This window comes from Notolepis coatsorum (assembly GCF_963971535.1).
Source record: "Notolepis coatsorum genome assembly, chromosome: 7".
NCBI lineage: Eukaryota > Metazoa > Chordata > Actinopteri > Aulopiformes > Paralepididae > Notolepis > Notolepis coatsorum.
The window spans coordinates 26972240-27094135 of record NC_140171.1 but is presented as its reverse complement, the minus strand read 5'-3'; the positions used below and the strand labels follow the sequence as shown (position 1 = coordinate 27094135).

General features: G+C 42.6%; 5 protein-coding genes across 7 annotated transcripts in view; 2 read left to right on the top strand and 3 right to left on the bottom strand.

Annotated features, from left to right (window-relative positions):
* Positions 1-2388: 2388 nt before the first annotated feature.
* Positions 2389-15334, top strand: LOC311231593 (uncharacterized protein; the record flags this gene model as incomplete). Its single annotated transcript, XM_084318221.1, has 15 exons — positions 2389-2501; positions 3744-3905; positions 4080-4118; positions 5147-5254; positions 5773-5889; positions 8358-8530; positions 10367-10439; positions 12231-12315; positions 12566-12713; positions 13237-13313; positions 13451-13486; positions 13651-13719; positions 13811-13892; positions 13975-14755; positions 15260-15334. Exons 1-15 carry the CDS (start codon positions 2448-2450, stop codon positions 15332-15334), a joined length of 2079 nt encoding a protein of 692 aa, XP_084174347.1. The 5' UTR covers positions 2389-2447.
* Positions 15335-18964: 3630 nt separating this feature from the next.
* On the bottom strand, positions 18965-20662 carry LOC311231963 (extracellular superoxide dismutase [Cu-Zn]-like). Of its 2 annotated transcripts, XM_084318606.1 has the most exons (3): positions 20541-20608; positions 20381-20459; positions 18965-19689 (listed from the first exon to the last, which is right to left on the bottom strand). In XM_084318606.1, exons 2-3 carry the CDS (start codon positions 20398-20400, stop codon positions 19047-19049), a joined length of 663 nt encoding a protein of 220 aa, XP_084174732.1. In that variant the 5' UTR covers positions 20401-20459; positions 20541-20608; the 3' UTR covers positions 18965-19046. The 2 variants fall into 2 exon arrangements, with proteins under 2 accessions (XP_084174732.1, XP_084174733.1); XM_084318607.1 differs by lacking the exon at positions 20381-20459 and having other exon boundaries at positions 20525-20662.
* An 8354-nt stretch (positions 20663-29016) lies between these two features.
* On the top strand, positions 29017-55603 carry LOC311232433 (ATP-dependent RNA helicase DHX15-like). 2 transcript variants are annotated; one of them, XM_084319230.1, is made up of 14 exons: positions 29017-29197; positions 30567-30906; positions 31070-31263; positions 31388-31547; positions 35086-35304; positions 42128-42190; positions 45171-45257; positions 45987-46136; positions 48006-48114; positions 48243-48434; positions 51199-51321; positions 52406-52596; positions 54340-54509; positions 55090-55603. In XM_084319230.1, the coding sequence occupies exons 1-14, from the start codon at positions 29133-29135 to the stop codon at positions 55205-55207; spliced, it is 2181 nt and encodes a 726-aa protein (XP_084175356.1). In that variant the 5' UTR covers positions 29017-29132; the 3' UTR covers positions 55208-55603. The 2 variants fall into 2 exon arrangements, with proteins under 2 accessions (XP_084175356.1, XP_084175355.1); XM_084319229.1 differs by having other exon boundaries at positions 42023-42190.
* Positions 55604-62994: 7391 nt separating this feature from the next.
* LOC311231592 (solute carrier family 22 member 6-like) lies at positions 62995-98291 on the bottom strand (the record flags this gene model as incomplete). The annotated part of the gene is made up of 18 exons (XM_084318220.1): positions 62995-63202; positions 64488-64596; positions 65171-65385; positions 65599-65708; positions 65815-65938; positions 66104-66275; positions 66624-66778; positions 66979-67082; positions 67312-67698; positions 86901-87066; positions 88202-88310; positions 89028-89242; positions 89453-89556; positions 89643-89766; positions 89926-90094; positions 90427-90581; positions 97696-97799; positions 97899-98291. The coding sequence occupies 18 exons, from the start codon at positions 98289-98291 to the stop codon at positions 62995-62997; spliced, it is 3123 nt and encodes a 1040-aa protein (XP_084174346.1).
* Positions 98292-110306: 12015 nt separating this feature from the next.
* The window catches only part of LOC311231522 (solute carrier family 22 member 7-like), a gene marked incomplete at its 5' end in the record, with an annotated part of 14016 nt that continues 2426 nt past the window's right edge, over positions 110307-121896 (bottom strand). The window contains 8 exons of the mRNA XM_084318135.1: positions 110307-110445; positions 111409-111615; positions 111723-111831; positions 112097-112311; positions 114686-114795; positions 114889-115012; positions 115730-115898; positions 116269-116423. Of these exons, the coding sequence (XP_084174261.1) occupies positions 110412-110445; positions 111409-111615; positions 111723-111831; positions 112097-112311; positions 114686-114795; positions 114889-115012; positions 115730-115898; positions 116269-116423 (1123 nt within the window). The 3' untranslated portion in view covers positions 110307-110411. The remainder of the gene's footprint in view (positions 110446-111408; positions 111616-111722; positions 111832-112096; positions 112312-114685; positions 114796-114888; positions 115013-115729; positions 115899-116268; positions 116424-121896) is intronic.

Genomic DNA, 121896 nt, shown 5'->3' with positions numbered 1-121896 from the left:
CCTACATCCTGAACGATAGATAATTGATGTTGAATGGGCCATAGTAATGTCAATTTAGCAATACAATTTAAAAAGTTATAGCCGTGCAAAGAAGGTGAACATCTCCATAGACAAATAGCGCTGGCAGAGGATGGTTTAGGATGGTCAAAGTGGTGGCAGAGAATGGGTTAACATGGGGATACGTGGCTGTGTTTGCAGGCCTAAAGCTATATTATATATTATAGCTATGGATATAATAATATAGTCGATTGTCATTGAGTTTCTTCCGGTCAAGATGCAAAAAACTGATAATTTTTCCATCCATACATTTTTGTTTTATACCGTTGTGAATATGAGTGTAGTTTCAGGGCGGTCTGGTGTAATTTCCAAAATGCTTCGTAATGGCCGGCAACGTGTATTCTAGTAAAAATGTTATAATTTCTTCCCTGGACTAGCTACTGTTCTCAAATCAAATTTAGATTATCGGTATTATGTTTCATCATGGATGCATGAAAGGGGGGGTGCCCCTCCGTGTTTTGATCGCTACCAACGGAACACGCCACACACACACACACGCTCCCGATTGCATGAAGGAATTTTTGGATCAACGCAATATTGATACCATTTAGCCCTTACCTTGACCAGGATCTGTCCCGAAAAGAATATTCCAATTATCTGATCGCCATTCCAAGTATACTGATCGCGATCGTGTTTCCAACGTAATCCAGCAATGAACATGAACCGCGACTGCTTCATTCTCGTCGATGCATGTGTGTTGGCCCAGACACCAAGCCACATCGTTTCAAATGGAGTGCAATAGAGGCCGCAAGGCGGCAGGTGGCGGTATTGGACTTTTGCGATCTCAGACCCATCCCCAGTGATAACACACAGCAGCCTGCATGTTTATTAATGGAAATATCGAATAAAAGAAATAACGATCATAATAACGAGTATACTCGTTGTTGGCGTCCAACGATTGGCGGGCTATAACGAGTATACTCGTCATTGGCAATTAAAGAGTTAAGACATGCAGGCCAGTGGTACATACTCCTGACATAGTCCTTAAGACATGCAGGCTGGTACATACTGTTGACATAGTCCTTAAGACATGCAGGCTGGTACATACTGTTGACATAGTCCTTAAGACATGCAGGTTGGTACATACTGTTGACATAGTCCTTAAGACATGCAGGCTGGTACATACTGTTGACATAGTCCTTAAGACATGCAGGCTGGTACATACTCCTGACATAGTCCTTAAGACATGCAGGTTGGTACATACTGTTGATCCTTAAGACATGCAGGCTAAATAGTCTAAATAGGCTAAATAGTTAAGATGGGTTAAATACACAGGAAAAATGTCAGGTATATGTAAAAATGTACTTGACAATAGAGATATTCTCTTCTATTCTATTCTCTGCTGTTCTTTACAGAACCATTGATTAACTTTTGGCAGAAGAGTAAATGCCAGGAGGCAACTTGATAAAGTTAACAAAAATTCTAAAATATTTACAAAAATTATTTGAAAAGATGTTACAAGAAGTATTTATAATTAACACATATTGGGCCTATACTGTACATACTGTTAAGAAATGTGTGAGTGTCTCGTATGCAGGGGGTCTGGCATTTTATTCATGGCAAGGACTAGGACCACCAAATGATTTGATACGATTGTGTCCCAGATATTGAATGATTGTGAAATGAAATAATTCTTTATTTGGCTGAGGACCCCCTGGAACCTCAAGGTCCACGCCAAGAGGCCTTGCATGGAATACATGTAGTTGTCTTTCTTCCAACATGGCTGCCTGTAACCATAGGTAACCACTTTAATAAGAGTATGAAAACCCTGGAAAAGCATGATATTACTGTTCCACTGTGACCTGACCTGTTTATAAGTTCCAGTAATAAGCCACACAATTATATATTTTTTGTTGATAATTACATTTGGCCTCTATTACATAATAATCACTCCAAATTGCATGTCTGGAGTTTATTTGATTTTAAATCTTGTTTCCCAGGCTTAGTTCTCCCAGGATTTGATAACACCCCTATGTGGGTCATGTGACGTGACGGTGACGCCCTTGAACAGTGAATGGTGTGTAGTGTAGGACTAGGGCCAGTCCCAGACTATCATCTACTTTAATGTCAACCCTCCTGCACTAGGCGCAGCTGAGGACCTAATGTGTGCGACTTTAAATAGAACCTCCTTGTTTTTGTAACAGCGTGCTCTGCAGATAATTTAATTTAGAATCTAGCGTCACTCGAATGCGGCGTGACGTCACGTCTCGCTTACACCGGACCGACGGAAGTGACGTAGACTATAGCGTTCTAATTCTAAGGACAGAGGCCACCGCTCATCTTCATCATCATGCTTTCTCTGACAGCGACGTTTGATACATCATCAATACGGCGTGATGGCGCCGTGAAACTCGCCTTCTGTTGTTGACAACAGCGTCGGGATAACGAAGATGATGAATACTTCTAGAAGAAGCGAGAACGACTGGCAGGGGCTGGTTAATGAGGTGATATAATAATAGGACGCAGTTACAGACGAGACACACCACCAGTGCGCATGATGCCATTTACTAATGTGCAGCATCCTTCTCCATTCAGCCTGAGAACGTACTGCACTCTACTGTTGCGTTTTCCCCTTTCGATTACTAAATTCACATTCAGCATAATGTAAATGGTATCGTAATTCCACATGCTTTGGAATCGTGCCTGTCGTTTATTTACTGCAGTCACTCATCATCACCGGCACCGTGGATTGTCAAGTTAATGCGCTTATAGCGGCATTTTGGATAGAGAGAGACAGGGTTAAATGTAGCCTATACTTTCAAAATAGCTTATTGCTTACACTAGAAAGTCAATATTACCAAAGCCTGCAGAGCAGTACAGGGAAGTGACGTTTTTATTTATTTATTTTGTATCATTATTCTTACAGAGCACGCAACAACGATGATCTGACAGTCCTAAGATTAAACGGTTAACATTTCATTCCCCAACTAACAGTATGACACTTGTAGGTGTTTACATATTTTTATTTTTTATTTCTCTAATAGGCTAATACATCATTATTATGTTTGAAATGTCAGTTTATTTAGACTGCTTGTTAAACTAACTTACTGTGTAATTTTACACACAACAGTCAACCTTGATATATCTGTTAGAGAGGGGAACTATACGCCCAATTTAATAATTCACACGTATTATTCCTCTGGTCTAAGACGGTCCATAAATATTAGTGAACATGATCAACTATCTCCCAAATCCATAAACTAGAGTGCTGAAACGTGTCATCAGGTATACAGTCTGAAGCTTCTGCAGCTAGTCAATGAATTGGGAAATATGGTAACGATGGCACAGACAGCACCTCTATAGAATAAAGATAATTTGGGCATAAAGGGGGAAAAAAACATTATGTACATCCATAAAGTCAGTCTCTCATTCACTGTCAATGGAGCAGCTCCAGACTTTATACCTGATGACATCACAAGTTTGAGTCTTACTTATCTGGTTTCTGGCGTTGGGAGAGAGTACCTCATGTCCACAAATATTGAATGCAATCTCGTTGGCCATGGAAATACCATACTAGAATTATTAATTTGGCTGGCGTTCCTCAATTTGAGAACAATTGTAATTTGAGAACAATTGTAAGTAACATTATCTTAAACAGTTTAACACTTAAGTCATAATACAATTAATGTGCTTAGAAAATAATCTCTGCTTTCTGGTAAAAAACATCCACGCTTGCATCTCCACAGTTCCTGGTGTGTAAACGCAAGTTGGAGAGCAAGAAGGAGGCTCTTCTCATTCTTTCCAAAGAACTGGACACTTGTCAGCAGGAGAGAGACCAGTACAAGCTGATGGCCAACCAGCTCCGCGAGCGGCACCAAGGACTCAAGAAGAAGTACAGAGAACTCATTGTAAGACAGCACTGTATTCCTTCTCCTAAAAAAACACAAAAAATATTTTGTTTTTTTTATCATTTAAGAATCTGATGGGAGAACACATTCCCCGCCTCTCTTTGCCGCTGTATACCGCGCTGACTCTTTGTGAATCCTCTCTGTTGTTATTGTTGTCTTTTTCTTGACTTCTAGGATGGAGATCCCACTTTGCCTCCTGAGAAACGGAATCAAGTATGTGAGTTTGAATTAGATTAGATTAGATTAGATACAAGTACAGTACAACGAAAAGAAGTTTGGCATCCAACCAGGCAGAGTGTAAATGTAACAGTAAAGTGCAATAGTAATATACAATGTACAGGTGATTAAACTGGGTATAAAATATATAAATTAGTACTACTGAGTAGGCCTATAGTGCTAATCAAATGTATGTACAGAGTTGTAATATAATATGTACAGTCAGGGGTGTAGCTCCAGATTCTGGGCCCCATGAAAGAATGTATTTGTAGGCCCCCTGTGAATGCGAGCGCGAGCGGATTTTTTTTGGCCATTTTTTTATTGATGAAAACGCATAATATGGTTTTTACCTATACATTCGGATCAGCAGTTCAGCCTAGTAAAGGATGTCGCATTGCGTTCATCTTCAATGAATGGACCAATGCAATAGTTTACCAAAGCCCCCCCTCTCTCTCTATATATCTCACACACACACACACACACACACACACACACACACACACACGCACACACACACACACACACTTCAGAAACAAACATAGTATCAATGAGAGCATCAATAATACACCTGAGTGATGTCTAGTTAAAAAAAAAAAAAAAAAAAAATGTGGGCCCCCCCTCAGTGCTGGGCCCTTGGAATCATCCTAAGCTACCCCCCCCCCCCCCCCAGCTACGCCCCTGTGTACAGTGATACAGGTATAAAGACACTATGGTAGTAGTTATACTGGTCAGCAGTGTAACTAGTAAGAGTAGGTAAGGGATATGTACAGATGTACATATAGTATCTACAGATATGTAAAAAGGATTACATGCAGGTATGTACACTACAGACAGATGTGGGTAGATATATATACTGTAAGAATAAATATATTTATTTATGGCTGCCAGAGATGCTTTGTCAGTCAAAGCACTGTGTCATTTGATATACCAATTGAACAAAATAAATGTTGCTTAATGTAGCTCCTATACCAGCAGAGTTGGTGTTTGAGGGTGACAATGTCTGGCCGTGCGTTTCTCTTATTCAGGTAAATTTAGCCCAGCTATTGACTGATGCCAGAGAAAAAAGTAAGCAGCTCTCTGAGGAGGTGAAGGAACTGAACCAACGACTGGCAGAAGCCCAGGGCGACAACAAGGTACTGTGTCGACACTGTGCACTGGATTCAAAGCTGCAGCTCGATCAATATGGTTATGTGCCAGTATGTCTGGTTCTGTTTGTCTTCACTATATACATTTACATTCACATTGTCATTTAGCTGACGCTTTTATACAAAGCGACTTACACGTTCTGTACGACAAGTCAGCAGGAAGGGTACAACTCTTTCAGCTGAGTAACAATGTGCATCAAACAGTGCTGAAACTTGGGTGCTGCAGTGTTGAGCGCATAGACACAAGACATATTAGTATGGTAGGAGGAGTGCATGGTAGTATAGGATGTTTTTTCTTCTTCAGATATTGATATTAATATTGATTGATACATACCTGTACCATATCCACAAGCAAGACTAATAATACATATATTTTATTCAAGCGAATGTCATTGAAAGGAAACTGACCTCAAAGAATAAACGAATAATAATTAAATAGGATGACTGTTGTGCAGACAATGATGGGAAATCAAATTGACTACAAATGCTGTACCCCTGCTCCACAGCTGCTCCGCATGACCATCACTAGACAGAGGCTGGGGGACGAGGAGGTCGGCGCTCGCCACTTCCCGGCCCACGAGCGAGAGGACCTGGTCAGGCAGCTGGAGAGAGCAAGAGAGCAGGTGAGAGGTGGGACTGTCTGGAAGTCAGTCATATTTTATACATGTATATACATATTTTATGATACCATTAAGGATGGTAAGTGTTTTCGACATGGTTCTATGTCGTTCTTGCCTTGTTGGAGTCAATACCTCTGACTGTTGTTTACTTTCTTTTCATATTTAATAGCTATAGAATAGAATAGAACGGAACTGTGTGGTCTTACTAAGTCTAAAAAGCTTGGCATGTTTTTAAAACATAATAACAACACAAAGACGCACACAGTTCATCTAGCCTTCTTGAGGACGCTGATTGCTTTAGGATCAAACAAGAGGTTTTTCTTAGTCATTTTAGGTGCGGCCACGTTCGGGATTCCCCTAAAAGAGGGACCCATGGCCCTAAACAGGCACTGTAGGCTGCATTAAGAGCTGTATGGCTATCGACACCTCTTTGGCGAGGTCAAAGGGGCAACCAAAAAGACCCTCAATCCATCTTCATCAATGACAGCTTCAGTGAACCTCCTTCCTCCTCTTCAGACAGTAGAGGATTGGGCTACCCCCCCCCCCCCCCCCAACACCTCTTCTTTAGGGAGTGAAAAGGTCAGGAGTCCGGTTTCCTCTGGACACTGGTGTGAATCGACAGCAGACTCTGAGATAGTGTGCATGAGTAAAGAAGCCACACCCTCCAAAATATCTGTTCTCTGAGGCCGTCACCTCTTCTCCCTCTAGCCAGAGAGTTGGCCAAGACTCAGCTCTAGACACCCTATGGTCATATACCGTCATAAGACTAACGGCTCTAGACACCCTATGGTCATATACCGTCATAAGACTAACGGCTCTAGACACCCTATGGTCATATACTGTCATAAGACTAACGGCTCTAGACACCCTATGGTCATATACTGTCATAAGACTAACGGCTCTAGACACCCTATGGTCATATACTGTCATAAGACTAACGGCTCTAGACACCCTATGGTCATATACCGTCATAAGACTAACGGCTCTAGACACACTATGGTCATATACCGTCATAATACTAACGGCTCTAGACACACTATGGTCATATTCATATACCATCTGTAGAGACTATCCTGATGTCCTGGTAGACGCTTGGCTGGGTGCGGGAAATCCTCGTCTTTGACGCGCAATTAAAGATAAAAGTAATGTCCAGTCGGTGTCCCTTGCCGTTGGGTGAGGTTCCCATTTAATTCAAGCATTTAACGTAATACATAATACATGGTTGCTGAGCCAAACAATGGTTTATAGAAAATTATATTAATAATAGTGAAAACGAGCGAGGGTGCATGCGGTAAAAACCGTGAGACCTCTCCGTCACCCATACCTTGATTGCGCAATAGCCTACACCTGTGCCTAATGATATCCAAAACCCATGCGCTCCGCGCCGCCACCCAGTGATGAACTTAACAAACTACAGACATAACACAAAAACAATCAATTAGCTCCTACACCATCACAAGACTAACGGCTTTAGACACCCTATGATCATATACCATCGTAAGACTAATGACTCTAGACACCCTATGGTCATATACTATCATTATGTTGTGCTGGTTCCTCACTCCCTTTGGCCTCCAGTGTCTCAGAAAGAAATTACCTTAATTATCTCAAAAACTCCCAAAAGAAAGAAAAATGCCATAAATACTGAGGTGTTAATAATTTTCTCTGAGATAATCCCTTGTGCTTTTATACAGCATCTAAAGAGAAGGAGGCGGAGCCTCTCACAGCCTGTAAAGTAGTACGATAGAGCTAATGGAGCTAATAGAGTGGTACGATAGAGCCAATAGAGCTCAAGGCAAGAATGACGCAGGACACATGCTGTTGTCAAAACCATGTCCTTTAACAAATTACAAGAAATACACACATTTAGGGGCGGCTGGGTAGCGCAGCGGACTAAGCGCTCGCCTATCACCGCAGAGACTCTAGGATCGAATCCAGCTGTCAGTGGTACCTCTGGCTTGGTCGGTCGTCCCTACTAACACAATTGGCAGTGTTAGCGGGTGGGAAGCCGGTGGGGTATGTGTCCTGGGCGTTGTAAAACAGCGGCTCCTACTGTTCAGCACGGAAGGGATCTGGGGGAGATAGTATGATCCTCCCACGCGTTACACTCCCCCGGTGAGAGTCCTCGCTGTCAGGTGAAAAGAAGCGGCTGGCTGACTCCACATGTATCGGAGGAAGGCATGTGGTAGTCTTCACCCTCCCCAGGCCGACAGTAGGGGGAAAAAGCGCGCAACGACCAGGAAGGGAATTGGGATGGGGGAAAAAATATGGAAAAAAAGGGGAAGAAAAAAAGTAGATAAAAAGAAATACACACATTTGCAAAGGAAATATTGTACACCTGGTACAGTACATCAATGACAAGAGAAACATTCTGAACGAGTTTGGTGGAATCAGGTGAGATACTGTAAATTCAGGGAATTAACTTACAAACTTACACAAGGCATGAGTTTGTGTGTTCTCTGCTGCCATAGAGCGAGGTTCTGGAAAACTGTGTGAAGTCGCTAACAGACGAGCTGCAGGATGTGAGGGCAGAGCGTAATGTGTTTCAAGAGAGGGCACATCGTCTCAACCTGGAAATGAACCACATTCTGGGGAACGACGAGATCCGGATTTTAGACGTAGACGCACTCTGCATGGAGAACAGGTTTGTCCCTCTGTTTCTTTCTAGATTAGTGCAGAGACAGACACAAGCTAGCTTCTCTGTAATGAGCCGCCTGTGTGACACAACTAATCCTGCAAACCTGTCATGTTCGCTAACTCGCTATTGCCCAGCTGGCCACACTGTCATCCATCTGACAGTCATCTGATGTAACCCTGATGATGAAGGCATGTTGCCAAAACACATTGATTTTAATTATATTAATAAAGTACATTATTTTTTAGAACACTTCGGCCTCTATCTAAGAGTTGTTGAATTTCTCTCCTTTTTATATATTTTTTCCCAGTTCACGCACCTTGGTTGAAGGACGAAGTTGCTGTCATCTAGGCGGGTCAACTGGTCTAGCCTCAGGACCCACATTTTTTAACCACTTTGATTTATTTCACAAATTCTTTTTGCAGTGTAATACACAATCCTTCATGCATTGTTAAAAACGTGAACAAAAAAAAAGTGCAACAAAAGTGCAACTAGGGCTAAAAACACAATGAAATAAAAAAAAAATATATATATATGCTTCTTAGCAGACACTTTTATCCATAGCAACGTACAGTACATGAGTGCATAGATTTTCAGTATATGTGGTCCCCCATGGGATCGAACCCACAACCTCAGCATTGTTAATGCCATGCTTTACCAAGTGAGCTACAGAGAACTATATAGAAGGCAGATGTATCTTGAATTACAGGCATATATGCTTTTTAAACAAGTTTAAACTGGTGATGCTCATCATGATTCAAGAATCTAAATAGAACTGTATGAAATATGAAATAAAAAGGCAGACTTTTATTGTATTAAATAAATAGGCAGACTTATCCTGAATTACAGGCATATGCATTTTAAACGAGTTTAAACTGGTGATGCTCATCAAGTTTCAAGAATCTAAATTGAACTGTAGCAGAGATGACCCTATCAGGGGATACTGAACAGCATTGTATTATGAAGAATATTCATTTTTGATGGCTTCATGCTTTCATGTGCTAGCACTTCACTGCACACAACACACTGAGGATTTGGTCCCTCTCTTTTGTCCTCAATGTAAGAAAACCCATATTTAATGTAGTCTGTGTCGTATTTGCATTTCGCCATGTTTACAAATGCTTGAATCAATGAGCGCTAACTGATGTGACGACGTTACTGTCATGACAACACTGGCAGCAAACAGCTACTGCACACGCTGCGTCATGGGAAACGTATGGCCTTCAAAATAAAAGTGCAGCATGAGATTTTTTTTCCCCCCTCTCACACACACATCCGCGACCCACTCAAAATGGCCCTGCGACCCACTTTTGGGTCGCGACCCACTAGTTGAGAACCACTGATCTAGGGAATGATAACATGAAATGCTAACGTGCATTTTTTTAAATAATTTGATACAACTAGTGATTTATGTACAAAGACTTGAGGGGGGAAGGGGAAGGGGCATTCATAGATCCTTGCATTCTCTAAGAGGGCAAAGGTGTATGGATGCTGATAAGCCATTGCTTATAGTTTATTGAAGATTTATGGTGGAAAAACCATACCAAACTAATTGTTATAAAATATACAATATCTTTTAACTGTTAAAAACACACATGGAGGGGATCTTTAAAGACATTTATAAATCTGCCCAATTTTTCTTTTAACTTTTTATATTAATTCTATGATTCAATTCAGTGATTCAGTGGGGTGAAACATTTGTATTGAACCATAACATTATAGGGATAAATGGGCCTAACAGCAATTGACAGAGCTGGATCAAGGCCGAAAATAAGATGTCCTGCTGATATTGGAATATACTGTACTTCCTTAGACCGATGAGTAAAGCGATATATTTCCTTTCAGATATTTACATGACCGCTTTAATCAACTTCAGGAGGAGGTGACCATACTCAAAACAAATCTCATCAAGTACAAGGTGATATAGACTATACAGCACATTTATTTTTATGGTTTGATTATCATTATTAATAATAATAATACTAATGAATTATTGTTGTCATAGTTGTTGTTGTCATCATTATTATAATAAAAAAAAAATTATTATTATCATAGCTCCTCCCAGCAGCATGTCAAAGTGACTTAACCCCTAGATGCTATTTTTATTTTAATTTTTTTATCCTCTTTTTCTCCGCCTGATTTTCTATGCTTTTCTCCCCATCTAAATTTTTTGTCGTTATGCCAATTCCCCCCCTCCCTTACCTGGTTGTTGTGCGCATGTTCCTATACTGGTCGGTACGCGTCAACACTTCAGGCAACCAACTTGCGTTCAGCGTTTCTCTGATTGGCCACGACGCCCATGTGACCGCGGCAGAGCGAGAGAGCGGCAGAGCGGAAATAGGCTGCATTCTATTGCCATGCTCTGCGACAAACTCTAACCTTAACCAACTCCGAAAGAATGCCTAAACTTAACCCTAACCTTAACCAACTCCGAAAGAATGCCTAAACTTAACCGGCGAAAGAAATATTGCCATGCTCTAAGACAAACTCTAACCTTAACCAACTCCGAAAGAATGCCTAAACTTAACCGGCGAAAGAAATATTGCCATGCTCTAAGACAAACTCTAACCTTAACCAACTCCGAAAGAATGCCTAAACTTAACCCTAACCAACTCCGAAAGAATGCCTAAACTTAACCGGCGAAAGAAAGACGTTTATATAGAGAGGCGATAAATTATTTAAACGTAAAAAAAAAAAAAAAAAAATTGAAGTGATTCGAACTTGTCACCAACTGGACCGCAGGCTCCACAGCAAGCTGGCGAACGAGTTGAGCTAACCGTCGATGTTAAAACAGGGGGGATTGCGTATGCATAATGCCGCGGCAAACTGCGCGCCTCTGCCGCCTGCTGCTGCGCTCTGCCGCTCCGCTCTGCCGCTCCGCTCTGGCGCTGCCGCGTCGCCGCGCAAGATGGTTGCCTTAAGTAATGAAGCAGTCGGTACAAGGGAACCCTGAAGTCTACCACATGCTTCCTCCGACACTTGCGGAGACAGCCAGCGGCTCTCTTTTCACCTGGCAGCGAGGACTCTCATTGGTGAAGTGTAACGCGTGGGAGGTCACGCTGCCTTCACCACTTCCTGCCTTTCGCTGAGCAGGCGCCCAGACCTGACCTGTCCACAACGGCAAACGAGTTAGTATGACGATCGGCCCAAGCCGCAGGCAATGCTGACTCCGGGAGTCGAGACCGCAGCCTCTTGCATTGGTGACGAGCGCAATCTCCGCTACGCCACCCGACCACCCACCCACCCTAGCTGCTCTTGATGAGCTTAGCACGTTGCATGGTTGCGTCTGCCGTTGGAATGTGTGAGTGAATGTGTGAATGTGAGGCATAAGTTGTAAATAGTGTCAGTAAAATGGACTGTATTTATATAACAGCTTTTATCCAAAGCGCTTTACAACTTATGGCTCACATTCACCCATTCACACACCGAGTGGAGGCTACCATGCAAGGTGCCGACCTGCTCATCAGGAGCAGTTAGGGGTTAAGTGTCTTGCTCAAGGACACTTCGACACGCTGCCGGGTGGAGCTGGAATCAAACTGGGAACCTTCTGATTACCAGACGACCACTCTACCTCCTAAGCCACTGTCGCTCCTGTGTGTATCAGTGCATCTCTATTATTCAAATTTCAAAAACAAAGTTAAGAAATGTGTATCTAAAAGATTCAATTCCTTTTTTTGCCTCAGATTAATGGTATTTTGATTTATTACAGACTGCCCTGGAGAGCAGAAAGAACTCCAAAACATCTGGGAAACCCAATAGTAGTGCACTCACTGGGGTACTGTCTGCCAAACAAGGTCAGAATGATTAGGATTAAAAAAAAAACATCTACTGTGTATATATAAAGTAGGCCTACTACAAAATTGTGTCTAAAGTCTCATGGTAATTGACAAACACATAAATGTAATTCACTCCTTAGTCCTTCCCTTAGATGTAGTTTACTTAAGATGATTATTAATAATAATTAGCAATGAATTATAATGATCTCAGACATTCCAGCATGTATATGACTTCTGTATACATTTTGTCTTGTGTTGTGTGATGCAGTGCAAGAATTGCTGCTCTCTGAAGAGAACGGCTGCAGTTTACCGGTCACCCCTCAGTCCATCTCAGACCTCAAGTCCCTGGCCACAGCCCTGCTGGAAACTATTCACGAGAAGAATATGGTCATTCAACACCAACGGCATACCAACAAGTATGGCCGTATCTGTACTTTGATAGAAACAGGTCACTGACCAGATGTAACAAGTAAACTTCAGAGTGAATAGAATAGAATAGAATAGAATCGTGATTGAATTAAAACATTGAACATTGAATTCCAATTTACAAAAGAGAACAGAATTATAAACATATGACTCAAACAAACAGCATAAGACACGGTACAACTGAGTCTCAGTTAAATTAAACACAACAGACTTTCCTAAAGGAAATAATGCAAAAGTAGGGGTTGGTGGACAAAGGGTTCATCAAGGAAACAGCATGTGGGATAAAATACTTGGGTTTCCTATAGCGCCTCCCAGAGGGCAGCTCATCAAATTCATTAAAAAGGAGATGTGAGGAATCATCTGAGGCTTTTGCCTCGAATGTGTGAACTGTGCCAAGTGAGGTCTGACTGGTCTGGAAGTACATTCCGTTATTTATATATATATATTTATATGCATTTCAATGTATTCCGTTATTGTGTATTTCAATGCAAAAGCTCTTTCTTTTGTCAATAGGATTCTGGGAAATCGAGTGGCAGAGCTGGAGAAGAAACTGAAGTCACTCGAGGCATCTGGAATATGGAGAATGCCTGGTATATCATACCTCATTTTTTTTATACGTAATCCAAAATTCAAGTTTGATCTTGTTCAACATTCAATACTTTGTATTTTGCCATTTCACCAAAGGCTTTCAACCCAATTTCCTTTATTTTTTTCTTGCTTTCTGGAGGCCTGACTTACAATGTGTCCCTGGGAATACACGGAAGTAAGTCTCTCTGTTATAAACTACTATTACCTGCTTTTATTAACTTCTTATTTGTGTTGTCTCATATCTGTTGGAAGTGTTGTGCATATTGTTGTGTACCTTGCAGCAGTTTAACTGCATGCATGACAAAACAAGATAATACTGATAAGATAATTCTCTGAAAGGAGGAAGAGATCCCCTCATCCTGAATGATGATCGGCATGCTGTGGTACCAGGTCCTCGAGGCCAGAGAGGTGAATAAGTCATTCAACCATCTTGTTTTTGGCCACATATTAATCGGTACCTGCCAGCGAGCATACATTAAAGTCTTATATTGTCACACAGGGGGTGATGGATCGGAAAGTGTATCAACCAATCAGCAGGACTCTCCTGAAATGCCAAACCAGGAGGAGGAATCTGCAGTTGTGTCTGGCGATTCAGATGAATGTAAAAAAGAACCGCCCTCAACGTTCTCTGTGGAAACATCTCAGCAAAATACCTCCGTCCAGTCGTCTGAGGAAGTGTCTGTCAGTCCTCAAGCTGAATCCAGGGGTGATGGACCAGAAAGTATATCAACCAACCAGCAAGACTCTCCTGAAATACCAAACCAGGTGGAGGGAATTACAGCTGTGTCAGGTGATGCAGAAGAATCTAATAGAGAACCATCTTCAACAATCTGTGTGGAAACATCTCAGTCGTCTGAAGCAGCAACCAGGAGTAATGGACCAGAAAGTATATCAACCAACCAGCAAGACTCTCCTGAAATGCCAGAGCAGGCAGAGGAATCGAAAGCTGTGTCAGAGGATTCCGAAGAATTTAATAGAGAACCATCTTCAACAATCTGTGTGGAAACATCTCAGTCGTCTGAAGACGTGTCGGTCACCCCTCAAGCAGCAACCAGGAGTAATGGACCAGAAAGTATATCAACCAACCGGCAAGACTCTCCTGAAATGCCAGAGCAGGCAGAGGAATCGAAAGCTGTGTCCGACGATTCAGAAGAATTTAATAGAGAACCATCTTCAACAATCTGTGTGGAAACATCTCAGTCGTCTGAAGATGTGTCGGTCACCCCTCAAGCAGCAACCAGGAGTAATGGACCAGAAAGTATATCAACCAACCGGCAAGACGCTCTTGAAATGCCAGAGCAGGCAGAGGAATCGAAAGCTGTGTCAGACGATTCAGAAGAATTTAATAGAGAACCATCTTCAACAATCTGTGTGGAAATATCTCAGTCGTCTGAAGACGTGTCGGTCACCCCTCAAGCAGCAACCAGGAGTAATGGACCAGAAAGTATATCAATCAACCGGCAAGACTCTCCTGAAATGCCAGAACAGACAGAGGAATCGAAGGCTGTGTCAGACGATTCCGAAGAATTTAACCGAGAACCGTCCTCAAGGTTCTGTGTGGAAACATATCAGCAAAATACCTCAGGTCATTTGATTGATGAGGTGTCTGCCAGTCGTCAAGTAGAAGCCAGGGGTGATGTAGCAGAAGGTATATCAATCACTCAGCAGGACTCTCTTGGAATGCCAAGCTTGTTGGAAGAATCAACAGCTGTTTCTGAGGATTCTGAAGACCTTGATAGAGAACCGTCCTCAAGGTTCTGTGGGGAAACATCTCAGCAGAATACCTCCAGCCTGTCAGCTGAGGAAGCGTCAGTCAGTCTTCAAGGAGAAACGACAATGAGTGATGATGAGTGTCCAAGCAATAACCAGTCACAGACCACAACATTAACAGCTTTTACAAACCACCAGTTGGAAGACAGTGGATGTTTAAGGTCTTCTTCTACCACAGAGACGGATGGGGAAGAACCCCGCGCCTCAAACTCCCATCGTCTACATGGAACATCGGAGGACTCCCAACGCTTAACGGAAGAGGATCAGTCAGATAAATGCGCTCAGGATGTGGAGACTATCGAACCTCTTAGTAACTCCATGGTGGGAAATGTTGATATTCCATCATCCACCTGCAGCTCTACTACTAACGACGAGGAGGAACTCTCACACCTTCAGACAAGATGTGACAGTCGCAGGTCTTAGGGAAGTCTGAAGTCCTCTCACTGCCTGCTGCCGACACAATGCAGAACATTGGGAGAGAGGCAGAGCATAAAATAATGACCTATAATGGTGATGATGATGAATATTACGTTACCTTATACTGCTTCCTCTAACAAGTTCTTCATTTCCATTTTCTTGTGGATAACGAAAAACCAAGCGTAACCGAGGAGCTGTGTGTTATTGTGGACTACTCTGCCACAGCAACAATATTGCACAATAAGCCACAGCCTGAAGTCGTTATCGCTTTGATGTAACAGTTACTGACAACTGTCACTTTCATTTGAAAATATGACCTAAACACAGTCTTTGCATAGCAAAAAAAAAAAAAACACTAAGGATGTGGAGGTTGTTTTTCTTCACTGCTACGTTGCTGTGAAATTGGTTATAATTAGGGATGTCCGATATTATCGGCCGATATTGGCATTAAACTGTATCGGAAATTATCGGTTTTCAAATTATTATTATTATTTTTTACATTTATTTAAACGTTAGTTACCCAGGCAAGCAAGTAAGAACAATTCTGATTTTATTTATTGTCAAAAGTATGCATAATGTTGTGTTAATTCCACGACAAGAGATATGTAATGTTAATTACCTGAAATTATTCCGTTTTTTGGGGGGGGAAACCCTGCATATATCGGTATCGGTCGATATCGGTATCGGAAATTAAGAGTTGGACAATATCGGTATATCGGTATCTGTAAAAAAGCCAATATCGAACATCCCTAGTTATAATGACACATTCTTACGGCAGCTAAAATACACAACTGCCAGTACAAACCATCTATTACCCTAGTGATCCACTACATGCATTCATTTGGTCTATTTTGGGAGCTCACCGGCTTGATTCCCTGTGAAATACCCTCTGTTAGCCTGATGAGGTACCCCACATCGTAAACCGAAGGTGAAATAATGAAATATGCAGAAAGAAAGCCTCCAGCTTTCCGATAATAAAATCCAGCGGGGACACAATTCACCTCTCCATTTGGTCTGTTGGTCATCTAGGAATCTTTCGCTGTGTTCGAGTCTTGGCACTGTGGGCACTGGACAGTGAATAATATGAGCACACCAGTGTCATGTTGTTTCTTGGGATCCCCATTAGCTCATGTTGTAGCTTTCGTGCCGTGGCTACTCTTCCTGGGGTCCACAAAACATCAGCACATCTTCTGCAACATATGTAGTGTTTGTCAAAAGCAGAGAATCCTGCGTCACACATCTACAAAACCTTTTTTTTGTAGGGAAAATGAGGGGACAAAGTGTCTTGAGAGCATTGGCTGTGCTGCATATTTCACCAACTCCTCACAGGAAATGATTTATTCTGAAAAGTGCTGTAAACTGTTATACTGTAGGTTATTATAACAAGACAAGTCTTTGTCCTCTCTCTCCTCCCATGTGTTTTTTTACGAGCCTAACAGTACATTTCGCAGAGTAAATTTTACTCAAACCGAGTCCAAGTGAGTACATTTTTACTCCGTTTGAGTAAAATTTACTCAGCGAAATTTACTGTGTAGGAGGCTCGAACAGCCTGCCATCAATTACTTAAAATCTTTTTTGGGCATCTGTGTAGTGATCAACAAGAAAAGCCATGTTTAAATCCCAAACCCGCCGTTTGAACCAAGCTATAAAAATCTGCATGACAATTATACTGTACATAGAACATGTGGGAATACTTTTTAGAATTAAATTCATGTACAAAGATATAGTTGTATTTATTTTCCAATGTGTATAGTCTACTTTTGTCTAACCCGCTGTGAAATGCATCTGACACAGCAAGCGTATTTTGTGTTTTAAAAAGGGCTCAGCAATGACATTGGGTTGTCACTCCATCTGATGTTAAGAATGTATATACTAAATGTCTGTATGATGTCTCACTGTCTATATTACAAGCACATACTGTAATATGTTGATATTGTGATCAAACATAACTCACTAAACAGCAGTTATATCAACCAACCGTCTATGTTTATCTGTTGAATGTGCACAAAATGTATTTTCTCGCAGAATAAATACTTTTCAGGGACTGGAGTGGTGGTGGTAAATCAACTTTACTTTAACTGAAAAGTGTACAGCAGTATTCAGATAATGTAGCATTATAATGCGTCATGCGTGCAGCAGTATGTGTGGTAATGTAGCATTATAATGCATGCAGCAGTATTTGTGGAAATAGAATTATAATGCATGCAGCAGTATTTGTGGAAATGTAGCATTATAATGCATGTATTCAGGTAATGTATAGCATTATAATGCATGCAGCAGTATTCAGGTAATGTATAGCATTATAATGCATGCAGCAGTATTTGTGGAAATAGCATTATAGTGCATGCAGCAGTATTCAGGTAATGTATGCATTATAATACATGCAGCAGTATTTGTGGAAATGTAGCATTATAGTGCATGCAGCAGTATTCAGGTAATGTATAGCATTATAATGCATGCAGCAGTATTTGTGGAAATGTAGCATTATAGTGCATGCAGCAGTATTCAGGTAATGTATAGCATTATAATGCATGCAGCAGTATTCAGGTAATGTATGCATTATAATGCATGCAGCAGTATTTGTGGAAATGTAGCATTATAGTGCATGCAGCAGTATTCAGGTAATGTATGCATTATAATGCATGCAGCAGTATTTGTGGAAATGTAGCATTATAGTGCATGCAGCAGTATTCAGGTAATGTATGCATTATAATGCATGCAGCAGTATTTGTGGAAATAGCATTATAGTGCATGCAGCAGTATTCAGGTAATGTATGCATTATAATGCATGCAGCAGTATGGTAAGTGGACATACTGATATACCGTGCAGCGGACATTGCGCTCGTCACTAACTCAAGAGACACCGGGTTCGACTCCGGCTGTCGGCGTTGCCTCCGGCTTGGGCTGGCCCCCATACTAACTCAATTGGCAGAGTTAGCGGGTAGAAGTCGATGGGTGGTAATCTGGACGTTGTGGACAGCGACTCCTGCAGGTCGGTTGGGGACGCCTGCACAGCAGAGACAGGAAATGGGGGTAGTGTGAGCCTCCCACACGTTACACCTTGCCAATGAGAGTCCGCGCTGGCAGGTGAAAAGATGCGACAGGCTGCCTCCACATGTATCGGAGGGGACACGTGATGCAAGGCTTCTATCCTCCCTACAACCGGCCAGTGGGGGGCATATGCGAGCAACGTTCAAGACAGGGGAGGGAAGAATTGGCACAGTGGAATTGGGATGGGAGAAAAATAGAAAGAGGAGAAAAGGTGGATACAAAAAATGTATGTATTATTTAAATAGCAATGCAAAAGTACTATATTGGCATTACAAATAACTATAATAGACCCCCGTTGATCTATTCTACTGTATACCCCCATTGACTATACTAAGCTGTGCTTCTTTAGGCTTGTTACATTTCACTTTTTAATTCGTATAGTGGATGAGTCATTGCATTAGAAATGGACAGTGAAAACAATGGAGCAATGTTTTATTTGTCTGAAAGGACAATGACTAAAGACTTCATCAAAACTCGTCTTAAAGCAATACATAATGTCAGCCTCTCCTCTGCTGCCTGTCATTGTACATATTCCAGAGCTTGGGGGAAGAGATCCCAATAGCACAACAGCCAAGTCTCCGGCCAGCATTCCCATGGAGAAGGCTCCCAGCGTCACCGCCACGGCCCAAGTCGTCAAACCGTTCGTGGATAACCACCGCTCTCCCCGTGACGGACAGTCCCCCAAACAGAGTTGCCTCAGAATCAATCAGTTCATGGATTCTTCCTTGAAGGGCCACAAAGTTACCGAAGTCTCCCGGGTGGTTCGGGTGAGGGGCCGCGTGAGGATTGTAGTGGGCCCCAGTCGACTCGCATCCCTGGCTAAAGTCTCCGTACTGGTGGATATGTACAGCTCTGGGCTCTGAGCTCCCGCTCGGGAAGCCGTTGAGACGGAGAAGGACTTTCAGGGTCCCGTGGGGGTATTCCTGCTTGAATAGCACATGCCCGTAGACCTTAGGGAGCCCATCAGCTAGTGTCGTGCTGGGTTTCATTTTGCATGCTGCGTATAGAGTACCATTGTGTTCCCTGACCTCTGGTGGAGCAACTGTGTCACTGTGAGTTGAGATGCATTCTTGAAAGCCGACCAGGAGGACCAATAGTGTCGGGTAAAAGAAGAAAATGGTGCAGAATATGTTCATTGACCTGAAAGGAATGAACATAATCAGGACATTAAAAACCCATTACTGTTGTGATTGAGGGACAGGTGTTTCAGGTACAGGTTTCATACGTTATAACTGCACTGAAAGAGCATAGTAAGATCAAGATCCATTATTTTAAGCCACAACAATGTAAGAGCCCTTAAGTAGTGGTTTTGGTTTACAGTAGGCTACTCTAACATGATAATAGCACATTAGCAATTGGTGGTGACATGACAAAGGCACTCCAAAGATTTATTCAGAGGTGCATCAATGGTTCTAATCGTTCCTTGCAAACAGCCATTTGTCATTTGTTCTATAAACAAAGTGGTAGATTGTTCCTTGTGTTCATAATTGATTTTTAATATTAATTTAAATTGCGCTCCTTTGAATTGTGCATCAATAGGCTACCTGCGTAATAAAAAATACATTTGCATACAACGTTTAATTCTGTATGCATAACCCAATTCTGACATGCAAACGTGAGCCAATTAATTGAATATTTAATTTGAAATGGGTTTCAAATTATGTTGATGGCTATTTCATGTAGGCTAATTCGAGCTATTTAATTTACGATGCAGGTACGCATATTATAGATATCAAGATATGTTTATGAACTTTACATTTACATTTCTTGTTTTTAAGTCAATCTTGGAATTTGGAACGACAACATTTAGGCTACCAACAAACCCACGTACGCGAATAGGCTTTCCCTCATTCCGTCTGTTCATCTTGTGTGGCGACCCTCTTCCTCTCAGCTACAGCGTCCCTCGGGGCCTAAACAAAGTTGTTGAGTAATAATAACGCATATGTCTACTGCTGCAATAACTCGGCATGCTCACCTGTATGACGACATACCACTTCAGAAAGACCAGCCACAACACCGTGATGATTTGTAACTGTAAACTGGAATAAAAGCTAACGTAATGTAGTAATGGCCTGGATAGCATAAAGATTTTTTTTCATGTAAACGACGGGGCAGTATGCGTAGGCTAACCTGGGGAGGAGCTGAAAGAAAGAGCCGAAATCCGACACCACTGAGGGAAATTCAAATTGGCTTCTTTACTTAGGCTGCATTGATTGATTGATTGAAAACTTTATTAACAGATTGCAGAAAGGGGTACAGTACAGCTCAATACACACAATTGTTAAGGGGGGATGCAGACCAGAGAAAGACTTTCGTCTTGTTTACATCAGGGTCCCCCATTTTCAATTCATCTTAACATAATTACATACACGACATACAGATAGACAGTACTGTGCTACATCTATACATTTATGACATACCAGATTTGCAAATACAGTACTGTTTGTGATACAAAAAGTGCAGGCTACGTCTTGTTTGATTAAGTACCGGTACATTCTGTTTTTGTAATTGTGTGTAGGCTAAAAGCCAGGAGATATGACAGGAGCTAAAGAAAACCCTTACATTTGTCTCACAATAAACAAAGCGGCTAGGTATAATAACACGACCAGGCAAGTCACCAAATAACACAATAATAAACTAGATGTATTATTTTATTTGCCATAAATTATTAAAATTAGGCTTTTGTGTGTAGAGTAAAGTGACAGGGGTAGCCAGGTGTATCAATAGTATTGCACAAATGGAATAGGATATATTCAAGATTCAGTATTATTTATTGTCATGTGCAGTTAATGTTTGCGTACAATGACAATGTAGCTATATAGTTTGCTAGTACGCCCTACACAAAATCACACAATACTAAAAAACAAAAAATGAACTAAAGGAATTAGGAACAAAAAAATTTACGAAATTAAATATGAGATATGAGAGAATGGAATGAGATATACAACTTTACATTTACATGTCTTGTTTTTAAGTCAGTCTTGGAACAATCAAATGCAATTAACTTCTCTAAGGCTAGAGTTTTTTCTAGCAAAGAAAAAAAGTAGGATCACAAAATTCTCTCACGCGCGCGCGCACACACACACACACACGGACCTTCCTACAGGCGATATAGGCGGTCGCCTAGAGCGCCACCCAGAGGGGGGCGCCAAAAAAAATTAAAATAATAAAAAAAAAAATATATATTTTTTTTATTTTTTTTATTATTTTTTTCTGTGCAGTTTTGGCGCCCCCCTATATATCTGCAACCATTATTTTTACATTAAAAAAATTCTAACATAAGGGAAAATGAGCCAAAAATCTAAAACGGTCGGTCGGTCTGAGCCTCAGCTTTAGGTGTTCACAGTCAGAACATGCTAGAGCGCTGTGCATTGATGGGTATCGGTCAAGTGTTTATAGAATTGAACGTTGAGGAAAGAAAGACTAACGTTAGAGAACTATGAAGAAAAAAGCCATAAAAAAAAAAAGAAGAAAAAAACATTTGGGGGGGGGGGGGGGGGGGGGCGCAGTGGTGAATCTCGCCTAGGGCGCCAAATGGGCTAGGTCCGCCCCTGGGTGCACATGTGCGGTGGTTTGTCCACCAAAAAAGCGCCAAAAGATAGAAAAGAAACTAGCAGAGCCAGAACTGTTCAACTCCCCTGGTGCCACAGCCAGCAGAGAAGCCTGTTTACTTTATAGCTTTCAAACCAGCTGCAGCCTGAGAACTGGAGTGTGAGGGGCTGTAACACTAAAGATGGCGGCAACGACAAAGAATTACTGCAAAATAAACATACATCTGTTGTTTAAAAAAAAAAAAGATATATATATATATTTTTTTTTTTTTTTTTTAAACAACAGATGTATGTTTATTTTGCAGTAATTCTTTGTCGTTGCCGCCATCTTTAGTGTTACAAGTTATAAGTGTTATTTATATATATATATATATATATATATACTTATAATAATATCGATAATTATGGATATTGCGTGATATGATATTGTTATCGATATCGTTATCGCAATATAATTTTTGGCCATATGGCCCACGCCCAGCCCTACAAGTGGTTATAGTGTAACAGAGTATTTTCTGTTTCCCAAATAATAGATTATTATCAAACTGGTGAACCATACACGCCTGTAGCCCCTAAAGCTGCTAAAATACACATTTTGTTCACTGTTTTGGTTCTAGAAGTAGGGCAGGTTGGAAACCCTATTACTCTCCCCAAAACCAAGACTTCTCCCCAAGCAGAAACAATTTATGAGTAACGCATACCTACTCCCATTATGGGCGGTAAGTGTGTACACAAAGATATACACATTCTCTCCTCAAGTAGATACTGTTTTTTTTGGGTTATCAATGAATAATTTTTTTTACATGTATTAACTCAAGAAGTGCCAACTACATATTATTATAATAATTCATCCAGTTTTCTTTTAAGTGTTTTGGTTAATCAGGGTGTTTATCAATCGTATATTATCGTTGTTTTGTGTTATTTTTTATTACATCACTAACAAAATAATAAAAGAAAAAAAGACTAATTTAATCAGATTAATCACTTTCTTCAAATTGAGGATTTAGTTTGAGGATATAAAAAAATAAAAATAAAGAATTTATAAAAAGAAATGAGAATTTTTTTATTTATTTAAATGTTTTAATTAAAACGAAGGAACGTCCGTTCAAAAAACCCTGACGAAGTTTGAATAACTTTATTCAAATTGAGGATTTAGTTAAAAAAAATATATATATATAGGCCTATATATATAATTTTTTATTTTACTTTTTTAATTAAAAACGAAGGTTCGAACGTCTGTTCGAAGAACCCTGACAAAGATTGAATCCCAAAAACAGGCCTCGGGGACAGCCTTACCAAACATTTATATTATTCAAATGTCTCTCAAACTTGTTCCGTTGTGATGTTACAGTATGATGTCATAAACAAACATTCTAGAACATTTGTGATGTCACAGTATGATGTCATAATAGAACATTCTAGAACATTTGTGATGTCACAGTATGATGTCATAATCAAACATTCTAGAACATTTGTGATGTCACAGCATGATGTCATAAGCAAACATTCTAGAACATTTGTGTATATATATTCAACAATTCTCTCATGCGGCTACACTGCCGGAAATTCTAAAGAAGAAGAAGAAGAAGAAGATCTCATTGTGCATCTTGAAACAGTACTGAATAGACTAAATAACATGGATTGAAGCCTGCATTTCTCAACCAAGGTGCCTTGCCTACCGTTTTGCTGTGCAAAGGTGAGTGTCCACAACGGCTAGCTAGCTGTTCTACTTGAATACTGAATGTTAATATTGAATCAGACAATATTGAATACTGAATGCTAATTCAGGTTGACAGTTGACATCATTTGACAGTTGACAGGGGGCTGGAAAGTTGATTTAATACAAGAAAAAATAGTAATTTAATCAGATTAATCACTTTATTCAAATTGAGGATTTCGTTTGAGGATATAAAAGATTAAAAATTAAAAAGAATTTATTTAAAAAAAATTATAATAATTTTTTTAATTTAACTTTTTTAATTAAAAACGAAGGTTTGAACGTCTGTTCGAAGAACCCTGACGAAGTTTGAATCCCAAAAACAGGCTTCGGAGACAGCCTTACCAAACATTATTTATATTATTCAAATGTCTCTCAAACATGTTCCGTTGTGATGTCACAGTATGATGTCATAAACAAACATCCTAGAACATTTGTGATGTCACAGTATGATGTCATAATAGGACATTCTATAGCGGTCAGGTGGCTTAGCGGAGAGGCTTATAGATTGAAGCCTGCATTTTTCAACCAAGGTGCCGTGCCTACCGTTTTGCTGTGGAAAGGTGAGTGTCCACAACGGCTAGCTAGCTGTTCTACTTGAATACTGAATGTTAATATTGAATCAGACAATATTGAATACTGAATGTTAATATCAGACCATATTGAATACTGAATGTTAATTCAGGTTGACAGTTGACAGGGGGCTGGAAAGTTGATCTAAAGGGGACATGCATTATAAATGCCTTTTTTCTGTGTTTTACAAATTCAGCCTGAGACGTTCAGAGTCACTCCGGCCCGCGCGCACACACACTATTGTCACCTGTGTGTCGTTGCGCTCTGGGTAGTGGATCTGTAGTAGAGCGCTGTGTAGGCTACATCATCTGGATGGACTGTTTCTGTGCGAGCAAGCATGCATACTATGGAATTTAATCCTGCCGGCACCACTGCCGGCCCACACACCGGCCCACATGGGCCACATACCGGCCCACATTAGTGGCCCACACACCGACTCACACACTGGCCCACACACCGGCCCACATTAGTGGCCCACACACGGACTCACACACTGGCCCACACACCGGCCCACATTAGTGGCCCACACACCGACTCACACACTGGCCCACACACCGACCCACATTAGTGGCCCACACACCGACTCGCACACTGGCCCACACCGACTCACACACCAGCCCACATTAGTGGCCCACACACCGGCCCACATTAGTGGCCCACACACCGACTCACACACTGGCCCACACACCGGCCCACATTAGTGGCCCACACACGGACTCACACTGGCCCACACTGGCCCGCCGTACAGACCATGTAGCCTGGGAGATGACTGAAATCACTGCAAGAGCTAGTAGGCTATTTTTAAGCATCTTTCTGTGTCAATTTTCATTTTTACATCTAACTTTTTCAGCCCTACCCTACCAAAGTGGGCCGATCGAAGTGGACTAAATGGGCCAGTCGAACCCCCCCATCAAAAAAAATTCTTAACCCAAACGGTTCATGCGTTTTGCTAATCTGATTGGCCACTGACGTTTCTGGTCATGTGACATGTGTGCCCAATCGCGTGACTTTCGAGGCGGAAATGCCTATTTCCGCCTCGACCAGCATGCAAACCCTAACCCTAACCGTTCTATCGCCATTCTCTAAGACAAACTCTAACCTTAACCAACTTCGAAAGAGTGCCTAAGCTTAACCGGGGAAAGAACTTGCCGTCACACGATTGGTGCGACCAGAAACATCAGTGGCCAATCAGAGCGCAAAACGGGAACGCGGAAGCATGCACCGTTTGGGTTAAGAATACAGGCGTCCGGGCCTGCTTCAAAGATTAGGACTGGTTTCCCTCTGTATTCCAGCATTCCCCTCCTCTTCCGTGCCTCCCGGATAATCCTCTCTTTTATTCGATAATGATGTGTAGGCGAGCAATAACCGCTCTAGGCCTGGAGCCGGGTGCTGGTTTGGCAGTAAGGGCCCTGTGACACCGGTCCAGTTCGGGTGGCGTAGAGAGGACCTCCTTCCCCAGAATTTCAACCAGTACCTCCGCAAAAAAGTCGCTGGGCCGGTCGCTATGAACGGACTCATCCAGTCTTAATATGCGAATATTAGACCGGCGGCTGCGGGACTCGACGTTGGTTAGCTTAGCCTTTAGCTTATCATTGCTCTCTTTTAGCGCCGTACACCTAGCCTCTAGCCAGCGTGTCCACCCTGCCAATCCAAGTATTCAAGCCATCTTCCACAGAGGTCAGACGCTCGGCATGGTCATTAACCAACGTCCAGAGGCTGTCGAGTTTGGTTTCGAGCGAGGCAGCGGACGCTCTGATTTCGTTGGTTAAGGATTGCCTGAGCTCTTCAATTAGCCCAGCAATGGCGGTTATATCAGCGGGAGCGTCGTCCTTCTTGGATTCATTTCTCAGTTGTCTCGTCGCCATTATGGTTCTTGCAGCCAAAATAAATAGGTACTAGAAACATAAAGGGGGTATATACAAAAAAGGTTTAACTGAGTTGAAAATATAAAAAGAGGCTTTTAGGACTAAATATAAAAATACAGGAGTCACATCGTGGCAATGAGCGACTACTCCATCCTCGACCTGGAACCGGAACCCCTAGCTTGTATATTTAGAATTTTAAAATAAGCTTAGAACTGGCATCATCTTTTTGTATCACAAACAGTACTGTATTTGCAAATCTGGTATGTCATAAATGTATAGATGCAGCAGTACTGTCTATCTGTATGTCGTGTATGTTATGTTATGATAAATTGAAAATGGGGGACGTACTTACAATGTACAGTTTCTGACAGCTGGGCTCGCGAAATAACGTTATGGCGTTATTTATGAGTGAGCGAGTGAGTGGCAAAAAAGAAAATGCGCTCCATCTCGAAAGTCATGGAGAAAATAGTCTACGAACAGGTCGAAAAGTACCTGGCGGAAAAAAATCTAATCTACGAATTCCAATCTGGCTTCAGAACGTCCCACTCCACTGACACATGCCTCCTCTATTTGAACGACCACATCAAACAAGAGGTGGACGCGGGCAAATACTGCGGCATGGTCATGCTGGACCTACAAAAGGCCTTCGACACTGTCAATCACTCCATTCTAATGGACAAGCTAAAAGCAATTGGTTTTGATAGCTTATCAGTGAGCTGGATGCAATCCTGGAGGGGAGAGAACAGATGGTATGAGGTAAACGGTACTCTATCCCCCCCCCCTCACAGTGAGCTGTGGTGTTCCACAAGGAAGCATACTAGGACCGCTACTCTTCCTAATTTATGCAAATGACATGTCGTCAGCCTGTGACTGCAACTTGTTCCTGTTTGCGGACGACTCAGCCCTGCTGGTCTCTGACAAGAACAAGTTGCAGGTTGAAAAAACCCTCAGCTCGGAACTAGGCAAAATCTGCATATGGCTCGCTGATAACAAACTATCATTACACATGGGCAAAACAGAGTCCATTCTCTTCGGTTCAAATAACAAACTCAGCAAGACCGACGGCTTCTCAGTTACAGTGGGTGACAATATTGTCACAAGGAAAGACGAAATTACCTACCTGGGTTCCATCCTAGAGGCAAATCTTTCCTGTGACAAAATGGCATCCAATGTAATAAAAAAAGTCAACCAACGAACTAGATTCTTGTACCGGATCTCCTCTCTGGTAAACAAGAATACCCTGAAGACTCTGGCAGGAGCACTCATTCAAGGGTACTATGACTATGCATGCACCTCATGGTACCAAAGCACCTCAAAGGCTCTTAAAACAAAATTACAAACATCACAAAACAAACTGGTCAGACTACTACTTGACCTGAACCCCAGAACCCACCTCACCCCTGCCCACTTTGACAACCTAGGATGGCTTAGAGTAGACGACAGAGTACAGCAACTTGCAATGGGCCTGGTCTACAAGATACACTATACGACCGGGGTGCCCATGTACATGTCAAAATACTTCCCAAAGGTCAGTGAATACCACAACCACTACACCAGAGGAAGCTCAACAAATCATGTTAAACCCAGATTCGGCTCAAACAAGGGACTACACGTTTCGCAATTATTTCGCAACACGTTTCGCAATTATGCCACAACAATGTGGAACGCCCTACCCAAAGCTGTAAAGGAATGTGAATCCCTGCCCACATTCAAAACCGCTTTTAAAGAGCACCTACGGGAGGCTGCAATTCGAAACTGGCCACCGTAAATGCCCAAAACCCCCACCACCTCCTAATAGACAGTCTCCTCCCCACCGCATGTATATATTCCCTCCCCGCCGTATGTATATTTCTCTCCCACCCACCCACCCCCTCCTAATGTACAGTCCCCTCCCCATCATATGTATATACTCTGTCAGGATCTAGGGGTAACAGTACTGTATATTTGAATACCGTTTATGTCACAAATGTATCAGTACTAAATACCTATATGTCCCTATGCCATAAATGTCATGTATGTTGTGTATGTCATAAATGTCTATATGAATTGAAAATGGGGGACCCTGATGGAAACAAGACAAACGTCTTTCTCAGGTCTGCATCCCCTTAACAATTGTATGTATTGAGCCGTACTGTATTGTACCCATTCTGCAATCTATTAAATAAAGTTTTCATTCATTCATTGCGTCACCGGGGCCAATCAGGCGAATGCGGAAGCACTCTTGGGCTGGCTTTAATATAGACGCGTCGCCGCTGGCGTTATTTTTAAACCTAGCCGCATTTTGCGGAGACGCTCTCTGATTGGCCGACGCCGGTTTCTACACTGGTTAAGCTTAGGCACTTTTTCGAAGTTGGTTAAGGTTAGAGTTTGTCTTAGAGCAGGGCGATAGAACACCAGCCCTGATTCCAAACTCTAACCTTAACCAACTTCGAAAGAGTCTCCTAAGCTTAACCAGTGATAAAATCAATAGGGTCCAGCTGCAGACTCGGAGCCTCGAGGTCCAGATTGGTACTTCCGACCGCCACAGGACTTCCGAGCTCGACCCTACTCGATAAAATAGGCGTTAGGTAGTTTGCTGCTGTTAGACCCGGAAATGGGCAAAGATACAGCTCGTCACGCGATTGGGCAAACATGTCAGTGGCCAATCAGAGAGCTTCTCCGCAAAATGCGGCTAGGTTTAAAAATAACGCGTCGCGCTGCTGTTCCGTCCGTCCAATGGCCTGTCGGCTGCAGTCTGCCTGGCAGCCATTTCTTTGCAGGAAATCATCACCAATCTCGCGTTGCTATGATTCATCCTTTCTTCCCCTTTCACAAAGCTAACGTTAGCTAACCGGCTATATATAATAAAAAACATAATAATATATTATTTCCCCAGACATGTCAAAAAGACATCGTCTAGATTTGGGTGACGACTATTCCTCTAACAAAAAGAGGTCCGAGGGGTAAGTTATGCGCGCCGATAGTTGACGCTAACGTTGACTGGCTATTGCTAGTATTAGCTAGCTAACATGAACTATCAAGCCAACAACACCACTCTGTCTCAGTAACGTCAGCAGCTATAATATGAATAACTAGCTAACTCAAGCTACCATTGTACGCTATAGCTCTGTACGTTAACATGGCTTCCGCCTTTAATCGAACCCCAGGCACGGTAACGTTCCATTGAAGGCCACCCTGGTTAATGATAATACCCCGCGCTAGTGCAGCTAGCTGACAGGCTAGTTAGCAGCACGAAGCATCGGCGTCTCGACTCGCGATCACACGGCTGTGGGGCACGTGTGTTGCTAACGTTAGCTATAGCGACACACATCTCAGTGAGGGGGGCGATTGAACCATAGTTCGCATTTTCTATCCGAAACGCTGGTTTGATTGATTGATTGAAAATTGTATTAACAGATTGCAGAATGGGTACAATACAGTACAGCTCATACGTATGTATATTTCTCTCCCACCCACCCCCTCCTAATGTACAGTCCCCTCCCATCATATGTATATACTCTCTGTCAGGATCTATGACTATGGGTAACAGTACTGTATATTTGCATATCGTATATGTCACAAATGTAACAGTACTATATACCTGTATGTCATGTATGTCCCTATGCCATAAATGTCATGTATGTAGTGTATGTCATAAATGTCACTATGAATTGAAAATGGGGGACCCTGATGTAAACAAGACAAACGTCTTTCTCTGGTCTGCATTGTGTGTATTGAGCCGTACTGTATTGTACCCATTCTGCAATCTGTTAAATAATGTTTTCATTCATTCATTTCATTCATTCATTCATATTGTACCCATTCTGCAATCTGTTAAATAAAGTTTTCATTCATTCATTCACTCAATACACACAATTGTTATGGGGATGCAGACCAGAGAGACTTTCGTCTTGTTTACATCGGGGTCCCCCGTTTTCAATTAATCAAAATCTGGTGACAGATTCCGGTGTCGCTTGAGGCTAACGAGGATATTGAGATTACCAATATAACATTAGTGTGCTGGCTAACATCATAACGGTTGTTAAAGTCATGTATACAACGGGACGTACTATCTAGCTAATGCCAACAATGTTAGTGTCTCAGAATCAAATGTTGCTTGACCCATTTAGACTCTGTCCTATCAATGTTATCAGACGTTAAGTTAATGTGTCCCCCCCCCCCCCCCCCCCCCCCCCCCCGTTAATAGCATCATAGAGAATCAACTGTTAAATGTTGGATATCTATACTTAATCTGTGTTTCCTCATAATATATCCAGCCATTGTAGACCACCACAGCAACGACATTACTAACGTTACTTCTCTCATTGACAGGAGAGACAGGGACCGTGACAGAGACCGGGGGGAGGATCGCTCCAGGGACCGAGATCGAGACAGGGACCGCGATCGAGACCGGGACAGGGATATCAAGCCCACCAGTCTCCCACCCAACAGCACGCCTCTAGGGTCAACTATGCCAGCCCTCAAGCAGATGGCCACGAACCAGCAGATCAACCCATTCACTAACTTGCCACACACACCACGCTACTATGAGATCCTTAAGAAGCGGTTAGCGCTGCCGGTGTGGGAGTACAAGGAAAGCTTCAATGACATCATCACCCGTCAACAGAGCTTTGTGCTTGTAGGAGAGACGGGCTCTGGAAAAACAACTCAGGTTTGTTGTACAATGTACTCTCATTGTCTTGTCATTGGCATGTTTGCACAACAAAAGAGCATGTAAAGTAACAACCATTGTCCTCCTGGCCCATACCGTCCTCTTCCTGAATAGATTTGATTCTATCGGAATTCACAATAACCGTCGGCTCTTCCCCCTGCAGATCCCACAGTGGTGTGTGGACCTGTTGAAAGGCGTGCCTGGTCCCAAGCGGGTTGTGGCCTGTACTCAGCCCAGGAGAGTGGCAGCCATGAGCGTGGCTCAAAGGGTGGCAGATGAGATGGACGTCATGCTTGGGCAGGAAGTAGGCTACTCCATCCGATTTGAAGATTGCAGCTCCGCCAAGACTATCTTGAAGTAAGCGCCGGTGCATGTCATTGAAGCCTCGCTAGTCTTGTGCCTAATTATACGGCAGTCTGTCTTCCAGTTGTTTTCAAACCATCACACACTCGATCTTAACAATGGTTATGTCTTTGTGCAGATACATGACAGACGGTATGCTGCTCAGAGAAGCCATGAATGACCCGTTGCTGGAGCGATATGGTGTCATAATCCTGGACGAGGCTCACGAGCGAACTCTGGCCACAGACATCCTCATGGGCGTCCTCAAGGAGGTCGTCCGGCAGAGATCAGATCTGAAGGTATTTGTCAAACTACGGCTGACCCTCTGTTGGTTGAGCAATGGGTTGTTTGATCTTTACGCTCGACTGACTGAGATTACTTTTGGTCAATTGCTAGGAAAAACAACTGTAGTGCACCATAAAAACGGTAACTAGGGGTGGAACGGTTCACAAAAATCCACAGTTCGGTTCGTATCACGGTTTTGTGGTCACGGTTTTCGGTTTGGTTCGATATACGTTATTTTTTTATTAAAAAAAAAAAAAAAAAAAAAAATGTAAACATGCTTCTCATTTATTTAAAGGGGCTATGCACTGCTATTCCTAGCACTATTTGGGCAACTTTACACAATTCCTGTTAGTCTATTGAAGACATTTGTAATATTTTTTTCCAAAAAATTCATTGTTTTATATTTCTAATCAAGTACTCGAAACCATCATTTTTCAGCCTCGAGAAATCAGGCTGTTATGGCCTGGCTCCGCCCATAAGCACTTTGAGTGACAGTCAGACCACAGTCTGCACTGGTAGAGGGAGGGAGGGAGGGGGGGGAAGAGAGAGAGAGTTCAGTTCAGTTCAGAGTTTTTATTTGCCACATGGAATAATACAATCATAGTTTCTTCATTAAAAAATCATAAATAGTCATTCCATGGACAAAAGGAGCAGGAAGAAGAATAAATCTTATAGTTATATAGTTACCTGCCCCTTATTCCTAAACTAACATGTATTTTCTTAATGGTCGGCGTATAACCTTATTTACACAAATAATCCACTCGCTGTCTAGTCTAGGTAGAATGGGGGCGGGCATTAGCTCCAACCACAGAGCCAATCGCATCACTGTGTCTATCCACAGCGCCCAGTGACGTGCTCAGGGACTTCAAATCAAAATGACCCGATTTACTAGAGGCACAGAGGGGTTGGGCTGAAACGGAGCAATTCGCCAATATGGTATTTAGACCCTAAAACACATTGATATGAACTCCTATTACTATAATACAATGCTAGAGACTGAAAAATGACATTTATAATGCATGGGACATTTAAAAAAAAAAAAAAAAAAAAAAAAAAAAGTTTACAGCGGTTTGCCTTAAATCATGATTGGCACACAAAGACCGAACTGACTGAAAAATATAGGCTATATTTGTCAAAGTATTAACTTAGTACAAACAAACAATAATTAAACCTTTCTATTTTTGTGGCCACATTATAGACAAAGCCTCAACATAAAGTATGCATATGCTCAACCAGCACTAGACTTTCCTTTCTTTAAAATAAACACACAAAAACAATGTCAACAATGTTTAAATTCCCTGATTGTCAGTTCTTAATGGAAAGATTTGTTTTCCGCTTGAAATTAAAGTGCAGTATTTGAAATGAAAGGAATATGGCTGGATTTCTTATCAAACGGAAAAGTGTCACTGTTATTTAAAATAAATAAATAAACAAACAAATTAGAAGGCCATCAATATAAAATGCAGCATAAATCAAACTAACACACTGTACTGTTACAAAACAACACTGCTCTGTTCATTCTATTTTTAAAACACGTGCATTGTCTGTCTACATTTATTTAGACTAACATTATTTAAATATTGAGTGCAACACAGTAATTATTGTGAAACTGGTGGATTAACGTAATTCGGTGAGTTGGAACTGTCTATGGGTTGGGGGGTCCGCACGGACAATTTAGCGTGTGGTACCTTCGGACCTTCTCGACTATAACGTTACCGGAGTTGAATCGAGTTGATAACATGCAGTGGAAAATAGAATAGAATAGAATGATCTTTATTGTCATTGTTACAATGTTACAACGAAATTTAAAATGCAGCCCTAGGTGCTAGCCGTCACACAGTCCTAGATCATAAAAACACAGTCCTAAACACAGTATTAAATATAAAAACAAGAGTAAGGCATAATAGACATAACATAAACATAAACATAAACAGGGGGGGTATAAAAGATAATTGCACTATCCCTTAGTGTTGTGTGTGTGTGTGTGTTTCAAGCGGCTTAAAATGATTTTCCACTTCCTTCCATCGATCCTCCTTCGAGGCTGCTGTGTCCATAATGAAAATGTGTGAATCTCAACCGTTGGTCAACTAGACTGTCTAAAAGTCTAGTTGATTTATAATTTTTTACGCATTGTATCCCACATATATCTCCCTGCCTTTTTTTAAATGTTCATCATTCTCATAATGATTTTAGAGCGAAAGAGACAAGTGAAAGCTGTTATGGATGTCTTGCTGTATAGAAAATGCCCCCACTGACACGGATTGCAAATGTTCTCTGCTTGTTGAGACATAAACCACAGAAACTCCACTTTGTGTGAATACATAGTTTGCTTTAAAGCCAGATTTCCATTTTAACATCCAGAGTTGATGTAGATTCATAGAGAAACTGAATCACTCTCCCGTAAGCAGATGTCTTATAGTTTCTCTTGCTGTTTGATCTTTCTAATGGTACGCGTGCTGTTGAATGTTGCATTTTGTTATTGATGCCTTTTTTGTACCGACAAATTTGGCTACAGTTTTCCCCCTGATTTGAAATCTTGAGGAATCAAGAGTTGATATGTGACTCAATAGTGAAGGTATAATGAATACACTGAAGTAGGGCTGGGCGATATGGAAAAAAATCATATCGCGATAACGATATGATAATTTTATTTTATTTCTCGATATCGATAATCATCGAATTGTTATAAGTATAAAAAAAATTAAAAAAAAAAAAAAGAAAAAAAAAAATTATTTTTTAACAACAGATGTATGTTTATTTTGCAGCAATTCTTTGTCATTGCCCCATCTTTAGTGTTACATCCCCTCACACTCCAGTTCTCAGGCTGCAGCTGGTTTAAAAGCTAAAGTAAACCGGCTTCTCTGCTGGCTGTGGCTCCAGAGGAGTTGAACAGTTCTGGCTCTGCTAGTTTATTTTCGATCTTTTGGCGCTTTTTTGGTGGACAAACCACCGCACATGTGCACCGTGACTCGTGACTGGAGACTAGCTCTGCTAGCACACATAGCAGAGCTAGTGTACATACAGACGGTTTCAAACTGTATTTTAAATTAGAAAGCAAACAAAATAAATGGACAAGAGAAAAATAAATCTGAATTTGGTCAGTATTGTCATTTGGACAAGCAAAGCCATTACTTTAAGTTGCAGGCAAGAAAGACAAGTCTGTCCACTGTCTCTGGTTTTAAAACTGCCCTGTTGCAGGTAAAAAAAAAAAAAAAATACGATTTTTCGATTTTTTTTTAATTTCGATATTCGATATCGATTATTAAAATATATCGCGATATTTATCGTTATCGTTATATCGCCCAGCCCTACACTGAAGTGTTTCATGAAATGATGATTTAATCAAATTGACTAGTAGGATTTTTAGGTGCGAAGCAGCATCTCTATGACCAGCGAAGTCACTGACTCACTCAAACAGTAACTCACTCACTCCCCCTCAGTTTGCCGCTCTGCCCCTCGTGGTAGGCTCACAGGAAATGTGCTTTGCATCTATGACACTGTGTGTCCTTGTTCGGAACACAAGTAAACAACCAGTTTTCCCTCCATATACAGGTAATCGTCATGAGTGCCACGCTAGACGCAGGAAAGTTCCAGATTTACTTTGACAACTGCCCCCTGCTGACTATCCCTGGGAGGACGCACCCGGTGGAGATCTTCTACACCCCCGAGCCAGAGCGCGACTACCTGGAAGCCGCCATCCGCACCGTCATCCAGATCCACATGTGTGAGGAGGAGGAGGGGGACTGCCTTCTCTTTCTCACCGGGCAGGAGGTAAGACCTGGAAACCCCCCGGTGTGGGATTACCCAACCATTCTCCCCCTATGGACACAAGTGGACATGGAAAAAAGACTACGGTAGTAGAAATATCATACAAATTTAAGTGATGTACTTGGAGGAAAATAGATTTAGATATAAGGGATATCGACGCCAAGTATATTAACATATTAACACATTGTGCACCAAAAACGACTATACTCGTTATTGCCCGCCATGCGTTGTGCGCCAGAAACTAGTTTGGGATCAATATTTAATTTTTTCGCCATGGCATTCATAATTCATCCAGCCTCCCTCCGCTACTGCAGCTGGACCCTGTTCTGATATTGCAACGCCTCAATACCGCCGCCTGGTGGATGTCGGGCGAGTTACACTCCAAGCCAAACCGGAAGTGGCGCTCGGTGCATCTGGGAGAATCCTCCGGCAGTAATATCTTGTAGCGTGGATCTAGATACACACTTGAGTGCATTGGGATCGCTTTCGAAACGCAATAATCAATATGATTTCGGTGTTTATTGCGTCATACAAACGGGAAATGGATCTAGCAGATCGACGTCAAATAATTTGAATATTTTTCCTCCAGTCTCATCGGCGAACGGTAAGAGGAATCTAACGTTATTTTCAGCCCGATTGTTTATTCATTTCACGGCAATCCATCTGATCAACGTATCAACCCATAGTAAAAAAAGACGCTACTGACGATCAAGGAATTATAAATGACCCCCCCCCCCCTTTCCTTCACGCATGATGAAGCATAATGTATACCGATCATATACATTTACATTTTTTAATATAGCGTGTATAGGAAAGAAACTGCAATCGATAATCTATCATATGCGTCAGGGCCTATAACTCGCGTTTTAGGAATTACTGCAGAAAACCTTAAAAACATACTTATATTCACGACGGTATTAACACGACAATGTATGAATGAAAAAATATAACGTTCCCACATCCGGAACGATAGATACCCGATGTTGAATGGGCCATAGTAATGTCGATATAGCTATAATATTTCAAAAGTTATAGCCCTGCAAAGAAGGTAAACATCTCCATAGGGTTACAGCACTGGCAAGACTGGGCCCAAGGATGGGTACAATGCATGGCGGACAATGCATTGTGTCATTTAGAGGCCATATCGCCCAGCCCTACTATAATGGTAAAATAGTTATTTAAAAATTTGCCCCTAAAAAATATTCTTTGCCCCTAAATTTCTCATTTAGGGGCAAGTGTGCCCCTAGTGAAAAAGCTTAGCGTACAGCCCTGAGGGGTCCTAAAACCGAGCCCTGGGGGACACCCGTCCGCAGGGGGCGGGTGGCCGACAGGGTCCCTCTCCATGACACTTGGTAGGAGCGGTCATTGAGGTATGATGACAACCATGTCAGCGCAGAGCCAGCCACTCCCATTACTGCGAGGGCCGCGAGGAGGATCTGGTGGTTGACTGTGTCGAAGGCTGCAGATAGATCTAGGAGAATCAGGACAGAGGAGAGGCCTTTCGCTTTTGCTAAGTGAAGTGCCTCTGTGACCGCAATGAGGGCTGTCTCTGTGGAGTGACCAGTTCTGAAGCCTGACTGATTAGGGTCTAGGAGGTCATTCTGTAAGAGATAAGCAGTAAGTTGGTTGGATACAGCACGTTCAAGTGTTTTAGAAAGGAAGGAGAGAAGAGAGACAGGACGGTAGTTGCCTATGACGGTAGGGTTCAGGGATTTCATCCCTGATAAAAGCTGATGTACTGTAATATTCTAGAACGTTGTCATTTTTCGCCATATTTATGAATCGTTTTCAAATAAACGCTAGATTATCGATAGTATATGTGTACGTATGCACGCTGGTGCCGCAAGCTGTAAATCGATTCTCTTATTTCCTGATCATTCGCACAGTCAAAACAGCCATATCACATATAGGGGGAAAGCTTATATCTCCGTGAAAAAAGGTCTGATTATCCTAAGACTGGTAAAATAGATTCCTTACCTGAGATCAGATGGTATCCAAATGGATTATTCCAATTCCTGATCGCCATTCCAAAAATCGATCCTTTTATTGATCCCACGCGTGTATACTCTAAAACACATATTACACGCTGTGCTGAGGGTCCAGGATGGGTCTGATCGGCTCCGGTTGCATGCGTGAGAGGTAAAATGTGAATTCCGGATTTATTTTTCTCCATTTTCATTGAGTCCAATCCAAAAGGGTGCGTTGCCATCTGGGAGACGATAGGGGGCGCTTTTTTCACATCTGAGCGCCTGGTGGGGCAGCGTGTAGCTTAATGACAAGCAAGCAGTGCAAAAATGCGGAAGCATTCGTCACCGCACGCCACTACGGTAAAGCGCCTTTCTTTTCAGGCCCGCTTTGGGAGCTGTCGCGCGGAAATAGGCTGTCTATTGCCATTCTCTTTGACAAACTCTAACCTTAACCAGCTCCTTAACAGCGCCTAAACTTAACCGTTCTAACCTTAACCAACTCCGAAACAATGCCTAACCTTAACCTTAACCATAACCATGCCTAACCTTAACCATAGAAAGAATATTGCCATTCTCTTTGACAAACTCTAACCTTAACCAGCTCCTTAACAGCGCCTAAACTTAACCGTTCTAACCTTAACCAACTCCGAAACAATGCCTAACCTTAACCGTAACCTTAACCATGCCTAACCTTAACAGGCGAAAGAATACACGTTAAAAAAAAAATATTTGATGGGATTCGAACTCGCCAGCAAACGAGCCGTAGGATCCACAGCCATGCAGTCTTGCCAATTGAGCTATTTCTGGATACTGAATAAGGGGCGGTGACTTATATATATTGAGCTCCGCTCGTGTCGAACCAAGGCGGGATCTCATGCGCATGCGCGGGCACCTCGCGCGAGCACGCCGGCGCACGCACGCACCTGAGCGAGCACGCCGCCGCCGGTGCACGCACCTGGGCGCTGGGCGAAGGAAAATGAAAGGCGCATTACCGCACGCCACTACGGTAGAATGCTTCCGCATTCTTGCACTGCTTGCTTGTCATTAAGGAACAGGCGGTGGGGCAGGCTTACCAACGGTAGACTCGGTTGATGAAATATGAATTCAGATCGCTAATAAAAACGAATATTCTCGTGATGGGCATTCAACCCGGGCGCTGATAACCCGATAAATCTCGTTATGGGCAATCAAATAGTTAAGGATGGCAACCAAAAAGGCTCTATATAATAATAATAATAATAATAATAAATTGGATTTGAAGAGAGAAGTGCCTTTCTCAGACTCAAGGACACTGTACAAGGAGATAGAAGCTATATAAAAGAGAGGGTAAATTTTTTTTTGGAAAAAATTATTAATATATGTGTATAGTAACTGTTGTGAAGGATCAGATTAAACCGAATATATATATTTATTTATGGATATATATTTAATAGTATTTGTATATCGTTTGATATCCCTTGTATATTCCTTGTACATATACACTGAATATCCCTTTAGTCTACTAACAGCCCATAATAGTTTCATTCTCTCATTGGACAAGAACTTGGCGCCAGCAGCCAAGCCCCTTGGTTCAAGTTCAATCGTGCCGACGAACATGTCGTTACTAGCCCGGTTCCGCGTAGGAATACGTCTGGCGAAATACGAATGGTACTATTTGTTCACAGCGCATATATATATGGCGCAAGTAAAGTAGAACTTTCTTTTAGTCCTTTAGCCCTTAGTTCTTTACCCTCCAACCTAGTGGCAAGACGTTAAGCCTCACCCACGATACACGTGTGGTGCAGTATGGTCAACTTGGCCTCAGAATGGCATTGAGACATCGTGTGGATTAATAGTTGAATTGTCATAGTTTGGCACTATACCATCGAGTGGGACGTATTTCTATTAAGTTAATAATAGTCTATTATGTATGGTGCATCGTTCGGTTAGAGTTATAAAGTGAGCAGTACCCCCATCGTTCCTCGCGTTATCTAGAGTCTTAACCAGGCTGGGCAGACCACGTGTGGTGCTTTCATCCGAGGAGTTCTGGGCCAGGACGAGTGGACCTGCACATTGGATTACCTTACCCGGACGACGGCGAGCCCTACACGGCTTGGATTATCTACTTGCTTTGGGTGCTTTGATTTATGCCATGGATAACAGCCAACACTGGTAAGTGTTGGAACTACCCCCCGAGAGGAGTCCAGGTGAGACGGCGCTCTACCCCGAGTGAGGTCGCCTCACGTCTCTTCGTTGTGGACCGGCAGCTACCGTCTACAAGAGGGCCCAGCTGTATTCATCTGTGGACCAAGGTTCTGTGGGCACCGTGTTCAGCACTCTGAATTCTCCCAAGAAATCGTTGGCCAGATGGGATATCGCCAGCGGCTCTCCTAACCCCCCCCCCCCTACTGACTTACAACCAGCGGGACCCCCTTTTTAGTATATCCAGCTATAATCATTTAAGTACCATCGCTATAGTTCCCTAAAGAACCAGGTTGTATACTTGCTTCCTGCGTAACCAGAGATTGGACATTCAATGTTGATTTGCCTACGAATACTAATTTGCCTTACAAGTGCATTCAAATCATAAATGTCATTAAGTGAACGTTGTATATACCCTTTGCTATATAAAATATTCGATTTATACATTTGTGTGGACTTGGTTTCATGGTGGGAAAGTGTTCATCATATCTATATCATGTACTGTGTGGCCAGTAGTTAAAGTACATAATCGGTAGTGGTTTAATGATACCATACTTATCAATACAGTCAGGGAATTGTACCCCTCAGTTACAGTAACAACAGGAAAAAACAAATAAGATAAAAAAAAAGTCCAATTGGATGAAGTGGTAACAAGAAAATTAACAAAAACGGAAAACAAAAACAAACACTCTCACTAGGAAGTGGATGAGTCAGGTGGTGCCGATGGAGGGAGAATAGATGGAAGTCATCCATGAGATCTATGTGATGGAAAGGTTGACGTACTGAGACAACAGAAGGAAAGGTGGAGGAGATGGTGGGAATTTGTGTTTTTTTGTTTTGTGTTATTTTCATTCGAATTTGTGTTTTTCATTTATTTAGTTTGTTATTTTTTCTTTTTGCCTCTTTTCTTTTCTTTATATATTCAGCGAATATATAAGGCCGGAAATGGTGAATGCAGCGTTACGCTTCACCAATGAGCGTCCTCGCTGCCAGGTGAAAATAGAGCCACTGGCTGTCTCCACATGTGTCGGAGGAAGCATGTGGTGGACTTCAGGGTTCCCTTGTACCGACCAGTAGGAGGAACAGGTAGGGGAGGGGGGAATTGGCTAAATGACTAAATTGGGATGGGGAGAAAAATAGAAAATCAGGCGGAGAAAAAGAGGATTAAAAAAAAATTTGTGTTGTTTCTGTTTGTCCTTTTTCGTTTTGGAAAAATAAAATGACAACTGGAACTGATTGAGCCCAAGTTAACTCCATTTGTAGTTCTAAACTCGTCTAAACTCGTCTAAACACTGGAGCCCTTGTCAGGGACTTGACATGTTGAATTGGTTGAAGGACCCGCTATCCTTTCTTTAGAGAAACATGTTCAAGGGGAGCAGTTCTAGCCTGATGGCTCCATGTAAATTATCCTATATCAGACAAATCCAATGTACCGTATTTTTCGCACTATAAGCCGCACCTGAATATAAGCCGCAGCAGCTAAATTGAATGATGTGTACATATATAAGCCGCACTGGACTATAAGCCGCATGTGTTTTAATGTTTAATTACCATATGTAAGGAGTGGAGCCTGCGACTTAATTTGACTCAACACGGGAAACCTCACCCGGCCCGGACACGGAAAGGATTGACAGATTGATTGCTCTTTCTAGATTCTGTGGGTGGTGGTGCATGGCCGTTCTTATATTGAGCTTTAAGTTCCCACCTCTACAGAGAATAACTCCCACCTCTACAGAGAATGACTCCCATTGGGACACAATACTGTCGGACAAATAACAAGAATTAACTAATTTACAAGTTGTATTAAGTAAATAAGGGAACAGATAAATAACATTTCAATGCAGTAAAAAAAGCAATATTTTGATTTTCGGGTTTTGTCCACATATAAGCCGCACCGTTATATAAGCTGCAGGGTCGAAAAATGGGGGAAAAAGCCGCGGCTTATATTCCGAAAAGTACGGTAAGCATTTCCTAACTCATCCGATGGCAATGTGCCGATTTTCATTGGTAAAAGAATGGAAAATGGTGCATTTATATAGCAGCTTTTATCCAAAGCGCTTTACAATCTGTTCCTCACATTTTACCCATTCACTCACACATTTACACACCGACAGCAGAGGCAACCATGCAAGATGCCAACCTGCTCATCGGGAGCAGTTCGGGTCAAGTGTCTTGCTCAAGGACACTTTGACACGCTGCCCGGGAGAAGCGGGAATCGAACCGGGAACCTCCGGATTACCAGATGACTGCTCTACCTCCTGAGCCACTGTCTCATTGCCGACAATTAATTTATACTCTCTTCAGACCACCAATTTTCCATAAAAGAAGAGGGAGACCTAACTGCGGCTGACAAAAAGCAGGTTATAGCCCACTTAGATGATAACAAGCACATACCCATGTGATCTCTGCATGTAAACAGCTGACCCGATCCATTTCAACCCATAACCAGATTTGCGGCCTGCATGTAACCACGGTTCCTGTTGTCACCGGTACGATCGGTCCGGTCTCAAAAGTTTCACAATAAATCATTTTATTTCTTCAAAACCGCTGAACTGAATCCCAATCTCTTTCAGGAAATCGATGAGGCCTGTAAACGGATCAAGCGCGAGGTGGATGATCTCGGACCCGATGTGGGAGATATTAAAATCATCCCACTGTACTCCACGCTTCCCCCACAGCAGCAGCAGAGGATCTTTGAACCCCCCCCTCCAAGGAAGCCCAGCGGTGCCATAGGAAGAAAGGTACGTCTTCAACACGCATGCCTCATAGCAGCATGGGGGAGGGGAGGTACGGGTATGGACATGGTAATAGTAGAAATACATATAGGCAATACAATTATAGTAAAGATAAAAAATAAACCGTGTAATAGTAGAAAGACATAAATCTAGGCAATTACATTTGAGGAAAGATTACAAAAAAATAAACCGTATAAACTATCATTAACTCTGAATATGAGAAAAGGAACCAGTGTAATCAAAGGTGGGATCAGTTATCGGTTACATCAGTTACAATAAATATAGGCAATAAAGAATTGGAATCTGAATGTGATGAGCAAAAGTAAACGGTATACACAAGGTACCCTAACGGGCATGATATACATCACGCGTTGTAGTCCGTGCAGGTTTGGTGGTAAGAGTCGGACACACTTAGTGGTCAGACATGAGCATCAAACTAGAACACTGCTGAATAGAATCCCCACATCATGGTAAAGCTCCAACGTTCCCGTCTCAAACTCTGGAGGAAAGCAACAGATCAAGTTTCAAGTTTCTTTAATAGTTGTCATAGTAAAATACAGAATATTTTTCCATGAAATGCTTTTTTCTGTATGAGCTCCTGAGAGTGTGCTAGATAAAAAGTATAAAATAGACAAAGCCAAGAGTACGTACTGTACAAAAAGTGTTTGGTCAATCAATATACATAATATATACAATACAAAGTTAAAAAAAAAAAAAGTAACAGTGAGGTACAATGCAGCAATGGGATCAGGTACAACTTGGGGTAAGGTGCAATGAGGTATGAGTTGTAGTGCAAATCTCTTTGTTAATAAATATAAAGTGAGTAGAATGGGTGTTACGTGAGTGTTTATTTAAAGTGAGTGTGTGCGTGTGGATGTGTGTGCTGTGAGTGTAGATGATGGGTTAAATAGTGTCATTGTCATTGAGCATCGTGATGGCCTGGGGATAGAAGCTCCTTCTGAGTCTCTCTGTAGTGTACTGGCCATGAGACCCCGGTATCGCATGCCTGACCACAGCAGTTCAAAAGAGGCAGTTGTTTGGGTGACTAGAGTCTTTGATGCGTTTGAGATTGAGATGGGTCCATTCTCCTAGATTTAGTTTCTCAAATTGGCAGCTTGTGACTAGGGCTCAGCCCAAACGTTTGAATGTTCGGACCTTCGTTCGTTACGTTTGCATTCAAATATTAATGAATGGGTTCGAACCTCCGCTTTAAACATTTTTATTTTTCAATTATTATTATTTTTAGTATTTATTTTACCCAAAAAATATATATCAGAATGTGATATATCAGAATATCACAGTACTATGTTGTGTTTACAATAATTCACGCGCGAACACAGACTCAACAACACAGTCTAGTCGGGATTAGGAGGGGTCACCGTCATACATTATCAGGAAATGAATCAAATCAATCATGCAAAAAAGAGAGTTGAGAGACTCACACTCACCCGTCTTATTTCATAATACAACGTTTCCGAATGGACGTTGGGATTAAACCAAGTGTATGCAGTTCCAAGCGGGACACAAGTTACTTACAATAACAGGTATGTTATGCACGTTAATTAAGCTATGCACATTTAGCTGGCTAACGTTATGATAGCAGGAGCCGTCGGCCAACAAAGATGTTGTTTCATCAAAATGGATTATCATCCAAAAGTTATTAAAGCCTCCCGTGACCAGTAAGTAGGTACTACTATATGCGCATATGCGCTACATTATATGCTTAAATGTGTGCACTATGTGCCTAAAGTCAAGACTCGACGGTATTGAACCAGAACAATTATTTAGGAGCACATTTTGCATGATTAAAAACGATGGTTTGAATGTCCGTTCGAAAAACTCTGGCGAAGTTCGAATCCCAAAAACAGGCTTTTGGGACAGCCCTAATTGTGACCATGCTGGGGAGATGCATTAATGAGGACAATAGCCATTCCCAAACTTAATAGATAGCCCACCTATGAACACATAGGTGAATTTGCCGGTGCAGTTACAAACTTCAATTTAGTAACTTCAAATTGAGTGCAGCGTTTTGAAAGAAATTAGCTTTTGGTAGACATGAAACAAAATTGTGCTTATTTTATACCCTCTTGTATGCGAGAATTGCGAGTAAACTGTGTTGATATGCAAAACTATTTTATATACTAGTCAACTATGTTCAAATCAAATCAAAATCAAATTTATTTATAGGGCCCGACAACACACGTTAATGTCCCCATGGGCCGTACAGGTCTTCTTTAAACAAGTCAAGAAGACAACATAACAATAAGTCAAGAACAGAACAAGAACACCATAGGGTCCAAACATTTTTTAGAATGCAAATAAATGAAAGAATGCAAGCACTCCCAGACATACCCCACGCGAAGGTAAGGAAAAACTCACTAAAACCTAACAATAGGGAAAAAAGCTCCACAGGCAATGTGGAGGAGAGAAACCTTAGAAGGGCCGTTCAAGGGGGGATCTCCCTTCTTAGATGTCGGTGATAGTAGTGTTGCAGACGGACAGTTGGTAAGCATGCACTCATGTGTGTAGTGAAACACAGATGAGTGCATGCAATAGCAACTGTACATTTTGAAAAATTAAAGATAGAGTTGATAGCGGATCTATTTGAAGCACAGGGGCGGCGCAAGAGGGTCACGTCCTCCCCGTCTTAGTCACGGGACATTCAGCACTCCGGTCGTTGCTCAGGGACAGCCGGAGACAGGGGGAAGGGGGGGTGGCACAGAGAGGGTCGCGAACTCCCCGACATCATCGCGGGACATCCGGCACTCCGGTCACCACTACGAAACCTCCGAAGACAGGGGGGCACGCAGAGGGGGTCGCAATCTCCCGGCCTTCGTCACGGGACGTCCAACACTCCGGTCAACACTCCAGGACAGCAAGTCATAGGAAGACAGGGAGACGGGACAAAACAGTTACACCACAATTCTACTGATCGCTCCAGGTGTATTTTTCACACTGTTGATTATTACAACCGCTTTTTCACTAGGTTGTGGTGTCGACAAACATCGCTGAGACATCGCTGACAATTGATGGTGTGGTGTTTGTCATTGATCCTGGATTTGCCAAACAAAAGGTAAGAGGCTAAATCTTTTTATTGCATATATTAACCAACTTGCAACTGTGTGGGTCTTATATTTCACGACAGTTTGCAATGTCTAGAATCTGTATTTAGCTGTAAGGTTCTGTAAAACACATAAGCAATGCTTTTAACACTTCCTTTTGTAAATTCTCCTTCCAATTTGCTGCTCCCAGCAGTTGGAATTGATCACCCTCACTACTTTTAAGCACTCTATTGAGTTGTTTACACATGCACACCTGTAACTGTTTAGTTTAGGAATAGTGGGCAGGTAACTAAGAATTCTTCTTCTTCCTTCTCCTTTTGCCCATGGTAGAACATTATTTATGATTTTGTATGAAAACTGTATGATTGAATTGCTTCCATGTGGCAAATAAAACTCTGAATCTGAAATCTGAATCTGATTTACACAACTTTCAGCCAGCCTTTTAACTGTAATTTGTCTGTTCTGCTTCATGTATTACATATCTTGTAATTTGGTTAGTTTGATGTGTTTTATTTATTTCCCATACCTCTGATGTATGTATCGTCTGTCACTTTTCTAGTTTCTATAATACAAAAAAAAGAGGCCCCTTTTGTCCTCTCGCCAGGCCGTCATTGTAAATAAGAAATTTTTCTTAATTGATCTGCCTGGTTAAATAAAGGTTAGATAAAAATTTAAAAAATAAATATGGAAATTTCACGTCACCACTTGTACTTTTAAAATCCTTTCCAACATGCTTCCAGGTGTACAATCCTCGTATCAGAGTGGAGTCTTTGCTGGTCACAGCTATCAGTAAAGCCTCTGCCCAGCAGAGGGCAGGCCGAGCTGGCAGAACACGACCGGGGAAGACTTTCCGCCTCTATACAGAGAAGGCTTACAAAACAGAGATGCAGGTAAGCCGTCACAGTTGGAAACACCCTGACCACTCCCTGTACGCTATGCAGATGTATTAAGTTTAAAGGTAGATGAAAAGTTAAAAGGAGCTAAGTTTGTGGAAATTAATATTACTCTGGTTAGCTAACCCTGTGGTTATATATGGTATTGTTTTTTGTTTCCACAAACGTGTCATAGTGAGGGATACATTTAAAGGTGCTGTAAGTGGTATTTATTTGTTAAAATAAGTGGTCTACACGTTCAAATAATAGCTCTGTGTTTGGTCAGTAACATGGGTCTCCCAGTCCCTCCACTATGCAGTAAACGGAAAATAAATGTTCTGGTATCCCGTTCCCACTTTATCCAATCAGGAGAGAGAACTCCACACTGCAAAAATGGTCTGACAAAAATAAGAAATAAAAGCAAATATGTGCTTGAAACAAGTAAAATAATCTGCCAGTGCAATAAGCAAATGTGGCTTGGCAAGACTTCTTCAATGTATTTTCTGTTTACTGCGGAGTGGAGGGACTGGGAGACCCATGTTACTGACCACACACTCTTATCAGTGACCGCTGTCAGAATGTAATTTAACACACATTGTAGAGGAGCCAAAGCACTCATGAGTTATACCTTATTTCTATTGGCTTAGTTGGCTACACTGTTTAGGTCTACATTTCAGAATACAATGGGACGTAGCTGTATATTTAGGTTATTGTATTATATGAATGTTTATATGTTTATTTTTATAACCTTACATTGAAACGGCATTAGGAATATTGATTGGATTTAGATAGTCATTGAACCGTCTTATTTGTCATAATAGAACATTCTAGAACATTTGTGATGTCATAATCAAACATTCTAGAACATTTGTGATGTCACAGTATGCATAATCAAACATTCTAGAACATTTGTGTATCTATATATATTCAACAATTCTATTTATTAGTATTGGACAGGCAAGAGGAGCAGAGAAGAAGGAGAGTGTGTTTTGAAGATGAGAAGAAGAAGAGGGTAAACAATCAAAAGTTGGTTTACCAGAGGCCTAACTATGGCACACCACTAGCGTAGTATAAGAACTGAGGAGGGCAGTAATACGCCTGCGGGAAATTCAAAAGAAGAAAGAAGAAGAAGAAGAAGAAGAAGAAGAAGAAGAAGAGCTCATCAAAAGAATTGCGGAGGGCAGTAATACGCCACGATGCGTCTACACTGCCGGAAATTCTAAAGAAGAAGAAGAGCTCATTGTGCATCTTGAAACAGTGCTGAGCAGTACTGAACAGATAGACTAAACAACATAGATTGAAGCCTGCATTTCTAGACCAGGGTGCCTTGCCTACCGATTGGCTGTGGAAATAGCCTGCCGGCAAGTTGAGTTTTACGGCATTCAGGTAGAATAGAATAGAAATACTTTTATTATCCTGTGGGAAATTTGACACTGCAAATCGCTCAACATTTAAACATTTAGACGGAACAGGTCACGAATTAGAATAATAAAACAAATAAAATCAAGTTGCCTAGGTGTGGAGGAATTTTGTCATGTGTCGAGTCGGCTGTGATTTTGGAGACTGGGAAAATACAGTTTTCTTACCTTGTAGTAGTGACGTGAATATTTCGTGGCAGTAAACGGCCAAACAAGTTTTAGTTTAGGAAAATAGCTTTAGGATCACTTCTGTAAAGAAAGACTTCGCTGTGGAAGAGAAATAAACAATTTGGATATCTTTGTTTTACACCGGAGCGGCTGTGGACATTATTTTTCTTTATCAATGAACTTACTACTCACGAGTAAGCAACTTTAACCAGTAGAGTGAACCGTCGGCCCTCATACACATTGTAACCAAAAGATACCACTTTACAGCACCTTTAACACATTGTAAACTCTCACTCTCCAGGATAACACGTATCCTGAGATTCTAAGGTCCAACCTGGGCTCCGTGGTGCTGCAGCTGAAGAAGCTTGGCATCGATGACCTGGTGCACTTTGACTTCATGGACCCACCAGGTGAGGGATACCTTTCCAACGGACTCATCTCAATTGATTGATCCTCCAACCACAACCACTGCCTCCCTTGGGTGGCTTACTTCGCCATATTCTGATCTTTTCACCTTTCTCCCTCTTCGTCACGCCAGCCCCCGAGACGCTGATGCGGGCCCTAGAGCTGCTGAATTATCTGGCGGCCCTCAATGACGACGGCGACCTGACGGAGCTGGGCTCCATGATGGCCGAGTTCCCCCTGGACCCCCAGCTGGCCAAGATGGTCATTGCCAGCTGCGAGTTTAACTGCTCTAACGAGATTCTTTCCATCACTGCCATGCTGTCAGGTAATGCCCAGGATTGGGCTGATATCCACCCGGCCTACTGTAGGCCAGCACCATCAGAAAACCAGGGCAACCCTGCCGTTTAACCACAGAGAAATCCTAAATGTTTGGGCTGTGATCCGTTCTTGTACATTGTGGTTCTACGCTTGTATCGCATTGGATGTCAAGTCATGCCATAATGATAATACAGCCCGAACATGTAGAAATGCCTTGGTAATTTGCTATACAATTACCTTTTGGAGCTGACCATAGCCATACCGCTTGATATCTGCCTGGAACAAAAATAAATCTACTGTAGCAAGTAAGGCTGTCCCCGAAGCCTGTTTTTGGGATTCGAACTTCGTCAGGCTTTTTCGAACGGACGTTCGAACCTTTGTTTTTAATCGAATAAAATAAAACAAATGAAATTTTTTTTGAATAAAGTGATTAATCTGATTAAATTAGTCTTTTCTTTATTAAATCAACTTTCCAGACCCAGCCCAGGGAGAAGCCCCAGCCCAACTAAATCAACTTTCTTTAATTAATATAACTCATCAGTTTCTTTTAATACTATAATATTTCTGTAGCCTAATCTTTATCTGCAACTGTGAAGAAAAACCCCATGGTTTAAACAGAAAAAAAATATTGAATGTTGATTTAGAATTCGAATGCCAACGTAACGAACAAAGGTTTGAATGTTCGAACGTTTGGACTCAGCCCTAGTAGCAAGGTACCACAGGGCTTTATAGTGCAAATGTTTCACTCACATTTGTGACTAAAAATAGACGCTACGAGCACAGTGTGCTAGTAAAGATTACATCCTGCGGTTTATATAGGTCAGTGGCTGCATTGAGCAAAAAATCAACTCTACTGCCAGGACCTGTTGCTCGGAACGTCATTTCACTGGTTACATGGTTGCATCAGCAAAGCATGTGAGAAGAGACTCCAGTTTACTTTAGCTGGACCATGGTTAACAGCGGTCAGTGGTAACAGCAGCTGAGCTTCACAAAACAGATGGAATACAGCGAAATGCAGTACCTGCAGCAAGAGTATCTTGTGCAAGCGAGGAAGCACCTCCGATATGATGAAGCATTTGCTTCAAGTTTCAACCCTCCGTGCATTGTATGTTGCGGTAGCAACGCTGACGCTTGCACTCGGGTTATCTCCTCCTGTGATGGCACAGTCGAGCCGTCATGTCATGGTTCACAATTTACTGACTATAACCTAAATCTGCCAAGAATGAAAGGTACAATAGTTTTGGTTCTTGATATTTAATTTTCTCCCCTACCAAAAATATTAGAAACCGAACTAAGATTCGATAAGAACCGGTTTTAATAAGCAGAACGGGAATTGATCAATTGATAAAACCCAAACGATACCCAACCACACTGAGGGGGGGGGGGGAATAAGCATCAAGCCCTGTGCCAGAAGTCTTGGTTGAGCGATACAAAAATCCAGAGGGCACTGATTTACCTTTTGGTAATCCAGAAAAATACTTGGAACCTACTTCTTCTGAACCTCGGACAACGAACCGGTTTATCTTAACAGGCAAACGAATATTATAAATAATATTCCATTAAATGTGCGCTATTTTGGGAATATTCTTGTGGACACATGTTAGTGAAGCCATTCCAGCTGCGTCTTGGAACGTGTGTGTAAATGTGTATCATGAGTTGGAAAAGTTGAGCACCGGTGTTTCTGTTATTTGGACATTTCACCGGCTGTCCATTCCCTTGAGTCTTTGGTAGACATGGTGCTAATATGTAAGCATGGATATTGACAATAACAATGTAACAAGTTGAAGGTTTTCTACATTTTAGATTTAAAACGTAAAGAGTTTCTAGGCCACTATCTGGCCCAAGTGTTTTCATTTGCCAGTAAATCCGTTTTGTGTTAAGCCTTTATTCACCAAAGCAAATGGGTAGGGCAGGAACCACTTTCATTTCCTGTCATTGTTCAGCTGAATATGCTTTTCATTGAATCTTTTGTACTGATGATGAATGCCTTGGGCTAAATATACAGTATGTGCTTTGAATTATAGATAGTATTCTGTCCGTGGTCTGTGATTATGGCTATAATTAGGTTCTGTTGTAAGCAGAGGTGGAAAGGACACTGCAATATATTCCTCAATTCGAAATACCGTTTTATCCAATTTCCAATTGTATCTTAAGTCTGAGTGAGGGAACTTGTCTGGAAGATACCGGTAATTCAAGTAAACGTAGCTCAATAAAATACAGAAGTAATTATTAATATGTTTTATGCATGACATGTTGAAATAAATTGACCCCTTCAGTCAAAATCTAACCAATAACTACATTTGATGTGCTCCTTAGAATATAATGTGACCGGTCATTATGAGCACACAGGGTTAATGCATATACACACCATCATCAACACAACTGGATCAGTTACTAGTTGTAAGATACTTTCCACCTCTGGTTGTCCTTGTATATGGCTTCATGTTGTCTTGTAGGCCTGGTATTTACTTCTGCATCTTGGGTTTGTTCGACATTGCATCTGTCCCTAACACTTTATAGTTGTGTGAAAACTCTTTTGTTTTGCAGATGTGGTTAATTGACCCCCTCTACAAGCTAATAGCCAAATACTGCGCAGTTGGGAATGACCCTGAGAAAGACTGCAGATTCCCCTTTGATACACCTTGTGGTCCTGCCCTGTCCCGACGCTCTGTGTCGAGAACCCTAGCATCATAGGCTTTGCTCCACTGTTTATGAATGCTTGACTCATCCCTATGGGCGGCTTTGTTGGGGCCCATACCAACCTTGTTTAGTCCCACAGTGCTTTGTCCGCCCCACGGAGGCTAAGAAGGCAGCAGACGAGTCCAAGATGAGGTTTGCTCACATCGACGGGGATCACTTGACTCTGCTCAACGTCTACCATGCCTTCAAGCAAAGTGAGCCTACTTTACATCCACAGTCGAACGCGGCGGTATCTCCATGTATTCACATGGGTTATTCCTGTGCCATGGGATAGTTTGGTCGATATTTGTGCACATGCGTCACTCTCTCCTAAAGCTGGAGATCGGAGAGAACCCTCTGACCTACCACACTACTGCGACAATACGTAAGGGATAATGTATAGCTACGAGGTCATTGTCGCAAAATAATTGACCGACACGTAGTTTAAAATACCGAGCCGCCTCTGCGAGGTGTTTTAAACGTCAGTGAAGGTCAATTATTTTGCGATGATGACCGAGTAAAGCTATACATTATCCCGCTTATTACATGGCTAACTTACTAACAATATACCTAATTCATTTGACAAATCGCAGTTCTGTGGCTCTGTCAGCCCAAATAAAGTGATTATTATTATCGCGGGCAGCCCGGCAGGTGTGTGTGATTGCACTGAAACAGTGTTTGTCAGTGGGCTTGATTGCGAACAGCTGCGCACAGCGGTCATTATTGTCCCACAGCGGTCATTATTGTCTGATAACTGACCTCTGATGCGCGCTATTGACCAATCACAAGCAAGCAGTTCGGTGAACGTGAAAACGCCATGTAATAAAGGAGGTTAACCCTTTCGCGGCCACACGACAAATGGTTAACCCTTTCACAACCGCACTACAGGAGGTTAACCCTTTCACGGCCACACTACAGAGGGTTAACGAGGGTTTAAGGAGAAGCTCCAGATTGTACATGCAGGTGACATCACACATTCGAGGATGTTCTCAGATTTCTAGCTTTAGGTGCAGATTTACAAATATTGACTGAACTGTAATCGGGAACAGGAATAACATGAATCCTTAAAATGGATGGAATTTACTTTTTACATCTGGTAGCAAGTTTAGAATATAATTTTAGAATTTAATAAAAATTGTGTAAAATGATTTATCTGGTATAGAACAGTTTGCGCTTATGTATAATGTAGAATCTGACATAAAAGCTAGGCTGGTATTGAATTGATTAGGGCTTATTTGACTAATCCCGAAAATGAAGACTCGTGATGACTTAGAATCTTTTACCCTTTTTCTCTCCCAGACCACGAGTCTAACCAGTGGTGCTATGACAACTTTGTCAACTACCGTTCGCTGATGTCAGCTGACAATGTGCGCCAGCAGCTGTCCAGGATCATGGACCGTTTTAACCTGCCCCGCCGGAGCACAGAGTTCACCAGCAGAGACTACTACATCAACATCCGACGAGCACTCTGCACCGGCTTCTTCATGCAGGTCAGCCAACACATAGATTCAAGAGGTTTATTCATCACATACATACACGAGACGTATAGTGAAATGAAGGTGGCCATGCCTGCTTTTGATTGTGCATAAAAATACAAATAATAGAATAGAAATAAAATAGACATGATAAAAGTACTAAGATACAATACAATGCTAAGCTTACGAATGAAAAGGTAATGAGTATGTACACTACTATACTATATAGTTTCAAGTTTCAAGTTTCAAGTTTCTTTAATAGTTGTCATACAGAAGTACAGAATACTTTTGTACAAAATGCTTCTTACTGTTGCGCTCCAGAGACTGTGCATGACAAGATAAGTATGAAATAAAAACATAGTAAAAATTAGAAGAAAAAAAAGAGGTCACAGTGTTCAGTTTAGACATATGTACAATGTTCGTAGACGTAGTTACCATACAATATACAATACTGTGCAGTGTACTAATATACAATACTATATAGTGCAAGGCATAAATGGACAAGGTGCAGTTTAGGTACAATTCACAGTAGGTGTACGAGTTGTAGTGCAAATCCTTTATCAATAAATATAAAGTGTAAGTGTGTTTGTGTGATCTAAAGTGTGGAGAGTGGGTGCTGCAGTGTGTTGTTTGTTTGAGTGAGTGTGTGTGTGCGTGTGGGTGTGTGTGCTGTGTGCATTTGATGGTTGTTGCATAGTGATTATTGTTCGTTTAGCGATTATTGTTCGTTTAGCAGCCTGATGGCCTGGGGATAGAAGCTCCTTCTGAGTCTTTCTGTGCTCGCCATAAGACTCCGGTATCGCTTGCCTGACGGCAGCAGTTCAAAGAGGCAGTTGTTCGGGTGGCTCGAGTCCTTAATAATTCTCTTAGCCTTCCCCTTGCACCGCTTGTTGTAAATGTTCTGGAGGGTGGGAAGCCCCCCTCTAATTGTGCGTTCGGCTGAACGTGTCACTCTTTGTAGTCTGCTATAGATTAGGTGTTTTAAGTCTTACAGTCGGAGAGAGGAGTTCACACAATGCCCTGCTCTTCCTTCCTTTGCTCACCTGGAAGGAAAGATAACATAATCTTTTAATTTGTATTTTGCGACGCCTCTGCTCATTGGCCACAGTTGCCATTAATTGATAATCACCTGCTAGTCGATTACATTCAGCTGTTAATTGCCGACCAAGATGTCTGCGATGGAATACTATGTACTGTTTGATGTTCAGCTACTGTTATGTGTTCTAAGAGCATGTCCACAGCAACTGCAATAGAATGGGTGGTCTGAACGATTAACCAAATAGTCTGTGGAAAAGAAAGGCCTCTGATACTGCCAGCCTCTTTATGTGTTGGATTATCAGTAATCACGGCCTTCACAGCTCGCATACAGGAGTATTGACATGGCTTTTCTTCATCCATGTTACACATGTCTTGGACCAACTTCCAAAACTCTCCATCACATCCTTTCCTCTTCAGCAAAACAAGCATGATGAGATCTTCCTCTCTATCCGAAATCATTCTTTGGTTTATGGTTTATTTTGATGAGCTTTTTGTAGTTATGGAAAGAGTAGGGCTGGGTTCAAAGAATGATCCCAGAGCAATTATGAGTTTGACTCCTTGTTATAGTACCACCATATACCACCATATATACCAATATGATATATTGGTGCATCCCTACCAAAAATCTTTACTGACACTAGAATACCCATAATCTTTTAGGAAAATCAGTGGCAGATATTTGTAAATCTTCTTTTTAATTTTTTTTAAATTAATTTGCAGGTGGCTCATTTGGAGCGGACAGGTCATTACCTCACAGTCAAAGATAACCAGGTGGTCCAACTGCACCCGTCTACAGTCCTGGACCATAAGCCTGAGTGGGTTCTCTACAACGAGTTTGTCCTCACCACCAAGAACTACATCCGCACCTGCACAGACATCAAACCAGAATGGTATGTATACATTTTGTATATATATTTTTTTATAAGTCATATTATACAGTTAATTTTGACAACAGTTTAATCAAAGTGCTGGATTCAGAGTTTAGATAAGCTTGCGCAATAAGCACTTAACTCATTCAGCGCCAGCGTGTATCCCCATCCCTGTGGTCAATGGGCCACGCTTTAAAAGAGGCATTTTCACGATGCGTCACAATGTTTGCAGAGCTATATCTATATTCTATATTATAGCATTTTTTCATGTATACGTTTGTGTGTTATCCCGTGGTGAATATTGTATAGTTAATGAGACATTTACATTTAACACCACATAGACAATCATGAGAGTAAAACTACAACAAAAGAAGCCCATTATCTGCAAGTGCACAGAACACTCCCTCTGGTTTAATTGTACACGTACATAATAGTAATGGCAACATGCATTCCTGATTCAAATACCGGTACATAGGTTGTGTTCAAAGCTTAAAATGATTCAATACTGCGTATACCTCTCAGTGTAATTGGGAGTGGGCAAAACTGTCAGTGTAGTAAAGGTAGTCTATCTGAATTACACCTTCTTCCCCTTCTCTTACAGGCTGGTGAAGATTGCTCCACAATACTATGAAATGGGTAACTTCCCACAATGTGAAGCTAAACGACAGTTGGAGCGAATTGTTGCCAAACTAGAGACCAAGGAATATTCCCAATACTGAATGACGCCAGAGAGGAAACTGTACTGGAAAATAATTGCATATTAGTTTTAGATCTTTCAGTCTGTATCATCGTACCTAAATGTTTCAGATTTCATGGTTTGAATTTTATATTAATATTTTGTTTGCTGTTTTTTTTTCTGTCATTGTTCATTCTCTAGCTAAGTGTGCTGTCAGATTAAATATCAGCATCAAATATTAAAACTTCTCCGATAAAGATTTTCAAAAGGAACATCATTTCACTTGGCTGCGGTCGACTTTCCTCTAGGAAATTACAGAAATCTTAAAGGCTGCGTACTTGCCTTGTTTCTTTAATAAAGGAGCTTTGACTTAATATTTCTGTACAATATCGATCAGCAAATGGTGAAGCCTATCATCATTAAACTTGATATATGTTCAGTCTCATGGATTTTATTCTGTTTTTAGTTTTGCTTTCTATGTCATCTTTGGATACTGTACTGTGTTATATAGTGGCATTAGGATTAGAGAATCTAGTTCAAAATGCAAGAACTTTGTAATAATAAAAAAAAAAAAAAAGATAATACAAATGGTGTACTGAGAAAATAATGAAATAACAGTGAAGCGCTGCATTTCTCCTGTGGTTGGTTTATTTACTGTATGTCAATAAGTTGACCGATCTGAAGTCATAGGGGTCACCATGGACTTCCACGGTTAGCACTGATGCATAGGGCTATGATTCAGTTATCAAATGATTCTTGATGCATCACAATTTTGTATTCGATCCCATTCAGTGCATTGTGTTTTGAGTTATTTTGACACCAGCTCTGTGTAATACTTGGAAGTATTGTTACACTTAATTTTTAGAAAGTGAGTCAATTGAATTTACCTTAGTTATTAGCAGTTTAATTGGTACATACTATACCAGGAAAATTGTCCCATTCAAAGTCCAGAAAACTGCACTAATAAAATGTGTTATTAAATATCATCTTGCACATTGATATACAATCACAAAAGTTAAAATATTGCATGAATCAGTTATGTTGAGGTAGTTGGAGATCTGCTTTAAAAGTTACTAATGAATTTCCATCAGACCTAAGTATTTCTGACCAATGTCCTTTCAGATGGAGGTTGATGGTCTAAATCAGATTTTTCTTTTTATAAAATTACAATATTGGCCCAATGTTTAACACACATATGCATACATACACACATTAAAGGGGAACTACGCCCAATTTAAGAATTAATACATATTCCTATGGTCTAAGACGGTCCAAAAATATTTGTGAGAGCAAACCATTCCCTAATCCAAAAACTAGAGTGCTAAAACCTGCGATGTCATCAAGTATAAAGTCTGGAGCTGCTCTATAGATAATGATGAAGACTTTATTTCAGACTCGAGGTCCAAATACATATACAAAATAACAAAAGAAACTAGGCCAATAATCGACACATGAATTTAAACATCAAGTTCCTCAGCAGAGCATGGAAGGTGGGGACATTTGTAGTCACAAACAAATGGCTTGCACTAGTCTGTCTTGGGAGCTTAAGGGGGATCCTAAATGCATCATTATATGCTACCTGCAGTTGTTTTCATTTTTGCTGTGCTATAATTACACCAGAGGTATGCAGTATAAAATGGATAGGACAATAGGCGGTTAGGTGGCCGAGCGGAGATTGCGTTCGTCACCAACCCCGGAGCTGTGAGCTGGATTCGAACAGGCGAATCCAGCTCACAGCTCCGGGGTTGTCACCAGCTTGGCTGGCCGTCTGCACTAATACAATTGGCTGTATTAGAGGGTGGGAGAAGCTGGCGGGGTGGGTCCGGGTCGTTGTAAACAGCGACTCCTACAGTTCGGTCGGGGCGCCTGCTAAGCGCGGATAGGACCTGAGGGGGATAGTGTGATCCTCCCACACGCTACGCCCTCTCGATAAGAATCCGCGCTGCCAGGTGAAAAGAAGCGGTGATTGGCTGGACGTGTGTCGGAGGAAGCACGTGGTAGCCTCCACTCTCCCAGATGATCTGACTGGGGGGTAAGTGCGCAGCGACCAGGAAGGGACTGGGAATTGGCATACGACTAACATTGGGATGGGAGAAAACCGGAGGAAAATGGAGGGGGAAAAAGACCAATAAAAAAAAAAAATTGATAGGACAATAGGCTCTGAACAGGCTTATTTTCACATTGTCTGTACACATACGATTTTCGTGCCACCATATTGGCCTGTGCATACAGTTTGCAGCACTGGCGCTGCACATCAACATCATCACACATGTCATCAGTGATATTGTGACCCAAATATTGCACACACTTCACCACATCTAGAGCGCAGTCAGACAGCAAGAATGAGGGAAACTTTTGCTTCTGGTCCTCCTTAGTTTTCACTATCATAACATAATGAATAATAATAATGAATTGGGGAAAAGATGTTTTAGGTGATTCTGAGATCACCTGCAGGGAATGTTCTGTGTATACAGAACAGAAAACTACCATAGAATAAAGCTAATTTGGTTGTCAAAATTCAAACAAACACTGTGGGTCCACAAAATATGTCTCTTAATTTATAGTCTATGGCGAGGCTCCAGACTTTGCCTGATAATAATAAATATATACATCGCAAATTTGAGTCTTCTCTTTTGTTTATGGCTTTATGAAAGAGCAGCTCATCATAAATATTGATTGCACTTTCCTGAGCCATGGATATAAAGTATTTGCATTCTTAACTTGGCTGATGTTCCCCTATAAGCAGCAGTAAATGAACAATCAGAACTACATGTTCTTCAGCTCAGATGGCGTGGAGAGGATGTCGAGCATTCAGAGGACGAGTGGATGCTCCAATGTTCCCTCCACATGGCTATGGGCAAAATACTGTTATTCTAATTGTTTACTATTAGAGGGGGGGGGCAATCAATTTAGCCTACAGTAGATCCAGCCCCCGGGATCGTTGTCAGGCATGCTCATTTCTGCCAGGCTACATTCAGGTTGACCTGACTCATATTAATTATGATATACATTTGAAAATAAAGAGGCAGAGGTAAGCACGCCTGCCTGACAGCGATTTATCGGGCTGCATTCAGCCTACAGTCCGTTGTGTTCAAAAGATGTCTGGCAACGGCATGTTCATTTGAATTGTACAGGTTAGCATGTTTAGGTGTACATTCTTGTCATAGAGGTGTACATTCTCAAGAAGACACACTTAAGAAAATAGCCATGATAGTCACTGCACCTTTCCTATAGCCTCTATCTGAAGTGTTGTCTCAGAATGATGTAGGATACAGTCCTGCATGTGGTCTACAGGATATGCAGACAGAATATTGAAGTAAAACATGTTTTAGGCTAATAATGATCTTCGATACAAAATGTGTATGTGTCAAGATACTGAATTCAAAAGTAAAAACAAATGGCAATGAAGAGATAAATCTGGATTTTGGCATAAACATCAACAGTAGACCTGCTGACTGACACGGGCTGAAATATCCAAACTGCTGGAACTTTTTTGTATTTGTTAGGATTATTCTTGTTTTTCTCCCGCTAGAAGTGTCTGACGCTCCGAAACCACGTGTCAAACTCATGTCCTGATCTAGAGTCCTAGTAGACCAAACAAATTCAATAGGTGGAACTTCCTATGGCCCCCACTAATCAGGTAACACTAATAACCCATGTCGGCCAGATGGTGGCACTATAATTGCTCTATCTCCCACACCATAATTCAGATCAACATGCAATTTCATAGACTTATGCAGCTGAATGCTATACAACTTTGCCTCTGGGGCCAGCTATGTCCACCGTGTTGACCTTTTAAAAAAAACTTCTTTTAGATAAGCTTTTTCAATTTTGGCACAAACTTGATACAGAGCCTCAGGGAAACAAGACACATAAACGGTCCATACATGGTCCCAATTGGATAAATGCCTGCTATATCAACCAACAAACTTAACAAAAAAAAATACATATACATTGTTTTGCTTTTCAGAAAAACTTATTTGTATTGTTCAAAGGTCAAGCAATAGACACACATTGGAAAATCAGACAGATATTTAGAGACATTTTCATTACACATGCACTCAATTTACATTCAACATAATTAAGCAGATAGCACAATAATATAGATGCTTCAAGAATGTGATGTTTGTCAATTTAAAAGTGTGATTGTAAGCTAGCTAACGTTACCTTATAGCATCAAAAGCTATTGATAGCTAACGCTAATTAACTTGCGAGTCGATCAACTTTCTTGACTTGCAAATTATCTTTTAAATTTACAAACATGTGTAATTCATGACACAACTCAAAATAGTGTCCTTTGGTGGTTAGCAAAAGGGGAGAGATGTAGCTTCTCTATAGCTGCCTCACATAACCAAAGCAGTGCCAATGGGGGTGAACATTTAACTGTAAATGTAAGTTGTCTCCTAAGTGGACCTTTACACTAGTGCTATATCTGTAACACAGGTTGCTGAACAAGCTTGTTTTTCTCTTGATCTACAAGTCAGAAAAACTTGTTCAGAACACATTCAACTTATAAAGGGAGGTCCTGGTCCGTTATTTACCTCAATTTCAATGGTAAAGAAAATAATGGCCATATCTGACCAAACATATGTGTCCACTCCATGCTTTAGTGCTTAATGCCTGAATGCATAATGTCTAATGTCATAATGCCCAATCCCATAATACTGAATGCCATAATGCTTAATACCATAATGTCCAATGCCAAAACACAATAATGCCATGATTAATGCCTTAATGTCGTAATTTGTAATGCCATAATGCTTGATGCCATAATTCTTAATGCCAAAATGCTTAATGCCAAATTGCCAAAAGGATTAATGCCATTATGCTTAATGTAAAAACGTCATTATGCTAAATGCCAAGCGAAATAATGCTAAATGTCATTTTTAACGCCATAATTCTTCATTCCAAAATGCCATAATGCTTAATGACAACACCATACTGTGTAATGCCAAAAACACCATAATGCTTAACACATTGAGTGCCAGCGACGACATATCTAGTTTTATCAGCCCCCCCGGTGAGTGCCGACGACGATAAATGTCATTTTAGTTTTTTTATTAGCGATCTGAATTCATATTTCATCAACCGAGTCTCCCGTTGGTACAGCAGCCCCTCCAGGAGCTCAGATGGGAAAAAAGCGCCCCCTATCGTCTATCCCTGTGTAACTGCAGGTCAGTCGATTAGACTGACCTGGGATCTGTAGAGGTGGAGCCAACTGGCTCCATTGTGCTGGCGAGCCGTCTGATCAAGAGGGATCTGATCGCAAGCTCTGATCAAGAGGGATCTGATCGCAAGATGGAAAACAACCTGGAATATATATTTACAGCAGCCAATAATCAATAAGCGTGATCAATATTTGGAATGGCGATCAGGAATTGGAATAATCTTTTTGGAGAACATCTGATCTAAGGTAAGGAGTCTATGTTACCAGTCTTGGGGTAATCAGAGCTGTATTCACTGAGATAAACAGCGTGTCCGTATGTGTGTGTGTGGCTGTGTGATCTTGAGGAAACGAGAGAATAGATTTTTCAGCTCGCGTCTATAGCACACATATACTATCGATAATCTAGCGTTTATTTGAAAACGATTCATAAATAGGCCGACAAATGACAACGTGTCTAGTGTATTCGAGAATATTCCAATAAATGCAGTTTATGAGGGAATCTTTCAATTTTCCGAAAATTTTCGAGAGAACGATAGCTTTTCGAAATGCTATAAAAAGGATATGAACCGATTAAAAAAACAATCCGTTTCGACAATGTTGGCTGCAAACAAGTCATTGATAAGCGACGGGCAGATTAGACACATAGCCATAATTTAAAACGTAGATTAGGCGTTTTTAACGCTAACATTGAAGTGGATGATGGCACTCAAACAGGGTTTTCAATGTTAACTGGCCGGCACTGAAACGTACGCCATACTGCGTAATGCCAAAAACACCATAATGCTTAATGACACAACGCCATACTGCGTAATGCCAAAAACACCATATTTTCTTATGACACAATGCCATATACTGCGTAATGCCAAAAACACCATAATGCTTAACTTAATGACACAACGCCATACTGCGTAATCCAAAAACACCATAATGCTTAATGCCAAAATGAGAATGTTGCTGACTGTCACTTCAAATATGAATTGACATGTCGGTGAAAACATTTCAGCATCCATCTCCTGTGTCTTCATCAGGCGTGGATCTCCTTGAAACTCCTTTCCTCCAGCATATATCCAGACCCTCGTGTCCTTGAAGGAAACATGAAAATGGTCCCAACATCTTTTAACAGCTATAATACACATTGATTCTTATGGATGATTCATTGTGAGTCTATGGTACTGTACATAGCAGACTATATACAGAACATACAGTTTACCTCTGCTAAGGAGGTTGTGTTTTCGTATGTGAACAAGATATCCTGAAAAGTAATAGTCCGATTGCCATGAAATTAGCTGTGATCATTCAAGACCCATACCGGAAGACACCCATTGATTTTGGTGACCTTATGATCTTTCCTTTAGTCACTATAGAGAAAAGGTCAGGGGCTCACTAAAATCTATAGGATTTCTCTCAGCTTTTCTCACAAAACTAAAAACACGAACTCAACAGCTTGTCTGATTATGACATTTGAAATGTGTTGTACTTTTGTGATATCTAACTGATGGTGGAACTCAATGTGGATTATTTAGATAGTTGATAAGCCAAACTGCGTGACCCCCAGATCCAATCAAATTACAGAAAAATGCATGGAAAACAGGAAGCTACGTGTTACTTGTGAATGCTTTGCCCAAACATGACAAATATGTTCGACATAGACAGTGTGAGGTAGTATCCCCATTGTTGATACATAAAATATGGATTTACAAATAAATAATACATTACAAGTACAAATATATTAATTTATTGCTTACATTTGCTGTCAACACTGCTGTCAAAACTACCTGTAGGACTGCTGTCAAAACTACCTGTAGGACTGCTGTCAAAACTACCTGTAGCACTGCCGTCAAAACTACCTGTAGGACTGCTGTCAAAACTACCTGTAGGACTGCTGTCAAAACTACCTGTAGGACTGCCGTCAAAAACGACCTGTACTGTAGGACTGCCGTCAAAACTACCTGTAGGACTGCCGTCAAAAACTACCTGTAGGGCTGCTGTCAAAACTACCTGTAAGACTGCCCTGTCTTAGTTTGGACCCACGGAAGTATAAATAATCATATTTTGAAAGCATGCACCAAAAGAGAGAAAGAAAAAAGGCTATATATATGTATATATATGTAACGGTTGTGACAACGTCACCTAAAACTTCGATGCCACCAGTGGGAGTCGAACCCCGGTCTCCCACACCGCAGGCAGCAACACAGACCACTATACCAAGAGGTGAATTCACTTCCAAGTGCTGGGTCTATGCGTCTTTTGAGGATGTGAGAGTGAGTTTAACCCATAGCACCGCTACTCACCCCAGCCCTTCTTGACTGCGCTTCACGATACCATCCGTTACACTCACCCTCTCAAGCTCACTCCACTCCACCCAAGGCATCCGGGTCAATCGGCACCATTGTAACGGTTGTGACAACGTCACCTAAAACTTCAATGCCCCGAATGGGAGTCGAACCCCGGTCTCCCACGTCACAGGCAACAACACAGACCGCTATACCAAGAGGTGAATTCACTTCTAAGTGCTGGGTCTATGCATCTTTTGAGGATGTGAGAGTGAGTTTAACCCATAGCACCGCTACTCACCCCAGCCCTTCTTGACTGCGCTTCACGATACCATCCGTTACATATATACAATTTTTTAAGCACTAAGTACTAGAAACAACTATAGTAGGTTACCCTCGTTCGATGTCTTCTATGGTTTCTGGGAGACATCTGTTGCGTGTCTCTGGTAGTGTCCGTGCCACTATTCCCCCCACTATGGCCGCAGAGCAGAGGACGACCTGGGGTAGGTCCCGCCAGACCTCATCCAAGAGTAGTATCAGAGGAGCCACTGCCACGCCAATCCGAGCAATGGACGAGTTGTAGCCCATAGCATTCTGCCTAATGAATGCATATATGTTGTTAATTATATCCCCTGGTAATAGCCATTAGGCTGACCTCAACTAGAAATAAATTCCTAGTCGAATGATGGTTGTAGAGTTTTGTCGACTGATCAATTTGTTGATTTAATCGACAAATCGATTAAGATTGTGTTTCCCACATGCAATCATGCATATTAATTACCTCTTTAAATCGAGTGCTTATCAGAGATGTTGCCGTCATTATTCATAAAATAACTCATTCAGCATGGAAAAAAAACATACAAATCGACTAAAAAGGTCTCGGTCGTCTAACACCAAAACAACCGATTCATCAACTAAGGGGGCAGCCCTAATAGCCTTCATCATATCAACTTTAGGATTTTACTGTTATGGTTAGCTCAGGGTTCAACGTCATAACGTCGCCAGAGATCTCGGCGCAGAGGCAGCAGAGGCTGCCAGTGAAGCTAACATGAATTTAACTTCAGGCGATGCAGACATTGATTGGTCCACTTGCCAGAACGTTTTTTTTTATCCACTTTTTTATCCTCTTTTTCTATTTTTTCTCCCGTGCCAATTCTTCCCTCCCCTGTCTTGAACGTTGCTCGCATATGCCCCCCACTGGCAGGTTGTAGGGAGGATCGAAGCCTTGCATCACGTGTCCCCTCCGGTACACGAGGAGGCAGCCTGTCACATCTTTTCACCTGCCAGCGCGGACTCTCATTGGCGAGGTGTAACGTGTAGGAGGCTCACACTACCCCCGCCATTTCCTGTCTCTGCTGTGCAGGCATCCCCAACCGACCTGTAGGAGTCGCTGTCCACAACATCCAGATTACCACCCATCGACTTCCACCCGCTGACTCTGCCAATTGAGCCAGTATGACGGCCGGCCCAAGCCGGAGGCAGCGCCGACAGCCGGAGTCGAACCCGGTGTCTCTTGCGTTGGTGACGAGCGCAATGTCCGCTGCGCCACCCAGCCGCCCTTGCCAGAACGTTGTTGAACCAGGAATGCTCTCACCCCTGCAGACACAAATGTCCTCAAGACTAAATGTAAGGACATTTGGTTGCAGGGCCATGTTGTGGCCCTCGGGGCTACTATGATTTATGTGCATTTCTTATAGATAGGAAGCTCTAGCTTGCTATGTTTCTAGGTTCTAAATCGAAAATGTGTAGGAAGGTCATCTCAATTTGAAAGAATCTGAATAATTCTTAATCTGAAGCCATATAATTGTTGAGGGTGAATTTACAGATCATGAAAAAAATTCCCAAAAAATTAGAAGCATGCATAGGTAGTCAGGCATCATTACCTTATTACAGTAGGGTATAGCTCGGCGCTATACAACACAATAGTTCCGAAGGACGCTGCAGAGAATGCTTTTCCAATAACCGCTACCACTGTTCTCATAGCAGACATATCTGGGAGCAGGAGAGAAGCTTTCTTAGCACAGATTGTCATGAACAAACAGTGGCCATAGCCTTCAACGTCCTCCTTTTCATTCTTTAGGAGACGTTTTAACACTACACCAGGGGTCAGCAACCTTTTTGATACAAAGTGCCATTTTTAAATGTTCTTTAACCAGTGTGCCATATCAACATTAAGGATAACGTTAAGTTTAATTATGACACCCCATCAAAACAGATCTGTAATTGTATTCCGTATACTGTAGGCAATGTGCATAGAAATAGCAATGGCTGTAAAAGAGGTAACTTGCATGGGGATGAGACGACACTTCAACATTTCCAAAAAGGTTCCTCTCTTACACACTTGCTAGTGTGCCATTGGTTAAGATACAGCGTGCCAAGGGTCGCACTCGTGCCTAAGGTTGCTAACCCCTGCACCACACGTTACTGCCGTCGCAGCATCCCCGTCCGTAATTTTATCCCATCTAGCCAAGACTCTGTATTTTCTGAAACAATCAAAATGGCTTTTTGATAAAGTAGTCAAATCGGAGTCTTTGGAGATTAGGAGCCGTAGGATAGGAGTTCACACCTTTTGGTACAAGGATGTTGACTGCAAGACAGAGTCCCACCAGCAGCAGGGATCCCACTTCGGTGTGTCGCCTCCCGATCTTATCCAGTAAGTAGTAAACAGCTACTTTGGATGGTAGCTCAATAAAGGCGTACGTAAACTGAGTGAGATAGATACTGAGCCCAAAGCCTGTGATGTTGAAGCTTATACCGTAGAATGCAACTGCGACACAGAACCTACAGGGAAAGGAGAACAGGTTGACTCAGAACGCTTGTGATCGCAGTAGCCTACTGATGAAGTTCAAACACTGAGGTTAATGTTCAAGGAAAGTTGTTAGTCATAAGCACATAATGTTCTTGTATTATTTATGCCATAGTATATAAGTTCCTAACTTTGTAGATCTTTTCTAACTCAGAAACAGGCCGCATCATGATATTGGGAATACAAACCACACTATGCCAGTACGTAGGGCCATATTCCTCATCTTGGGTGTGCGGACCAGGTCAAGGTAGGTGTAGACTTTGCCCTTTTTCTCAGTCTGAATAATACGGGCCAGCATCTGGAGAAGAGCACAAACTGCATGATTAAAAAAATCTAAGTCAGAACAAAGTTTCTGTGTTGACTTCCTTTTCTATTTCTATGATCCTGAGCTGGAATTTGCTGACCTCTGGTCTTATTTTGTCCGCAAAGATCTCTGTGCGGTTCATGCTGGCACATTCTCGCAAATAAATCTGAGCTTGCTCCAGCTTGCCATTAGTAATGAGCCACCTGGCAGACTCGGGCATCCACCTAACGTTGGAAGTAAAAACGTTACAATAATTAACCAAGAAAGCCAGTCTCACTGTAGTGTACACACTCGAGATGTTCAACCATCTCAAAGTCAGCCAACTTGGGCTTTACAGTGTCTCGAGGCCGCTCGATTTAATGTAATCAGACTGAGCTATTGAGTCATACTTCCAGATGAAGATGGCGAGGAGGAGAGGAGGCCCAGTGACACAAACGGTCAGCAGCCGCCATTCGGTCACAAAGTATGCGATAGCAGCCAATCCTATACTCCCAAAAGACCAGGACAAGCTGTCAATCACTCCCACCAGCTTCCTGTGCTCAATGTCCACCCACTCTACATCTGCAAAGAACAAATATATCATTACTTTGATATGAAGACCCACAGAGTACATGTTTAGTTATAGTTAGTCTGTCCATTTCATTTGATATATAACAAAGACGTACATATACAAATGCATCCAACAGCAATCAAGCCAAATCTTTAGCCAAATTCAATTAATAATTGAATCGAAGAGTTATACCCATGGGCGAGGTACACCTTATCTAAAGTAAAGAGGACACGATACTATGCATAACCGACTTTTCAGTTTGTCATATAATGTGGCTTATAGGTTTGGCGTGTGAGGTTGATAAATGTGTCCCATTATGATTGATGGGAACGATAGGAAGCAAAGAGTATTATATTTACTGAGGACTGAGGACACTATGACGATGCCAGTGATGCCAAACCCGGTGAAGAACCGCAGCACTGCGTACGCAATGTAGGATGTGGAGAAAGCGCTGGCGACACCAAACGCCAGCCCGGATACATACGACACCAGCAGCATGATCCTTCGACCAAACCTGTTGGATGATGACAGGAAGTTCACATTCTGTCCTTACAGCAATTAGACCTACACTTTTTCAGAACATTTAGCTTTTCTCTCAACACAATCGCTCAAACACACACTCATATCGATAGCTCAAAAGTACTCTCGATAGAGTAAGAAAGTGAAGTGTGCTGTATGAAAACGAAGCTGGTCGATCCAGCCAAACTGCAGTACCTGTCGCTAAGACTTCCAAAGGAAATGGCTCCGAACATAACTCCCAGGAAGAAGATGGTGGCAGTTGTTTTGTCTTTCCCTCTATTATCACACACTAGATCCCACTTAAGAAAGAGGTAAAAAAAAGAATAAAAGAGGATATGTTCACAGAGGCTGATAGATGCTGTTAGGAGTGCTTTACCACATCAACCAAGACAACACCACAGTTTATGGTGTTTAGCTCTTTAGATTATGTCACATTTATCTGAAAATAAAGCGCATTCAACCATTGGACTGCACACACGTTTTCTCCAATAGCTGTTCCTCTTTAAGATGGGTTAAAGAGAATTTTACCTGTGTGGCCAGAGTAGACTTGAAAGCACTTTTGTCAAACACCCATCCATTAGGACACTGCATAACAGGCAGACCAGTGCTGTTGGTGGAGTTGAACAGCAGGTGATACTGGGGCTCTGTGAACATCTGACAGGAGCTCAGAGTCCCATCCTCCTGCACTGGAATGCTGACAGCGAGTTTCTGTTCCTGGGTAAGATTCCCAAAAGTCCCTCCATCCTCCAGAGAGCTGAAGTTGCAGTGGTGAGAGGGCACGGCCGCGATGAAGTTGTTGAGCATGAAGTGACACGGCAGCGTGAATCGGCTGATAAAACTGATGGCAATTACCATCTTCTGGAATCGTCCAAACCCATTAATATCCGAAAGGACATCTTCGAACTTCATTGTTGTCTCCCGTTTCGCTCATATACTTATCCCTTGAAATGGCAAATCACACTGTGAAACTCTGATACTAACACAAGGCAAGATAATCATTCATGGTACCGACTCCATCCAAAGGTTCCGGTTTCCTGTTGCAACGGGTCAATCTTTGACTACTACTGTACTTAACCATGTGAATGTTTGTCTGTGGAAAAGGAATACTTCCATTCGTTCCAATTAGTGATGCATTGACTCAACGGTCAGTCATCACTTCAGTTATTCATTGGAATAGCCTGCTTTACTTCTCCGTTGTGAAAGAGAGAAAAAATTGACAAAGCGTGGTCGTTCTTTAGTTTATTTAATCATCATGTATGTATTTGTACACAGTAGGCCTACATCATAATGAAAATACCTCACTCTTCAACTTTAACAGTATCAGGTTACTCGGTACAGTGCCTGTTACCTAGGATGTAAAACCTTTATATGGAAATCATGGCCAAGCAGTCAAAGCTCAGCTTTCTGGGGTGAACGAGTTCAAAGACATTTGAGGCACGAAATCACTCGTCAGATGTGCAGATGGATCTTTTTCTGAAACACACAAAGGTAAACCAATTGAGATGGTTTGAGCTCTTACTTTGATACATTAGAATTAAGGAGGACGATTATCAATCTAAACCTGACAAAAATCCTCTAACCTGAGGTCAAACCTTCCAGCCTGGTAGGCCTCAAACCTGCACCAGGTAAACTCCACAGAGAACCTCAAACATTTGAGGTGGGTGTGGGAGAGCCGATCACCTGGGAGCATGGCAAAGGCACACAAGGCTGAGATAGAGGACATAAAGAAGTCACTCGATTATATTACAGAACAAAATGACAAACTTCTCCAAAAAACAAGAAGCCATGTTGGAGCTGATGGGAGATAAAGGAGCTAAAAAAGCTTAATCTGGAGAAGGATAAAAAGATAGCAACGCTGGAAACCAAGGTGGATGAATTGGAACAATATTCGAGATTAAACAACATCATAAACGGTCTGGTGACTAAGCCGCGGTCCTACGCCAGAGCTGTGGCTGGGGATGGTGGTGAACCCACGGACCAATATATTGAAACGATTGAGCAACAAGTGATCACCTTCATAAAGGAATAGGCTACAGATCAACAGTGGAGATATAGAGGCATGCCACCCTCTACCACGAAGGAATAAAAAATATCGCCCAGACTACGCTTTATCAACAGGAAACACAAGATTGCAACGCTGAAACAAGGAAGAAAACTGAAGAATACAAATGTCTACATGAACGAGCACCTGACGAAAAGAAATGCAGACATTGCCAGACAAGCAAGAATACTGAGAAAGCAAGAGAAGATAGTCTACCTGGACGGCAAACTGCAAGGTGTACATCAAGCGCAATGGAGATTCCCCGGAGGAGGCAAAGATATTGCTTATCAGAGACCTCTCTGAGATGGACCAGTATCAATGAGGACAAATACAGGACAATATAACGACAAAACAACAAATAAGGTACCACTCTATCTCATCATGAGGAATCACAAGTGTTACAAAGGGTCAGATTAAACCGAATATATATATTTATTACTTGAGATACCTTGTATAATATTTGTATATCGTCTGATATCCCTTGTATATTCTTTGTATATATACATGGAATATCCCTTTACCTAGGTACAAGCCAGACCATAATATTCGTTCTCCTATTGGACAGCGACCCCTAGGCGCCAACGGCCATACCCCCAATGGCAAGTTCAAAGCCACCGCCAAGGCATGTCTCAACATGTCCAGGTTTGCGCAGTAATACGAGACAGAACTGAGGTTGGCACTAGATTATTCACCTTACGTATAAATACGTCGCAGGTGGATACAGCAGTAGTCTTATCCTAAAAGTTGAAGCCTTCACCACGATACAACGTGCCGTGAAGTGGGCCTCTTTGCCCCTGAATAGAGCCTTGAGAACCGCGTGCGAATAGATAGCTAAAGTGTCAGAGTTTAACGCTGTATCGTCGAGTTCGACTTATTCTATTGTGAAGTAATAGTCTATTATTTATAGTGTATCGTGCGGCTACCGTTCTCCGTGACCATCATTACCACCGGTTCGTCGTACTTCTAGCTAGTGCACTTATCCAGGCTGGGCGGCCTAACCTCGCGCCACCACCCGAGGAGTCCTAGACGAGAACCGTTGGATATGTACACCGGAGAACCTACACCGGCGAATGCAGAGCCTTTTCCGGCTGGATTATATTGCTTTGGTACTGTGGCTGCTGGAGCAGAGAACCGTCTACCCCACTGCTGTGTGGGATCTACCCTGTGAGGAGCACCATCGAGCCCGCCTCTAGGACCACAGAGGCTGGCTAGCTTTCATCCATGCTGTCGTGCATACTGGAGTATAGCTGTTGCTTTGTCTACGGACCAAGGGAGTATTGCACTGGCTCCTGTACCTGGAGCCTCGTTATTCCGCGTTGATCCAGACTTTGCTCCCGAACATTCCTCTACCCTGCTGGCTTACAACCGGAGGGAACCCCCTAGTGTCTCCAGCTGACTACGAGTGTGCCTTATGTAATTCTTATGCTACAGGTGGCGTCAGTTATACCCATCTTACTATTCTCATGGACTTACGCTCTTGACCTACTTAAGTGTTCTTCGCCTTACAAGCGCAATCATAATTCTCAATCTGTAACCTACCGTTACAGATTGCTCTAATAATAAATACCTCTAACTAGAACTTTCTTTGTCATTGCCGTATTATTGTGTGGGTGTTCACCAGATATACCATGTACTGTATGGCCAGTAATTAAAGTACATAACTAAGTAGTTGTTTAATGATACCATACTCTCAATACAGTCAGGGAATTGTACCCCTCAGTTACAATTGGTCCTTCGAACCGGAGGAATATCAGTGTAATATCTAAATATAATATTGATATTAACCATGGCCAGCGGTGAACACTCCCCAAACGGCTCTCCTAAACTAGAACGCCCGCAGCGCAGACGTCAGCCACCTCCCTACCTAGAGGAATACGCTGTCAGTCTAATACCTAGCTTTATACAGACGTTAAATGAGGAAAAAGCGGATAGTAAAAGCATGTCAAATCCTATCGACCAGGCGACCTTGCCAGTAGAGACCCTAGTGGGTTCTAACGTAACTGACCAAGCTCACGGGGGGGACCAGGAGGGACATGACATGACTATACCCCCAGACAACGTCAACGGGACGGTCCCCGGAGAGCTCCAGGATAAAGAAAGCGCTCCAGGGACAGAACCCGACCCACTACCAGAAGAGAAGCGCGCCCAGGAGATAGACCTCGGGGCGCGCCAAGAGAACAGATCTCCAACGAGCACTGTCAGAAGCCGATCACCTCCGTCAGTGTCTTCCCCCAGCGAAGCGGACAAGATGCTGGCGCAGGCATTCAACGCCACCCTGGCAGCCTCCACTGAACGCGATCGACTCCAAGCACAGACGCTTAGTGAGCGCGAACATTCTTCCATGGAACAAGAGCGCCTCCGGGCGCAACAACTAAGTGAGCGCGAACACTCTACCATGGAAAGAGAACGCCTGCAGGCTCAACAACTGAGTGAGCGCGAACAATCTGCAGACCAACGAGAGCGCCTTCACGCGCAACTCCAAGCGCAAGCCCTTAGTGAACGCGAACACTCTGCAACCCAGCGAGAGCAGTTCCAGGCGCAGCAAAGGAGTGAAGACGACCGCATACGCCTGGAGACCAGACGCCTCCAGACGGAAGAGAATATTGAAAGAGACCGCGCCGATGCCCAGCGCGCCGCCGCCGATGCACAGCGCGACGCCGCCAATGCACAGCGCGACGCAGCCCAAGCCCAGCGCGAAGCAGAGCGCGACATCGCTCACATCCAGCGCGAAGCAGAGCGCGACCGGCTACAGGCGCAGATAATGGAGCAATTGATTGCCAGGGCGACACCCCCTCTCTCCGCACGGAGCTCCAGGGCATCATCACGACAAGGGTCTAGGGCACCTTCCCCTACCCGACCAAGTGACCCAGAGCCCGGCCAACAGAAAGATCCTATCCACGTCTCCGAACCCCCTCCCCGACCGGTCCATACGAGACCCAGCAACCGGGAAGAACCGGCCTATGCCGCCGAGAGACTGAATAGACGACTTCAAGACCTAGAAGACCTAGCAGAGGAAGAGGAAGAGGAGGAAGGTCAAGCCCACCAGCAGCAACGTACTCCACAGGACCAGGAGGTCCAGTACAGCCCAGACTTCACCCCCGAGGCACTGCGCTACAAACCCCCGACTCAACTCAAGGGTGAGTTTGACGCACAACCAGCACCGAGGAACAGCACCTGGGTACCCGGGCCTTGGTACCCACCAAGTACCAGCCCACGACAACACGTACGGGGAGACTCGCCCAGGAGGCCTCTTCCCCAACGCTCACCGATGTGCCAGCCATCCATGGCATCGCACCTTGGCACACCGACGTTCCCGGACTTTACGCACGAGGACAGAGCACAGTACACGGAATTACGGATGTGCTTAGAGACTATGATGTCCGACGTCCCTGATGAGTCGTACAAATATGCTATCCTCCTCAAGCATCTCAAGGTGCCCAGAGCGCATAATATAGCGCTGGCATATTCCAACTCAAGTACCCCATACACCGCGGCTCTAGTAGCCCTCGACCAGCGTTATGGACGCATATGGGACTACGTGATACAAGAAATAAGGAATATTGACCGTCTCCCCCCAGCCACAGACAATCGATCATTGGATGACCTCTCTATCAAGGTACAATCCCTGTTAGGGATGCTGGGGTCCCAAAAGGAAAAAGGGAGACACGAACTGTATGCGTTATTGACACTGTTATTGTCTTGTCTTTTAAAATGTTCTTTTTTGTCATACGATTTGTGTCAAAATAAAGTATTCAATTCAATTCAATTCAATGCTAACTCTAATGTAGAACGAATATTAGAGAAGCTCCCTCCAGCCCGCCAAGAGCGCTTTAGGCGGCAGAGAGACCACCGTGATCCCGACGGTCCCGAGCCATCCCTCCTAGACCTGGCCGACTTCCTCGCGAGAGAAGTCAGCAGCCTACGACTGGATACGTTCGTGCGGAGTGGACCAAGCCCAAGAGATGGACCTCGGAGATCCAACGATAACCGCAGGTTGGTGACCGTCATGCACCAAGCCGAATCAGTACCGCGGCACAAGAACCACAACACCCCCTCGACGAAAGAGAAGTGGAAGATTGTATGCCAGTACTGCAAGAAAGAACATTGGCTGTCTCAATGTGACACTTTCAAGAAGATGACCGCCGACGAGGTGAGTCAGTGGATCAAAGCCAACCGCCGATGTTACCGCTGTGCGCGCAGCCATATGGCAGCCGAGTGCCGCTTGAAGAAGAGGTGCAGCAGGTGTGACGGCGCCCACTTGGACGTCTTGCATGACAGCAACAGGAAGAAACTCGCACCCCCAAGCAGCACCAGAGTAAACGTCATGTATATCGACCCCGCCAGCAGCGGGAGCTCCCGAGTGCTCTTGAAAGTGGTCCGAGTGATATTAAGCTACGAGGACAAGGTCATGGACACTTACGCCGTCCTTGACGATGGGTCAGAAAAGACTCTCCTCCTCGCATCCGCTGCAGCCCAGCTGGGTCTGCGGGGGAGCGAAGAAACAATGACAATTCGTACTATAAGAAGAGACCTGAAGACAATAAAGGGTGAAAACGTCTCCTTCACTATCGCAGCAAGCGGGCAGCCAGAGAGGCAGTATAGGATTACTAACGCTTTCACCAGCCAAGACATAGGCCTGTCACAGTACACCTACCCCATCCCCAAGCTGATGGAAAAATACGTGCACCTACGTCAACTACCTATACCACTCATCGACGGCGCCACCCCGACCCTGCTCATATGATCCGACCACGCACACCTCATCGTCCCAACGGACCGGGTCCACATCGGGCCCAGAGGCTGTCCAGCAGCAGTCGAGACCCGCCTAGGATGGACACTACAAGGCCCCCTCTCCAGGTCTCCCAACCGACCAGCAGCCACTCGCTGCCTCCACTCCAGAATGACAGAAGAAGACACCACCCTCTTACAGCACGTCGAGAGGCTATGGACACTAGACACAATGCCCTTTAAGAACGAAAAGAAACACATTCGTTCAAAGGAAGACACTTATGCCATAGCCCTCCTCGAGCAGAGGACAAAGAGAGTCGAGGTCAATGGAGTGATGAGATACGTAACTCCACTCTTGAGGCGAGAGGGTATGCCCACCTTCCACGCCTCAAAAGAAGCGACGGAGCGATATCTACTGAACACCGAGCGGCGCCTAGCCAGAGACCCCGCTCAAGCCACTGTGTACCGCGCTGAGATTGACAAGCTAATGACAGCGGGACACATAAAGAAAATTGACATTCAAGAGGCCGATCAGACGACCGAATCATGGTACGTGCCCCACCACAAGGTCCACCACAACGGCAAGGATCGTATTGTGTTCAACTGCAGCTACCAGATCGGACTACAGAATCTGAATAAAGAACTCTTGCCCGGCCCAACACTCTGCCCCTCTCTACTAGGCGTGTTGCTACGTTTCCGCCAAGACAAGGTGGCCATCAGCGGCGACATCAAAGGGATGTTCCTGCAGGTGCGACTAGTGGAAGAGGACAAGCCCCTGCTGCGGTTCTTATGGAGAGAGAGGATCGGGGATGAGCAACCATCCATCTACCAATGGGAGGTCCTCCCTTTCGGAACCACATGCAGCCCATGCTGTGCTACGTTCGCACTGCAAAAACATGTCGCAGAGGACCCAGCAGCTGACGAGGAGGTCCGACAAAGTGTAGAGAGGAGTTTCTATGTGGACAACTGTCTGCAAAGCGTCTCGACGCCAGAAGAGGCCGAGGCCCTCCTACTCAAGCTCCGCGCCTCCCTGATCAAAGGCGGCTTTGATCTCCGGCAGTGGGCCAGCAGCGACCCTCAAGTACTGCGCAGCCTCTCCCCAGAGAACAAGGCAGCAAGCAGCGAGACCTGGATGGCGACCATCCCAGGTGAAGCCCAAGAAATGACATTAGGACTAGACTGGCGCTTCAAAACAGACTCGCTCCATTACAGACACACACCCCTGACCAAGGAGCAGGGAAGGTCGATTTCACTACCGACCACCAGACGGAGCGTATACAGAACACTCGCCAGACAATATGACCCATTGGGATGTATCTTACCTTACACCACCAGGGCAAAAATGATTGTGCGAGAGCTGTGGGACAAGGACCAGGGCTGGGACGACCCCATACCCGACCACCTTGCTTCCACATGGAGAGAGTGGGAAAAGGAACTCAACTCGCTCCCAGGTGTCAACATACGCCGCAGCTACTTCCCACCCACAGTGCGGCTGGAGACGTGCCAGATGGACCTGCACGTCTTCAGCGATGCCTCAGAAGTAGCCTACGGCTCGGTGGCTTACTTGCGGGCCCGAGAGGAGGGAGGAGAAATACATACCGCCTTCATCCTGGCTCGTTCAAGGATAGCCCCCCGCAAGCAACAATCGATCCCGCGTCTAGAGCTCTGCGCAGCCCTAGTAGGAGCGCAACTCGCCACGTTAATCCAACGTGAACTCACCATCCCGGTGCAAAGAACAATCCTGTGGTCAGACTCCATGACCGTACTCACATGGATCCAGTCCGATTCGTGTAGATACAAGGTCTTCGTGGGAGTCAGAATCACAGAGATCCAAGATTTAACAGAATCAGCATGCTGGAGGTATGTGGATACAAAACAGAACCCAGCAGATGTCATCACACGAGGGATGTCCCTAGATGACCTCACACGTCACAATATCTACAGTGACGGTCCCGAGTTCCTCAAGCTCCCGGAAGAAGAGTGGCCTAACCCCACCCCACGGGAGGCTAGTCAAGAGGAAGCAGAGATGAAGAAATCTATGTTCTGTGGGTTGACGCACACACCAGTCCCCAACCACCCTAACATAGACGACTGCCCCACCCTTGAGAGTGCGCAGTTAAAGACATTCCTGTGGCACCACCCTGAGGTTCCCTCCACTACTGACATTAATGCAGTTAATTACGAAGAAGCAGAACTCCTTCTGCTACAACGAGCCCAAAGAGACTCGTTCCCCGACGAGCTAGACTGTCTGCAGGGATCAAAGCCAGTCCCGTCAGACAGCAGACTGCTCCACCTGGCCCCTGAGCGCGACGCCCATGATCTCATCAGAGTGGGTGGTCGTCTGAGAAGGGCCCCGGACTTAACGGATGACGTCAAGTTCCCTATAGTTCTCAACAGCCGACACAAGGTCACAGAGCTCATCATAAAGAAATACGACGAGGATGTGCACCACGCTGGGGCAGAGAGAGTCTTCGCTGAGATCAGACGTCGCTATTGGATACTGCAAGGAAGAGAAGCAGTACGGCGCTTCCAGCGGACCTGTCTAGACTGTCGCAAGTGGCGAGCACAGCCCAGTATACCCAGGATGGCTGACCTACCTCCCTGTCGCCTCCGACTTGGCGACAAGCCCTTTCACTCCACCGGTATGGACTGCTTCGGCCCGCTGTATGTGAAGAAAGGAAGAGGGACGGAGAAGAGGTGGGGTATTGTATTCAAATGCATGACCACCCGAGCGATACACATAGAACTCCTTCCAACCATGAGTACGGACTCATTCCTTATGGCCTTCCGGAGATTCACAGCGTGGAAAGGAAAACCGTCTATATTACTGTCTGATCACGGGACAAACTTCAAAGGCGGAGAAAGAGAGCTGAGAGAGAGCTTCCAAGCTATGGGCCCAGAACTTAAGACCCACCTCGCTCCCTCTCAGATTGACTTCCAGTTTAACCCCCCGAACGCCCCTCATTTCGGGGGAACCTGGGAACGAGAAGTACGTTCAATAAAGACAGCCCTGTACGCCGTGCTTGGGGCCCAGACCGTGGCTGAAGAAGTCCTCACGACAGTCCTCACAGAGATCGAGGGAGTATTGAACTCAAAGCCCCTCGGTTACGTCTCAAGTGATGTAGCAGATGTCGACCCAGTCACCCCCAACACTCTCTTGATGGGGCGGCTGGACCCCGCGCTCCCACAGACGGTGTACAGACCTGAGGAAGCGAACGGCCGAAGAATGTGGAGGTACAGTCAAGTATTGGCTGACAAGTTTTGGAACAGTTTCCTCCTCCACTATCTACCGTCTCTACAGACCCGCCAGAAATGGGTAAAAGAAAGAGACAATTTGACGGAGGGCACAGTCGTCATGATCATAGACCAGTCACTACCCCGAGCTATGTGGCCGGCCGGCCGCGTAAGCAAAGTGATCACTGGTGCCGACGGAAAGGTCAGAGCGGCAGAAGTTCTCGTCCAGGGACGGACATACACCCGACCCGTGGCGAGGCTGATAGAGTTGCCAAGGCTCCCTGACTCCCTTGATGACGACCATGACCCACTGACTTTGTGAATTGCCCTACTCCCCACAACGGACATTGAGTAGTGGACAAGACGGTTAATCTGTCTCTGCTTATCTAATTAGGTGCGGACTAATTAGGAGGCGGCTGTTACAAAGGGTCAGATTAAACCGAATATATATATTTATTACTTGAGATACCTTGTATAATATTTGTATATCGTCTGATATCCCTTGTATATTCTTTGTATATATACACGGAATATCCCTTTACCTAGGTACAAGCCAGACCATAATATTCGTTCTCCTATTGGACAGCGACCCCTAGGCGCCAAAGGCCATACCCCCAATGGCAAGTTCAAAGCCACCGCCAAGGCATGTCTCAACATGTCCAGGTTTGCGCAGTAATACGAGACAGAACTGAGGTTGGCACTAGATTATTCACCTTACGTATAAATACGTCGCAGGTGGATACAGCAGTAGTCTTATCCTAAAAGTTGAAGCCTTCACCACGATACAACGTGCCGTCAAGTGGGCCTCTTTGCCCCTGAATAGAGCCTTGAGAACCGCGTGCGAATAGATAGCTAAAGTGTCAGAGTTTAACGCTGTATCGTCGAGTTCGACTTATTCTATTGTGAAGTAATAGTCTATTATTTATAGTGTATCGTGCGGCTACCGTTCTCCGTGACCATCATTACCACCGGTTCGTCGTACTTCTAGCTAGTGCACTTATCCAGGCTGGGCGGCCTAAACGCGCGCCACCACCCGAGGAGTCCTAGACGAGAACCGTTGGATATGTACACCGGAGAACCTACACCGGCGAATGCAGAGCCTTTTCCGGCTGGATTATATTGCTTTGGTACTGTGGCTGCTGGAGCAGAGAACCGTCTACCCCACTGCTGTGTGGGATCTACCCTGTGAGGAGCACCATCGAGCCCACCTCTAGGACCACAGAGGCTGGCTAGCTTTCATCCATGCTGTCGTGCATACTGGAGTATAGCTGTTGCTTTGTCTACGGACCAAGGGAGTATTGCACTGGCTCCTGTACCTGGAGCCTCGTTATTCCGCGTTGATCCAGACTTTGCTCCCGAACATTCCTCTACCCTGCTGGCTTACAACCGGAGGGAACCCCCTAGTGTCTCCAGCCGACTACGAGTGTGCCTTATGTAATTCTTATGCTACAGGTGGCGTCAGTTATACCCATCTTACTATTCTCATGGACTTACGCTCTTGACCTACTTAAGTGTTCTTCGCCTTACAAGCGCAATCATAATTCTCAATCTGTAACCTACCGTTGCTGCTCTAATAATAAATACCTCTAACTAGAACTTTCTTTGTCATTGCCGTATTATTGTGTGGGTGTTCACCAGATATACCATGTACTGTATGGCCAGTAATTAAAGTACATAACTAAGTAGTGGTTTAATGATACCATACTCTCAATACAGTCAGGGAATTGTACCCCTCAGTTACAACAAGACTATTATCCCATATACTCTACAGTGCCATTGCTATATATAGACATACTGTAGAACAAAATTGCAACTATTATACTGAGGAACAACTAAACATAAAACCACCTGGAAATGATATATCAATGATACACTTCAACAGTAGAAGTATGTATACTAATTACGGGAAAATCAGGGATTATCTAAAGAAACATAAAAAACCCTTCAACATTGTTGCTGTTTCTGAGACATGGTTTGACCCTGACAGGTGCATCAACTTTCCTCTTCAAGGATATGAGTTAAATTATAGGAGCAGGCCGCAGGGGAAAGAAAATAGGGGGTGGAGTTGCCCTGTACGTGGACAACAACCTCAAATATAAGGTGGTAGAAAATATGTCTATTGTTATTGATAATGTGCTAGAATTACTGTTGAGATATGTAGAGAAAAACATAAAAATATAATTGTCAGCTGCATCTACAGAGCTCCTGGGACTGATATTGACACATTCACAAAAACTATGGAAAATTTGTTCTCCAAATCCCAACAGAAAGTAATTTTTGTTTGTGGCGACTATAATAAAAATGTATTCAACCCATACAAGCATAAATCTATAGATACATTTATTGATATGTATAGCTTTAATCTATATCCTCTAATAACCAGACCTACTAGAATCACTACAAACTCAGCAACTCTAATTGATAAGATATATACAAATGAATGTGGAAATAACATAGAGAGGGGGGTAGTGACAGATATTGCAGATCATCTGCCAATATTTGCAATATAGAATAGAATAGAATAGACTTTTAATTGTCATTGCACAGTATACAACGAAATTTCAGGGGAGCTCCCACAGACCGTAGTACAATATATATACATGAAACACATAACACTGTACATATAACAGAATATTTTAAATAATAAAGTGCATGATGAGCAGTAACATAGTGGTTTATCAAGTCCAGGTAGTTTCAAGTTTCTTTAATAGTTGTCATACAGAAGTACAGAATACTTTCATACAAAATGCTTCTTACTGTTACACTCCAGAGACTGTGCTAGACAAGATAGTATCAAATAACATAGTATAGCATGTAATTTAGAAGTAGAAAATGAGGTCACAGTGTTCAGTATAGACATATGTACAATGTTCAAGTTCAAGTTCTTTAATAGTTGTCATACAGAAGTACAGAATACTTTCATACAAAATGCTTCTTACTGTTACGCTCCAGAGACTGTGCTAGACAAGATAGTATCAAATAACATAATAACATAATATAGCATGAATTTAGAAGAAGAAAATGAGGTCACAGTGTTCGGTATAGACATATGTACAATGTTCTGAGTTACCATATAATATACAATACACAATACTATGCAGTGTACTAATGTACAGTACTATCTAGTGCAAAGCAGAAATGGGATGAGGTACAATTTTAGGTACAATTTACAGTAAGGTGTACGAGTTGTAGTGCAATCCTTCATCCATAAATATAAAGTGTGGGGAGTGGGTGCTACAGTGTGTTTGTTTAAAGTGGGTGTGTGCTATAAAGTGTGTGGAGTGGGTGCTACAGTGTGTTTGTTTAAAGTGAGTGTGTGCGTGTGGATGTGTGTGCTATGTGCGTTTGGTGGTTGTTGTTGTGTAGTGTTCATTCATTGTTCGTTTAGCAGCCTGATGGCCTGGGGATAGAAGCTACTTCTGAGTCTTTCTGTGCTCGCCTTGAGACTCCGGTATCGCTTGCCTGACCGCAGCAGTTCAAAGAGGCAGTTGTTCGGGTGACTGGAGTCTTTAATGATTCTCTTAGCCTTGCCCTTGCAACGCTTGTAGTAAATGTTCTGGAGGGTGGGGAGCCCCCCTCCAATTGTGCGTTCGGCTGAACGTGTCACTCTTTGTAGTCTGCTTCGGTCTTTTGCAGTGCTATTCCCAAACCAGGAGGTGATGTTGCCGGTCAAGATGCTCTCTATTGTACATGAGTAGAAGTTCTTAAGGATCTTCTGGCTGACTTGGAACTTCCTTAGGCGCCTGAGGAAGTAGAGGCGTTGTCGTGCCTTCTTCACCACACTGTTAATGTGTGTGGTCCATGTCAAGTCCTCGGATATGTAGGCTCCGAGGTACTTGAAGCTGTTGACTCTCTCAACCGGTGCCCCGTCGATGCTGAGGGGGCTGTAGTCCTTGACCCCCGACCTCCTGAAGTCCACAATCATCTCCTTTGTTTTGCTGACGTTCAGGGAGAGGCTGTTTTCCTGGCACCATCCCGCCAGGACCTTGACCTCTTCCAGGTAGGCCCTCTCGTCGTTGGCAGAGATCAGGCCCACCACCACTGTGTCGTCAGCAAATTTGACGATTGTATTGCTACTCCGCTGAGCCACACAGTCGTGTGTGTACAGGGAGTAGAGGAGGGGACTCAGAACACAGCCCTGGGGGGCCCCTATGTTGAGGGTGATGGATGAGGAGGTGCAGTTGCCTGCTCTCACCACCTGGGGTCTGCCAGTCAGGAAGTCCAAGACCCACTGGCAGAGGTCATAGCCTGAGCTTGGCTATGAGTATGGAGGGGACTATGGTATTGAATGCCGAGCTGTAGTCGATGAATAGCATTCTCACATAGTTCCCCTGCCTCTTGTCCAGGTGTGATGCTGCTGTGTGCAGCACATGGGATATGGCGTCCTCCGTGGACCTGTTGGGGCGGTATGCAAATTGCAGGGGGTCCATGTTGATGGGGAGGGAGGAGCAGATGTAGCCCTTTACTAGCTTCTCAAAGCACTTCATGGCTATGGAGGTGAGAGCTACAGGGCGGTAGTCGTTGAGGCAAGCAGGCTTGGATTTTTTGGGTACAGGGATAATAGTGGACTTCTTCAGGCAGGTGGGGATGACAGCCTGTTCTAAGGACAGGTTAAATATGTCAGTGAATACTGGGGCCAGTTGGTCGGCACAGACTTTTAGGACGCGGCCGGGGATGCCGTCCGGACCTGCTGCCTTCCTGATATTCACTTTTTTAAAGGTCCGCCTCACCTCATGCTCTGTTACCCTGAACACTGCGCCTCCATCAGCAGCCGACCCCCCCCCCCCCCCCCATTGCCGAGGCTTGTGAGCTGGTGTTGTTATTACCAGCATCAAACCTCGCATAGAAGGTATTGAGGTCGTTTGCTAAGGAGATGTCACTGTTCAGTTTGAGGGAGGCGCCTTTGTAGTCTGTCATCGTTTTGAGCCCCTGCCACATAGCTCTAGAGTCAGCTTGTTCAAACTGGAGTTCAATTTTATCCCTGTAGCGCCGTTTGGCCTCTGACACTGTCCTCCTTACGTTGTGTCGCGCCACCTTGTGGTCATTCATGTTGCCTGCCACTAGGCCGTCATTGTATGCTTTGGTGCGCTCTCTCAGAGCTTCACGGACGGATTTGTCTACCCAGGGTTTTTGATTTGGGTAAACTTTCATTTTGGTAGTGGGGATTGTTTCTTTCACCCTAGTACAAACATAGTCCAGCACTGTCTCCGTGTAGGCATTAATGTTATCTGTGTCGCGGAACACAATCCAGTCTGTGTGGTGAAACACTGACCGGATCGTCTCTTCTGACGTCAGATCCCATTTCTGCACCTCTCGCGAGACTACGGGAGTACTTTTAATTCTCTGTTTGTACTTTGGTGAAAGAAAAATTGAGGCGTGATCTGATTTACCAAAGCCACTATCAGAATGAGCCTTGTAGCCACCTTTAAATTGCGTGTAACAGTGATCTAGGATGTTACCGCCTCTGGTGTTGCAAGTCACATGCTGATAGAAGTCAGGCAATACCTTTCTCAGATTGGCGCTATTGAAATCTCCCAGTACTAAAATGGCGGCGTTAACGTTAGCCACTTGTATTCTATTTACCTCGTCGTGTAGTCTGGAGAGCGCAACCTTGTTGCTGGCTTGCGGTGGAATATACACTCCGATCAGGACGATCGCCGTTAACTCCCTCGGGAGGAAGAAAGGACGACACTTGATGGTTATATATTCCAGTTCTGGGGAGCAGTGGTTGGATAATTCCTTCACGTTCGTTGGATCACTCCAATTTTTGTTAAACATGAAGGCAATACCTCCTCCACGTTGTTTACCGGACTCTGATGACCGATCCTTGCGATGGATAAAGAAGTGATCCGCTGGTTGAATTGCGTGATCTGGAACCTCCGGTGTGAGCCATGTTTCGGTGAAGCAAAGGACATTGCAGTCCCTAACGTCTCTTTGATATTGAATCCTTGCTCGGATGTCATCCAGTTTATTGTCTATTGATTGTACATTGGCTAGCAATATACTGGGCAGTGGTGTACGGTGGCGTCTGGATCTCAGCCTGTTACGGATCCCAGCCCTCTTTCCTCGTTGTCTTTTCCTGGGCTCTGGGAACAAAGGGTCTGGTCCTAATCTCCGGAGAATTTCTTCAGGCCATTGATGCGGTTCGGAAAGCTGATCCAGCGAGTAATCCAGTTGGTAAGTTTCCCGTAATCCAATGTCTATGAGTGACTGACGGTCATATACATTAAATGCACCAACAGTTGGTACGCACAAAACTCTAAAAACTATAAATATTAACTAAAGTAAACACAGTCTCGACGGAGCGAACAGAGAGGCAGCCGGTCGGAGCGGCGCCATCATCATGTTCGATGCAGAATAGACGTAACTGAGTTACCATATAATATACAATACTATGCAGTGTACTAATGTACAATACTATATAGTGCAAAGCAGAAATGGGATGAGGTACAATTTAGGTACAATTTACAGTAAGGTGTACGAGTTGTAGTGCAATCCTTTGTAGGAATGCAGGTAATAATAGTGAAAACGGAGTCGTGTTCCGATGCAATACTATTTTAATACGCACTCTACTGTCGCACCACAACACTGCCATTCATCTTTCATTCGTCTCACTTTAACTACGTCATCCCCCGCTAAGGATCACGGGAGATGTAGTAAACACCACCTAAGGCTAGGATGCCGTGAATTATGTCCCAGTAGCCACTACACATAGTAAACACCACCTAAGGCTAGGATGCCGTGAATTATGTCCCAGTAGCCACTACACCTTCATCAATAAATATAAAGTGTGGGGAGTGGGTGCTACAGTGTGTTTGTTTAAAGTGAGTGTGTGCTATAAAGTGTGTGGAGTGGGTGCTACAGTGTGTTTGTTTAAAGTGAGTGTGTGCGTGTGGATGTGTGTGCTATGTGTGTTTGATGGTTGTTGTTGTGTAGTGTTCATTGTTCGTTTAGCAGCCTGATGGCCTGGGGATAGAAGCTTCTTCTGAGTCTTTCTGTGCTCGCCTTGAGACTCCGGTATCGCTTGCCTGACCGCAGCAGTTCAAAGAGGCAGTTGTTCGGGTGACTGGAGTCTTTAATGATTCTCTTAGCCTTGCCCCTGCACCGCTTGTTGTAAATGTTCTGGAGGGTGGGGAGCCCCCCTCCAATTGTGCGTTCGGCTGGTAAGTGCATGGTGCATGTGAGGGGACAGTCAATGAGCGTTTAACAGTCTGACTGCTTGGGGGAAAAAGCTGTTCATAAGTCTTGAACTCTTTGCATGTATGGACCGGTATCTCCTCCCTGAGGGAAGGAGCTGAAAGAGGTGATGTGCTGGGTGAGACTGGTCCTTGATAATACACTTGGAGCGGTGGAGGTAGCGGGAGGTGAAGACGGAGGTGATGTTTGGTAGAGGAGTCCCGACGATCCTGCCTGCCGCCTTCACCACCCTCTGTAGAGCCTCTTGCTCTGCCTTTGTGCAGCTGGAGAACCACAGACACACCACATAACATAACATTTATGAGAATAAAAAGATAGCAGCTATACCTAGATACAAACGACTAATAACAGAGACCACTGCATCCCTAAGGCAGGATCTGTTGGCTAAAAACTGGAACATATACAATGAAGATACTAATATAGCATATAATAGATTTATTAGTATATTTGGGGAACTACCGGTATATGACAAAAACTGCCCTATTCAGAGATGTAAAGAAAAGAAAACTGAGACAAAGAAACCGTGGATTACGCATAAATAAATAAATGCCTGTAACAAAAATAACACACTATACAAGGAATACGAATACCTAAGACATAGAACTATAGATACTGAAAGTAAATATAAAAGATATAAAAACAAATTAATTCACATGATTAGAGCTAGTAAAAAATATTATTATAATAACTTATTAGAAAACCATAAAAATAATATAAAGGGATTATGGAGAATTTTGAACAGAATTATAAAAAAAGGATCATTGTCCACAGATTACCCGCAATTAATGCTTCATTGACAACGGCAAAACAATAACCAATCTAAATGAAATAGCTAATGGTTTCAATGACTTCTTTGTTAATATAGGACCCACACTGGCAAATGAAATTATAACAGCAGATACAGAGGAAAATGTGCCAGCCGATGAGTGGGGTTTCTGTAACCCTGTTCTTGAGAGCTGTGGAGGAACAGGAAGTTATGGAAACTGTTAGCAAATGCAAAAACAAGACATCTACTGACTGTAATGACCTAAGCATGTCACTTGTTAAAAAAACAATGGATACCATAGTAAAACCGTTTACCTTCATATGCAATTTGTCATTCAGGAATGGTGTATTCCCAAATAAAATGAAAAAGGCAAAGGTCATCACAGTCTACAAAGCAGGCAATAAACAACACTTCACAAACTATACAGACCAATTTCTTTGCTCTCACAGTTCTCAAAAGTACTAGAGAAATTATTTGTGGACAGGTTGGATCACTTTATAGAAAATAATAACTTACTAACTGAGAACCAATACGGTTTTAGAGCCAACAGATCGCCCTCAATGGCATTGATTGAATTAACTGAAGAAATAATAACAAACATAGATACAAAGTTGTACACAGTTGGAGTCTTTGTAGACTTAAATAAGGCATTTGACACAATAGATCACAAAATCCTTATAAGGAAAATGGTTAAATATGGCTTCAGAGGGGTTGTGTCAGATTGGCTTGAAAGCTACATAAAAAACAGAGAACAAATTGTACAATTTGGAGATTGCAAATCTAGATGTATGAAAATAATGTGGAGTCCCTCAAGGCTCGGTTCTGGGACCCAAACTGTTTAATTTATATATTAATGATTTGTGCTCGGTGTCAAATGTATTGAAGTGTGTACTATTTGCTGATGACACTAACATGTTCTGTACAGGGGAGGACATCCAGCAGCTGATGACGGTCTTAACAATAGAAATGAATAAATACAAACTATGGTTTGATATAAATAAATTATCTTTAAATCTAAATAAAACTAAATGTATGGTGTTTGGAAACCGCCAGATAAAAACAGACATTCAGTTGACAATAGATAATAATAGAATAGAAAGAGTATATGAAAATAAATTCCTGGGAGTGATTTTAGACCATAAACTCTGCTGGAAACCCCATATAGAATATGTGAGGGCTAAGATGGCAAAGAGCATCTCAATTATTAGTAAGGTGAGACATGTACTCAATCCCAACTCATTGCACTCTGTACTGTGCAAGGATCTTGCCTTACCTGCATTACTGCACAGAGGTATGGGGTAACACATACAAAACAACCATAAATACATTGACTATCCTACAAAAAAGAGTAATAAACAATGCAGGATATCGGGACCACACCCACACACTGTTTCTACAATCACACATTTTGAAGTTCATTGATATGGTAAACTTTAAAACTCTGCAAGTTAAGTACAAAGCAAGAAATAATCAATTACCGGTAAATGTAAGAAGCACATTTCTGGATAAAGAGGGGGGATACAACCTCAGATGAAACCTGTGATGAAAACCAACCTGAAAATAATGTGTGTCTCCTCTTACGGAGCCACCCTGTGGAATGGGCTACAGGATGAACTAAAATATTGTGAAAACATAAATCAATTCAAATCTAGACTAAAAAAAAATCTATTTTCTATAGGTACAGAAGGGATTGCATATAAAAAACATACATGTATACAGCACATTATATATGTGCTGTATACACTATTATGTACTATTATATATGCTATTATATACTGCAGGTATACTATACTGTAATGTGTACTGTAATGTGTACTATATGCATGTACTGAAATGTGTACTATATGTATATGTATGTATGTAAATAAAATAAATAAAAAAATTAAACGTAAGTCTTCAGGGGTATAGGGCCCAACAAGCCTAGTGCTTCTCCCTAGCCCTTTTCGGACAATTGGACAATGCTGCAATAGCAGCTGGTAAAACTTTGGTGATTTATGGAATGGACGTTGTTATGTGTCCAAAGCCCGAAATAAAAAATAACTGAACTGAACAGTCTATTAGCCATTTTATTTAGTTTTTATTTGCTAAACTAATGTTTGGGGATAGTACCTATGTTTGCTCAATGTCTTCGATGGTTTCTGGCAGGCGGACATTGGCAGTCTCTGGAAGTAAAAAGGCCAGCAGTGCAGCAGAGAAGGCCATCAGGCAGAAGATGATATTGGGAAGAGGGAACCAGACGTCATCAAGATTGCTGATGAGAGGGGTGAGGGACACCGCTAAACGGGCCAGAGCAGAGCTGCAACCCAGCCCATTTTGTCTAAAGAACAAAAAACACAATACATGCTAAAGATAGGGGATTGAAGTGCTGCTTGGGTCCCTATTGTATCAACAGGTTTTTTTGTTGTTGAAAAAGCAGGTTTACATATACAATTACATTTGGGAAGTATTCAGACCCCTTCATTTTTTCCACATTTTCTTACATTACGACTAGGGATGTCCGATATTATCGGCCTACCGATATTGGCATTAAAATGTAATATCGGAAATGATCGGTATTACGACCTTACTCTAAAATTTACAGGTATGGTATTAGACCTGTATTCAGACCCCCTTTTTTTGATGATGATGAAGTTTATTTTCGGTCTTTGTTTACAGATCAATCAAAAATACACTTGTGTGGACTTAAAAAAAATAAAAAAATCTTTCCTTCTCTTGGTTGAAAGAGACATTGAATACAAACTGGTAGGTTCTTACTCTTAACACGAAAAATGATCTCCACGGTTTTTATGTACACCATATCTACAAATTTGTATGTGCAGAACTTTACTCTAAAGGTGTTGAAGCACCCTTGGCAGCTATTACTGGAGTGTTCTTGGGTCTGAATACTTTCTGAATGCACTGTAGATGTGAGAATTCAAGTTTGAAGTCAATCAAAAATCATGAAAAAGTGATAATTGGCTCAGCACTAATGAAGGATAATAATTTATAGTAATTTTTCAAAAACTCAAAGGCTAGTCCTTACTTCCAAATAGAGAAAATTATCATTATTTATCTAAACTGTTCATCTTGGCAATGTCTTGATATTAAAGGTATAATTCACCAAAAAACTATTTATTTTTGCACATAATTTCACACACATCCAAAAAGTTTTGCACACATTCATTTGAGTTAATGACAGTAAATCAGTTTGGATATTGCCACCAGTGATGCCATCGGGGACATTGAATCCTTGTGTTGTGTTAATTGCAGCTCAATTAAACTATAAGGTAGTAAGGTAAAACTGTTTAAAGGTTTTTGGATATGTGTGAGATTATGTACAAAATAAAAATGTTATAAATTTAAATCAGCTTTGTTTCATTTTTGTTTTAAAGTACCCCTTTAACAAATCCAAACTCAGCTTAGTCGTAGTTGTTACCAAACAGCAGACATAATATTTCAGGTAATTCACACACCTCAGTACAGTGGGGTAAAGTTCCATTGTGTACAGGTAAACAACCACGAAAGAGGCTTCTGAGAATCCTTTACCCAAAACTGCAACAACTGTGCGAAACAGTGCCATCTCTGGAAAAGAGTATTATGTCATAGACAAACATTTTAATCACACCTTACATCAGATCTTGCGTTTCACAATAAATGGGGCCTCAAAGTGCAGCCCCTATTAGTGACATTTAATTTCAGAGGGCACACATGAACTAATGCGGAAGTATATGTTAACCCTTTCACTGCCACGCGACAGAAGGTTAACCCTTTACTATCACACAACCGACGGTCGCCGGCTGTCGCGTGGCAGTGAAAGAGTTAACTTTATGTGTATTGTCGCAGTGAAAGGGTTAACCGTTTGGTAGTGTGGCAGTGAAAGGGTTAACAAAACGTACAAACAAATATCATCTAAAGATTCAGTACAATGAAAATGTTGCTTTTCAATCTCGTTGAATTTTTTTAACAGAAGGTATGATAATGTGAGATTACCCAAAAGTAAAAACTTGTTGTGGTGAAAATGATGACTAAAGCCCTTTGATCACTATCCCTCTAGACATCAACAGAATCAAACAATTTCAGATATCCAATCTCACATCACACTCCTCACTGAACGTGTAATTTGGAAGCTAAGTAGAAACCATTCTGGAGGGATTTCCCTGCTCTGAGACATCAGGGGTCTGAGAATGGAGTAAGTACAAGTAGGATACATATTGTATCCCCCTGAAGTAAAGTGCTGCCGCTCATTTTAGACACACTCATTTTTATATACGTAACTTTTGTGTAATGTTTCCCACTTACCTTTAGGAATGAAGGCGGTGGAAATAACACAGAGTCCAGTCAGTGAAAGAGTGGCAACCTGATTCACCCTGCGACCTATTTTAGTCAAACTGTAATAGATGCATGCTTTAGCTGGAAGCTCTATAACACCATAGATGAACTGAGTAGTGTAGATGTCCACACCAAATCCACTGACGTTCAAGCTAATTCCATAATAGGTACCGGCGACCCCAAACCTATGATAGAGGGAGATAACAAATACTTGATCAGTGATCAACTTTATGTATTTAGGTGCATAAGGTCATATCCCTTCTACACAGAAATATATGATATATGTATATATATATACATTATATGTATGTATTATATGTATCTATACATATATATATAATTGAATATATACAATGTATTTGGTATATTGAATTGTAGAGAGGAGAAATGTTTACCACACAAAGCAAGTAATTAAAGCCAGCCTTCTCATTTTGGGGGTCCTGACAACATCAAGGTAGGAGTAGGTTCTGTTTTCATTCTCTGCGGTTTCGGACAGGTTCTGCAGGATAAAACAATTTAAAAGTCTTGCATTAGAGAACGTTGTTGAATGGCAAAGCAAACGCACAGAATTTACACATTCTTTACCTCAAGCTGTATGTCAGCCATGAACTGCTCTCTGTTGTTGACCTTGGCACATTGACTCAAGTAGAAATGAGCCTTGGTCACTTGTCCGTTAGCTATCAGCCATCTAGCAGACTCTGGGATCCACCTATGACAATGTTTGTTTTGATAAATCAAGTCAACACATTATTTAGAGACTGATGAGCAAAACAGCCCCTACATGTAGGTATAAATAAAGTGAGATCTTCATTTTCACCAGATTCCTTAATATTACTCTTGGTACAGTAGAAGGTCTTATAATCCTTACCACCAGGTAAGCACTGCCAGAACCAGCGGTGAGGTCGTCACAGCGGTCAGGTACCTCCAGTCATTCACTAAGTAGGCCACACCAGGCAGTACAGCGTTGAAGAAACTCCAGTCTGTGCCAACCAGAACACCAATGGGAGTCCGATGCTTGATGTCCACCCACTCTAAACCTGTGATAAGTAAAGCTTTTTTACATTTACATTTAGTCATTTAGCTGACGCTTTTATCCAAAGCCACTTACAAGTTCTGTACAACAGGTCAGCAGGAAGGGTACACCTCTGGTAACAATGTTCGTCAAACAGTGTTGAACTTGGGTGCTACAGTCTTGAGAGTGCATAGTAGTAAAGATATTAGCATAGTAGGTAGTAATATAGGAAAGGAAGATTATTTTGTAGCAAAGTGCATGATAGTAAATATATACTATTTAATTATTATTAGACTTATTAATTAATGAATTATGCACATCTTGAAACAGAGAGTGACAGTGTCGGATGAAACTCACAAAGAACTATGGAGATGTTACTGATCCCACTGAAGCCAAATCCAGCGAAGAACCTCATGAATGCAAACATGATGAAAGAATGTGAGAAAGCACTGGCAAATCCAAAAACCAGTGCTATCAGATAGGATACCAGAAGCATGGTTTTCCTGCCAAACCTGTAGGACAAATTAATGGGAGTTAAACATCTTGCTTTGTTACAGTACACCACTGATTAGATAGTTTAAGGGGCATGTCACGAAAAAACTATGCTGATTTATTTGATTTTGCACATAATCTCACACCCATGCCACAAGGCTATAAACTGTTTTGCACACATTCATTTAGTTTGACAGTTATTTATTAATGAGTTTGCGTATGGCTGCCAGTGATGTCATCAGAGGACCCTGCATCATTGTGTTGTGTTAATTACAGCTAAATTTTTTTTAATCCACTTTTTCTCCTCTTTCTCTATTTTTCTCCCATCCCAATTCCATTGTGTGTTGCTCGCATATGCCCCCCACTGGCCGGTTGTAGGGAGGATAGAAGCCTTGCATCACGTGTCCCCTCCGGTACACGAGGAGGCAGCCGGTCACATCTTTTCACCTGCCAGCACGGACTCTCATTGGCGAGGTGTAACGTGTGGGAGGCTCACACTACCCCCGCCATTTCCTGTCTCTGCTGTGCAGGCGTCCCCAACCGACCTGTAGGAGTCGCTGTCCACAACGTCCAGATTACCACCCATCGACTTCCACCCTCTAACTCTGCCAATTGAGTTAGTATGACGGCTGGCCGGAGTCGAACCCGGTGTCTCTTGCGTTGGTGACGAGTGCGATGTCCGCTGCGCCACCCAGCCGCCAAACTCATTCATTCTTAATAACTGTCAAACTAAATTAATGTGTGCAAAACTGTGCAGAGCCTTGGGATATGTGTGAGATAATGTGAAAAATAAATTGGCGTTGCTTTTCGGTGAAGTGCCCCTTTAAAGTGATATTTCATTTTGATTAAATTAAGTCAGAAATCCTCCCCAGCTCTTTTTTCCAATACTACTACTACTACTACTACTACTACTACTACTACTACTACTACTACTACTACTACTACTACTACTACTACTACTACTACTACTACTACTACTACTACTACTGCTGCTGCTGCTGCTGCTGCTGCTGCTGCTGCTGCTGCTGCTGCTACTACTACTACTACTACTACTACTACTACTACTACTACTACTACTACTACTACTACTACTACTACTACTACTACTACTACTACTACTACTACTACCAGTGCCGTCTGGGAGAAATGCGAGGCCCTGTGCGAGTTCCAAACGCGAGCCCCCCCCCCCCAAAGGCAAAAAAGAAATAAAAAAAATTATATAATTTTTTTAATTTTTTTATATACATACTCCTAAACAATAGCGCTGCCCGAGGCTGGGCACACAGATACAGTCAACGTATACTTAACACTTTGAGCGCCACGCCCGAGATTTCTCGGGTTTACCCCCCACTGGTTGAAGGCCCATCACGAGAATATTCGTGAGATAATTTTTAATTTTTTTTAGCGATCTGAAATCATATTTCATCAACCGAGGCGACCGTTGGAAATCCAGCTGCCCCCGGCGCTCAGATGTGAAAAAAGCGCCCCCTATCGTCTCCCAGATGGTAAATCACCCTTTTGGATTGGACTCAATGAAAATGGATGGGTAAAAAAAAATTCGAGTCCACATTTGACTTCTCACTCATGCATCCGGGGTCTACCAGCTCAAACTGGAGTATCAGAGTCGCGGGGAATAATGTGTTATACAGTATACAGTATATAGCGCTGGAAAAGCGCTATATAAAATAGATGTATTATTATTATTATTATTATTATTATTATTATTATTATTATTATTATTATTATTATTATTATTATTATTATTATTATTATTATTATTATTATTATTATTATTATTATTATTATTATTATTATTATTATTATTATCAATCAAATCAGCGATTTTTTCGAATGGGGATCAGGAATTGGATACCATCTGATCTCAGGTAAGGAATCTATGTTATCAGTATTAGGATAATCAGACCCGTTTTCACGGATATATAAGCTTTTATGTGATTATGGTGATAGGCTGTTTGACTCTGCTCGCGGTCAGAAAATAGGAGAATCGATTTTCAACTGGCGGCACGAGCGTGCATAAGTACACATATACTATCGATCATCTAGCGTTTATTTGAAAACTATTCATAAATAGGCAGACAAATGACAACGTTCTAGAATATTCCAGTAAAAGGCGATTATCATAGAATGTGTTGTTTTTTCTTCGAAAACGAGTGGTTTTCAAAATGCTATCAAACGGAAATGAAGCGATAAAAACACAATCTGCTTTGACAATGTTGACTGGAAAATGATTATTTGATAAGCGACGGGCAGATTAGACACATAGCCATAATTTAAAACATAGATTAGGCAATAATAACGTTAACATTGGAGCGGATTTGGGCACTCAAGGGGGTAAAAAGGAAAACCCGGACTGGCACTCAAAGTGTTAAATAGTAGCGCTGCCCGAGGCTGGGCACATGACACAGTCAATGCATTCCCAAATAATAGCGCTGCCCGAGGCTGGGCATATGATACAGTCAACGCATCCTTAAAACTGTATGGATTGAAATCTTATTTGAAAGGGCGAAATCAGTACTAATAGGCACAATCTATAGACCGCCAGAACACAGTGGCTTCTATGACACACTTGATGGGTGTTTAGCTGGGGTGGAGGGCGTAGAAAAAATGCTTATTGGGGACTGGAACACGGACATGCTACGTAAAGCAGCACCCATCTTCAAGGCCTTCAGTAGGCTTTGTGATCTGCACGGCATCAGCCAGCTAATCAACCAACCCACAAGGGTATGTGAATCTACCATTGACCTCATCCTGACCTCTGACAAGTCCAAGATCTCCAATAAAGGGGTTATAGCATGCGGGTTAAGTGATCATTATATGATATTCTGTACCCGCAAAAAGCTAAAGCAAAAGGCTGGCTGTCACAAAACAGTCACATCTAGAGACCTCAAAACCTACTCTAGCGAGGCCTTTAACCTTGAACTGGAGAGCCTGGACTGGTCAGATGAGCTCAATGGTACACTGGTTGAAGAAACCTGGCTTGGCTTCAAAACCAAATTCTCAACAATACTAAACAACATGGCCCCCCTAAGAACCACCAGGGTAAAAAATCGCGCTGAGACGTGGATGCACACTGAAATACTGACCGCTATGAAAGCCAGAGACAAAAAATGCTCTGAGTTTCGTAAAAGTCAGTCAAAGCTTACCAAAAGCACGAGCAGTGAACTCCAAGCCCACGTGACTGAACTCAAACTAGAAAGAAACAGACTAAGAAATGACGTAAACTCCATGATCAAAACTGCTAAAAAAAAATGTCATCAATGACAAAACTGAGGAAAACAAAAATAAACCATGTGAACTTTGGAAATTACTCAATAATCAACTAGGCTGCAGTAAAAAAATTAAAACCAGGTTCTCAAACATAAACATAAAGACGGACAACACGCTCATCACAGACAAGCTGGATGTAGCCAATTACTTAAACACTTTCTTCACAAACATAGCCACAACACTGGTAAACAAACTACCCTCCCACTCAGGGCAGTATGGGGTAGAACACATAGTAGCATACTACAAGAACCTAGGCGTCCACAAAGACGACTTCAAACTGGAAATGGTAACTACAGATGAGGTACTCAAAAAACTGAGCGCCCTCAAACCGAACAAGGCCACTGGCCATGACAACATCCCCTCCAAAATTCCTCAGAGACTCAGCAGCCGCCATCACCCCAGTCATCACACACATAATAAACCTCTCCATAAAACAGGGACACGTCCCCAAGGACTTCAAAATTGCGAGAGTAACACCCCTGCACAAAAAGGGCAGCAAATTAGACCCAGGCAACTACCGCCCTGTTTCTATCCTTACATCCATCTCGAAAGTCATGGAAAAAATAGTATACGAACAGGTCGAAAAGTACCTCGCGGAAAAAAATCTAATTTACGAATTCCAATCTGGCTTCAGAACATCCCACTCCACTGACACATGCCTTCTCTATTTGAACGACCACATCAAACAAAAGGTGGACGCGGGCAAATACTGCGGCATGGTTATGCTGGACCTACAAAAGGCCTTCGACACTGTCAATCACTCCATTCTGTTTGACAAGCTAAAAGCAATTGGTTTTGATAGTCTATCAGTGAGCTGGATACAATCCTACCTGGAGGGGAGAGAACAGATGGTGGAGGTAAACGGTACCCTATCCCCCCCCCCTCAAAGTGAGCTGTGGTGTTCCACAAGGAAGCATACTAGGACCGCTACTGTTCCTAATTTATGCAAATGACATGTCGTCAGCTTGTGACTGCAACTTGTTCCTGTTTGCGGACGACTCAGCCCTGCTGGTCTCTGACAAGAACAAGTTACAGGTTGAAAAAACCCTCAGCTCGGAACTAGGCAAAATCTGCATATGGCTCGCCGACAACAAACTATCATTACACATGGGCAAAACAGAGTCCATTCTCTTCGGTTCAAATAACAAACTCAGCAAGACCGACGGCTTCTCAGTTACAGTGGGTGACGATATTGTCACAAGGAAAGATGAAATTACCTAGCTGGGTTCCATCCTAGAGGCTAATCCTTCCTGTGACAAAATGGCATCCAATGTAATAAAAAAAGTCAACCAACGAACTCGATTCTTGTACCGGATCTCCTCTCTGGTAAACAAAAATACCCTGAAGACTCTGGCAGGAGCACTCATTCAAGGGTACTACGACTATGGTTGCACCTCATGGTACCAAAGCACCTCAAAGGCACTAAAAACCAAATTACAAACATCTCAAAACAAACTAGTCAGACTACTGCTTGACCTGACTCCTAGAACCCACCTCACCCCTGCCCACTTTGACAACCTAGGATGGCTTAGAGTAGACGACAGAGTACAGCAACTTGCAATGGGCCTGGTCTATAAGATACACTACACGACCAAGGTACCCATGTACATGTCAAAATACTTCCCAAAGGTCAGTGAATACCACAATCACAACACCAGAGGGAGCTCCACAAATCATGTTAAACCCAGATTCGGCTCAAACAAGGGACTAAACACGTTTCGCAATTATGCCACATCAATGTGGAACGCCCTACCCAAAACTGTAAAGGAATGTGAATCACTACCCACTTTCAAAAACACTCTCAAAGAACACCTACGGGAGACTGCAATTCGAAACTGGCCCCTACAAATGTCCTAACCCAGTTGTACAGTAAATGACCAATTTTGTATCACAAACAGTACTGTAATTGCAAATCTGGTATGTCATAAATGTATAGATGTAGCAGTACTGTCTACCTGTATGCCGTGTGTGTCATATATGTTATGATGAATTGAAAATGGGGGACCCTGATGTAAACAAGACGAAAGTCTTTCTCTGGTCTGCATCCCCTTAACAATTGTATTGAGCTGTACTGTACTGTACCCATTCTGCAATCTGTTAATAAACTTTTCAATCAATCAATCAAGCTTAGTGGCAATGCACCTGCACAGTCGCACACCCGGCAGCAACAGGGAAAATGCACAAAACACCCCCGGAACCTGACAAACAAGCCCAAAGCCAGGTAGGTAGATATAGAGAGAGAAAGAGAGAGAGAGATATAGAGAGAGAGAGAGAGAGAGCGCGAGAGAGAGAGAGGGATAGAGAGCGAGAGAGAGAGCGCGAGAGAGAGAGCAAGAGAGAGAGCGAGAGAGAAAGCAAGAGAGAGCGAGAGAGAGAGAGCAAGAGAGAGCGAGAGAGAGAGAGCAAGAGAGAGAGAGCGAGAGAGCGCAAGAGAGCAAGAGAGAGCGCGAGAGAGAGAGCGCGAGAGAGAGAGCGCGAGAGAGCAAGAGAGAGAGCGCGAGAGAGAGAGAGAGAGAGAGCGTGAGAGAGAGAGAGAGAGAGAGAGAGAGAGAGAGAGAGAGAGAGAGAGAGAGAGAGATCCACGGCGGGAACAGAGCAGACCGCACCAAAAACTCACCCTAACGCAGTCAGGTCCAAGAGGAAGGAGACGACCGTGGAGAAAGTTCACCAGTCCCATCATGATATTGTCCCCCCAGTTGGGATGAACCCGGGAGTCCGCTCCCAGTCCATCCGCCACACGTTAGCACCCGACAACGTAGCCAACACTAGCTATAGCCTGACTGAATGTTCCAACACGCAACAACTTTCATCCTCAGTCTATCCGCCGAACGTCCTCCCTGTCCCGGCACAACCCAATCATCACACCCGGTACCGACAAGCCCACGGCACGCGGCGCCATCTCCTCCGCTCCGATGCTGCACATCTGGTTTTCTTGGCCAAGACATCCACTCGCTCCAGTGGACAGCGCCGAATAGACCCTGTACCTGGCTGTACCCCCTCCCCTCGTGGATAATACCGGTCTTCTTCACATCTCTCTACCGACTACCAGACCGACGCCAACCAGCTCCCCCTTGTGGTAGTCCTCCCACCTCACGATGCTTTGCATAAAAGTAATTGAATGAAACCAATACTATATCTGCAGAGCCGCAGAGCCCGGAACACTATTCTACAAACGTGTCTAATGTGAAATATATAAGCATGTAAGCAAAACTAGATTTTAGGTCTGTGATGGAAAGTGATTGTTAACATTCTATTTATTTTTATTAAAAAAAGAAAAGAAAAATTGCGAGGCCCCCCTTCCCGCGAGGCCCTGTGCGACTGCACTGCTCGCACACCCCCTGAGGCGGCCCTGACTACTACTACTACTGCTTCTGCTGCTACTACTACTACTACTACTACTACTACTACTACTACTACTACTACTACTACTACTACTACTACTACTACTACTACTACTACTACTGCTGCTGCTGCTGCTGCTGCTGCTGCTGCTGCTGCTGCTGCTGCTGCTGCTGCTACTACTACTACTACTACTACTACTACTACTACTACTACTACTACTACTACTACTACTACTACTACTACTACTACTACTACTACTACTACTATTGCTACTACTAATATTAATGATAATAACAATACTACTACTACTAATAATAATATTACAAATTATGTAATATTGCTTTATTTATTAATCACAAAAGCTTTCCATCCTGCTGCCCCCCCCCTCTCCCCTTACAACAGTTAATCTCTTTAGCAGAAAGTGACTTGGAGACAAAGCAGGGAAGGACGGAAGAGATAAGAGAGATGGATGAGAAGAAGGGAAAAGAGGACGACGCCAGAAACCTGTCAGTGAGATTGCCGATCACGATGGCCCCGAGCATGACGCCCATGAAGAAGATGGTGGCGGTGTATCTGTTCATGCTTTTCCTGTCACAAACCAAGTCCCACTGTGTGGGGGAGAAAACACAGATGAGTGAAGGACAATAGAAGGATGGTGGTTTATTGTATGATTTATTTGGATGTATAATTCATTAAATGTAGCTCACCTCTGTGGCCAGAGTAGACTTGAACGTGGTGTTGTCAAACACCCATCCGTTAGGACACGGCACAACGGGCGGCAGACCAATTCTATTGGTGGAGTTGAACAGCAGGTGATACTGGGGCTCTCTGAACATCTGACAGGAGCTCGGAGTCCCATCCTCCTGCACTGGAATGCTGACGGCAAGTCTCTGTTCCTGGGTAAGATTCCCAAAAGTCCCTCCATCCTCCAGAGAGCTGAAGTTGCTGAAGTCACAGTGGTGAGAGGGTATGGCCGCGATGAAGTTGTTGAGCAGGAAGTTGAAGGGCAACGTGATACGAGGAATTACTAACAATAAGATGGTCCTCAATTGGAATCTCCCACAACCATCCACTTCTGCCAGAACGTCCTCAAATTTCATCCTGAAAACCTGTGATTGGGGCAAAAAAGGCCTTCCAATTCAGTATGAAGTTCAGGGACTGAAACGACGCACCCATGTACATGTCAAAATACTTCCCAAAGGTCAGTGAATACCACGATCACAACACCAGAGGGGACTCCACAAATCATGTTAAACCCAGATTCGGCTCAAACAAGGGACTAAACACGTTTCGCAATTATGCCACATCAATGTGGAACGCCCTACCCAAAACTGTAAAGGAATGTGAATCACTACCCACTTTCAAAAACACTCTCAAAGAACACCTATGGGAGACTGCAATTCGAAACTGGCCCCTGTAAATGTCTTAACCCAGTTGTACAGTAAATTACCAAGTATGGCTTTGTCAGTATTCCAATGTACAGTGTACAGTGTCCCCCCCCCCCACCCCAACCCCCCCCCCTCCAATGTACAGCCCCCACCCACCAACCCCACCCCACCCACCCAACCTCCTCCAATGTACAGTTTCTACGTCAAATGTATATACACTCTTTTTCTGGACACTTTTTGTATCACAAACAGTACTGTATTTGCAAATCTGATATGTCATAAATGTATAGATGTAGCAGTACTGTCTATCTGTATGTCATGTATGTCATATATTATGATGAATTGAAAATGGGGGACCCTGATGTAAACAAGACGAAAGTCTTTCTCTGGTCTGCATCCTCTTAACAATTGTATGTATTGAGCTGTACTGTACTGTACCCATTCTGCAATCTGTTAATAAACTTTTCAATCAATCAATCAAACCCGGCACACAATTCCCCATATGATTGAACATAACATGCTGCTTGTATGAAAGTGAATGAACAACATTTTGCACATTGCAACAATACTGTGACATCACAAATGTTCTAGAATGTTCTATTATGACATCATACTGTGACATCACAACGGAACATGTTTGAGTTCCAAATAATATGTATGGTAAGGCTGTCCCCGAAGCCTGTTTTTGGGATTCAAACTTTGTCAGGGTTTTTCGAACGGACGTTCGAACCTTCGTTTTTAATAAAAAATAAAATAATTATTATTATACATTTTTTCTTTTCTTTTTTTATCCTCAAACTAAATCCTCAATTTTAATAAAGTGATTAATCTGATTAAACGGACGTTCTAACCTTCGTTTTTAATTAAAAAAGTAAAATATTTTTTTTTAATTAATATCCTCACATAATGATTCATCTGATTAAATTAGTATTTTTTCATACAGTATTCAATATTGTCTGATTCAATATTAACATTCAGTATTCAATAGTGTCTGATTCAATATTAACATTCAAGTAGAACAGCTGGTAGCCGTTGTGACACTCACCCTTCATTGATGCACAATGAGGTCTTCTGAGAGAATTGTTGAATAGATACACAAATGTTCTATAATGTTCTATTATGACATCATAATCAGTACGGATATCCTCTTTCATTGGTCTATGTTGACCATGCCCCCATGGTTCGGCCCCTCCCCCTTCAGGGGATTTTGAACCGCTTGTCGTAGAGACTTGCGGGTTGTGCCATTGTACTCAGTAGGGATATCCTCTTTCATTGGTCTATGTTGACCATGCCCCCATGGTTCGGCCCCTCCCCCTTCAGGGGATTTTGAACCGCTTGTCGTAGAGACTTGCGGGTTGTGCCATTGTACTCAGTAGGGATATCCTCTTTCATTGGCCTATGTTGACCACGCCCCCATGGTTCGGCTCCTCCCCCTTCAGGGGATGCCGCGTTCACGTTACGTGGGAAGAAGCGGAAGAACCAGATGACATCTCGTTGCTACAACTAGGAAGCCTTCACGCGTTGAACTCGACGAAACGCCCACATCCAAGATGGCGATCGTAAGATCAGCGTTATTTTTGGCGCTCCTTATTGTTATAATAAAATATTTTACCATCAACCGATATTATCATCTCCTTCTGAAAGACATTGAAGAGCAAAGGAAACAAAGATGGTAACCTAAACTATTGCAAAATCATAACTATCGAATTCTCAACACATATGTCTATGCTATTATTTGGATTACTTTAGGCTTATGTGTAAATCACCACTATTTCTATCAATGACCCCGTTTTTGTAGGTCCGTTATTGCCTGCATAGTCAGAGAGAGAGAGGCCCCTGGGATCCTGAAGTCGGGCATTGCATGGCGGCTGATTTTGGATGTGGACGACAACACTTTCAAGCGACATCTGAGACTAACGAGACACCAGTTCAACCAGTACCTGGACCTTTTAAAGCAAAGAGGACTGGATGAAGTCGCTGGCACAGGAGGGGGAACAGAGAGGGTTCCTTTAGTTAAAAAGGTTGTACTTTTTCTGTGGTACCTGGCAAATGAAAATTCAATCAGGGAATTGTCTGATACATTTGACCTGTCTCAAGGAGCTGCACACAAAGTTCTAATACAAGTGTTGGATAAAACATGTGAATTGGGTAGTGTCTTCATAAGGTGGCCAAATGACCGTGCCAAACAAACCAGTGCAGAAAAGTTTAGGAGAGTATGTAGCACTAATGGTATAATTGGAGCAATAGATGTCATATTAAAATCCAAAGACCCAATGTTAGAGGAATGGACTACCTAAACAGGAAGGGTTTTTACTCCATTCTGCTGCAGGGGATAGTGGATGAATGTGGGCAGTTCATAAACATTTTTATTGGAGCACCTGGCAAGGTGCATGATGTGAGAGTTCTAAGGTCCTCCACCTTCTTTTCAGAATAGAAGGATAAAATGGGACAATACACGCTGTTTACATCGGCAATATGTATCCCTTTATTCTCACACCCAAGCGAGACAATGGCGTGCTGAGTGAGGAAGACCAGCATAATAACACTCGGTTATGCCAGGGTCGAGTTGTGGTTGAGCAAACTTTCGGACGGTTAAAATGTAGATGGAGGCGGTTACGCAGTATTCAAAATACAAAACTAGACATTATTGTCAAACTTATTCTAGCTGCATGCACACTGCATAATATGTGCTCTGTTGGGGTTGCTAGGCGATGCGAGGACCATCCTGATGGATGTCCTAGAGTGGAGGATGAAAATGACTAGAGTGAAGCTGGCAGTGATAAACACGTACTTGTTATAAGAGTAAGTAACACTACAGCTGATAGGATAAACCACATACCAGGGGCACAACAACTATAGCAAACATCATTTTGAAAGAATAACCTTGCTTTATTGTTAAAATAAGAATAAAATGTTCTGTTCTTCTAAAGTATTTATACATTAACATTCTGTGTCTTTCTGTGAGTGCTATTTCAGCATGCACAACAATGCAAGTAAAAAAAAAAAGCAAAACTAACTTCTGCTATTGCTTTTTATTTTATACAAAAATACAAAACATTTATTGTCACATTAACATTCTGTGTCTTTCTATGAGTGCTATTTCAACATGCACAACAATGCATAACATAGCAGCATTGGCAGGCCTACAATTTCAACATGCACAACAATGCATGTAAAAAAATGCTTTTTTTTTAAGATACAAAAACCCCAAAGTGCTATTTCAAGTTTCAACATGCACAACAATGCATAACATATGCATAACATAGCAGCATTGGCAGGCCTACATTATCTCCAAGAAGGAAGCCATAACATTTTCAAAAGATGTCTGCGGTTTGACACCATTTGACCCAAGATCTCCTCATGTCGCTTCTGACTTGCCCCCTCGGAGTCTCTCAGCAGTTGTAGGAGGGCATCATCCTCTGCAGCTAGCCCTTTGTGCTTGTGAGGACAGCTGACTCCAGGGGCTGGGGTGGCTGTGGGTGGCTGACTGTGGGTGTTCCCAATGCTTCCTCGGGGCGCCGAATCTCAACCCCGTCAGCAGAGGCCACAACAGGAAAGAAGATGTCATGCTGCCCCCTAAAAGAAGATCATTCATCTCATTGTAAAACTGAAACCTCGTTGCGCCTTTTCCTGTGGTTTTATTGTTATCTACAACCTTCTTGTACCCATCTTCAAGAGTGCTCCACTTCCTTGCTACCCTGTCTGGGTGGAACTGCTGCTGAAACCGAGCAGACAGTTTTGCAGCAATTTCCATCCAGAGCTGATTCTTTTTTCCCCTTAGCCATTCTGACTCTAGTGTTTAATTCAGCAATTGATTTAGGTAAGTCATCCTCCTCTGCTTCTAAATGTTGGCGCATTAGGTCAATCAAATACAGAGTTTGATCTCTATTGAATCCATCATGCACTGGCAGTGGGGCTGGCAGTGGGGCTGTGGGGCTGTGGGGGTGACTCCGCTTGTGGAAGGTTCAGGCGTCTTCCTTTCACTTGGACTCTCTCCTTCGCATACCTGCTCCCTGTCTTTTGGCTGCTCTTTTTCTGGCTCACAAAGTCCTATATTAATAAACAGGATATCAATGAAAAACGAAATGTCATAGGCTACATCAAAACATGTCTAATTGTAAAACACATCTGACTGTAATAACATTATCAACCACACAAAATAAATAATGCTAATAAAATGTAGAGCTAATGAATCATGTCGAATTTACCTGGTATTCCTCTTTCAGCTGGACACAACTGTACCAGGATAGGCAATGCCTTGTCCACCTGGGATCTCCAGGAGCCTGGTACAACGATGCTGTAAAGGGTGCATTCGTACTCTTATCGAAGAAAAGCCTAATTTCGGCATCCACAAACACTGAGCAGGCGCCCCGACCGAACTGTAGGGGTCGCTGTCCACAACGCCCAGGACCCACCCGCCAGCTTTCCCACCCTCTAATACTGCCAATTGTATTAGTGTGAACGGCCAGCCAAGCTGGTGACAACGCCGGGAGCTGGATTCGAACACACGAATCCAGCATCTCCGGCGTTGGTGACGAATGCAATCTCCGCTACGCCACCTGACCGCCCCGCTCATTGGTCTATGATAACCACTCCCCCAATCCTTAGGCCACACCCCATTAGGCCACACCCCCGTTTTGTATATTTTGAACCGTTTGTCATAGAGACTCGCAAGAGACCCTCTCCCGTTGGCCGGCGGTGCACAGGCATCACCCACACTTTCACAATTTCCCGTGCGGAATTGTCTAGTTATTATTATATTTTATATTACTATATTGTACTGTACTGTGAATCTATGTGTAGACACCTGAATATGTCTAACAATAATTCAATGTGTCTAACTCTAATTCCTTGTACTCTACTGTGTTCATGATAACGTTGTGTAACTCGCTGACCCGTCTTGATTCTCCATATCCTAATATTGACATTTAGTAGTGGGACATGGCGCTGGACTGTCGCCAGGGGGAGCTGGTGCGACGTTGGGCTGGCAAAGGACAGGTGAGGAAGAGACTGACATGAAGGAGGAGCTAGATACACAGGACGCTCTCTTCTTCCAATTCCAGTGAAGCAAGCAGACGTGTGGACTAAGAGCTCCTGATAATAAAGACACGCGAACTACGACTTCTGCCACAGGGTGGGATAGTAACGTCGTATGCAAAAGTTTAGCTTCCCAGTATAGTGCTTAGGGTACGTTTGAACCAAGAAGAAGACGTTCTACTGCCGGACTGTGCTGTGGATATTCCACGCGCTGCGTTTAGGAATGTATAGGCGAAAGACTAGGGGGTCGCACTGACCAAAGCTTAGCTTCAAGTATAGGCCTGTTAGCCCAGTTAGCTCACGCGTCGCTCCACCGTCTCCCAGCCGCGCAGCGAACACCGCAGCAGACGTCGCTGGACTGCACCCGCCTCCAACATTCTCCTAGCCGACCGCCAGTCCAGCTATTCGCCTGCCTAACGTCAGCCCAGCCAGCCCCCTTGCTATCACAGGTGACAACCACGGGACCGTTCGACGGCCATCTCGCGTCACACACATTCGTTACGGGAGCAGGCCAGCACTCGGCTGGTACACTCACACCAGGTACTGTTAGCGCTCCAAGCGCTCTGGAACATTATCGGCGAACATTCTCCTTTTCGAGAGCATGCCCTCTAAGGGCAAAGAGAATAAATACTTTGAGCTGGCACGTGCACCAGTGACTAGGGGCGCCCCAACGTTTGTTGTTTTAGGTAATGCCGGCTTAGATAGGCTTTTTGTTTCAACTGTGGGCCCACTTAATTTTCTGGTTACATGTGTTGTGTGGTCGAGTTGTGTAAACAGCACTTATGAGGGGAGCTCCAGTAGCTCACCACGTACCGCGAGTGCTATTTCAGCGCCGTGGACAACCGCGCTCGCGCGGATCTGGGGCTGAGCGCGTTCGAATCCCGGACGGCAGCCGTGCCTTTCCCAGAGTGTCTTTCCCCCCATCTGAACCCTTTCAGCCTGCTTCTGTCGGTCGAACTTGACCAAGTATGAATGCGAAGAAAAAGCGATAAACGCTAAAAAGAACCAGCTGACTGGTCAAAGTAAAAAAAAAAAAAAAAAAAAAAAAACAGCACTTATGCACCTTAATGATTGTTCCAATTCCATAGCTCACGGAGCTTGCCGCCTACCTCCCTCCGTACTGTTCAATGAAAAGAGTATTAACCCATACGGGGACTTGTTGATTAATGTGAATCGCGAAATCCAAGTGTCATGCATAGTGCGTTGTGGTAAACCTGCATGTCATATTTCCAGTAAAGGGAGAGGCGGACAATTGGAATCACTGTGTGCGTGTGGATTACTGAGCATTACTGTCTAACCCCTTTTCGGTGAATATTAACGGTGCATTATTGTTTAACCCCTTTTATCCACGGCCTATGTTTAATTGGGGCAGGTGTTCTGTACAGGTCTCCACCCGTCAACAAGGAAAGGTACTGCTTTGGGGAGAAATTATATCATCTATCACTACTGCCACCGGGGGTGAGAGGGTGTGGGACGTATTAGGGGAAGTGTGGGTGTTTGGGGAATTACTACAGTCGCCCTGGAGGGCGAGAAGGACCAGTGTATAACCCCTAGGTTAGTAAATCCTAGGCCCCATCCGCTCCCTCTGCTAAATCCCAATTCTAATACCCCTACACTACAGTCGGGGACTCAGCCGGACCCAGATCTGCTGTGCTCCCACTACCTGGTAGGGTGACCAGGTGTCCCCCTTTTGGTTGTACTGTCCCACCATTTGACCAAATGTCCCGCGTCCCTCATATTGAGAGGATGTCCCTCTTTTCGAAGCCAAAAAAAAACATGCGTCTAAAAGCCCCTCCCTACAGACAGTAAACGTAGCAACCCGCCTCTTGTCCACACACATTGCTCTGATTGGTTATAGTACTTTAGCGCACTGCTTGCCTGCTTGTGACGTGACTGAGTCGTGACGCTACCTCATATCGCAGATCTGATTGGTTATAGTAATTTAGCGCACTGCTCTGCTCGTGAGAGTTGAACTTGTGACGCTACCTCATATCGCAAATCTGATTGGTCAAAAAACAACAACATTACAAGCGAACTAGTTCAAGATGGAAAGCAGTAAAAAGAAACGGACCTGCAGTTACAACCAAGACTGGCAAACGACACATGACTGGGTGAGGCAGATGGCAGGCAATCCGCAGCAGGCTTTCTGTGTTTTGTGTCATAGTTCGTTTTCAATTGCGCATGGAGGAGAATACGACTTGAAGCGCCACAGTGGACGTCAGTCTCACTTGAAAGTGGTTCACCAAAAAGAAACATCCAGATCTATGGATACGTTTCTTTTTAAACCAAACAATGATAGCCAGACAGACAAGGTCACTGCAGCTGAGATAACAAGTGTCTATCACACAGTACAACACTCCCATTCATACAGGTCAGCCGACTGTGGTATGAAACTAGCTCCTGTCATTTTGCCAGACTCAGTTATTCTAATAAAAAAAATTACATTATCTATCTGTCCCACTTTGTCCCACCAAAATCTTACTGTTGTCCCACTTTGTCCCACCAAAATCTTACTGTTGTCCCACTTTTGGACTTTTTGCATCTGGTCACCCTACTACCTGGTGACAGCTCATATCCACTCTCATAAAGTAGGGATAATCCACCCTTCTACATATGCATCCCCCACCCTGTACCCCCCCCCCCCCCCCATGCTGCCCTGACACCTGAATTTCCCCTAGGGGATCAATAAAGGATTATATTATCTTATCTTATCTTAAATCTGCAATCTATGATAGCACCTTTGCTTTTGTTATTTGATCGTGATCTCTTCCTCCACAGATGATGTCAGAATTCAGACGTCTAGATGTTCAGCAGTGGATGGATCAGTAGTGTAGTGCATTGTGTTGATCAGAATCCTTACAGTATCCCAAAACAGACCATCACAAGCAATTCAGTGCTTCACTAAAAATCATGTGTATGCTGTAGTATTGCCAGGGGTGCAGTCGTAATATCAGAACTGCCTCTACACTGTTTAAATGACGCCACATGCACGCGCGCGCATGCACATACATGTTCCCTCGCGTGTGCACAGAACAGATGATTATTATGCATAAATAGTAGGAAACATGTTTGTATAGGAAATTACTAGTTTTAGTTTAGTTTTTGTAAACATTGCCTTGAAATAGAGAAGCTGAAAAAGGTAGCAGGATGTAGCCTTCTATAAAGAAATTATATTGTCAACAGATATGGTTGAAAAACAAACAATGTTTTAAATGTAATTGTAGATACAATATTGTAGTTACAATTTCTTTAATTGAATTAACTTAAACTAGAAAAGTAAATACAAACTAAATTAACAATGTAACTTACAGTTTGCAGTTTCCTTCTAAAGCACAACGAAATGTCTCATACTTCCAGTCGGGACCATTTGGTTCCACAGCTCAAGCAAACCCCCACCAATTGGTACAGGGCTTGTATTTTGGTTTTGCACTTCTCTTTCTTTGTTATGCTATTGGTATCCTATTATTATGCAAAGACTAGGTGATATATAAGTGCCGGGTACTTGGCGCACGGCGCGACGAGTCGAGTGAAAGTTGTGAACGCATTTTTGTGTGCGCGCACATCCGTGCGCGTACTTCTGCTCAGAAAACTGCTGGGTCGGCATGGTACCACGTGAGACCACCACTGCACCACTGAGTATTGCCATCTCAACTTCCGAGACCATGAAGTTAGAGAGCTGGTCTGAGACCAGTTTGTCACTTAAGATATATAAGATAACTCTTTTGCTTAAGTCACAGTGAAGTTCAAATGGTTATGTGATTATTCCTATTTTTGGGATATTTTTGCCTATGGACCCCGAACTTTGGTTCTGTCTTTAGATACTCAACACACTCTGAATGAATGATTAGCAGCATTTTCCATTGGCAATAAGTTAGCTGCCACATATTTACATACTGTATGTTGAGTCAACTGAATACCTCAGTCAAACTGAGGTTTGATTGATTGATTGATTGAAAACTGTATTAACAGATTGCAGAATGGGTACAATACAGTACGGCTCAATACACACAATTGTTAAGGGGATGCAGACCAGAGAAAGACTTTTGTCTTGTTTACATCAGGGTCCCCCAGGAACCATATAAGTCTGTTTTAAGTTTTCAGAGGAACAACGTTTTCAAACTTTATTATCTAAAGTTAGAGTGTTGTGTTCACTCATAATTAAAGACAGTAGAGGTTGAGTAGTTGTGTAAATAACTCCAAGTTATTTACAGTAGATTCATTTCACAACTGCAAATACATGGACTGTCTAAAACATTTAAAAACAGACTTATATGGTTCTTCAGTGCAAGGGTTCAATTATTGACATATTTTAGTAATCATGCATGCTTTTATGTTAATTACACCCTTTACACTAACAGACCAAGTCTCAAAATCAACATGAAATTATTCACTAAAAGTATCCATAACCAAAACACAAAGACAGAAGAATAGTACCGCAGCCCATCGTAACATTCTTTCTTCAATAATTTCAGATTAAATAAAGATTGAATTGAATTGAACTGCATTTTATTTTATTTTATTGATAAGATAAGATAAGATACGATATTCCTTTATTGATCCCCTTGGGGAAATTTGTGCTCATAGCAGCATGGAGGAGGGGGGGGGGGGGGGGTACAAGTATGGGCATGGTAATAGTAGAAATACATAAATATAGGCATAAAAGATCAGTCAACAACACAATAGTATGAAATTATTTGATTGAGAAATCAATTCGGCACAGCACAAACCTTCAGACAAGGATAAGACTTGAAGAAAAGTTGCTTGCATCCTCCTCCAAGCAATATGGCTCAATATCACAAATGATCTACCAGTAGGGTGGGGTACTGTAGATTTCAAGCTATCCCATAATAAGCTCAAACTTAAAGGGATATTTCACTTTAGTAGAACTTGTCAAAATTCAGCAAGTAGGCGACAGTGGCCCAGGAGGTAGAGGGGTCGTCTGGTAATCGGAAGGTTCCCAGTTCGATTCCGGCTCCTCCCGGGCAGCGTGTCATGAGCAAGACACTTAACCCCTAACTGCTCCCGATGAGCAGGTTCACACCTTGCATGATGGTTGCCTCTGCCATCTGTGTATGAATATGTGAGTGAATGGGTGAATGTGAGGAACAAAATTGTAAAGCACTTTGGATAAAAGCACTATATAAAATGTATTTACCAGTAAGTCGTCCACTGTCAACACCGCCATTCCTCCCAGGTGTCAGGTTCCCCATTCACTTCCATTAATTTTGAGAACCATGTCACTTCTGAATTATAAACAAACAATACAGCAATATTATTCAGTGTAATATATTTTTAGCTAAGCTAATGTTGCCATTTTCAAATTACGAGTATAGGAACAACTTCTCACAGAATGTTTACAATCTTTCTTCCATCAAGGCAGGTAACCATGGTAACCACTCCCTGAACATGTTATGCAAGTCAAAGATACACAGCACACATCAAATGTCACATACATCAGAATGTTCTGCTTTATTGAAATTTGCACATCAGCTAGTTTATACTTCAGAAGTATGATATTTAGACCCAAAATTAATGGAAGTGAATAAGGAGCCCGACACCTTGAGGAGGAATGGTGATGTGGACAGCAGACGACAGGGACAGCAGTGGTCACTCATTTACTTGTAGATGACTTTAAATAGAGAATGCAGATTCCCCCCCCCCCCCCCAGCTTATTGCTGGAACACAGTTGCTGCAGGGTTTTGAGCTTTTAATTATTTGTTTTGAGTGTGTAGGCCACTGGTGGCATCTACGGTACCCTAGTTCATTTGTGACCTGTTAAGCCTTAAGGTCCTTACGGTCCCCCAATTACATCCATAGATGTATGACAGTGACTTGGCCATAATAAGGTCATTTATAGGCTTGATATTCTATATTCATATTTAAAATTGTATGTGTCCGGATGGCAAAATTCAGTACTGTATCTACAAAGAACCCTGTAAATCATCTGCCCTTTATTAATTTGCTTAGATTTTTTGTACACTTGATCTCAATAAGGTGCTGAAATGAGCTCAGTGGCAATTCTTCACTGGTCAATATTAGCATGGAGTTATTCACCGTCAAAGATGATTAAAAATAATAATAATAATTATTATTCTCCTTTGGTTCATTACAATTTACTCAAGCATAGTAACAGACACAATATTTATTTATTTATTTTACCTTTCCAACTGAGGAATATTCACAAATTAATTCAACCCTGTCTTTTCCAGATTTGGGAGATAATTATTCATGCCTTTGTTTGCTTGCACCTGCCTCTGAATAAGTCGAGTTGTAGTGCCCACATCACTCTCACACTGGACTCCTTGCATTGGCTACCTACAAGCCATTACATGGTCAAGTGACACTCTGTATTACTGAGCTGCTGTGCCCCTACCCACCTTTGCCGTTGTACATATTTCTACTCAAAAAAGCAATTTCAAGAATCAAAATAATCAAAACAGTCAGAAAACATTACTGTAATTAGAAACTCACGATTACTGGATTCAAGTAACCACTATCGTTTTTGTGTTTTGAAATATGATAACAAATGAGTAATATACGTTCATATCAATCTAAAAAAAAAATAAAATAAAAAACATCAGTCATTTTTTCATTTTTATAATATTTTAATACTCCAATTGCTATCAATTAATGCAATTCTCAGCTGTGATAATATGAGAGTCAGTGCAGTTCTCTGGAGCAGTGCCAGATTTGCCCAACATCATTTTCCAGACGGTGGCCAGATGGATAAAGTGAATGGTGCTACTGAACAGTTCAATATTGTCCTTTTCAGGAGTGATTCGTAAGGATGTCTAACTATTGTATGCCTTTTCTCCTGATGGATTCCGTTCTGCAATAAAGAAAAGTCTTATTAGTTTAATCAGATTCATAAGATTGCTGAGACCTCACAAAAGGGCATCAACTTGCAGTGTTACTACAGTGTTATTTAGGCTACACAAATAATTATTTAGGATAATATTCAACACATATAATATGATATATACTGTGTCAAGTGTGAATGCCAGCTTCTTGAATTAGCCTGAAATGACTGTAGATTACTCTTTAGCAACCAAGCTCACAGGGCAAACTAATTGTTAACTTTTGTCCATTTAGGAGAAACTAGACTCATTGATGTGATGTTGAAGTCCAAACTCATTACATCACATCTTATATACCCTCAGGACTTGACAACGCCAGCTGTTTCACATTTGGATTCCAATGTAGTTGCTGCAAATTAACATAGACTGAACTGAACTTTTGATCTGCCATGTATACAGTACGTCATGTAATTTTATTTTACATATTCAGAAGCATTTTATATTACCTGAACATACCTGAATCCGGACCACTTATTTGTTAAACAACTCCCCTGAAGTTGGAGAAATGGTAAACATTTGGAGAGTCTGTTTTTTTACTGAGCGCTTCCATGATGAATTGAATGCGACTTGGAGTGAAACTAACATATTTTACATCTGATCAAGATGTCACCAAGATGCTTATTTCCATTGTAAAATGCTTCTGAGTAAATAAAATAAAATGACATGACGTACCATCAAAAGAGATCTATATTAATTTGCCTGGCTGTGATATGAAGCAAGCAAAGACCAGCATACATATACAGCTGTGAACCATCAACCAATGTAGTAGCCTGGATGTCAAATAAGGTCATTCTTCCACCCTAAGGTCTATGAAGTAATTCTCTATCCTCACTATCCCGTTCGAAAACCATTATGGCAGGACAGTCAAAAGAGTCATCCACTCTCTGGGAAAACGACACACTACTACTGCATGTTCAAGTGACAAATCTCTTTACCTTGGTTTCTCAATATCCTCTATGAACTCTGGGAGACGGGTGTTTAGTGTCTCAGGTAGGAGCAACGCCACTAAACCAGCCCCGACTGCTGCTATACAATAAACCACCGCAGGGAAGAGGTGCCACACGTCCTCCAACAGGATGATGAGCGGGGCGATGGCCACGCCCAACCGGGCCAGGAACGAGGTGTAGCCCAGACCGTTCTGTCTGGATAATCAAAAGAGCTCAAAGGTAAAGACGAATTCTCACTTCTTTTGATTCATGACATAACAATATTGTCAGCTGTATTGAATCGTGGGGTTTAGAGGACTAACCGGACCACGGTGGGATACAGTTCAGTCGTGTAGAGGAACATGATGGTAAAGGCTGCCTCCGATAGGCCTTTTCCAATGATAGCCACGGCGGTGCGAAACACAAACATTTCTAGAGGAAAATAATATTTAGACATTTGTAGACATTTGATCTATAAGAGAATGGACCTATCTCAAACCCGCCCTCTTTTCTTGACCCTTGAATCACAACTGTTGCTTCCCTTGCAACAGTTGTGATTGTAGGATCAAGAAAAGAGGGTGGGGTTTGAGATAGCTGCATTTTTCAACCTGGATACAACTGCCTTTGAAAGCACCATATAGTAAACAAATATAATAATGTGTTGTGGATATATTGAGTGAAAACCAAAAAAAATCACCTTTTGGAACAAACATGTTGATGAAAAGACAGACTCCAGTTAACACCAATGTCCCGACCTGACAAGGCCTCCTGCCAACTCTGTTCAGGAGGTAATAGACTGCTATCTTTCCTGGCATCTCGATGGTGGCAAATACAAACTGAGAAAGGTAGGGGTTTAGCCCAAACCCAGAGATATTCAGACTTATCCCGTAATATGTAAATGCTACTCCATACCTGAAGAGGTAAAAAAAAGACATTAAGATATCAATCTATATTCTTAGGGTTAAGGGTTTTTGCATTATATAGTCGCAATCTGTGCCACTGTTTCTTAATGTAGAAGTAGAGAAGCACTCAAGAAATAGAGCTGTTTTATCATGTTACATGAATCTCTCTGCACAACACATTTGTTTTGGGCTGGGAGGTGTATTGTCTGTATGTTATGGTATACCATTAGATCAATGCAACAGTTTTCAATCTTTTTGAAATAATAATCCAATATTCATATCAAGAGTCTCTCCCTCTCTTTCTCTTCCACATAGGCCCTCCCATAGTCGAGCAGACTGTACACAGAGCAGACTCCGCGGAGGTCCGCGCGGACTCTTTGAGCTTTGATCTCAGCGGACAGCAGACCCACAGCAGAGTCCAAGTGCGAAGCTCCTATTTTCTGACGCGCGGACGTCCGCGCCCCTGACTTGGTGTCACACAAAACACTGCTCGGCGTTTTGGTTGACATCAAACTGCATTTAATGTGACGCCGATCTGCATTTTACTCTGACCACTCGCTCCGTGCCAAGAGAGAGATGTTTGAATGGCTTTTCTAAATGAAGTGTGTAAAATTGTAAAAGTTCACATGGTTTATTTTTGTTTTCCTCGGTTTTGTCATTGATGAATTTTTTTTTAGCAGTTTTGATCATGGAGTTTATGTTATTTCTTAGTCTGTTTCTTTCTAGTTTGAGTTCAGTCACGTGGTCTTGGAGTTCACTGCTCATGCTTTTGGTAAGCTTTGGCTGACTTTTACGAAACTCAGAGCATTTTTTGTCTCTGGCTTTCATAGCGGTCAGTATTTCAGTGTGCATCCATGGCTCAGCGCGATTTTTTACCCTGGTGGTTCTTAGGGGGGCCATGTTGTTTAGTATTGATGAAAATTTGGTTTTGAAGCCAAGCCAAGTTTCTTCAACCAGTGTACCATTGAGTTCATCTGACCAGTCCAGACTCTCCAGTTCGAGGTTAAAGGCCTCGCTAGAGTAGGTTTTGAGGTCTCTAGATGGAAACATCAGGGATATCCTGACACAACTTGTATTTACCTGCACTATTCTTACCCTGCCTACTCTTATACACTGCCTATCAAATTCATGTGTCGGTTATTGCACTTTTTACTTCTTACTGATGACTATTTTTAAACTGAATCATTTTAAACTATTTTTATTATTTGCTAGATCCAAATGTGAAACACTGTGATTATTTGCCATATCTTGCTATGCTCGCTCATGCCTGTATTTTTTATGTCCGTTCTATTTTATAATTTTTTGACTATTTTTAAACTGAATCATTTTAAACAATTTTTACTATTTGTGTTACTGAAAACTGTAAGCGGAGAGCCTATTGGGATGCTAGATCCTAATGTGAAACACTGTGATTCTACCTGTCTATCTTTTTATGCTCGCTTATGCCTGTATTTTTTACTGTTGTGAAGCACTTTGAACTGCAACCTCTGTATGAAAAGTGCTATACAAATAAAGTTATTATTATTATTATTATTAGATGTGACTGTTTTGTGACAGCCAGCCTTTTGTTTTAGCTTTTTGCGGGTACAGAATATCATATAATGATCACTTAACCCACATGCTATAACCCCTTTATTGGAGATCTTGGACTTGTCAGAGGTCAGGATGAGGTCAATGGTAGTCTGAGTTGATTCACATACCCTTGTGGGTTGGGTGATTAGCTGGCTGAGGCCGTGCAGATCACAAAACCTATTGAAGGATTTGAAGACGGGTGCATCTTTTTGTTGCATATCCGTGTTCCAATCCCCAATAAGAATCTTTTCAGCATCCTCAGCTCCAGCTAAGCACACATCCAACGGAGATAACATAGAATGTTATCTCCGTTTCCAATATTTTGAAATAAAACTGGTGCTTTTATTTCATGCAATGCGTGTTTGTCATTTCAGCACCACGCGCTGTCCACCTCAAGTCTATATACCTGTTATTCAAGTGCGTAAAACTGCCCGTTTTATTATCGAAATATTGGAAACGGAGATAACATACTCTTTATTTTGACATCGGATGACGACGACATGACAGAAGTTGAACAGCGTGGGGACAATTGTGTAAACTGGCACGTGACATGTAGGAAATTGGTCCACGGAGGTCCGCTCGACTATGAAAGCTCAAAGAGTCCAGTGGACCTCCGCAGAGTCCAGTCCGCGTACAGTCTGCTCGACTATGGGAGGGCCTTAGTCAGTCTAACACAGGGAATGTTGAGTTCTGATAACTGATCCACCATAGATGCCTCAAGGTGAGATTTGGTGTATTTTCTTTGCCTCCAGAAATGTCTTGCTTCACGTCAGTCTCACAACGTTACACCACCTCATGATAGGAGCACTTACCATACTATCCCTAAGCATATGGAGAGTTTCTTGATACTTGGAGTCCTTACGAGATCCACAAACGTGAACCTCTTATTTCTGCTTTCATCTCCCACTGATTCACACAATGTCTGTAATCAAATGGAAGAAAAGACAAATCATACAGTATAACACTGTAATGTTTATCATAATTATATCATATTAAAGGTCACAGTTGTTTTTACCCCTGGTGTGATGCTATCCATAGACTTGGACCTTTTGTTGGTCTTGGCACATTTCATGATGTAAGCATGAGCAGAGTCTGCCCTGCCCTTCACCATGAGCCACCTGGCGGACTCTGGAAGCCACCTGTAATAACAAACAGCACCTTAAACGAACAGGCCAACACTAGCCTACCTTAGTGGTCCGTATGTGCTTCCATTCATTTGTGCGAAGCTAGGCTAGCTTGCAGCCGGATAGCTTTCTACGTACAGGGAGGAAATTGGTATCTATCTTCTTGTCTGACTCTAGAGAAGCCGGTAAGCGCATTTCCCATAATGTTGGCGTGTTCCTTTAAATAGAAATGCCACCCATTTTAAGAATTCACTTGTTATTCCTGTGCCCCTGGACAGTTCAGTCATAATTTGTGAACATGCACCACTCTCTCCTAAAGCTATAGACCACCAAATGTTAAAGGTCACCTGGATGTAAAGTCTGGTATTACTCCATAGACAATGAATGGGACACTGACTTTATAGGCCCATAACATGTTTATGTGAGCTTTTTTTATTTGTATTATTCAGACCTGTTAGCAATATTAGAATATAAACCTCATTTGGGTGTGAGAACTCAACTTAATATTTTATGGCTCCACAAACTCAGCACCCATACATCTATGAAGCAGCCACATTTTATGATTTTTATGACATCACACATTTTAGAGTTTAGAGAGCGGTGCATGTTCACAAATGTTGACTGAACTGTCCTGGGGGCACAGGAATAACTCAAAATGGGTGGAATTTCCCTTTAAGAACCTCTCGTAATGGCATTGAGCATTTTACAGTGTAGAAGTAAATGACTGCGTACCGCCAAGCAATGATGGACACTATCAGGGGTGAAGTCACGGCCAGAATGAGCATCCTCCAGTCATTCACAAAGTATGCAATCCCAGCCAGCAACCAGTTTCCAAGTGTCCAGTCCAGGCTTACAATTATCCCAGCAAAGGTTCTGTGCTCAATGCCAAACCATTCGACATCTGTACCAAAAGACATTGTAAATGGTATTTTATTTATTTGTTTTCATAGTGGCTCAAAAACACTTCATAGAGTGGTCTACAAAGTTTTTATTTTATTTATTTATTTATAGAGTGATTAATAAATAATAATAATAATAACTTTAACAAGCTATTCTATTCTACTCTACTCTATTATATTCTATTATTTAATTAAATTTTCTATTCTATTCAAATCTATTCTATTCTGTAGAATGTCCAAACGGGTCAGATCTAAACCATACAATTGCCCTTCAGGTTACCCCCTTCAAAATAACACAGTATGAAATATTGAGCAATTTATCATCTCGTGAATCATTTATCAGTGTTATACTTGCTTAATAACAATACTCACTTAGAACAATAGAGATGATACTTATCCCTGCAAGTGTCATTCCAGTGAAGTATCTCATGATGGCAAACATAACATATGATGTGGAGAATGAACTTGCAACTGCAAACACCACTGATGACAGATACGACACCATTAGGATGGGCCGGCGGCCATATCTGGTCATGGAGACACATTACAGGAACAGAGATTTAATATTTCATAATAGCAACAACAACAATTATAGGAATAATAATAGTATAATACGGTTGTTGATCAATTACAAGTATACCGCTACAAACGAATGACTATTTTGTGATCACTAATGGTTACCGCTAATGTTTGACAAGAAGTGATCTGCAAATGCTAAATGTTTTTTAGTAAATAGTTCAAGAAATAACCTATAAATGATGTCATATCTATGAATAAATAGTTACTATAAATTATTAACACTATAAATATCTTATAAATAGTGTGCAGCCAAAACATTGATAAACATTATTTGACCCCTTATTGCAATGTTTGCACTGCTTTTAATAAATGGTTTATAAAACAATAATATTATAGTAAAGTTGCTAAATATATTTATAATCCTTATGAAAATGTTATACCTTTGTACTTTTACTCCACTACATTCCAAAGGAAATATTGTAATTCTTACTCCACTACATTTATCTGAACCCACTAGTTACTTTGAAGGAAAATATTTTGCATGCAAAACTTGGCAAAGATTATGTACTATTATTTGAAACCTGCCAACTTCAAGAGGAAGTAATCAGAGTCAGCATAACTGAATCACATACCAATTTAACACAACCTTTAATCAGAGCAGCATAACTGAACCATATACCACTTTAACATAACCTTCATCCATAAGATCAATGGATCAAGGGTTGAATGCCCCCAAGCACTGGAATACACAAACATATATTGGATTCCATTGAATTCCAATAGTAGAATCCATATTTTTTACTTTTGATACAGTATGTAAGTGTAACGGGGAAGCCCGTGGGTATGTCCACAGTCACGGAAACAGGTGTGTTGACGAGTGACTGTGGCAGTGCGGGCTGGTAAATTAAACTCACTTCCCCATAACAGGGTTAACAGACGCATAGGTACAGTAGTTAGGAGTGAATTCACTTCTTAGTGCAGCGGCCTGTGTCGTTGCCCGCGGACGCGGGAGCTCCCTGTTCGACTCCCCCTCGGGACGCCTATTGCTTAATGACATGTCATGAGTGCTGCTTTTGCTTCCGCGTTTTCCCTGATTGGCTGCGCCATGCCCCGCGGCAGGCGCGGCAACCGCAGAGCAGAGCGGCAGAGCGAGCGGAGCGGCAGAGCGAGCGGAGCGGCAGAGTGCGAGCGGAATTAGGTAACCGCCGCAGGAATCCGCCATGATTTTCATTCGGCGCTTCAGCTCACCTGGCATAGCAGCGGTCCTGCGGTCCTGCGGTTCGTTGTTGACGAGTTCGAATCCCATGAATTTTTTTTTTTTAACGTGATTTTTTTTTTAACGTGTATTCTTTCGCCGGTTAAGGTTAGGCATGGTTAAGGTTAAGGTTAAGGTTAGGCATTGTTTCGGAGTTGGTTAAGGTTAGAACGGTTAAGTTTAGGCGCTGTTAAGGAGCTGGTTAAGGTTAGAGTTTGTCAAAGAGAATGGCAATATTCTTTCTATGGTTAAGGTTAGGCATGGTTAAGGTTAAGGTTAAGGTTAGGCATTGTTTCGGAGTTGGTTAAGGTTAGAACGGTTAAGTTTAGGCGCTGTTAAGGAGCTGGTTAAGGTTAGAGTTTGTCTTAGAGACAGCCTATTTCCGCACTGCCGCTCTCCCGCGTTGCCGCGGTCACATGGTCAAATTGTCACATTCTTGCACTCATGACCTGTCATAAAGCAACACGCCCTCGGGACATTAACATTTAACATCAAACACAACGCAGACCAATATGACCCGTCACAGTGGTGCCCAGTGACCCGGATGTCCTGAGGGGCGTGAGTTTAGGGAGGTGAGTGTAACGGGGAAGCCCGTGGGTATGTCCACAGTCACGGAAACAGGTGTGTTGACGAGTGACTGTGGCAGTGCGGGCTCGTAAATTAAACTCACTTCCCCATAACAGGGTTAACAGACGCATAGGTACGGTAGTTAGGAGTGAATTCACTTCTTAGTGCAGCGGCCTGTGTCGTCGCCCGCGGACGCGGGAGCCCCCTGTTCGACTCCCCCTCGGGACATTAACATTTAACATCAAACACAACGCAGACCAATATGACCCGTCACATAAGTACATTCAATATGAAATTCTTCACTTTTACTTACAAGTACAATTCTGAATGGAGGACCTTTACTTTTACCAGAGTACTATTTTATTTCTACATTTACTTAAGTAAAGGAACTGTGTAGCATACTTCTCCCACCACTGCCATACATTTGGTAGCATAGAGTGCCAAAGTCACCTGATAATGCAGTCATAACTACTCACTTCTGCATCATAACCATAATACAACACTGCTGGTTATAAACTAATTTATCTATTTATTTATTTATTTATTTATTTATTCAAGTAACCAGCATATAGCATGAGTTAATTATTGTGAAATAATCACAAAAATAATTAGTTAAATATTAGATAAAGCCTTTTATTCAGAACTGTACGCCTCATAGTGATCTCCAGACACATGGGACGGTAACAACCCTACAGAGGAGATTGTCTTGCCCAATATAGATAAAGACCTGGCTACGGCTTTGGGGGGTCCGATTATGATCACGGAGGTACTGGAAGCAATCATGTCTCTACAGAATGGTAGAGATGGGCCCAGATGGGTTCACCATGGAATTCTTTAAGTCATTCTCTGCCTCCATCACTCCAATCCTCCAGAAAACGTACAATGAGTCCTTTTCGAAGGGTTGCATGCCCCCCACTATGTCTGAGGCCTCGATCTCTCTCCTGCTCAAGAAAGACAAGGACCATATTCTCTGTGGCAGCTATAGGCCCATTTCACTTTTAAATGTAGATAAAAAAATTCTGTCCAAAATCCTAGCCCAACGTTTACAGCAGGTTTTACCAAGTTTAATTTCAATCAACCAAACAGGATTCATGCTGGGTAGACACTCCTTCCATAATACTAGAAGGCTCCTTAATATTCTCAATCGCCTAATTCTAAGTCCCCAGAAATAATTGTCTCCCTGGATGCAGAAAAGGCCTTTGACAGAGTGGAGTGGGGGTACCTCTTCTTTATACTGCTGAAATTCGGTTTCAGCCCTGAATTTATCGCCTGGATTAAGTTGCTTTACACACACCCAGTCGCCTCGGTCCATACAAACAGACTTCAGTCAGCCTAATTTCCCCTTCATCGGGACACCAGACAGGGCTGCCCCGTTTCCCCCCTTCTGTTAGCCCTAGCCATCGAACCACTGACCATCTGGTTAAGACAGGAAGAGAGGTTTGAAGGCATCACACAGGCCGGAAAAGCTCATAAACTGTCCTTATATGCCGACAACCTCCTTCTGTACATGTCTAACCCGGCCACCTCTCTCCCTATAATTCTTAATATACTGGACAAGTTCAGGTCCTACTCGGGCTATAAGTTAAACCTTCACAAAAGCGAACTCTTTCCAATCAACACTTCAGCCAAAAAAATTCCCCGGACTTTCTTCCCCTTTAAGTATACAACAGATGGATTTAGATATCTAGGGGTTAACATCATCAATTCAATCCATACAATGTTCTCGAAAAACATCTCATCTCTCCTTGAAAAGTGCAAACTTGACTTCAACAGGTGGACAGGCCTTCCACTGTCACTAGTGGGCAGAGTCAATTTAGTCAAAATGGTAGTGCTACCAACGTTTTTATATCTTTTCACCCATATCCCAGTCCTCATTAAGAAGTTGTTCTTTAAGACACTCGATCAATTAATAAGCTCCTTCCTCTGGGGCAATAAAAATCCACGGATCAGGAGATCAATACTACAGCTCCCCAACGAGCTCGGTGGACTGGCACTGCCTAATTTCCAGCAGTATTATTGGTCTTGTAACATTCACAAACTTTTATATTGGATGAGGGGCACGACACACAACTTATGCCCAGTGTGAGTCGATATGGAACTCTCCTCCTCTAAATATTCTCTTCGCTCCCTGCTGTGCTCCCTATCTCGGTTACTGGATTTTCTGCAAACCCAGTGGTGGCCGACTCCACATTCAACTAAGGAAAAACCTCGGCCTCCATAGGGCCTCTGACCTCTCCCCTATTTTTACAATTATTTATTCCTGCCCTCTTGCACTGATTATTCCTTTCAAGTCTGGTTTGACAAAGGGATAACCTTTAACGATCTCTATGCCCAAGGGACCTTCATGGCTTTTCCAGACCTCGCAAAGAAATTTGACCTTCCCAAATCCCACCTGTTTCGTTTCTTCCAAATTAGGCACTTCACACAGAACCAGAACCCCAAATTCCCTAGTCGTCCTCCGGAAACCCTTATAGACTTACTAATGGTTCTCAACCCGGAAAAAAAGGCTAATCTCCATACAATCTCATTAACTCCTCTACGGATACCCCAGTAACCGGCCCTAAGAACTCTTTGGAGCGGGAGCTGGGAATAGACATGTCTGATTAGTATTGGGGTTGGGCCTTGGACTCTGTCCACTCATCTTCCATTTGTTCGAGACACGGCCTCACACAAGATTATACACAAAGTCCACTATACGAACTTGAGACTCTCGAATTTACCCCAATGTCTCTGACGCATGTAATAGATGCAAACAATCCCCTGCCGACCATACCCACAGGTTTTGGTCTTGCCCCAGCCTTGCCACATTCTGGTCTGAAATCTTCTAAACTATCGGCACAGCCTACAACACTACTATTACCCCTGATCCTCTCGTGGCCCTGTTCGGTGTTCCTCTGCAGCCTCTTTCCTCTAAAATAGCACATCCTGTTCTCGCCTTCTCCACTTTATTGGCCAGGTGACTTATTCTCTTAAATGGAAACATAACCAACCTCCATCTCACAATAGGTGGGTTAAGGAATTACTATTATCCATAAACATTGAAAAACTCAGATTCTCACTCAAAGGCCCTAATGGTTCCCTTAACACCTTTGAGAAGACCTGGAGACTTAGGCTGCGGTTAGACACAGGGGTATTTTCGTTTAGTTTTCAAGGTCAGTTTCGCTTTCCAGAACGCAACGTAATGGCAGGCGAGTTAGACATTTGTTTTGCCTCCTGAGCACAGTGATGTAGTACAATGCCAAAGCAGTAGGTGGCAGTAGGTGGCAAACATGAAGGCAATTTTCAAACAATCAGACAATTGAATGTGCCAATACACTTCCTGCAAAAAAAAAAAAAAAACCACCATCTTTAAATGGCTCGCGTGAGCCATTTAGCCAACAGCATTTATTTTTCAGCAAAGAAAGTGCAATAAAAGTGCAATAAACAAAACGGATAAATTCACTGTGTGTTCTGCCTCTCATTTGTTGATGAAACGAAACTAACATCAACACAATTGACCACCAAGAGCGGAGTTTAGTCTCATCGTCGCCGATTTTGTTAGCTTACGTGCTAACGTGATAGGGATATGCCATTATAACAGTATAGCATTGTGGCTAGCAGCTAACGTTAGCTCACGTTAGCCAGCCAGCACCAAACTGATGATATCAGGAGCTATCAGT

Bases quoted from the DNA above. Each gene is read 5' to 3' on its own strand.
- LOC311231963 (XM_084318606.1), bottom strand. From the start codon at position 20,400: ATGAGGGAAAGCCTATTCGC. The intron at 19,690-20,380 runs GTACGTGGGTTT...CATTCCTTTCAG, and splicing joins ATGAGGGAAAGCCTATTCGC to GTCAATGAACATATTCTGCA.
- LOC311232433 (XM_084319229.1), top strand. From the start codon at position 29,133: ATGTCAAAAAGACATCGTCTAGATTTGGGTGACGACTATTCCTCTAAC. The intron at 48,435-51,198 runs GTAATGCCCAGG...AACCTTGTTTAG, and splicing joins CATCACTGCCATGCTGTCAG to TCCCACAGTGCTTTGTCCGC. The intron at 54,510-55,089 runs GTATGTATACAT...CTTCTCTTACAG, and splicing joins ACAGACATCAAACCAGAATG to GCTGGTGAAGATTGCTCCAC.